Genomic DNA, 141327 nt, shown 5'->3' on the forward strand with positions numbered 1-141327 from the left:
GTTCAACCCCAAATACTGAGTGCCAAGCAGGGAGGCAATGGGGACCATTTTCAGTCTTTGGTATGACCTGGCCGGGGATTGAACCCACAACCTAGCAGTCTCAGGGTAGACACTCTACCACTAGACCAGGTAAGAAATACACTCATATTATTTTTTGTAGTTGTTGTAGCTTGAAGTGAAGCTATTAGGACTTTTCTGTTGTGTCATTCAGTATGAAAGTGGAGGATATTTTAGACAGATTATTTTACCGTGATGTAATTATGATTGTTGTTTTGTGGATGGTGGATTATGATGTGACTGTATTGTTTCATTACGGTAACAGAACATTTTTACTTTGTTAAGTAAATTTCAGAAACTGGACTTTCTACCTTTTATTTGAGTACTTTTAATTTAACAGAGTATTTTTTTACACAAGTATCTGTACTTTACTTAAGTACAGGATGTGAATACTTTTGCCACCTCTGCTGTTATGACACCATTCTAAAAACTAGACGGCTGAAAGCAGCTCAGTGCTTATGAGACAGAAAAAAAAAGAAAGTATTCAAACTGGTCCCTTGCGCCATCCAGTCCCATTTCCCTGCAATCAAACATTCACAGTGTTAGTACAGCCCAGCGGGCATGGACACAGCAGCAAAAAACAAAGCAACAGAAAACAACAAAAGCGAGGTTACTCAGGACGAGTGAGGTTTCTGGTAAGTCACATTTTTGGACAAACATTCTCAGTCAGATAAATCCTGCAGTTTTTTTGAAATCTCAAACCCCGACCATCCAAAAAAAAAAAAAAAAAGTCATGGAACCATTACAACATTCAGAACCAAGGTTACCAACGTGACTGGTTCTATGAATCCCAGATAGGGATGTAATAGAACTACTGAAGTGTTATAGTTTTTTCTTCTTGAATATCAAACGTATGTCATTTTGGCATGTGCTACATTCATTATCTCACCTCTCTAAACCTCACCCACCTCTTTTTAAAAAGGGTTAGTTTAACATTTTGGAAAATTCCAAAAACTCCTTTCACAAATCACCACTCTGTGCCAACGTAACGAGAGAGGAAAAGCATGGCATAATACAATTTACAGCTACGAAAAATTCATTTAATTTACTTATTTTTTTAAGTTTTGTGTTGCGGACTGTTTCAGTCATTCATGGGGAGGCACACTTGTAAACACACCGTGACACTTGAAGCAAAGACAGGACCACGACCAGAATATAAATATAAAATATAACACCGTTAAATATACCCTCTCTTCTGCGGATGGAGTCTTACAGGTTAGGTCTTGTTTCAGTTATGCAACATATATATCTTTCTCTATATTTTTTTTAGATCTATATTTACAGCGAGAGTTTGCTCGGCGGCACGTGAGCAGTCTGCAAACACGACGCCGAGCAGAGCAGAGCTGAGCTCGTCAGTTACAGGTAGCGTTTATGTTTGTGTGTGGCTCGAACGGTCGAGTGGCAGACAGAAATGTCATGTGGAGAAGCGCAGCGCCGAATGAACACCCAGGCCAGGCAGCAGCGTGGCTTCCACACGGCGGTCACGCCTCCACAAGTATGCGATTCATTTACAAACATTCTTTGCGGTTTAACCTTCTTTTTTTTTGGGGGGGGGGGGAATTCACTGAAAACGGAGCGACTGCTTCTCAGGCGAACATCTTCACTAAAACAGAGTCATGGAGTAACATGCAAACGAAAGAAGACATGTAAAGAGGGTTCTATTTCATCCCCACTGACCGCCAGAGGTGGTTCTTCAAGCAATGGGTATCTCCATCCCGTGCGTGCACGGGTTGAGTACAGATGCCAACAAAGTTTTATGTGTGACCCCACAAATCCATAAGTTCCGGTGCCATCGGACGATCTGTTCCTTTAGAATCTTCTTGCCAAACCACAAGGATTCTTTTTCCTCTTCTCACCTGCACGTTGGTCGCATGGCCGTCGTGGCTGCACTTGGATCTGATTCGCTGCTTGCAGCCTCGCACCATACTGGTCGGGGTTGTGGCTGTGGTTCATCCTGCAAGGGGATTTGGCAAACTGATGGGTTTGTCTTTCTCTCACATACCTCCAAGGTATGCTCTTCAGTTCCAATGCCAGCCTATGGCCTTTGGCTAGGTCAAGGTCACTGTCAAGGAGACCCGGCAAAAGCTCTGGCACTGAACCATGAGTTGTCCGCCCTCCTGGCCAAAGGTGCCATGAAGCCAGTAATCCCTCAGCTACAACCGGGAGGGTTCTACTTGACTTACTTCCTTTTCCCAAAGAAGGACGGGGGATTTCGGCCAATCCTGGATCTCAGGGGACTCAACAAGTTCTTGGAGACCCTGCCATTTCATATGATGACCACCGCGGAGGTACTGCACATGGCGAGTCAGCAGGAGTGATGGCTCGGAAGAGTCAACCCACTGTCGCCAATGGTACTCGTGGACAGAGGTATCAGGCCCTCTCGGCCAGGATGCTCTGGCACACGACTGGCCTCTGATCTTACCAACCCTGCACAGGGTCCTCCTTCAGGGCCACAGACTTGCTGGGCTTCAGAAGTTGTCGTTTAAGACTGCATTCCTCCTCGCTATCATCTCTATGAGGCGAGTGGGCGAACTGCATGCCCTGTTCCTCCCCAAGGTCTATGTAAATCAACCTCTTCTGCTGGCCCTATTCATACCATCGCCTGTAGTATGGGTCGCAGATCCTGTGCCCAGTTCGGGTACTGGAGGCTTATATTGATGCCACTGTCGGCATACGACAGTGTGATCCTCTTTTTGCTTGTTTTGCTTGGGTCTCTCTATGGAGAGACTGTCCCATTGGATTGTTGACCATTGCACACGCCCATCTGTCTGCTTCCCACACCATTCCATCTGGGGTGTGATGTCACTCTACAAGGAGCGTGACTGCGTCATGGGCTGCTTTGAGAGGAGTGCCCCTTGACACCATCTGGGCTGCTGCATCATTCACCCTGGACCTTCTCCAGGTTCTATAGGGTCAATGTTGCTGCATCCCCTCCTATGGGCGCAGTCCTGCTCCCAGGTCATTCCGCTCCCAGGTCATTCCGCTCCCAGGTCATTCTGCTCCCAGTTCTTGAGGAGCGTTTGTATTGTGTGTGACTGCTGGTATGGCTCATCCAGTGCTTGAAGCTCCTCCTCTGGCGGCCCGTAGGGATGAAATAGAACAGAGGTTACAACTGTAACTAGAGATGTCTCGTGCTGGAAGCGCCGACTGTGGCGGTCATCCAGGATTCCGAGAACCATCGTTACAGTTGTAACTTTCGCTTTCCGTCCTGTTCATTTTCTTTTAGTCCGTTTGACATCTTTTGTGTGTAATCTCCAAAGACTTGACGTGATCATCACCAGTGATCACGCTCTGATTTAGACTAAAAAAGGTGAATTTGAAGGACATTTAGTTGTTTCACTTTATTTCCAAATTTAGTTTAAGGCAGGGGTGTGAAAGATTTAAAACATGTTTACTCTTACTTTTTAGATGAGGTGTAATAAATGTGTTAATCACTGGGTATTCACATTTGGCACATGTAGGGACTTGTCTTTGTTTTAAACCAGAGTTACATTACTAGATGTTTTTTAAAGCTGACATTGAGTAGCCAAAGCCTTTCAGTGCTGTGGGGTTATGTGTCACAAACAAAACAAAAACTCTCACTTCGATTTTTTTCCCCTATGCGCTGACCATGAATTTCATTTGTCTGCTGATTTTTGCTTTCCTAATTAAATGACATAAGAGCAACCACATTATCACGCATTGCATTTTACACCCGTTTGTCACGACTGACGTTTCGAACAGTCAGTCTTGAAAATTTTTTGGGTTCCCGCGAAAGCCGCAGTGACTGTCGCAAAACTTCAATCTCTATGACAGCTTGTTCGACTGAGGGGTAAAAGGTCAATCCTGATTAGGCCACTTCTCTGCAGAAGCAGGCAAAACCTACTGGTCTCCTACTAGTCGCTCTCGTCCTTGACATTGTACCGAAAAAGACGCCGGCCGGAGGCTCCGGACTTGTGAGACTCCACCTGCTGGACGGGAACCCTTTTCTGAGGTTCTTAGGTCCCGCTGGGGTCGTGAGTGCCCACCTCACACACGTCCTCGTCGCAGACGCTTCGCACCAGGCCGAGGCCGCCAAACATCCCGGAGCCCTGAGCCGGACTCTGGGCGGCCGTCCCAGCGGAGTGCTGAGGGGACAGCACAGAGGGGTCCACCGCCCCTCTCGCTCCCCCTGCTGCTGCTGCTGCTGCTGCTGCTGCTGGTCCCTCACCCCCAGATGCGAAGAGGTGAGGGGAGGAGATCAAATCCGTCCCGTCCTCTCTTCTGCCCCCGCCTCCTTCGCCAGCTTCACCGCTGCGCCTCTCGCAGTGCGAGCGGTGCCTCATGAAGCTGTCGCGCCACATGAACTTCTTGCCGCAGCTGAGGCAGTCGTAGGGCTTGAGGCCGGTGTGCGTCTTCATGTGCTCCGTCAGGTGGTGCTTCATCTTGAACTTCTTGGCGCAGACGGGGCAGTGGAAGGGCCTCAGGTCCAGGTGCATGTTGATGTGGCGGTCCCGCATGCTCTTGTGAGTGAACGTCTTGCCACAGTGGCACATGAAGACTTTCCCTCCGCTGCCGCCGCTGTTCCCGCCGCCTCCCCCAATGCCCACCCCATCCACGCCGTCGACTCCCAGGCTGCCCTGCGCTGACGCAGGGACGGCACCGTGCTCCAGCCCGGGGCCTTTGAAGGCGCCTCCCCCGATGGCGGCCCCCGCCATTCCCAGGGAGGCGGCGGCGGCGTCCAGGGAGAGACCCGAGGCCTGGCTGTAGAGGAGCACCTGGTTTCCCTGCATGTCCAGGGGGAAGAGCTGGGCCCGGGCTGTGGCCGCGGCCGCCGACTGGACTTGGCCCAGCAGGGCCGAAACGGCTCGGTTGGCGCTCTGGCTCTGAGCCGCCGCCGCCGCGCTGTCGTGAAGGTGCTGAGCCAATGTCTGCTCCATTAAGCTGCTCTCAAACTTGAGGTAGTCTTCCGAAGACTGGCAGTAGTCCACCTGGACGAGGACACAGAGAGGAAGAGGGTTCGCTTTTGATGCAAATTCTCTATCTATGCAATTCACTTATTTTTAGAGTTGTTTATTGCTATTAAAAATGTAAACATCCAATGGCTAATTAATGACTAACTGATCATTACATTACAACCATTACCATTACAGTCAAGTTGTGGTGTAGTTGTAAAAAAAAAAAGTACCAAAGCGTTTTCATTCAATAAGTTTTTTCTGTAAGTAACTTTTTACTTAAATACATTTCAGAACCTGCACTTTGATTTAAGAGTTGAATCAGTACTTTTTTTTTTTTTTACACAAGTGTGTATTTTTACTGCAGTAGAGAACATGAATACTTTTGCCACCTCTGAAACTGTGCAGTGTGGGAATTATTTGGAAGAAGCAAACATATTTGTAAGGAATGAGTGGAGATGTTTGGTTTTTGCTTTACGCTGTCCGGCACAAATGTGTTAATGTATTGCAACAATACTCTATGTAGGCATTACTTGCACTCAGTTATTTTATGAACAAACACAGCGCTATCTGTAAACCATTGGTCTGTAAATATCGGTGACCTTTTAAATCTGTTGAATCTTAAAATCATGATTATTCATTTTGATATTTTTTTGTCTGAAACATTTTAGTTTGTTCAATAAACTTGAGGAGAAAATGTCTCACCTGAAACTCTACAGTACAAATTTCCAACACCAACAACATGCCATATTGTAAAGGTCCCCAAAACTCAAATTCCAACTTCTGCGCACCAAATAAAGAGCAACGCTACCCGACGCTCGGCACACTTCCACTTCTCCAAACGTCAGGAGATTGTCGAGTCACCTGCGAGTCCATGTCGCTCTCGGCTCGGCCACTCAGCTCCGCAGACAGGCTGCGCACGTTGGAGATGTTGAAGTCGCTCCTCGCCCTGTCACGGGCCAGCTCCGCCTCCCTCTCGTCCTCTTCTTCCTCGTCCTCGCCAGCCTCGTCCCCGGACACCACGATCAGGTCGTCATCCTCCACGCGCTCGCTCTTCACCACCACCCACTGCTTGCGAGGCATGATGCTGGGCTGCCTGTAGGTGGGTCGCTTCTGTGTGCTCAACGCTGACTCATCGCCATCCTAACATATGGTACATATGGTACAGAAGTGCATTTATAAATAAAGGTTGATTGATTGAAAGGTCAACTCTGTTTTTCACTACATTTAATCCAAAGCAGAGCAAATGAAACTCCTCCTGGCTCACCTGATAGGACGACACTCCGAAGCTGTCGCTGACGCCGACCCCCTGCTCTGGCACACAGTTCACTCTCTTCCTTCGGCTGCTGCCCCCTCCTCCTCCTCCTCTTCCTCCTCCTCCGCCTCCTACATCTCCTCCCTGCTTCCGCTTCCTCTGGTGGTACAACACCTCCTCCTCTAATTCCTCTTCCTCCTCCTCCTCCTCCTCCTCCTCCTCCTCCAGGTCCTCCTCGCCCTCCTCGTTTAGGAAGGCCTCCTCCCCACCAGACGGGGTGCAGTAGCTGGGAGTGTGGCCAGTGCCACCTCCAGCGGCAGCTGCGCCGCCTCCCCCGAAGCTGCTCCCGTCTCGCGGGCTGAAGTAGTTTGTGCTGCTGGGGGACTGGCTCTCGCTGACCGACTGGCCGCTGGAGGCCTGGGGGCCACGCTGGGGCCCCGTCACCAGAGAGCGCGCGCCCTGGTTGCCGCCACCGTCGGCAGCAGCTTCTCCGCTCCCAGCGTCAACGTTACTGCTGCTGCACCCGACGTTTGCCAAGACTCCGCCTCCACCGGCGCTGCTGCCGTCCCGCCCGACCCCTCTGCCGCCGCCGCCGCCGCTCCCTCCCCCTGCCCTGTCCTCTTTGAGGAGCTCGGTGCACTTGTCCACGATGTGCCACATCTGGAGGACGCTGCCCACCGTCAGGTAGTTCACGATGTCCTCGCGCAGCATCCGAAGCTGGCCAGTGTAGGCGCAGCTCAGCACGCTCTCGAATGCCAGCGGGTCCATGAGCGCAGGGATGGACACTGCCGACATGTTCTTCAGTAGCACCTTGAGGTGACACAGGCAACAACAAAAAAAAATCGATTAGTGACTTTTATTGAATCTTCTCACTCTCCCCTATATTCGTATTGTTTCTGATGAGTCTCTTTTTTATGACAGGTGCTCCATCAACAAAGTGTTCACAATTATAATAACTTCTTCTTTCCCCTCTTGATAAATTACAATGTAAGATACAGACTTATGCATTGTTGTTTGGTGTTGTTTTAATTGAATCAAAGAAGGTGGAGGGCTGACGAGCTGGGTTGAGACACTCCAACAAGTCCACCAGTCCCTATAACAATGTGGTCAAGTGAGTTTCTGTCTTGCAGAGCCAGAGCCAGAAAGAGACAAACACGTTTCAATAAAAGCTCGATAAAACTAAGTCAGCATCTTGCCCCTTATAAGGTAAGTATGAAAAGGCAGGATCGATCAGCCCCTTGGTTTACTTCCTCTACTCGCAAATTAAAACAAAATTTGCGAAGGCTTGAGAACTTGGCGTTCGTCAAAAACAGCTTCATCCTTCAAGACTTGGCAGGATTGCTTTAGGTCCTATAAAAAGGCCCTGCATATCAGTAGAACTTCCTACTATTCTGCTCTTATTGACTCTAACAAGAACAACCCAAAGTTTTTATTTAGTACAGTTGCTAAGCTGACGAGGAGCCATCATTGTGTTGAGCCATGCGTCCCTACTGGCCTGTCAAGCAACGATTTCCTGAACTTCTTCCAGCAAAAAGTAGAAGGTATCAGAACTGAGATTGGGAATTCCTCGTCTTCTTTGTCTTCTTTGTCTTCCACAGGTCACATGGCAGATCTTTCTCAACATGGCAACCCCAGTGTGTATTTCAGGAGTTTTCAGCAAGTTAGACTCTCTGAACTTGATTCTCTTTTCTCCTCTGCTAAGTCGACCACTAGTCTTCTGGACCCAATTCCAACCAGGCTTCTCAAGGAGGTTTCCCCATTGCTTCATTGTGTCATTCTTAGAATTATTAATCATTCTCTATCAACAGGTTTTGTCCCTCATGCTTTCAAAGTGGCTGTAATCAAGCCTCTGATCAAAAAACCCAATTTGGACTCGAGTGTGCTTTCAAATTATAGGCCAATCTCGAACCTTCTGTTTATCTCCAAGATCTTAGAAAAAGTTGTTGCTAGGCAGCTTGTGGACTTCTTGAACGACAACAATCTACTTGAGGCTTTTCAGTCTGGCTTCAGAGTTGGTCACAGCACTGAAACTGCATTGCTTAAGGTAAGTTATGATCTCTTGTGTGCATCTGACAAAGGTCTTCTCTCTGATCGTGTCCATCCCTTAGGACATTACAGTTAATCCAAAACTCTGCGGCACGATTGTTAACCAGAACTAGAAGGAGGCAGCATATTACTCCAATTTTAGCTTCCTTGCATTGGCTGCCAGTCAAATTTAGAATTGAATTTAAGATTCTAGTTTTAACTTACAAAGCTCTTCATTCTCAGGCTCCTTCTTATATTAGGGAACTTATTGAACTTTATCATCCTCCAAGAGCCCTTCGCTCTGAGGACTCTCTAGAATTTCTAGAGTTAGGTCAGGAGGTAGGTGTTTCAGTTTCCTGGCACCTTTATTTTGGAATCATCTTCCAGCCTCGGTGAGGGGGGCAGACACAGTTAGTTTATTTAGGAGTAGACTTTCCTTTTTCTTAAAGCTTATAGTTAGACTCCATCCACTGTCAGTTAAGCTGCTGTAGGCTTACGCCGTGGAGGGAGATCTTTCGCTCCCGTTACAGGGATCGTTGCTCTGTGCAGGCAGAGCCTCTATCACTCTCCCCACCCAATCAATCTTTTACTCTATCCACTCTGTCCAAGCTCTCATTATGCTTTGTACAGTATGCTCGATATGCATGATACTGCCGCAGTATCTGTGTCCCCGGCAGGTGATGACCACTGCGCCAGGAGCTGTTTTGTGCTGTCCTGGGGGTCTTGGTGTCATCGCTTCATCCCACCACCAAGCTTAGGACCTGGACTTGTCCTATCGGCAGATTGTCCATCGAGCTAGGCTCTTGCCTTCCAAAGCATGGACACTTACACTTACATTCCACATGGACAGCAGCCTTGAATTATTTTCTATTCTTTGTGTTTATATCCGTTTTGCCTGGTTGGTGTATCTGTTTTTCACTCTGTCCTGTCTGCCACCCTGGCTCACTCTGCTCCTTTCTCTCTTTCTCTGTCTCCCCTCTATCTTTCTACTTCACACCAACTACTCATAGGCAGATGATGGCCCTCTGGAGTCTGGTTCTGCCCTAGGTTTCTTCCCACAGGGGAGTTTTTCCCAGCCACTGTCGCATCTTGCTTGCTCCGGGGGCCCGGTTGGTTCTCTCTGATTGTATAAAGCGCTTTGAGACGCCTTTGGTTGTGATTTAGCGCTGTACAAATAAAAGTTTATTATCATTATTATCTTTCGGTCGATATGAAAGTGGAGTTTTTGTGTTTTTTTTGCACAGTGGTTAGCATTGCCACCTCACAGCAAGAAGGTTGTGGGTTCCATTCCGGAACTGGTACCTTTCTGTGTGGAGTTTTCATGTTAACCCTGTGTCTGCGTGGGTTCTCTTCGGATTCTCCGGCTTCATCCCACACTCCAAAAACATGCATGTGGAAATTGTCGGAAGGTGTGTGTGAGAGTGTGAATGGTTGTCTGTCTTTGTTTGTCTCTATGTGGCCCTGTGATGAACTGGCCACTTGTCCAGTGTGTCACCCTGTCTTCATCCTATGACAGCTGGGAGAGGCTCCAGCAGACCCCCACAACCCTGAGCTCAGGAAGAAGCAGGTATTGAAAATGGATGGATGGGTGGATTGTTCCTTAATACCTGTAACTTTCAACACAGTCTGGGACCTGAGTTTTAGCATTCATTTGGATTTTTCTTTTAGATGTATATATATATATATATATATATATATATATATATATATATATATATATATATATATGTATATGTATATATATATGAGGATCCCTACTTGATCATGAAAGTAGGGCGAAGAGGCGGCCAGGACGCAGCGGTGGGCTTTGAACACTTGTCCCTGGACGTGGATGGAGAGGTCACAGAGGCGGCCGTCCTCTCTCTGCCTGTTGAGGCTGCTGAGCACCGCAGCCTGAGCGCTGGGGAAGCACACCTGCACCACAGAGCTCGAGGTGTCGCCCGAGGCAGAGCTGCTGCCCACTTCCATGTTCAGAGACTGCATCTGGGTGGGGGAGAAAAACACACTTGAATTACCGACTGTGAAACAGAGATGCGGTTTGGCTGTTGTTTTGTAAATCACATCACTTGTGATTCCACTGGGGTCAAGAGAGACTATAGACAAATAAAGCAATGTAACAAATAGCAAATACAGGTGAAGCAGCCATATAGTTATTATGCCAGACTAGACAGAGATTTGAACAGTGGACCTCATTGCTGTGAGGCAGCAATGTTTGCCACTGTATCGCTGTCCAAGCAAAACATTAACACAAAGACCAGTAAGGTACCATTTCTTCAAAAACTAGTACAATTTAACAAAATGTAACTATATTGTGCAGGCAAATGTATTGACTCGTCAAATTGGCATGCACTCACAATCAACAGGTAAACTTATACCAGCATACGTAGAACTAAGGTGAGGTCAGATCACAATACATAGCGTATCAAAGGAATGGCCTGCAGAAAAATGATAAGCCAACATTCAGTGCCTCCCTCATTTTTATAAACTGCTAAGTGTGTGCATGATTGACAATACACGCTAGGATGCCCTAGGAGACAAATTAGTCATGTGTCTGAGAACACAGGGCATATCAAGTCTTGTAACATTGAACACCCACACTCTGGGGACCCTGACAAGGTTTTATTAGACCCTGACTTGAGTCCAAACAACATCAGCCCATCGATCATTCCCCGTCCCCATCGATCACTGGCAGCAGACTCCACTTTCCTCCTTGCAGCCTGAGCAATGCCAAGTAGGCTGGAGACCTCGCTGACTGAATGGTCAGGAATGGTCCTCCTACTCCTGGAATTTTGACTGTTGCCACTTGCTTATCTCTTCCATTCCATATTGTTTCCCAAGAATTGAGGAGCAGCTGTTTGAAGAGGCTGACAATGGTGCAGGGGCTACAAAATATTATTTTATAATTCCGAAACAGAAAACTAGATGAAGATTTGAGTGTGCAACAGCTATGGTGAACACCCCCAGCAAATAGTCTTTTAAAAATAATTAACTTCTGCAAAGTCATGGTGTATTCAATTGCTCTGGAGAAGAATAAAGTGCTGTTTCAGGAACAAAAGGAGGTAGAGGCACATTTAATCAATTATTGAGCTGCGGACGCTGCAGGGTTTTGAGTCTGCAGCCTTGCTGAGCTTCAAAATACTAGTTGTACTTTTTTCAGCATGTCTAAAACAGCATCACAGAAAATCTCTGTGGGCTGTAGGAAGAGTTAAAGCTGCAAGCAGCGTTCAAGGGGCTGAGCCGTCCGTGGCCCGCCGTGGCCTGTCGACCCCTGCTAACCCCTGCTCACCCCTTCTAACAGCCACCGATGCTTGCCGACCCCTTCTGACGGCTGCCAAGCCCTGCTGAGAACTGCTGCCGACACCTGCCGTCGTCACCACGAAACCCGCCAACAGGCTTTCCACGTGTTTGCTTGCAAAATGTCGTATAAAGTATGTTGGTGTGGCAAAAAACAACAACAAAAACATTCATCTAAACAGCCCAAAACTCAGTGAAATTACCATCCAATGATAGTTTAGCATGTAACGGAGTGGTACAATGCAAAATCTCATAATGTCTGAAAATTGAAAAATCTTGCGCAGAAAAAAAAAAAAAGAAAGAAAAAAAAAAGAGAAAAATCTATGTTGTTTATTTTTTTTAAGTCAATGTCAGAGAGAAGCCAAGAATATAAAACACCATCTCATCAGGACAGATATCTCAGGATGGAGGAAGCCTGACTGCGGTGCATGAGGCTGTCAGTTTCATTCTCCACCAATAGAAAGGAAGGTTAAAAAAAAAACAACACAAAAATTCACTTCTAAAATTTGCTGTAAAAAAAATCTGTTGATAAAGTTGTGGCGTTTTTTTGTTTTTGTTTTGTGTTTTTTTTTTTTTTTGGAAAACTGGGATCCCGACTAAGATTTGGATCAATGAAAACTTTCTAAAAAAAAAAAAAAAAAAAAATCATAGTATGTGTCTTTTATGTGTTTTGTGTTTGCCTATCATGAAATGAGTGAAAGAGCAGCAACATCCCAACTTGTCTGTGAAAAAATTCCACACTTAACACTTGTTTTTTTTGTTTTGTTTGATGACTGTAGGACCTTCCTAATGGCAATAGCAGCCATTTATGAGTATGTTGCATGCAGGACCTGCAGCTGCTGCACCATGTCTCCCCCCCATGGATCAATAGCACAGGCACTAGCAGCAAGAATGGCTGTGAATGTCTTTATGATGTCTGACAGATTTATTCTCAAAGGTAGAGCTTGTGACCCGAGAGCGTGAATCACACAGGTCGCTACCTGTTGAGTAGGTTTATTATATCAATATTATCCCAGCCTCAACAGGACTGAGGGAGGGACCGGGAGTGAAAGGGAAAACAGAAGTGGGACCTTTAGGTGAAGGACGGGAGACAGGGAGCAATGGCAACAAAACACATCTCTGCGGCGTTAATAAAAGCAGACATTAAAGCGGAGAATTAACAATGTAAATGATAATATAAATCTCCTGGCGCTCCCTAACAAGTTGAGTATTAATCAGTTACATCAGTTTTGTAACTCGCTTGTATTAACAAAAGTTTGATTTGCTGCTACCTTTTGTCTTGTTTTTTCAAAATATATATATTTTTTTATATATCTCAACAAATCTAACTCGAATCCTGGAAACAATCAACAAATTAATAACTCACAAAGTGGGGGGAAAAAAACACTTCGATTTTTTCACTTTAATCTAAAACTAACAAACAGCATCATTATCTGCAGTTTCTAACTCACTTCTGTTTAAATCGACAACCTTTTCTGTCTTGTAAACACGGCCTGAACGTCATGACTGTCATCAAGAAAAAAGAAAGAAAAATCTATTACCTTGATGGGCTTTTTTGGCAGTGCTTTTTCCCCCAACCACACAAACCGCTGCTAAACGGTGACGTAGTGACATACATTCTGTTTGCGCTGTCTGGACAGATTCCAGACAACCAGGGCTCGTCTGAAGTCTGACTGTCAACACTGCAACTGACGACACCACGGCGGACCAGAAACATTAACTTCAATTTCAAAATCACACTAGGAAGAAAAAAAAAGATGTCGTGTACTTTAAAGAAAAAAAAAAAAAAAGAAAATTAAACTTAAAATAATAATTTTGAAAAAAATGCTGTATCCTAAGCACAAACATAACACCCCGACATTCTGTTGCGATTCCTGAGAATGTCAACAGCTGGATAATATTCACACTTTTTGTTTTTGCTTTTATAGCATCTAAAGGGCAGGGGGAAAAAAACTTGAAGTGGCTTGAGACGGGTCTTGTCTGGAGAACTCTCTGTCGCAGGCCAGACATGACGCTCAGCTGCGAACCGTCTGGGTCTCGCCGCCGCCGCGACCAGATGTGACGTTAGCATGTTAGCTTAGCCGCTAGCTGGGGCGGCGGGCTACCCTCCCGCCCGCTGCGGACGTTCCACTCACCGCTTCAGTTGACAGCGACGCCTTCAAACAGACAGCGGGTGGCTGAGGCAGCGGCAGCGGTGATGGCGGCACAACAGCCCGCCGTCACGTCCCTCGACCCGAGAACTTTCGAGAACATGTCGCTTTTCTCCAACATGTTTTTTGGACGCCGTTCTCCCCATCTGCTCTCTCCAGCAGCGGCGAGACGGTTGGCGACGTCGCCTTTAAGAGAATCCCAGACAGCGGCGACAGACTTTTTTTTTGCCGACGAAATTGGACTAATAAATAATTAAATGCGTTTTAACGCCGCCTCACAAGGTGCCGGGTGGAAGAAAAAGAAGAAGATTCTTGTTGTGAAATTGACACTTTAAACCTTGTAAGGGGTTTTTAAGTGGAAGCAGTGACGTGCGCTGATATTCTGGGTGCGCAGGTGCTCTAGCAGAGAAATGGGCGCTCATTTAAAATAAATACATTGAAAAATATACATATATACACTACCTGTCAAATGTTTGGCCACACCCCATGAATTGAATGCATTTTCTTTCATTCTCATGTATTGTATTAACGTTGCAGTTTCTCACTGACGGCATCAAAACTACGTTTGAACACACGGAATTATGTAGGAAACAAACGTGTCAAATAACTCAAACACTCTCATATATGTGATGCCTTCAGTCAGTATCTATCTGCAGTGTAGAAAGTTGTAAAGATTAAAAAAAAAAAAAAAAAATGCATGAGAAGGTGTGTCCAAACCTTTGACTGGTAGTGCATATACTGTATTTACATGTATACACATACACAAACAAAAATGCTCTATATTTAGAGCGAGACAGCACAGTTATAGTATAGTAAACTCAAAATGAATCCCAGTTCACATGCATAAACAGATAGGGGGAAAAAACCTATAACTACCAAATAATTTGTAATGAATTTGACCAGAAGAACTACTGAATAATGTTTGAGTTTACCCCAGGTTAGCCGCAGTCTTATCGCCGAGGCTCAGTCCCGCAATAAGCCCAATTTACTAAAATGTTGAGGCTTAGTCACCATAGGCCCGACTGACACAATATCCCAGAAGAGACGCTGATCCATCTGTATCTTGAAGTTCAGTATGAAGAAACACAAGGCGCAGTGATGATGAGTGCGTGTTCGATGTGGGTTTATACAAAAAAAAGGGGACTTGTGATTTTGAAGCAAAAGGGCACTTCCTACAGCGCCACATAGTGTCCGTGTCCCTGTTTTATTTAAAGTTATGCTCATAGACTTGTGATAACTGATGATAAAAGCTGGAAATCTATCATAAAACATTAAAAAGAAACAGCCAAATAGCAGTTCAGTACTGAGGAAAGCAAAACACATGCAGGGCATTCAATGGTTTTACTGTTATTTTGAATTCTTGAAAAAAGGAAAAGCAAAGTTATCTGTATTTATCATTCTTTATTTCACACAACTACACACATATGTATAGTATAGTTCTATTGCGTTTTATGCCAACAAATATTATTTTAGGGCTGAAGACGGCAAATGACCACTTCTGAAACTACATTTTCTGGACACATATGTAGTGCTGTGAGAACCCAAGTGATATAGTTAATCATGGCCATTAAACAGTACATACTTGATTTTCCACTTTAAACTTCATGCATTTCCTTTTATACTGAATTCCTATAAAATAATTTCTAAAAAGTCTGGGGAAACGATCAGATTTGATTAATTATGTTGAATTATTACATGACCTGAAATCAATAGATTGCCAATATTACTTCTGTTTATGTAATGTAAATTTTCTAATCAATTTAGAGTAAAAGAAAGAGGGACATTGTATTAGGTGTTAATTTAAAGTTTATAATGGAGTTAAAAACAAAACATTGAGAAAAATGGCTTCAATATAGCTTCCGTTTGACACAAATCAAACTCAAAGAGTAAAGATTACACAAAAAAAGACGGTAATGCCAGCTAAAAACATGCAGATAAATTAAGATGCCACAGGTTGACTTGTAATATAAATTATTTCAAGGTGGACTTTGTTTTGTCTGAAACGACACAAGAATCAAGGCTTCGTGTAGAACAGTTGTTACAGCGTTATCCAATAAAATTTAAAACTGGCTGCACTTTATCTTTTCTTTTTTTTGCATTTGTTGTACGAGTCTTAATGTGACACTAAAGGCTATGGTAAAGCATGGCAGTGAACACATTCAGTTTCATTAAAAATATCCACTGAAATGTGTTTCTCAACTCACTCACTTGCAGCAACACTTCCAAACTGCATATGTATTTTTATTTATATAAAAAAAGCTGGAAAAAATACACTTTTCTGCATTTGTAAGTAAGAAAACATTAAAACCACTGTTGTGAATACTAGTCAAGGCCTTGAAACATAAAGATGCAATGATTTCCACATTTACCTGCTTTAATGTGTGAATAAGCAGTGATGAAGCAACATGGTCAGCGTGCACAGAGCACAGAGTTCCCTGTCGCTGCTAAAGATCAAAAAGGGAAAGGGATCCAACTGAAATGGTGATCTCGCACTGCAACCTTGTGTGACCATTGAAGTTCGTCAAGTAAAATTTTAATTTATTCTTCAGAAAGAAAAAACAAAAAAAAAGAAGAAGTATTTCTGGGTCTACCATCAGATTATACAATCAACTTTTGTTGTTTCAGTCCAAACGGCTATACTTGCACATAACAATATTTAAAATCAAACCAAGGATGTATGTATACATATAAAACTCCCCCTCAAATTTACAGTTTTACATTTTTCTAAGTTTTCTTTTAGCCCTTCACTTTGAAAAAGGACCTTACTTCCTGTTGGCACTTGCAGTCCCAATGACACAGTCGTTCACCTGTGAGGACGAGACAAAACTCGCTTTAGGGGATAAAAGTAACCTGCAAACTGGGGCAAGTTAACCAAACCAATGAACCCGAGAGAAAAAACAGCAATGTATCCACTTTGACGGTCCACAGTAAAACGTGCGCTTTTCATGACACCCAGCTTACCTTGCTGGCAAACCTCAATGAGTTGAGGGTCTCCCCAAAGCTGTCTGGCTCTGGAGCAATGTTCACAAACATCAAGCTACGATTGAAAGGTGGGAAAAAGCACACAAGCCAATAAATAACCATAATTCATGACTTCAATATTTGATGACAAAGCAAAGCTAAGATATAGCAGGTGGTAATAATAATAATAATAATGATAATAATGATAATAATGATAATAATAATAATAATAATAATAAAAAAACATTGATTGATTACGTTTTGCTGTTGCCTCCTAAGCAACCCTGCAGAAGGTAAGTCAGCTTGGAGTTCCTGTATGGGATGAAGCTCTCCTGAAACACAAACAGCATTTATTTCAAAATATACAAACACAAAACATTAAACGCATGGACTTGCTTAATATTGTGTCAGAATGTTCAACAGCCGTAGAGATTTTTTTTTTTTTTTTTTTTTTTAAATGTTTTGCCCTTCTTACTCAAGGTGACCCAGTGAGTCAAAGAAAAAAATGTCTGGTTTTAACTTCCTTCTATGTGCTCATAAGTGCAGCACGATTCTGCATAGAAAAACTGATGTGTGTGTGCTCTTGTGGGTTCTTCTTGTTATTGTAAAAATATTATTTTTTAAATTGATTTACACACCTTATTGGCCAGTGCGCTGATGACGATGCCCAGGTTGGACAGGGAGCTGTTGATGGCCGTCATCTCTTTGAAGCGCTCACCCTGGGACTGACTCTTCACCATCCGCTCACTGCCAGCCAAGTCCACCAAGCACAGGGTGGCTACACACCCAGAGAGAGACACAATCACCTCGATATGAAGTCATTAAACCACAAAAACATTTTGTAGACAAAATTTGGTCACATGACCCCATACGTCACGTCCACTGACGTGTAAATGTGAAAAAAGTTTCCATCACACTTTTACTATACACCTCCATATGGATCCGTCGGAAAATCCACCTTTTAGGCATATTTGAGAGCTTTTTCCAGGTTTAGCTGTTTTCATCACCAGTTTTCTTTCATTGCCATATTTAGGTTTTGCACAATTCTAGGGGTCATGGAAACACAGCTTGGGTGATATTCTTTTTTTCTTTTTAATTAAACCAGCATCATCATCAGCAATGCAATACTCACACTTGCACTTAACGTCCCTTCCAACATTGGCTCCCTCGATATCCAGCTGGAAGACTGAATGCGAGCGAGAGGAGCGGTCATTCTGGGCCGTCTGGGCTGTGGAACGATTGTTATTGGCCAGGGCAATCAGGCCGAGGACCTATCAGGAGGAGGGATCACAGCTCTGAGTGGACTGCTTCAAACAACGTCCTAAAGTTGTGTTGTTCAACAGCTTGGAAGCTGCCCGTCGTACCTGATCCTCGTTGGAGACCTTTTCGTAGGTGAGGTTGGTGATGGTCACCTCGCTGTTGGACAACTTCCTGATCTCGTGCTCCGGCCTCTTGCTGGCTTTTCCAGTGTAGAGGAGGTCGCGCAGTGTCTCGTTGTAAATCTCAACAAAGCTCGCCGTGAAGGTGAACTGAGGAGGCAAAACACGGTCGCAACGTGACTCTGTGCTCTCTCGCGTACGAATACTTCATCCCTGCATCTAAACCTAAAAACTAAATGTTGCTATCCAACCACATGGAAAGAGAGACAGCGCTTCAAGAAGCAGGATGATCTGCAGTAATCTTTTGGGACAGAAATACAACGCTGATTTATGCCAATATGTGGGCCGAAAATTATTAGTAACAACATAACGGTGACGCAGAAACATCATTCACAAATCAAAAATGTGGTATGAAAAAAATTGAAAAAGAAGAGAATAATTCATTTGAACAACATCATTATAAGACAACACAATGTTTGTTGTCATTTTTAAATTGTGACGAGCAGAAAAGATGCTTGGATTCGATGTTCAAAACGCCGTTTTTCCTCTCAACTGCGGTGGCGTTGACTGAACCAAGACCAATCAGCTCTTCTGCTCTCCATGTCGCGGTCCGGTCAACTCGGAGTTCGCTGAACCTTCTTGCAGGAATCCCAGAAGTCATAGTGGTACAATATCAACGGAAAGTGTTTTATTCAACGGTTACGACTGTCGTCTTACTACAGTTATTAGCAGTGGCTCACTTAGTGATCATTATTATAGCTGACCTCTCCTGAATGTATGCGTTTTAAACCACGTTGGGGCCGCAAAGGGAAAAAAAAAATCAATTTGTTGTGGCCGGTGTTGACTGGATCAGTGTGTGTGTGGGGAAAGCCTGTGCGTTACGACCTGCACTGACCTCCCAGCCTCCAGTTCGCAGCTTCTCTGCAGCTCTGAAGATCTGCTGCACGGCTCTGGGGATGACGCCTCTGGCCTCCTCGTACTCCGCTCCCTCCATGGTGTACGTCTTCCCACTTCCTGTCTGACCGTAGGCAAAGCAGCACACGTTGTAGCCGTCCAGCGCCGACTGGACCAGCAGGGAGATCTCCTCGAACACCTGGTGAGCGCAATCATCATCATCAACAAGGCGTCACGAATGATCGATGAGCATTGAAAGAAAAAGAAAAGGCGCGCGCGGCTAAATTCGCAAAAGATTTTACCTCCTGTTGTAATGTGGAAGGGCCAAACACCCGGTCAAAACTGAAGTTGTAATTCTTCTGGGTCTCTGCATTTTTTCCTGTGTGAGACTAAAGAACAGAATTGTTTCATTGTTTCACCTACGGCCACAGTCCGACCAATTCACATGGGAATTGGTTGACAAACTGTCATGTGAAACTACTTGTAATGAATTCAGCCTGGACCTTTGAGAGACTCTGCATTCCAGCAGGTTTCTTACCTCTTCCGTTTTCGCAAGCGTTATGGATTTGGTGTCACTGGTTGGCAGCTGGATGTGCTTAGTAAGGCCACCATCCACCAGGGGGCGCACTCTGCAAAACACCCTGATGTTGCCCTGTTTCAAAGAAAAGGTTTAGAGAAATGAGTTGCCACCGATTAAAACCCAGTTTGACAAAACTATGTTAAATCAAAAAAGCTGAAAGATCTTGCGAGTGGTTGACCCCTAGTGGCTGTTTATTGTACTGTGCACTTTGAGATTTGTCCACAAATGTAAAGTGCGTTATAAATAAAATCTATTAGCATTATTAAAAAAACATATGGACCATTACGGTGTCTATTCATTGCACATTGCACTGTGCTTATGCAGATTAATCTGGCAGCAACTCCAGTCCTCCAGCTCCACCAGGTCAAAGCAACTGAGTGCGAGCTGAACTCAAAGCCAGACGGCCAGCCCACCTTCAGCTCCTGGACGGTGTTGTGGAGCTGCCTGCGTTCCATCTCCCCTGCATGGAGCTCATCTTTCTGCTGGGCCACCAGCTCTCGGAGGGAGCGGACCTCCTCCTGGGCTTCTCTCAGGGTCCCCTGCACACGAGTCAGTGTTGACTCCTGGACCGACAGCGTCACCTGGACGTGGGGCAGGGGTGTGAACGGCTTCCCAAAGGAATATTTGAAACGTGCACGCTGATATTCTGTCATGTTTGAGTTGATTTCAAACCTTGAGAGACTGCAGCTCTGTTTCCTGGCTGTCTCGAAGAGTCTCCATCACCCTGTATTTACCCTCCAGGGTCGACAGCTCTCTTTGAAGGCTGCTCTTCTCTCTGATGGTCGTCTCCAGCTCACTCCGGACCCCTGACAAGGCCTGCAGTTCCTCCTGGTACACTCTGAAAAATAAAGACAAAAAAATCAAAGGAAGGTGACGGCATTTTCAGAGAGCGGCTACCACTGATATATCAAGTGGAAATTGGTTCACGCACTTGATTTTGCCTCTTTGCGTCTCCAGCTCTCTCTCAATTTCTGCTTCTCGTGTCTGGTTCTGGGTGATTGTATCTTTAAGAGTCTCGTTCTCCTGATTGACAGACTTGACCCGGGTCTGGTAGTTGCGGATCTTGGTCTCCATGTCGCTGACTTTCCCCCTGAGGTCCCACGGATCGCGCTTGGTCCCACCTGCAGCGGGAATCCATCCATCCATCATCAGCTCACAAACAGCCCAGTTCCAAGCAGGATCCAACATTTTACAAACTTTTGACAATGAAACGTTTCAGTGCAAAAGGAAGGTTCATCTGATTTAGAAAACTTGTTGTCAATCAGCAGTTAAATTTAAAATGAAAAAAAGAAATTTTTCAAAACAGAAGGAAATTCTAACCTGCTTTTCCAGCAGTGGGCGCCACTGACTGTTTGAGGTTTGCTCCTCTTCCTGCAGTCGAAGCAACGGATGGTTTCAAGACACCTGAGGAATCAAAAGCTCAATGCATTTAAAACCAGGCCAACCAAGCACTCAACAGTAGGAATTGCCTACAGAATATATTGTCTGTATTGGTGTGGTAGCGCACATCGATAAAAGCTTTCAGATGGATTTGAAACAAAACTAGAGCTCAATCAGTAGCACAGCTTCTGGTCAGGTCAGCTCACCTCTAGAAGGACCAGCAGCGACAGTGGCAGCTCCCCTGACTGGCTTTGCTGCACAGGGGACACAGACACATGGGGTTAAGTCTTGCATGGAAAATAATGTGAAGAATGAACCCAATTGCAAGTTGTGTGCAGGGTGTGAATGTGTCTCTTAACAGACACGACACAAACAAAACATTTGAAGAGCGTCTATGTTTATTTATTGATTTTCCAGCTCTGGAAAACTCTGCAGGGCCCGTTTTAGAAAAGAGATGCCTCGCTGACGGTCATGGTCTTATTTATATGCAATGCAAGACGGACTTGCAAGTCAAAGCTTGCTAAAATTCCCTGTCCAGAAACCAGTAGTGCACTGACACTTGGACCGTGTCCACAAAAAGACAAAAACCTTATTTAAAAAAAAAAAAGAAAAACAAGTTCTTGATTAACATTGTAGTAAATATGGCTGGCCTGTAGGTGGAGCTGTAAAGCTGCCACAGAAATACACCAAACAGAGAGGAAGACACGGAGCATCAGTGCACAGCTCTTGTGATGTAAACAAACCAAAAGAAGCAGAAGCAGTGGGCAGCAGAGTTGAGTGAGTGAGAGAGAGATGATGCAACACTGTCATCCACCATTGTTGCCGTTGCTTTTGTTTCAGCAAAGATGTGAAGAGGTTGTAAATCTAAAAATACAAAGTGGTGTTGAGATCTGTTCGTGCTCCCAAAATGCTGCTTCTGTCTGGATGAAACGCGCCATACAACTATCGCAGACACTACCGTCTGTGTGCATGTGGACAAGAACTTAGACCAGGGATGGGCAAACTATGGCCCGAGGGCCATACGTGGCCTGTTAAGCTTTTTAATCCAGCCCACTGAACTTAAAGAAATTATATCAACAGTAAGTAAGTCATAAAATAGCTGTATTTCATAATTTTTTTCAGTCTTTTAAGAGTTAATTAAACAAAGAGCTAAACATCATGGCGCTGCAAAGACAGATATTTTGTTGTATCTTTAATTTGGTTTATTTTCAATTGACATTAATACACATGTTTTCTACATATCCCATGATATATTCTTTCCACCGATGAGGTGACTCACCAAAACACTCCATCCATCTGCTGCTGCTCCGTCACCCCCCTCTGTCACCCATTGACACACACTAGTCAAAACAGTTTGCCCACCCTGGACTTAAACGCACAAGTTTACGACCCCTGTGAAAACTGAATGACCCTTAAACTCACGGCCAAATCTGTAACTTACCAACAGGCGCTCTGGTTGCTGCAACTGGTGGCCTCCTTCCACTGATGATCGTAGCCGCCGCGTGAGGTTTGACAGGCTCGCCATCCTTACGAATCCTCTTCTGCAAAGGAAAAGTCCACAAAGCATGAGCGCTCCGTTGGTTCCTGCTGCAGGTCATCCAGGGTTGCATCGTGTACTACAATACTGGGCATGTGGAAAAGTCCCTAACTGGATTGTGAAATGTAAAGTTATATTGGTGACATCAACCAGTGCTCAACTTCAATCAAACCTTTGGCCATGCATGTTGTCTCAAATCTGAGGCAACACTATTTATTTCTCTTTTTGCACAGCCAAACAAAGTGATCAGAAACCGGTGGAGTCGACAATGACAGCGACTTTTAGTACAAACCTGTGCGGGAGGACAATCGTGGCAGTTCTCTGAGCTGCTGCTGCTGCTCGTGAGGGCCCTTTTGTTTGACATGACAGGCAATCGGGACATTTTCTGTTTGGAGTCAAAGGGTGGAATTTTGTTTTTAAACAGACACAAAGTCAAAAATCAAGTATTGGCAATTCTCTGGTATAATTACACACTAATCCAGATCTTACTTTCCTCCAAAGAGGAAAATAAGAAGTTAGCATCTTATTCTGTGAGAAACAACTTACTGTGGTCCTAGAAAATATTCCTGAAACCAAAAATCTTCAAAAGTCCCCCCCCCCCCAAAAAGCCCAACCACTCTGCAGGGTGGCAACCAAACAGAGTTTCCTGAAGAGACTTAGAAGTAGAAAGACATCTTCCTCACAAAACAATCCACAGAACATAAACTCGGTCCAAGATAACATTTAGGAAATAACAATACATTACAACATAACAATAACGAGGGTGTGGGCTTCTTTAAGTCAAGAAAACATGCTCTTCATGGGTTGTTTACCGTGACACGCAGAGACACAGTAAAAATATAAAATGTGGAAATAAAATAAATTGTCCTCCCCGCCAATAGCAATCACACATAATCCAACCGGCTCAAACACCAGTGACTGACATTAGACAAGAACGAGAAGAACAACAGCAAAACCGAGCTAAAACTACTAAGAACGACTTTATCCATTAATGCGCAGATTTGACTCACTTAGTTGCTCGTCATTGTTTCTCGCTTATTCATCGTAAACAAGAAAGACGGGTGTGCGCTCCTTAAACCACGCTTGAGCATAAAATCAAGTTCTACGCACAGAACTGCCTGCGTACGACGAATTAGCAGCGCTTACGGTTTTGTATGCCGTTCATATACAATTTTTGAAGAGTAAAAAACATCGAAAAGCCGCCGAAAAGCTTCGGTTTATTGTAACAAACGCGATTACCTGGAGTAGGAGCGCTTCCGAGGAGCAGCGCGTCCGTGGTATGACCAGTCTACCGCCTCCAACCGTTTGAATTTTTTCAAATAGAAGTGTTTTGGTCTCCACTTGGAATAACCTCTCTTCATTCGCTGAGCTACAGTTGACCCCGCCTACATCCCTGTGACGTCACAATGCACGGTCCGTCCTTCTTCCGGGAACGTCGCGGGTGTAAAAAAAACAACTGACAAGTTACCGCACGCAACACAAAATTCGATAATGATCGTTAAATTCAAGGGTTTACTATTTATTGTCAAGGTGATACGGTGATAGGTGATACAAAAAGGTCCAAAATTACCGTAAGACCAGTAAAAAAAAAATAAATAATATTAATAATGATTTAAAAAAAAAAAAGCTCAAAGATACGTGTTAGGTTTTTTGTTGACACAGCATTAAATTCTAGTATCAGCCATTATTATTTTAGCGGCGTTTCAGAGAATTTATTAGTGTTTACAACACTTTTTGCTCTCGATTGTTGAAACTTTACTTTTTCTTAAATATAAAAATGTTGTGTTTTTTTGGGTCATTTTTCTTTAACAAAACTGTCTTGTGACTGCTGTTCGGCAGTTAAGCAAAGTCCAGCTGTAAATGACTGTCAGCTATCTTGTGTTGCTTACAATATATTTACATTTAGACAATAAATAATCAGTCTATTGTGATCTGGTATGTGGATGCTGGATACTTGCTACATGACTGTGCCTGGTGGTGATTCTTATTTTGAGTTGTTCTGAAGCAGCTGCTGCTGGATAAGTCATGGACTATCATCTGTCAGACTTACTAAAGCTTTTCTCCTCGTGCAGACTGTAGACTTTTAATGCAACTTTATTGTATAAGTCTATTTTTCGAGGCTTTGTGTTGCCCTCATCCTGTGCAAATCAAACTTGGTGAAAACCTTCTTAAAAAAAGAAAAATGAGTAATCTCACCATTTCTCACACGTGAAAACACCTCTGTTTAGAACTGTGATGAAATAAAGAACAGAGAAGATAGTTCATCGTAAACTTTTCTCAAACTTTATTCTCCTTAAGGGAAGAAACAGTCTGTTCAGATGAGCAAGAGGTGTAACTGCATACAGTATGCAAGAGTGTAGCATAAAAGGGTTGATAGTATTTATCATCAGGAGAATCAGTATTAACACTAAGAAGAGTATCAACAGTGTGTTATTACTTCAAAAAAAGGACACAATGACGAACAAGGAGGAGCAATACATGACGACTATTCGCTTGTTGTCTGATGAACGGTTTTGAGTTTGTAGAAACAACCTGGAAACACAACAGTAATGTGGCAGCAATGTTTTGGTCACCTTGAGCTCAGTTTGATGCTTCTGATCGTCCATTCAACCCTGCAGATATTTTTTGAGTTTTTTTTTTTTTTTTTTTTACTTCTTTGTCCATTGGGACAAAATATAATTCCAATTTGAAATTAATCCAAATGAAATACCATAATGCTAATGATAACTATCCCTACTGCAAAGTTTATGTTTGTATGCCAATGGGGCGGTGCACTCAAGAGACAGAAAATCAAGTCGTTATATATTACAAGAAAAAGGAAGAAATCGCAACACAGTTCAACAAATCGTTTGTACATACATACGCAAGTTGTCGTGAGTCTCACACTTTGCCAAATCATTGTTATTTTTTTTTCTCCAGAGGTCATCGGCGCACAAAAAGGTGACTTGAGATACAACAGCCAACGATTCGGTCGTTGGCCAACTGTCATTTGAGTTTCCATATATGCTCTGTACAGGACATACTTCCCTTTCAGATGAAAAAGTATTTTCTATCTATTTTATGTACAGCATACTGCAGTAATGCCTCGGATTGAGAATAATGTGGATTACATTTGCGATACAATTATAACCAACGTAGGAATATGTATGAAAAGTTCTTTAAAAAAAAAAAAACCCAAGAAGAAGAAGAAGAAGAAGATTGCTAACAGTACCTGTCAGTCATTCTGACCGCACAATCATTTCCCCCGACAAAAGGCCTTGAGGTCGGCCAGATTTTTAACTCTGTTCCCTTTAAACATTCGTGCACCACTCTCTGCGTTCTCTACCCCGCTTTGTTCACGTGTTCCTTTGTTGGTAGAAAAATACATACATATGGTACATTACAAAAAAAAGTACAATGGCGACAGACAGACATGAAGTACGAGCTTCATCAAGTGCTTTCTTCAGGGCCCCTCGCCCCGCCGCAGAGAGAAACGTCATCTCTGGCGTTCCTCCGTCTTGGCTCTGCAGAGGATTCCTCCCTTTTTAGTGCATCCCAGAACCGGGCCGGCCATCGCCATCCAAACAGCTTTGGGTTCCTCGGCTCTCGGCGTCGACGGAAACCACCGAAAACGACTCGCGTTAATGCACTTTGACATGTAGGCCCAGGGTCGATCCTCCCAACGCCCCCTCTTTTCCTTTTTGTCCTTCTTTGCTTCCCGTCGGTCCTTCCGCGCCGACCTGCTCCTTTCAGAGACTGCAGATCAGATTTTCAGTTTCTCTTAAATTGTTTCCAGTTAGTTTTTTTTTTATGGAGTCCATCTCACGATTCTCTCCCTGTTTTGGCTTGAACTCGATGGTGGAAAAAAACGTCAAACGTGATGGAAACGCTACAAAAAAAAAGATTACATTATTCTCTGGACTTTAAATGAGCGGAGAACAGTGCAAGTTTTTCTTAATTTTTTCCCCCCAGGATAATTTACATCTTTACGCTTCTTTAATGCAAACGGCAAACAAAGCAACATGGTTTAAAAACGCCTCCGTGGCCAAGTTCTTCCTAAGCGAGCGGCTGGTTTAGGATCAGCGCCTGCAGGTCTGACTGCCTCACCAGGCTTTGATTGTTTAGGGTGAAGTGGGAAAAAGAAGAAAATTCTTGCCTTGAATATTTCTTTTCTGGTCCAAGGTAATTAAAGATAATCTCCAATTAAACTATGGTTCAGATACAGAGAGGAACACGGTGTCAGCTAAGAGAAGACCTAGAACCAGCTGACCATCGACGCGACACTCGGCCCCAGTTTGGCTCAGGATTTGAGAAGCAGGCTGTAAAGAATCTGTGTTCCGTCGAGCAGTTGATCGTTGCACTCGGCATTTAAGAGTCAGCTGACAGAACCGTCCCTCCGTCCCTTTTTCCAGGTGATATCGCCCGACGAGAGGCGAATCCAGACCGTATTATCTCAGGGACAGAGAGGGAAACTTTGGCAGGGGGGAGGCGGCCAAAAACTAAGTTTGATTCACTCTTCTTCTTCCACTTAAGTGAACTTAAATGCAGAATACGATGAAACCACCGGTCCCTGTGGGTCTTTTTGTCTTTACACTGGAGATGTGACGAGTTACTTCAGACAGAGCGGGAAGACGCGAGCCTATGAGTTCATGTGCTCCACCTGGATGGCTGAGGTGGACACGGTCAAGCAGAGGTCCTTGTGGGTCACCGGCAGGTCGGCCACCGTGACCGGTTTGTACTGGATCTCGTTGGCCGACACCGTCTTGTACTGGTGCAGGTCGAAGGGGCAGGGCACCACGCCCTCGCCCGGCTGCTGCTGGTGGGACTGGTAGCTGCCGGGGGGCCCCGCGTTGGGGTTTTGGTTGCCGCTGTTTGGGTTGTTCTGGCTCTGCAGCTGGCTGGCTCGGCCCCGCCCCCGGCCGCGCCCTCGGCCCCGGCCGCTCGGCGTCAGGCCCTGGGCCTGCTGGGCGGCGACGGTCGCAGCTATGGTGAGCGGGTCGGGGTTGTGCTTCCGCATGTGTTTCATTAGATAGGTCTCCTGCAGGTGGGAGGAGAGACAGGTGTATTTAGTTGGGAGACCATAGTAACAGATCAGCGGGTGTCTTGAAATCAAATAAACATCACATCAAGTATCACAAGCTGCGTTTCCATGACGTTTTTTTTTTTTTTGCAAAACAAAAGCGATATTTCTAAAATCTCGACAAAGTACAGCTGCGATTTGCAGGTGTTTCCATGTGTGGTGTGAAGAACATGAGCCGTCATTTTGATCATTTCCTTTAATCACTTCTGAAAAATATTCCGTCTCCTTCTCTCTCCAAACATAATGCGCCATTTTCACTGGTCAGTGAACTGGTCATGTGACCCCGTACGTCACGTCTGCTGATGCCAAAAAAGTGTTTCCATGACACTTTTGCAATATACCTCTGTATGGATATGTGTGAAAAACCACCTCATGAGAGCAATAAAACCTTTCAGCCATATTTGAGAGGTTTTCCCAAGTTGAGCTGTTTCCATCACCAGTTTTTATTGCCGTATTTAGGTGTTGCGCAATTCTAGGGGTGATGGAAAGTGGAAACGCAGCTCCTGAAAGCCAGGGAGAAATTACTTTGCTGCTTGCAGTACCATTTATCTCCTCATTATATAGTACAAGAATTGTCACTATTATGAATGAATAATTTTCTATTGCACTTTGATTTCAGGATAGGCTTGCTAATTATTGTAAACCAAAAACATAAATATATACCAAACACCGTATTTTGCACTGTGACTCATCAGCAATTACAATCCCACCTTCAGCGTGCGAGTGTGAAACCTACCGAGGTATATGATCGGTTGCAGAGGCCACAAGAGAACAGCTTGGCATGTTTGACAGTGTGTGTGGACAGGTGCACCTCCAGGCTGGCGGCGTCTGTGTAGCCACGGTTGCAGTTGTGGCACTTGTACGGCTTGTCTTTGTTGTGCTGCCGGCGGTGAGACTGGACGGAGGGAGGAGGAGGAAGACACGAGTGAGGTGCAGGGTGAAACCTGCATTGCCAGGGTGTTCGATATGAAGGGGCAGCTTATGGAAACTGTGTTGGAAGAGATGCTCTGCTGTGAGGCTGTTACAGCTTGAATAGGACAGCGACAGCATCGTGTTGGCAGCCGTCTTCCAGCAGAGACAGAAGTGTGTTGAGAATGAGGAGAGGACTGGCAAATATGGTGAGAAATTATCTTTTTTTTTTTTTATAAATACATTTTTCAAACGACCTGAGAGATCATTTTTCTCCTGACGATCTAAATCAGTGGTTCTCAACTATTACGGGAGTTCCTGCAGAATTTGGGCACGGGGTTTTGAATTGTGACATTTGCGACTGATTTGAAGTCGCAATCAGGTGAGTCGCCCGCGTCACACCTGCCACTGTGATTTACCTGAAGGTTGGACAACTGAGTAAAAGACTTTTCACAGCCTGGGTGGCTACACTTGTACGGCCGATCGCCAGTGTGAATCCTGAAGGGAAAAAAACACACAAACACCAGAATGTTAATGAACAATCTTCGTTTTGCACTGAAATGTGAAATTGCCTTTCAAAAGCAGCGTGTGCCGCACTCACATCTCCATTTGCCCATTTGCTTTCATTTACAAAGTGTAAATCTATGACATTGCAATCGCATTAGTCATTTTTTTCGTTGTTCTTTAACGATTTTAAATAAAAGTTCTGTTGTCTCATTGGAATTGTAAAACACGCTGTGGATTCCGTACTCAGATGAGGTTTTAGGAAATTTCCTTGCCAATAAAATACGGTGGATCAAAGTTTGAAAAAGCCTTCGATTAAATCCTATTTTTTTGTGTTTTTTTAAAGGAGACAAACTGATCCATGGAATTATTCCAAACAAAGATACATGAACAGATATTTACGCAAAATGTTCAGAGCAAAACAAAACAAAACGCAGTGAGCATTTAGAACAGGGGTGTCAAACGTACGGCCCGGCCAGCGAACGGGTTTTCCGGCCCGCAAGATGATTTTACAAAGTATAAAAACTAGCTGCAGTTTTTCAATTAAAGAAACTGCTGTTCTAAATGTGTCCACTGGATGGCGCAATAGTGTTTTTGCTACGCAAGCAAACTGTTGGTAGGGGGGCTGAGCAAGTAGGCCCAAGCGCAGCCACCAGGCCCGCAGAGTCCAAGATAGCGGTCCATTAATTTTTGAAGTTGCTCACCCAGTGCAGACGCCAAAAGTTTGTGACTTCCGCATTAACGGGAGCATGCGCAGTAGAGTCACTTCCCACTGTGCCTCCGCAACGCACATGACCTATTTAGCCAATCAGAACGATCCTGGAGAACGTCACTTACAGACACGTCAGTAGCACGCAGCCAATCACAGCAGCACGGACGACGTGGTGACGTCACGCGACTGAAAGACCATAAGTGATAAACAACAGAAAGATTTGCTATGAAGCTGTTTCAGGTCACAGTCGTCCTTCAGCCGTTTTAAATGCGTTTATTTTTGTATTGCGGTCTATGGGGAAAATGCTTTTAGGGCCCATGGGATTGTTTTTTGCTGCAGTACCTAAATTGGCCATTGGGAAAAATCGTTGCGCTGCCATATCATCAGTCCGGTCCAGTTCTTATAATACCTCCATGGCAGCCACTGTGAAGCCAGGTCGTCTTTCTACCGAGCCTATCACGTCTCCTGTCTGCCAGCGTCGCCCTCATTGCCCCAAAATGAGCGCTCCGAGAACTCGACCAGTAACACAAAGAAAACAATCTCAAGTTCTTGTTCTAGTCTTCAGTTTTACCATCGCACCACGATTTCAGCGGTGTGGCCCGCTTGGGAAATGGATCTTTCTCTATGTGGCCCCCGTGAACTAAAACGAGTTTGACACCCCTGGTTTAGAAGGTCCAGTCTCTCCACACACCTGCTCCCACACATGCACACATAGGAGCACATCTGGCCACTCAATGCACAGAGCCCAGCCCCCAGCCCAGCCCAGCCCAGCCCAGCCCAGCCCAGCCCAGTACCGTGTGTGCTGCTGGAGGTGGCTGAGCTGCCTGAATGTTTTCTGGCAGTAGGAGCAGGTGTAGGGCTTGGCCCCGGTGTGGATGCGGATGTGCTGGGACAGGTAGCTGGAGTTGGCAAACGACTTGGAGCAGTGGGGGCACTTGTGGGGCTTGGACTCCGTGTGGTTTCTAACACGGCAAAAACCAGGGTTGGACGGACGGGGGGGGGGGGGGGATGAGGAAGAGGAGGAGGAAAAGGAGGATGAGGAGGATAAGGAGGATGAGGATGGCGAGAAGAGAGAAACACAGAGAAAGACAGCGAGAGATTTTTAAGCTACAGCATGACCAAACTTCATGATAAACCAAATCATGCGTTCACGTCAGCGGGGCTCCGCGATCGCGCTTTTGGTCGATCGGCCATCGGTCGCTTGGACAGTTGTGCTCTTTTAGTGCTGCGTCTGAGTCGTGAGAACACGGAGCCAAAAACATACAGCAAAGCACAGCCACACTTCTCTCTTTCTGTCTCTCTCTCTCTCTCTCTCTCTCTCTCTCTCTTTCTCTCTCTCTCTCACTCTCTCTGTCTCTCCTCCCTGCATCTCCCCTGCAGCCTCTTTCCCTTTCGCCGGGCCCTCGCTTCACGTGGGGTTCAGGTGCGATTGGAAATTTCAGGAAATTATGTTTTCAGAAGAGTGACAAGGCCTGTGGACGTCATCGTCGTGTTTAAAATCAACCAAGAGGTTAATATGGAACGGAAGTGCACTGCATTCACTGGGTAAAAAAAATTACTAATTACTCTATATTATACTCTATACTATAATCCATCCTCAATTACGAGAAATCTCGGATTTACGAGATGAGGATCCTTGAGGATCTCGGATTTCTAACGGGTGCCGTACGTTTCTTTGAGTCACGACCAAACCAGACTGGATGCATTTCAAACCCTGCAGAAAGAGAGCCGCATCCAGCACGCAGCGTTGACATACTGATATTAACACTTTGCTCAGTTTTAAGAAATGCAAGCATTTCCCAGTGTCTTAAACCCAGAAGGTAGTCATAGCAGATTCACTGCAATAGCGCAATCATTGGCCACTGAGTAGAAAGGATTTACAGACGATTCCTTTTTCTTTGTTTCATAATTATGAGATCTTTTCTCGTAATTCCGGGATCGTGATCTCGTAACTACGAGAAAATGTGCTGAATTTTTTTTAATCCAGTGAATGCAACACACTTCCATAGATCTGAATTGGGAGCTGTAACGTAAAAAAATAAAATAAAAATCTCTCAAATCATGTGAGATGGGCCTTAGTATGTTTATATGTCTTGTACATGTTGCAGACAGATGTTTAAGATATGATTAAAATCACTACAATAGCTGTATCAGCAAGCTCATTGTGCACGGCATCAAAGTCACTGCTGTATATGTTGGTGTGGGGTGAGGGGACGAATCAACTGGAGGTGAACGGTACAGCTCTCCCCGTCCCTCCAAAACAGTCTTGTGGACCAATTGTGAGCTGCGCATTCACTGCACAATGAAATAATAGTGTATAATGCTGTGAGAATACGACGCATGAAGCCAGTAATCCAAACTCCTTTCTGGAGAAAACTTTGTCACTGGCTCACATAAATAAAGTTCTGGATTTTGGTTTGTCAAGAAATCATCATCACTTAATACCACAAAGTCGCCGGCTTCTTCTCAGCAAACCGGTGAGGCTGCAAAAACTTTTGAAATCACTCTGCCACCTGGTGGCAAACAGAACTGGAATGTAGCTCTGGTTCTGCATTTGCTTTAAAAAGCAACGCAGCCTCGTAATGTTACACTATTGTGCAGCTGAGGTCTCAACACAACAGGCATTCATCATTACAGTGAATGTACCTGCTGACTGGTATGACTACAAAGATGACGGCAGTAGCCAAATTTGCCAATGTTGGACTTCCTTTAAGGAAACAGAACGACTGACGTGCCAATTAGACCACATGGGAGGTCAGCTGGTTTACGATATAAACCTTTAAAAGACTTCCAAGGTTCCAAAACCACTTGTGGGGCAGCAAAGTTTGACTCATTCAATTGCTGTGTCTATTTTCATTCTTTTATCTTAAAAGGCATTCCTCGATAAAACTTTTATTGATGCTCTGAATATTATATATGCTGTTTAAAACAATAAGAGATCTTGAGTGGGAGGAAACGCCGGGAGAAGAAGCTGCACTACACTGGGGTACTTTAGCTTATTTCAAATCAGAATCTCATACCCGCCCATGCCAACACACACGCAGCAGAGGGAAGCGATGGCAACAGAAGTGGTGAAACGTCATAATGCAAGAAGTTTTGTGCACTTGTATTGAGCACTCGAGAGATCGGAGCAGATTTATACTCAGATAAATTTTTGAAAAACAAAACAAAAACAAAAAAACCCCTAAGATTAAAAAACAAATTAATAAAGAAATGTAAAAATGTACTACCTGCACTTAAACTAGCCAATTACAACTTATTGTGACAAAGAAATTGAGCTTGTGATGTGGCGAGTGTTTCACCAGGGCCAAAAATAGGCGGAGATAATCAAGTAGGAAATAACTAAAGAGATACATTCCTGCTTCAATTCCACTGAGGCTGCGACACCACATTTCTAAATTAGGTCGACGGCGCTGAAAAAAGAGCTTTAAACTGTCAAATCCTTTAAAAATAGCACACTCCACTGCCGCACCGTCTTCTCATCAGTCGCCACACAGAGCCATGCAGGTGTTCAAACTACAGGAACAGCAACACCAAGCAGGTCCTCATGCACACACACACACACACAGGCGTGTAGAAAGCTCTCAGGCCAGTACCGTGTGTGCTGCTGGAGGTGGCTGAGCTGCCTGAATGTTTTCTGGCAGTAGGTGCAGGTGTAGGGCTTGGCCCCGCTGTGGATGCGGATGTGCTGGGACAGGTAGCTGGAGTTGGCAAACGACTTGGAGCAGTGGGGGCACTTGTGGGGCTTGGCCTCGGTGTGGGACTTGGCGTGGATCTGCATGTCCGACTTGCTGAAGAACGTCACCGCACACATCCGGCACCTGGGCAGAGAACAGAGGGGAGAATTAGGCAGTTGATCGATGAAACGACGGCGATAAACAACTCGGTGTGTGTGAAATTCTGCCATCTGGTGGTCAGATTTTAGGTTGCAGCGCTTATCTGCTCAGCCTACTTGGTCCTTTGCACATCAAAAAACTGTGGAGTTCTCCTTCTAATTGTGAGGCTCCCATAAATAGACCTATTTCAACCATTTGTTTGCGACCCACCAGTCGAGAACTTATTTATTTATTTTTACAATTTGTTTGTGTTACGTGTTTGAGTCCAGACAACAAGAACAAAAAAAAAAAAACTCCTCTCTTACGTGGATTTGTTTGATTACCTGTAGGATTTCGGGCCATCTTTGTTGGTGTGTTCATCCTCATCATTGGACAAGTCATAGGGGTCAGCAGCATGGTGCTAGTGCATGGAGTTCAAATGTATTTGTAATACAGCCAAGAAAACGCACCACATCTTACGTTGTGTGAGTAATCTACAATAGTGCACTGTTACATTATACAGTACCAGTCCAAAGTTCTGACACACCTGTTTCTTTATCTTGATTACTTTCTACACTGTAGATACACACTGAAGACAACAAATATATGAGCAAGATATGCGGATTAATGTGACAAAAGAAAATAAATGTTCAATACCTAAATATGTTCTGTATGTATATATCTTATATGGAGGGTGGCTATTGTAGATCATCTCAAATATAGAACTTGTTTGACTTATTTCACACTTTTTGTTGTTGACTACATTTTCCATATGAGTTCATTCATAGCTTTGATGCCTTGAGTGAAAATCTACAATGCCAACAGTCGTGAACATGAAAGAAAAACCATTAAATCAGAAGTGTGCGTCCAAACTTTTGACTGCCAGTTCAAGTCTAACAGGGTCCACGTGGAAACAAAAGAGAAGAGCTTCACCTGGCCACCAGCAGCGAGGTGCGCCAGTATTAACGCATCACTTCCTGGAGGAAGGACCCCTCCCACTCCTGCCAGTCTCCCCATTCCCTGTTTGCTCTTCCTGCCTCGCTTGGATGGCGTCGGCATGACAACTGCAGGTGGGACAACAACAGCCTCCTTTTTGTCTGATAACAGAAAGTAACATGAAAGACAAGACAGAAAGGGGTGGAGGAAGAGTCGCAGAGTGTCGCGCCAAACACAGTTGCAACATTGTCAGAGGGTCGCACAATTCGTCTATGGGTAGCCACAACAAGGGGGGGGGTTTGTTTTCCGCCTCGCTCGGACAGTGAAGTGTTATGAGGAGCATGAAAGAAACGTGTGCATGCTTGCATGGCGCATTGGGAAATAGAGGAGCAGTAGGCAGTAGGTACATCTGAGATAACATGCAACACAAAAAAGTCAATGACTATGGATAAAATAGTAATGAATCAAATGTAGGTGTGGCACACTTGAATGGATGGCTTGGCATCAGTAGCGCAAAAAATGAAATAAATTGTGATGCCACTTGTGATGTTGTTAGTTAATCAAATATTGATTAGTTGTCAATGAAGAATTTAATCAATTCAATTCAATTAGTCACAATTAATTGAACATTTTTTACACAGGTAGTTAATATCATTACAGTGTAGTGGTAGGAAAGAGCAATTCAACTGTAGATACTGTGATGGTGAGAATATACCTATAACAAATTTCTGTTAAACAACTTTTTTTTTAAAAAGACAGTTGAAATGTGACCCATTAGAAGTCAACTTAAAGTCAGACGAGAAATGTTTCGGTTTTAAACTGTTCTGTCACATTAGTCCCTCAACATTATTTAAGGATTATTTAATATGTTCCTTACACATTTTTCATTATGAAATTTAGGTTCTCAGGAAAAATGGCCGCCTATAAACTAATGGTGAATCAATCGAGAAGGTCAATCAACTAACGATTAATGAATGAATCGACCATTTGCATCCCTAGATGCCACCATTGCTGAGCACGGTGCTTCCTGCACGTATGTCTTGGGGAGAAAGAAGTGAGCCAGTGTGCCAATGAGTTACCTGAGTTTGAGGGGTGCAGTGCAGACACTATCATGGAGGTGGCTGTGTGGGGTCCAGTTACAAATGATTGCGTGGATGCAGTGGGAACCAGTGTACCTTGAGGGGTGGTGATCATTAACCCGGCTAAGAGGAAGAGAGAGACTGTGATCTGGCTGTTCTTTCAAATCAATCAACTGTCATGTGAGACCATTTTTATTGCTGCTGTTGGACGCTTGACTGGGTGTGAGGGCGGGATATTATTATTATTTTATTTTTTTTGAAATTGATGCAAATGTTTATTTTTGCCAAAATCAACAGTAGAAACAAACATCTTGATCGCCTCAATGTAATTATTTGTATAAAAAAAAGATGATGTAAATACCTACAACTAATATTTTAGAGAAAAAAGAGAGGGCGGGATATTTTAATTGATTATGTAGTATAATGGGCAGATTGTGAAAATGTGTGTATTAGAACCTAAAAAGGTGACAACAGGGAAGTCAACAAAGACAAAACAGCTTTGGGAAATGGAGCGGTGATGAAATACAAAGCGGAAGGGGAAGGGGGGGGGGGGGCACAGTCGCCCACTGACCTGCCGTCATGATGCCCGAGGAGGGGACAGGCACGACGGTGATGTTCTGAGAGGTGTGGGACTGGTGCAGGTGTCCTCCGACCACGCTGCCGCTCCCGCCCGCCTCCTGTTTGGGGACCACGCGCAGCCCGGCACCTCCGTCCACCGAGCCCGGGATGGCGAGCACGGCCGTCGGGTAGTGGGGGGAAGCGGTGGCGGAGCCGGACGGATGAGGAAAGGAGGGCGCGTTGGCCTTCTCTAGCTGCTCCTTGGTCTTGTTCAGGAACATGGCGTTCTCAATCTACACAGGGATAAGTAGAGGGGCGGGTTGGTGGTGAGAGTGGAAAGGAAAGGGGGGGGGAGACAGTAGAGGTGTAAAGAGGAAGCAATGGCCAAACAGGAAGGCGGGTGAGTCGTTGAAAAGATACCAAAGTGAGGAGGAGGCCAGGACAGGTAGAGAGGGATGGTGAGGACGTTGGGAAGATGATACCAACCGAAGGAAGGAAGGAAGGATGGGGGGAAGGAAGGATGGAAGGTAGGTAGGAAGGAAAGATGGTACATGTGTAGAGGAGATGATGAAGAAGAATAACAAAGCGTCAAGATTAAGATGGGGGTGGAATGGAGACGATGTTCGGAGTTTGAGAGCAGATGTGAAGGATGGCGGAGGTTCAGATGGATATGCGTGTGTGCAGAGGGACAAAGAAACAAAAGAAAACAGAAAGACAAGGTGAGATGCACAAAAAAAAGCCATAAAAAGAGGAGCAGAGGGAGGTCGAGGAGATGAGACAGAAATGGCCATGTCATCGAGTGCACCGGCGCCACCTTCAAATCAGGCAACTTGAGTGAGGTTGAGTCAGACTGAGTGAGGATTATCTGATGGTGATATCAACAAAGTGTTTAGGGTCAAATCATTGTTATTCGTTCTTTTCTTTTTTTTTCTTTAAGGTTTAAGAATTTCCAGTCATAGTCAAAGTGATACTCCCTCCTGGGTATCTTTTGACACAGCACATACCACTTATACCATGTGTATTTCAAGACAATTCCAACAAGTTTGTCTACCTGTCCTTGTACAGTGGGGACGGGAGACCAAAAGTATGATGAGTTGAAAGGGGAATCGTCCATTATTTCTGGAATTAAAAAGCAACACACTTAGAAAATACCTGTTTGTTCCTCCTTACTATGCCCTTCTTACTGTTTACTGTCACGTGAAACGAGACCATGCATGGCTGTGCACAATCATCTTAAGGTTGCTTCCTTTCCCCGTATTCTCTCCTCCATGAGACGGCACATTGACCGTTTTTTTCTGGATCAGTGTGAAGTCTTAACACGGTCTCGCTACAGGCTCTTTTTTTTCTAGTCCTCTAGTCAAGTGCCACTTATCGATAGCCCCGCCCCACCCCCGCCCGAAACATAGCCATAAGGTAATAGTTACTGTTGCAAAAACTTACTGGTTGGAGGGAGACGCTTCTAGATTCAAAGGGTGTTTTTTTTTACCGTTAACATTTGATTTTATTCACAGAGAAGAGGATATGAAAGGAATCAGCTGAAGATGTTTCATCTTCCAACCAATTGACATAAAAGGGACTTGTCAGAAGAGGCAATAGTAAAGCAAACACTGATAAGGAAAGGCAGCTTGTATGATTTTTTCCCCCCCTCCTTTAACAGCCCATGCACGCCCTCACTGGTCCCTTAGACAGCATGTGTTGCTATTTACAGTATACATGATTTGGAATTAGTTGCTTCATCTGCAACATTTTCCTACGTCTAGTAACGAAACATAAAATGCGCAGCTGAAATCAACTGCAGCCAAGGAAAATGACAACGGAGTATTCTCCTTTCGTACATAAATATGTATGTTAAAAATAACATCTATTCTCATTCATTGTACAGTTTGCTTAAGACAACACAAACTGTTTAAAAGACTCTTCTCCATCCTTTTAATACCAAACCTCCCATCTCGTTTACTGATCATCTCCCACTGACAGAAAGACAGCAATTTTTTTTGTGTGGCATGAGCTAACAAAATTAAATTAGTGTTTTGTTTTTTTTTTGGACATGCACTTTATTAGCCGCACATTTTGCAACTGATATTGACCAGCGTTAGCAATGAGAACTGCTCAGTCTCATGTATGCATGTTAATGTTTTAAATAACTTGCATGAAAATATTACAAACATTCCAAGAAAACCATGCATTAATCATTATATGTTAGTTATGGTGAACTGACATTGAATTAAAAAAAAAAAAAAGCCTTTGCTTTATTTTTATTTTTTAACCCTTTAAGCAAATAAAGGCATGATGGGAAATTGCATTTGAACCCCTAAAATAGCCAAGTACATGCATATAATGCACATCCCTTTGGCCTGAAAACAATGTATTCGTGAAAGTAGCCTCTCTCTCTCTTAACTGTATATGCACTCGTTTAAAAAAGGACGGGGCGAGCCTAAGGGTTTTTTGGGGGGCCAATTCAATGACAATGCCTTCATAATGATTATGACGAGAGGCACAAACTGGCTCCAAATATGTGGTGCCGCTAGCCGCGGTCTGCTGCCACTAGCCGTGGATTTTCTAAAAATATCTTGATAAACAAAATGTATTTGAATGACTTTGCTTCGTTCAAAGCACTCGGCATGAAGCAGGTAAACCAGCAGCCTAAGCAAAGAGCTTAACGAGCTACCTCGTAGCTGTAAACATAAACATGGCTAGCGTTAGCCGCCAATGAGACAAGGGCTCGCTAGCGAACGTTAACTTGCCTCCATTAATTTTCTCCCCTTTTGTTCGCTGGCTCGCTCTAGCTACAAGCAGGCCCGTATTTTCATAGTGCTTTACAAGCTCGTCTCGGCGAGTAAAACGCAAACATCGTTGCTCCCGACGCCCTCTTTGCTCGCTCGCTCGCTCATCTCACTGAGTGAAAATAAAAAAAAGAGAAAAAAAAAGTCACGAATAAAAAAAAAAAACCGAAGACCGAGTGAGAGAGGGAAAAAAAACCGTCGACGCCGTTGCCTCTGTGGGAGACGCAGCTTCATGCAGACTTCCGGCGGCTGGGGCGACAGTGCTTTTCAGACACACTGAAAATAGCAGATAATGAACAACCGACTAGTAAGTCTTGTATTAATTACCGGTTAAATCGATTCCCCGTCAACCCCCCCGGAGCTTCTTCGGGTCGGGACTGTTGGGAAACTTTATCCAAATCCGCCCCTCAAACCCCACAGTTATGCCGTTTTTTTCTTCGCTTTTTCCTTTTTTTCCCCTCCCTTCGAGCTCTTCTCAACGCGGCGCAGTCAAGCGAACAGAAAACCTAACGCCCCTTTCCGCTCATTAGTTTCAAAATAAAACTAGTTTAATGGGGTTTTCTCTTTTCCGTTGGCGTTGTAAATTCGGCATTTGCCAACATTTTTTGCCCTGTCTCGCATCTCTACTTCATTTCAGGGACAGTCAGCGTATTTTCGTTTAGGAGGCTTTACAACGTACGGGACGTTTTTTTTACCCTCAATTGAAACTGTACGAGTGCGTACTTCCTGCGTTAAGCGTGCTGTCTTTGGGCAATTTATAGACCCGCGACAGTGTATTCAACGCCTTCCGGTTTACCGAATATACCTAACCTTCAGTCAGAGTTGTAGAAAATCTGCAAATTTTAAGGTTAATTTCCCCCTTATATGTACCAGAATTGTGCTAACTTGTGTACCCGTAAGCCCAGCAGACTCAACTTTAAGGTTTTAACACTCATACCCTATTTCATAAAGCCAACGTCATATAGGTAGTTGCTGGTCTTTTGTGGAAAAAAATGTTAATAGCTAGGTTACAGTGACACTATTTATTTTTACCTTTACGTTTTTATTGTATAAAAGTAACCTAATGCATCTCATTTGCACCATTTCACTTGAAACAGGAAGAAAGATACCCATGTCTCTGAAACGCCATGAGCTACTGGGGTTCAACTTTCCTGCCTAACTGCCCATCACCCTCCACACCAGTCCTACATGTATATGAAGGGGAAATACCATCAGCCCAGTTACACATCTATAAATCGGAAAAATTTCAGCAGCAGCAACAATAGAACAGACAGACAAAATCAAGACCACCAAAGATATATTTAATTTTTTTGGAACACACTGACTCTCCATGATTGTGGAGAAATACTGTAGAATGTTGAGAAGTGATGTATCAGAAAATTAATTTAAGACAGATGGCAGTATAATAGGTAGATTTATTCTGTTGATATAGTAAATATATTGTGACACATGACAAGTGTACAGTGGACAAGTTTTTAGAATTACATTTGGCTATAAAGATAAACATCCTGGAGTAAACAGACACAACATAGAGAACAACAAAAATGGTCCTTTCAATTTTACTGAGTAGACACAGAGCATTCTAACTATGACCATTACGACCCCTTTAACGCGGAGCGAAACATTACAGATGCTATTAAGGCTTTAGAAAGAGTTGGTAGATGTGTTGGTGGAAATATAAAATATATATTTTAAGTACATCAATTTAGTGCTACAGTAATGTTTCTCTCAAAAGCATATTTCACTCTCTTTAGCTATCCAGTACAAATTGCAAATTAATTAGTAATACTATTAAGTTGCATCCAGCACCCTGAATAAACACCTATGCATTTGAATGATTGCAGTTTGAACGTGACAGGTTTTAATGCATGCAAAAACAGCACATCCTTGAAAACTAAATAATGAGCAATTGTTACACATTTGCATATACCAAAATAAGCAGTGCAAAAAACACAGCAACAGATGCACAAACACAAAAGTTTTAGTGATTTTCAGAAATGAAAAATCATAAACCATTTCAATTTTTTTTGATTGGAATCTGTGCAAAAATGACACGTGACATATCTTTTTAATACTCAGCCAGATGTTATGGTGAGGTAGCGAGCAAGAGCGATAGTGTGACAGGTGATTTGGAAGACCCCATAACCCCCCCACCCCCACCCCATTTAAGCTCAGTAGATCTTGGCAAAAGCTTTAAAAACTCTAAGGTATCATACACAAAATCAATAAAATGTATTATATTAGTAGTACAAAGTCAAAACAATGGTAGTAATGATGATAATAATGATAGTTTGATGATTCACTATTCCTGGACAGACAAGTTAAAGCTTTGAGGTTCAATTAAATTCCCGAGTGTTTTCACAAGCTGAAAATTGTGATGACTGTATAAATAGGCTCAATTAGAGAATTAGTACCACTTTTTGTTTTAAAAAGTATTTTAAACATCAGCTTTATGTCTTTATACGTTACAACCTTAAACCTCAACCTTAAATACGCTTTAGTAATCCATCTGAGCATCCTTGATATGTTCTCAACCCAAATATGTTTTTTTTTGTGCCAATTATTACTATATCAGTTTAAAATAGAACATAATTTCAAAGAGTGGCTGTTCTCACGGTTGATGTAAAACCATCTTATTTAAGAAGAAGCACAGATCAGTTCAGCGATTCAATATGCTGTATAATAGAGGATTCAAGCATTCCTAGAAATGTGACTCTAAAGACGTTGGGTGAATTAAATTATTCAGTCAGACTCACTGTTGACGGTTTTAAAACTTTTAAAAGAATTAGGGGCAATAAATTGTGCTTCATGTGTAACTACAATTGCCGCTTTGAGGACAATCACAGTTGAATTATTTTCTCCAATGGTTCATTGTGAGTAATGCATTTAGACTGAGATGCCAATTCCAAGATCTTTGGTGAGTATGAATCATCTAAATACATCAACAAAAAGTGCAAATGTTATACTGCAATACTGTGACTCGCTCTTAACACATCACTTTTCCTCATACCAGTGTGTTAAACTTTTAAAAGAATTAACAAAGATCATACATGACAGATGCATTAGAACAAGATGAAAATACATTATCAAACCTTTCTAAGTAGACTTTACAAAAATATAAATAATAATGACTGAAATAAAAATGATTGTACAGCCATTTTTCCAAATGCATTTCAATTTCTACCTGAAAATCTGCAATCCACAAGACAAACATTTTGGTCAGACTATTTCAAAATCAATTTATACAGGAAAATAAGTGTTGCAACATGATTCCAGAAGATAATCAAACACTTGACTTTTGTAGAATCTTTTTTCTGCAGAACTAAGCAATCCCTGAAAAGGGTGAAGTTTAACGTTGGGCCTAAATATGCTTTCCCCCATTTATGAGCACCTAACAAGCAATGCCATCTTCTCAAAATGAGTGGCCACAGCAAAATGACTTGTTTCAGAGAAGATGAAGTGAAAGCAATATTTGAGTCTGATATTTGGGTTTTTTTTGAAGACCATGAAGTTTTTGATTGTACATTTTCATGATCTTATAGTTATAGTAATTACCCAAGGAAGCAGAACTTCCTCAAGAAGTAAATTAATTACATGAATTAATGGAAATTATACCAAATTTTAGGCACAATTCATTCATAAGCTCTGATAGGAAACTTTATGGAAACTTGGGGGACTGCCTAAATATCCTCCTCTATTGCCTGAAAAATTTGAATAAATTCTGTAGTAGTGGCCGTTAAATCCAAAAGCGGTTAGTAGCAACAGTCGAGAAACCTGCTGAAAGAATGTTGATGGTAAACGTCAGTTAAGATGCACTTAAGGTTTCACAGCAAGGCAGTGCAAAAGCAGTCATGGCGAAGACATTGAAGGCCAGTGGAGATGGTGGAATGACACACAGAGGGAAATACAGGGATTATCAATGTTGAACCAGTCAAGAATGTGGCACAATACAGGCAGAAGGGTGCAGGGAAGGACACTGGCCTGCTGAGACAAAAACTGAACAGAGGCTACAGTTACCAACGCTACTTCTTTAAATAAATTGGAAGTCTGGAGAAATTTAAATGACATTTATTGAAATTGAAATGTATTATTTTGTCTTCAAGACAAAAGCGCAGAACCAGCAGAAATGCAGAATAAACTGTGATAAATATCTGAACAACTGTAGCCAGAGCAGCACAATAATGATGAAGTCACGCTTCTACAACACAGCGACATCACACCAAGATGTCAACATAGCCACATGGAAGGAGCGGTTACACGGATGATGAGAGACAGCAGTAGGGAATAACAGGAGGTTGTTAATGTGAGCAGACTCATGCAGGGAGTCCAGGCACCAGAGGAAATGCAGTGAGACTAAGTCTGCCTGGTCATCGCAAATATCCAGTCTCCTCACTCTGACACAGTCATCTGCAAAATAGAAAAGTGTGGTGGGGAAGGTCTTTAATTTTACCTCCCTTTGTCCCGGGTGAAGACTGACAGTTGTCAAAGCAGAAGTCAGAAAAGCAGAACGAGCACACGTGAACATGATGAATATTTCACCTGGGAGATGGAGATGCCGGTCAGCTTCTCCACCACATCGGGGATGCGGGTCATGATGTCCAGCACCTCTCCTGACAGTTTGGAGGCACCCACCTCCCCAGCTCCACAGGACACCATGGTCACCTTGCGGGCCGCACACAGAGGCTTACTGATCTCCTCTGCCATCTAGTGGACAACAGATGTACACAAAGAAATGTGGAAAGCGTCAATCACTTGCTGTAAACCAGCTACTATTCACGCCACATTATTGCTGCTTCATACGCAAATCTAGACCACATGTGATAATTGTACAAAATGCATCTCACCATTTGGGTGCGTTATCAACATTATTTTTTGTTATCAGTGGACAGAAGATTTTTTTCTGATGCAAATTGCAATTTCAAAATCAGATGCAAAAAGGTCACTGCTAACCATAGGAAAAAAAAGTTGGTATAGAAATAGAAAGTGTGAAATGCCAATTGGCAAAAAAAAAATGCTTTCAATAGATTCAACATTTTGTGAACAGAAATAGGAGAATGCATTTTGAACCCACGAGAAACATAACCATATAGTGCTATGCAAAAAACAAAACAAAACAAAAAAAACATGTGTCATTTTGGATGCAGCTCTGACCAAAGGAAGTTTCTCCAGCAGCATGTCCACCATGGCTCCATCCTTGTACTGCTGGAAGGCCTCTGCCTTCTTTATCATCTGCTCTGCCTCAGCACGACCCTTGGCCTCCACTGCAAAGGCCTCAGCTTGTCCTTTCATCTGAACAAGAGTTTACGCACTCAATCAGTGGGGGGAAAAAACAACTGCTGGATGAGGCCAGTTCTCATCTGAGACACTTAAACATAACCACTAAAATCTCTAATGTTTAACATGTTCAAAAGTGAACCCAGCTGAGCGTAGGTACTGCTGATGACTCACCCTGATGGCTTCAGCTTTAGCTTCTGCCTCCATTATCAACTTCAGACTAGAACCGAACAGAGCACAAAGGAAAATGTTAGTTTAATGAACACTTCTGTATGATAGAGCTCATCTTAACTCTATAAAGGTCAGCTTAGTAAAAAGTGTTACAGACAAGAGACTTTTTTTTATGACGCATGGGCAAAATAAAAGTGAAACCGAGATGATACTGGGTTGATAAATGTGGTTCTTGAGACCCACCGTTGAGCATCGGCCAGTTTCTCCAGGCGGTACCGCTCGGCCTCCGCAGGCTTCTTCACCTTGGCTTCCAGCTCTTTCTCCCGACGAGTGATCTCCTGCTCCTGGAGCATGATTTGCTGCGTGCGCTCAACCACCAGGATCTGCATCTTCTCCTCCTCAATTCGCTGCTTTGTCTTTGCAACCTGCCAGCGACACACATGGCCGCTCAGGCGTTGCTCCCGATTCAACATCAAATCGCATCGGTAACTGTACGCCTTCACGCTGTGGTTGGAATCCTCAGTCAGTTTAATAATAAATAAAAAAAAATCAACCACCAATCTTTAGAGAGCGTGATTAGACAATGTTAAAAATACAACTAAACACAGACACCCAGGCTTTAAACCTACTCAGACAGAAAGGATACATGAAACATAAGAAACCCAGAATTCACCCATTTTTGATTTTTATATGCTGACGAGACAGCAAGTGGCTGGACTGTAACATGAACTAGTGATTTTTTTTTTTCCCCCAGATTGTGTACCTGTAGCTGGTAGGCCATCTCTGACTCTGCCTTCTTCGTGTTCACCTCAATGTCATAGGCTGCTTTTTTCAGCTCGTAGTCCCTCTGGGCCTTTGCCATGTCGATCTCATTCTTGTACTGAGCTGACACTTTCACCTGCATCGCGTGCGCCTCCTAAGAAACGAGACAGAAAGAGGAAAAAAAAAAATACAATATAAATAGAATTAGCAGGCACAAGTAACTTGACAGTAAGATTAAATAAGAGTTATAATTCCAGGTCGTTCAAATAATTCTAAAATATTCACTGCTCTGAGTTGATGACCTGCAATAACATTGGTCTACTCATTTTGACCAAAGGCCACAATGGTGGCGTGGTTTCCCACAAAGGGTTGACTGGAGCTGTAAGCCTGCAGACTGCAGACTGATAGCACTACTATATTTGCAATGATGCAAAAATATATGTAAGCTCACAGCTCTAGTTTATAATGACACGAATCCTTTTAATTTATAAGGTTAAAACACATTACTATGTTGATCAATTTTCAATCTCTTCAAGTCAAGTCAGTAACAAAGACAAATATCAAATGCAAGTTATTACATTACTTTGTTCAAAATGTTTTTTTAAAATGTTCATTCTTATTGTGCAAAAATCTAAATAAAAAGTAAAAAAAAAAAATGTTCTAATGTTCTACCTTCTGCATGGACCCGTTTCCTTTTTGATATTTTGCATTTGTGGGCTTTATCAGATGAAACAGAGAAACACTGGAATCTAGTGGTCATCATTATGTGGGTCACAATTAAACAACAAGGTTTGTGGGAGATAGAGTTGTTGGCAGCATAAAATACATCCATATGTGTCACATTTATTTATTAATATATTTTACTGAGTAGGTTTGTTTCAAAAGAGATTTTGAAGCAAACATTTTCAAAACACTTAATCGATCTATATCATAAAGTCGTGGGTGAAATGCACATGCACAGGTTGTTTTGTACATTTGTGTGCTGAGATTTGTGCTTTTGATTTACTATCAAAGGAGGAAAATATGACAAAAAACAAAAACGGCAACACGCTTCAAATACTGCTGCTGGTATAATTGGCCCAGAATTCCAAAATGAGGCCAAGTGTAATAAAAAAACAAACAAACATGAAAAGAAAACAACAAGCTACATTCACCCCCCCCAAAAAAAGACAAGCACACCTCACCCTGATCACAGCGTCTCTCTTGTTCTTGGCCTCGCCAATGCGAGCGTCTTTCTGAACCTGGGCCGTGCGAGCCTTCCCCAGTGAATGCAGGTAGTCCTACGCACAAGAGGGCAACCACTCAGTGAACATCAGCCCCTCCCCCAGGCGTCGCCACGGTGAGGTGATGGCACTTTAATGTGCAGAGTAGAACACTTAAACACACAAGTGTCGGCACAAACATTTGTATACTTGTACACTTAATAAAGTGCAATTTTGAGGACATGAGTTGGTTGACCTGCTCGTCGTGGACGTCCTTCAGAGTGTAGCTGACCACGCCGATGCCCATGTTGACCAGGTCGGAAGAGGCCACCTTGAACACCTGCTCAGAGAACTTCTTCCTGTCCTTGTAGATTTCCTGCAAGAGAAGGACGTGCATGGCAAACACACGGTCTCATGAGAACACTGCAGTCCACAGCAGTGTGGTAAAGAAGCTGCCGGACCTGCCTGAGCCTCACCTCAACAGTCAGGTGGGCGATGATGGCCCGCTGGTGGCCTTCCAGGGTCTCCAGGGCGATCTGAGCGATCTCTGGCTCCGACTTGCCCATGAACATCTGGCACGCTGCGGCCAGCATCTGCTTGTTTTGACCCTGGATTTTCATCTGCACAAGACAGTTACTCCTTCATTACGGCATTCTTTACAATATGCTATTCTGCATTTTTTTAAACCTCAAGTCTTCATTTTAATGATTATTCTTTTACTCTCTTTGCACTTTCTTATGAACTGATTGTGCAGCTGAGAAACTGAATTTCCTTCGGGATTAATCTATCTATCTATCTATCTATCTATCTATCTATCTATCCATCCATCTATCTATCATCAAGTTCATTCATATGCTCCAGAGCATTGTGGTACTATGCATGTAATTATCCATTTCCACTTAAAAAAAAGAAAAGAAAAAAAAATCACAAAACTGTGAAAGGAAGAATATTTTAGTATATTATAAAATGTACTATGTACTATACTTAGTAAAACATGGAGATGATGATAAAAACTGACCTGCCACAATAAAGAAGTTTGATGACATGTTAAGGTTAAGGCTCATAAATAAATCATGTGAATGTATGTATTTAATACAAGTTTTTTTTTTTTTTTTTAATAAATAATCCTCCAGTGATAATGAGAAGGCCCATCTTTAATGGAATTTTCTGTCTGTCTCCATCTAATTTCAGCAGCGTTCCAGCTTCTTCCGCTCAGGTAACACCTGCAGTCACTCAGCCAATCAGCACACCTGTAGCTCATCTCCTGCAATCAGGCCCAGCACACACTGACCAGCTCCACTCTTCTTTCTTTCTTTTTTTTTTAAAAAACCTTTTCCCCATCCTTCCACAATAAGTGGAGCCCCACTTGAGACTTCTTTGGCAGGATGCTAATTTTCACTCTAATTTAAACCAACGTGAGAGGACCAATAAATCTATGAGAGAATTTCAGTCGGTGTTAAAAATGTATGGAAGTTCAGTGCTGAGCCCTCTCACACACTACTAACCTGGGCTATTCCGGTGACAGATATTGGCACCCCATGGCGAGTATACACTTTATCACTCTTCACGTTCAGAGTCAGAGTGTTCAAAGAAATCCTGCAGAGGGAAGTAGGAGGGAAACAAGTGTATTTTTGTACTTGGCTGCACCAGTTTGGATAGAGATGAAGGATAATGTGTCAGCAACAACAATCAATACATTAAAGACAACTGATTGCAGTTGCACAGAGTGCTGCTCCGCCTCAAATAATCAATTAAAATGTGCTCATTGAATCAGTAAAAACAGCACAATGATGGACAATGATGCACACACAAACCTTGCTGTGATACAGTATTTCTGTGAACATGTATATAAATAATATGTGACAAGTTTTTATTGTTATTATTATGGACTATTATATTATTAGTTTTTGTATAATGCCAGATTTACATTGTGCAAGAAAATCTCATAGAGCCACAAAACCATTATTTCTAAAGACAAACTGATTTTAGTACATTTTTATGCATATGTCTTGTAAAAATAGTATTAAAGTAAAACTTGCATATATAGCACAGTCATATACTAAAATAAGCTCTAATAAGCAAAAAGCTTTCGCATTTACCGACCTCTGTATCTTCTGAATGCACGGCACAACAAACACCCGGCCTCCAGCTATCATTAGTGGAGGAGAGCGACAGAACCCTGAGAGAGAAGAAACGAGCACAATTGTGAATTGCATGTGTGATATGACTGTGTGATGGTATGAAAGCATGTGCAAAGTACTTAGTTTGTTTAGAATACCAGCCTTTAAATCAACAGCAACAGTTACGAAAAAAAAAAAAAAAAGACTGATTATAATTTTATTGTGAAAATGTTTGGGATAAATGACGTCATTTTTACCTGACACCACCATAGCCTCGTTGGGACCACAGGTGTAGAACATGTTTGCTGGACTCTTGCTTGACACACACCAGTTTGAAGAGAGCAGTGGGGCCTGGTTTCTAAAATGACAGTAATGAAAATGTAATTCATGACAGCGCTAAGGGGGAAAAACAACAACAACAAGAAGTTTGACAATACAATGACAATACACAGGCGTATTGTTGGGTCGCACCAACAAATAGGTCGTGGGAGAGATTAAACTATCGCGTCTGCGTCTCCTCATTCAATAAGAGAGGGAGAGAGAGAGAGGGAGGGAGGGGTCGTGATGCGTCAGCCGGAGCTTGTATGTAATTTAATACAAATGTTGCGCACTTAAATACACACAGACGTTCCAGAGGGGGGGAACGAATCATGACTTCACGAAGGCCACGGATATAATACACGAAAAATGACGTGACAGACGCGTTAAAAGGTAAACAAAGTGGTGAACGCTAGCTTGATAATTACATTGCGTGGTTCGGATTGCAGTCGAAAGCTGACGTCACTGGCAGAGATAAAACTGCGACTGGCATGCACTTACCAGTTAGTGAATAAAGGACAGAACAGCAATGAAGCGGTGGAAAATATTAAGCTAGTGGGTTGAGAAGAACGTTATATTTTGTCAGGTGCCGTTTAAACAGTGAAAGGAGACCCCCAGCGGCGGCAGGAGCAGCGACGGAGCATGCCCATTAACCTCTGTGTGCACTACCGCCATCTAGCGGTGTAAAGTATCACTCTCGAATGCAATGTTTTTTTCTTTATCTTTAGTACTTTCTACATTGGATACATACTGAAGACATAAAAAAATGTGAGCAAGATATGTGTAATTATGCCGTAAAAGAGAAACACGTTAAATTATTTTAAAGATGTTTTTATGAAAGGTGGCTATTTTGAAGAATTTAGATATAAAACGTGTTTGAATTATTTTACACTTTTATTGTTTCCTACATAATTCCATGTGTGTTCATACGTAGTTTTGATGCCTTCAGTGAGAAACTGAAAAGTCAATAGTCATGAGAATGAGAGAAAATACATTAAATTCATTGGGTTTTGTTTTTTTTGCTGAAAAAAAATGTAGGTTTGTTGTCTCAAAACCGCAGTAGAATGCGGCCAAACATGATCAATAATGATAAAGCAGGGGTAAAAACACATTTCACTGGTGTCATTCCAGGTGCTATTTTTTATTAAAAAAAAAAAAAAAAAAAAAAAAAAAAATGCCATTAAAGGAAATAAAATAAAATGCAATGCAATGCAATGCTATTGAAGCAGTCCTAATCAGTCCGAGTCAGACTCAAATCAAATTAACAAACTTGATACGTACCTATCTTGAATTTAGGACTCTGCAGTGTAAAATACAGATCTAGAAGCAGGAGCATCGCTAGATTTTGAGGACTGGGGTGACAGGAGATGTCATATTTCTCACTGGCATCAAATGTATATGAGATAATATTTTATACTATGCTGCTTAATTCCTCTCTATAAGATACACTACAGGTGTAAAACCCAGTTTCTGCACTGTACACTGGGCCAACCAGAGTATCACTGGTCTCTCCCAGTCTCTGTAGTATTATACAGTATCGAGCAACACAGCCTGAAACCAAATTTGAAGACACTTGTTCTCACAAAATGAGGAGAATCCTTGTCAAAAGTACTAAACAATAAGGTTTTATAGGAATAAAGTCTGCATTCTTTGTAGAGTACATTCTTTTTTCAGACTATGATCCTTTAGTCCTGTGCCACTCTCAAATAAATACACTGGGAAATGGATATGACTCACCTTGACAGTGCAGGCCTCACGGTGCCCTGACTCCTATCAATCATACAGTTGTGGAATAATTATTATTAATATATAGTTTGTCATTGTTAACAGCATGCACCTTTATTCAGAGTTCAAACAGGTGACAGAAGTCTACATCACGTGAACAATTTAACTGTCACTGTTACTGCAAGCAGTGACGAAAACTAACCTAAAGGAAAACTTGTACATGCTTCATATTCTCCTAATCCTGCTCTGAGCCAGCTATGTGTAGTGTTTATGTTGCACTGCCAGCAGTGTGAGGTAGCAGTGAAAATATGGAAGAGTAATGCAAGTATTCTCTGGATGAATAAGCAGAATGGATTTGATAATGAGCGACTGACTGCGACAGTGGGCTTAACTTTAATGGAGTGCGAGTGATTTGATGACAAACCAAATGTTTTCAATGTGTAAGAAGTTGCCCCAGAGGTCCTCCATGATGAGGGGGGCTTTCCTCTGCTTTACTGAGCGCCTGAGGAGGTAGTTGGGCTGTTCTGGTTATTGTCCTGGCCTGTTTTATTATGCAGGAGAGTTTTGTTTTAGTGGAAGTAGTGAGGAAGTTGAACCAGGTTGAAATATTATAGATTATGGATTATAGATTCATATTACATGCAGCTGTCCAACCCTTTTAATTGGTTCTCACACGCTTTACAATGGCATAAAAAGGGTCCACACGAAGAGGTTGTGTTATTATTATAGATGATAAATATTTTATTTAACAACTTTACATCTGGTATGTACAGTACAAACACAAGAGAAACAAAACCAGGCGGGGTGCGTCGACGGTGTGGCGTAGACAAAAGTACACTGCAGCAACAATGTGGCGCTGATTTGATGTCATGTCACAGAAAAGAAAGGAACCCAAAACAGAAGAACTCATTGCACCAACAGTCACTTCCTTCTCAAACATCATCTGAAAGAACCACATTTTGTCTTCGACCCCTGGAGCTGCAATTATCTGACCTTTTCTTTTATTACATTATGTGTCTAAGTTACACTTGTGTGATGCAGCCACCACCCGTCAGAGTATTTCGTTAAGTGTGTAGTGGGGGGGGTCTTACGTGGGGGCAGTCTCATACGAAAGCAGTGGAAGGTGTTTTTGCAAGCGTGTACATCCAATAACAGTCTGTGAATGCTTGAAGTGCAGAGAGGCACAAATAGCAGACTTGTACAGTACATGATACTCAAACACACAGCACAGCCGGTACATTTCTCACTACAACACGCAGAGTAGGTCGGAAGAACGTGGACAACAGAACCGAGGAGGAAGCAAACACCACCGCTGCGACTCTTCTTCTCCCACATCATTTTTTGGCTTTTGAACATTAGTGACGGATGCCTGACGCGGCCTGCAAGGGCTTTGAGCGAAGCTTGACCAGGCACACGGATACATGGCTGCGAGTGAGTGAAGAAGAAGAAGAAGAAGAAGAAGAAGAAGACGTGATGATGGGAATGATAGAAGAGACGCTGTCAGCGAGCGGCTAGGTGCACCCCAGAGGAAAACAACTGACACACGGCCATGCAAGTCAACATAAAGATACTCTCTCAAAAATTACATATTTACACGTAAATACTTAGGTGCTAAAATAGACAACTATGGTTTAGGAGCAGTGTTCACCTGGGTCCACTGGTTGGCTTCAAGTCATTTCAATTGGACACCCTCACAAGTATGGAAGCGCATTGCATTCACTGGATAAAGAAAGAAAATTAGTCACCTTGTATCGTGATTATGAGAACAGATCTCATCATTATGAGGTCAGGATCTTGTAATTAGCAGGTCACTATCAAACCAGATTGGATGCATTTCAAATGCATGAATTTGTATCCATGAAGCATCTTGGGTTGATTCAACTGCTCCTGCAGAACCGCATCCAGGACGCCAGGGTGTTGACATACTAATATTGATACCGTCCTCAGTTTTAAGAAATGCAAGTATTTCCCGGTGTCTTAAACCCAGAAGGTAGTAATAGCAGATTCACTGCGATAGCGCCATCATTGGCCACTGAGTAGAAAGGATTTACAGACATTTCCTTTTTCTTTATTTTATCTCGTAATTACAAGATCCCGATCTTGTAATTACGATTGTAATTACGAGATAAGGTGCCTATTTTCTTCTCTCCGGTGAATGCAATGCACTTCCGTACAAAAGAACCCGTTCCCAAAGAATGTAGAGGTCCTTTAAAGTGCAGTCAATCCGATCAAGTTTTCTGGTCTTGATAGTCATCAAGTCTCGACCAAAATGAACCGTTTGCATTGTATATTTCAGTAACAACCACCGGTTATCTTATGTCTGTCAATGTTAATTTACTAATGCCACCATTATGTTACATTTTTAGTTAGAAATTGTAACATGATCCCTGGTTTCACAGCAACGCACAATGATTTCTTTGCCGATTGGCTCGCAAATCTCTGTCAAAGAGAGTCGCTTGTGTTCCCTTATCTATCCTGAGAAACGCGTGAAAGACAACTTTCACCCCCAAACTAACCATATTAGGTTTCACCGTCACCTCAAATTTCGATGTGGCACATAAGATAAAAAAAAAAAAAGCCTCCTGATTAATGTGATTTTCCCCTCTCGAGACGCTCTAATTTGTCAGAGTCGAGGAGAGTTCGAGGGCAGAGGTGTTTGGAACCCTGATGCATCACAGCTGGCAAACCCAGCTGCATCAGCTGCGCAGGAAAAATACAACCTCAGTTTTTTTTTTTTTTTGAATAAAGTTTTTTCTTTAAATTGTGATTTAGATTCTGAACTGGATGAGCAAAGCAGGGCTCTGAAGAGGAAGTTGACTACACTGAACACTACCACACGAGGGCGTCGTACCGCTCACCCTCCTCCGTCCGCGCAAACACAGTTCACCACTTGGTACCGAAAAAACTGCAATAACGAAACCATGGCGAAAACCGTTACACACGTCTCCACTAAAACATCAACTGTGTTTAAGCCACACGTTTCATAAGACAAACGACAGATGTGAGCACGTTATATAGTGAATCTGTCAGTACATTATATCAAGGCAACATCCAAATTGAATGATAGACCAATCATCTTCAGGGACATAAATAAACAAACAAACAAATACATAAATAAATAGATGTCTTATGTTGCTAAAATAAATGGTGATAAGGTTTTTTTTTTTCAACCAGAATAAATAGCACAGTTGGTACAGAATGGAATTCTGCATTAACACAATTTAGGTTACACACATACCACACCATGAACATACTTGATTGGTAATACGACAACAACAACAAATGTTTCCAGTGTGTAAACGCTGACATTGCTCCACAACTTGTCAGACAAAGCTTCACAAAGCGGCCACAAATTCTTGTCTTGTCTTTTGCGTCTTTGTTGCTTCAGCCCATTCGAAAGGACAAAACATTCTTCATAGTCATTACAAAATGTGGGCAACAAGACAGATGACAAGTGTGTTACTAAAGAATGCATTTTTTTTTTCTCGTTTGGACAAGAATGTTAATGGTAGTTTGTTATTGAAAGTGACTGAAGCATTTCTGTTAGGAGTGAGCATTCGCTTTGTCTGACAGCTGCAGTGAATATGTTGTGTTTTTTGAGGAGCAACACAGTTTAACTAACACAAGTAACACAACATAAGCAACAGCAAAGTAAATGGTTTCTTAAAATGTTAATTAAAAACCTCTTTGAACCATCATTTATCCTACGATGCTGACACACACACACTCAGATCTGATCCAAGGTCAGTTCTCCTGTCAGGTTTAGGTATGTTTTCCATTTTTCATAACTCTTCTGAGCTGTCAGTAGATCGTGTTCTCCTTTGCAGAACAAAATGAATGAGGGAAAAATTGAAAAGCAACGATTAAAAGCTGCAAATTTGCACTTTGTTTTCTAACTTCAATCTTTGTTTTCTTTATTTTTCATGAGTCACTTCTCAGCTCCTGTCTTGCTTGATGTTAAGCTATTAATTACAGAATTTATACCGTTAACTATTCACTTAACAGCCTGGACAGATGATAAATTGCTGTCGCTATTCATTTAAATCACTATCTATTTAAATGCACTATTCCATAAACAGTGAGCTCTTTAGCAGAGGTCACTTTGCTGCCTCATATGTTGACTAAAGGCATCTATAGATCATCTAGAGACAGTATAGTACATGTGTATTAGCAGTATTTAGCTGAGACTTTGAGCTGAACAGCATGTAGTGATTCTTTACCTCATCAATAAATAGTTATTTTGGAAAGCATTAAGATTCTCTACCTGTTACTGTGCATTATATTCATATATGTGCAAAGAAAATTGCATGAAATAAATACTACTTTTCTATTCTATCATGTAAAACTATATATATTGCACACTGGCCTGCTGTGATTGATGATTGTGTGTGTAAACCAATTCAGCCACTGTGAGTTTGTCACAATTTTTCATGAACTTGACACAACAGCAGTAATACATTGGTTATTATAACCTGTCCTTGTTCTGCTTCTTTCTGTTTGCCTGGAGGAGCGCAGGCTCATAGAGATTCAAACCTTTCACAGTTAATGTCCACACTCAGTTTAAAAATAGATTTTTCTTTCATTGGAAACAGTTGTGGGGAAGTCGACATTATCAGCCACCACTGAGATCATGAATAGTTGTGTACACTGCACTGAAAACACTCACTGTTAGAGAATGTCCAGTGTGTCTGAACTCGTTTGAAACTAAATGGAAAAGAACCTTCATTATTGTCTTGGTGGAGATTTGTATTCACCCAGCAGGTTATGGCTGCTGTGTGAAAAGCTGGATGATTGAATAAAAGTGGTCAGTGGTGGCTGTTACTTTCCAATATTGACACGTTTCCACGCTTTTGTTGCACATAATGGTCAGCTTTTCACTTTGGCATTGTGTAAAACCTCAACAGGTAAATGTAGAGGCTTCATTAAAAAAAAAAAAATCCTTAACCTATGATTTAAGAGTCAAGAAAATTAAAGGAGAACATTAAAAAAATAATAATGTTAATTAATAAATAATTTTATATTTGGCTGCAAAGCTGCACTACAATATTCACCCTCCAGGGAGTGTAGGTCACATGACACGGACCTTGACCAATACACAGCTCCAGAAGGCTGCGGCGCACAGTTGTGTATGTGTTGGCAAACCTTCTCTTAGTGCGCACTTTCACATTTGACCATCGTCTGATCTTCCTGGCTGTTGCTTCAGTTAGTGTTTAGTTCTACATAGAAACTATGGGACGACACAATGATTGCTTCCATTTCACATCTTCGGAGGCAACGATTAATCAGAAGGAATCTGAAGAAGAAACAAAATGAAAAGACAACGCTATTGGCCAGAAAGATTAAAAAAACAAAAACAAAAACCAACAAACATCATTTTCAAATTTGAAAATTGGAATTGTTCCCGTTGGGTCGAACACTTTCTATTGGAGGTTTCATAATCAACAACAACTGAAATAACTGTTTTCATATTTTACCTTCCGTTCGTAATCTCTTTACTCTTTGAACGCAATCCACAGGTGCTCTACACGTTCTCCTGCGCTGTTGAGTTGGACTTGTCCTCCAGCGGAGTGCTTTCGGCTGCAGGAGCAGCAGCAGGTGGCGTCGCCTCCACCAGTGGGACCTTCTCCTTCACTGGTGAGGAGGGGTGTGTTGCAGCTGCGCTGGCACTGGGCGGCGGGTCCTCAACAGAGGAGGAGGTGGCCGCCGGCCTGCTGCCGAAGCTGTTGGCTATCTCCTCAAAGGTCTTGCCCCTGGTCTCGGGCACTTTGAGGAAGGTGAAGACGATGAAGACGATGAGGAAAGCAGTGAAGATGAGGAAGACCCATGGCCCACACAGTTCCTGGGAAGAATAGAGATGGGTAATAATGTTTAATATCCCAGACGGGTAAACACACAAGACAATAAAAAGTTTGGATCAAGAACTGTCCAGCATTTTAGTGGTGATGGGCGATAACATATTTTTCAAATTCAATATGATATTCAATATTTTGTGGGGTTGATATTGTGATATTGATGTCAATATCAATAAACCTTTTGGTTTCTAATTTTTTCAATCAATGAAAAGTTAAAAATCACAATATACATATCACAAAAATCAAAAACAGTTAAAGAAAATGTTTACAGTGCAATAAAATTTAAATATGAATCATAGATAAGTAAAAAGTGTATAAAAGTGTATAAAAATATTTCCTTCAAATTATTGATACAAAATTGTACTCTGATTAGTGATCGATATATCAATGAAAATATCGATATGCACATCACTATATTTTAGCTGTTTCAAGGCTCATTTTCTGCTGTTTTTGACAGGAAAATTGTAATTGCTCACCACTAGTTTCGGGAAGCTCATTCCGACGATGAAGTTGGACGTCCAGTTGCAGCAGCCCGCCACGGCCATGGCGGCTGGGCGGGGCCCCTGGGAGAAGAGCTCGGCCACTATGAACCACGGGATTGGACCGGGGCCCAGCTCGAACATGGCCACAAACAGCATGACAGCAGAGATCGCCACATAGCTCATGGCTGGCAAGTCTTTCTGCACAGATACATGGACAGGGAGGAAATGACATGTGTTCAGAATGTGTATTAACTGACATTATGTTGTAAAGATGATCAGTCTGAGGCAGAGCTGCTCTACAGTAGTAGTGCGTAATAAATGTTCCAAAAACAAAGGCATAACAAAACAAAAAGGCTTGTTAAAGTGTTCAATCCAGACAAAATGCTTTTTGTTTCTGTTTGACAGACTTCATCTACATGCTTGGTGTGTTACTAAGGAACATTTTTCTGATATTTGTATCCCATCAACTTTAATTTTAGATCCTCTGCATCATTTTTCTGTTAAGGAATGCATGTAAATAACTGTATATATAATATAGTTTAACATCAAGAAAACAATTCATTCATTCATCTTCTATACCCGCTTATTCCTATGCAGGGTCACGGGGGTCTGCTGGAGCCTATCCCAGCTGTCTTAGGGCGAAGGCAGGGGACACCCTGGACAAGTTGCCAGTTCATCGCAGGGCCACATAGAGACAAACAACCATTCACACTCACATGCACACCTACGGACAATTTAGAGTGTTCAATTGACCTCACATGCATGTTTTTGGAGTGTGGGAGGAAGCCGGAGAACCCGGAGAGAAGCCACGCAGACACAGGGAGAACATGCAAACTCCACACAGAAAGGTCCCAGGCCCGGGCCCTGGAATCGAACCCACGACCTTCTTGCTGTGAGGCGGCGGCGCTAACCACTGCGCCACCGTATCGCCCAAGAAAACAATTATATATATTTTTTCTTTTTTTGCAAAACAGTAAGTTTGAAAATTGAAGCAGTCCTACTAAGATTATAATAATTTGTGGCAGTGGTGACATAAACCTTGCACTGGAAAGCACTGGATATCAAACCATGAGGATTTGCACTCACCAGCAGCAAAGAAATGGTCATGATCAGAGCGCTGACTGCCATTCCGCTCAGTCCCAGAAGGTGCAGAGTTCTCCGTCCAGCCTTCTCCACCAGGAACAGCTGGCAAACACAAGATCGAGCGGTAAACTGCAGAGTTCACACAGAGCAAAGCGCAGACACACGGGCAGCGGCTGACAGAGTGGCGACTCTCACAGAAACAACAGTGAAGATTGTGTTGACGACTCCGGCTCCGATGGTGGCGTAGATGGGCTGCTTCACCCCAGCTGAGTCAAAGATGCCAGTAGAGTAGTAGAACACCTGAGGACACAGACAGGACGGTCAGTACACAACATGGTGTCTGTATCTATCTGCCTGACTTGGACTCTGACACTCAGTACTTCCTCTGGAGCGGTGAGTTTTCCAATCGTGTCGTAATGGACGCACTTCATCAGAATGATTTGCATGGAGCCAAGTATTGCAATTAGAATTGGATTATATGTCCAAAGCGAATAGGAATGTTCCATGTAAACACCCACCTCTGAAGACAACAGGCCCATTTCTAATGGAAATTAATTTGGTTCCCTTTGTTTGTTCCCAAACCAATCAGAAGTAAAATTGTCTCAGGGAAACTGTGAAATGGAAAGTTGTGTGTCTTCACACTTGCAAACATGGAAGCCTCCAAACAGCACAGCAGCCTACACTGGAGTATAGAGGTGTTTTTTTTTATTAATTAAAAAGCTCAAAAGGCTATTGTCATATGTTATAAAATTATTGCGCGCTTTGATTGTTGCAAAGCTTGAAATGATGACGTATTTAACAAATGTTCAGGTGATGATTCGATTAATCTGCACATAAGGCTGTAAAAAGTCATTTTGAATAAATTCTGTGAGAATTTGAAAACACATTTGAATTTTCTGAATTGTGATTTTTTTAATTGTATTATTTTTCTTGGAAAATGTGCTTATAAGAGATTATTGTAAAGTATATGTTTAGATTGGTTTTATTTGTGACAGTGACCACATTATGACTGTGGAGAGAAATTTTGTGCAACAATGTTAACATTGCCATGTGTGTGAGTGAATGAGTGTGTGACTCACAGCGTTGATCCCTGACAGTTGCTGCGAGAGCTGCAGCATGACGGCGATCAGTAGCGGCTGTCGATACGACGGCGAGCGGAAAAGCTCCACGATGGTGACCTTCTTCTCCGTGGCCATCTTGGCGCTCTCCTCCTTCATCTCCTGAAGGTCTTTACTCACATCCTCAGTGCCACGCAGACGCACCAGCGCTGTGGGCGGGACAATGATCAGGAATAAAGCGGGATTTGTTTTCACGTCTAAACATCCAAGAAAATCTGGTGCACTTTACACAGGGCTTAAATGGTTAAATGTCACGTTCCTGTTTCATATGTTACATGCTTCATACATAATCTAAGATGTAACCCCACAAAACTTCATCTTTGGCGTCGAGTGAGGGAGAAGTGGGTCAATGCTTCTGAGTTCCTCCTGACAGGCTGCATGTTATGCAGATGCCAAAACCTGCTGCCTGTTCAAGGACTCTCCCTCTCTCTCTCTCTCTCTCTCTCTCGCCAGGAAAAACATCAGACCTGACCCGCCCCATCTCACCGCTGTGTCTCCCTGAAATTGCTGATTCTATTCCAGCTTTCTCCTTGATCTTTTCTGTTCATTTATTCCGCAGATCTTTTGACATCTGATAGTGTCTGGCAGTTTGAGTCTCCCTCCATTCTTTATGCGCACAAAATGAGTATTTATTTTCATAGTTCACTGCTTAAATCCTCTAGTTAACTTAAACTAAAATTGTTAAAATAGTAATATTATCAAGAGGTGGCTATTAGTCACTGATGTACTTGGACTGCATGTGTTCATAGACAGATAGAAACTTTATTGTCCGTTTTTCAGTAAAAAACAAACAGAAATTGGTGCAATAAGAGACCTGTCCCCAAGATCTGTGTGTGCTACCTCCTGGATAATGGACTTTAAACTGTAATAGTGTTGGTATTAGCATTTTTTAACATCACAAGGGATAATTAAAACCCAAGAGAATAACCCGTTGATTGTTAGTAATTACTAGTGCAGAGAACACGGCAGCGGCGATTGTAGAAGTATGTGGCAGTAGGAAATGGTACGTTGCAGTTGTCTGTTCATACCTTTACATGCCTGCTCCTCCTGTTTAAGGTTGATGAGCAGGAAGCGAGGGCTCTCAGGACAGAAGGGCAGCAGGATGCACTGAAGCACAGCAGGGATGACAGTGATGGCCAGGAGCAGGGGCCACAGCTTCTCTGAGCCCAGCAGAGCCTCCAGGCCAAAGACCTAAAGACAAGAACAAACCATCTCAAAGTGTTACTCATACAACATCGTTCCATTCAGCAATTTTCTCGAGGTAAGGAATTAAGAAGGGCAAGTGATACATGAAGTTTGGTGTCTTGTCACTCCCACTGCTGACCTGTGCAATCAGGATGCCCACCACCACGCCAAGCTGGTGGAGAGTGCCGAACGCTCCTCGCAGGGGAGTGGGCGACACCTCTCCCACGTACATGGGTGTCAGGCCGGTGAAAAGGCCGCAGAACAAGCCGATGACCAGGCGTCCAGCGATCACCATCTCATAGGAGGAGCAGATGGTGGAGAAGCCCATCAGGAGGCCGCCGATCACGGCCAGAATGTTCACCAGGAACATTGAGCGACGCCTGAGAAGGTGCAGAGAGGGAAGGAGAAGATAGACCTGTGAGGTGCTTTTAAACACACTGCATATTCACTTTAGAAGTGCCAGAAATAAACAAATAATTCAACTTCATGGGCTGTTTTTGTCGTGCTGTAAATGAATTTGCTTCCTGCAAGCCAATTAGTGTGTGTGGGAATGTGTGTTTCTGAGTACAAAAAACAGAAAAACATTGGCTGTGTATAAAAGTGGATGGACAATCCGGTTTTAAAAAGGATACCAACGAGGAATTGCCAAAAACCAGAACCGTTGCAAACAACAGAATGCATCATTTTCGGTCCCAGAGGTGGTTGCATTCTATCCACTATCAATGCATCAGCAGGCACCTGTACAAACTGGTTAAAGTGCTTTTGTTTGTCTAAGTCACTGGCAAATAAATAATTTAATTGGGCCTTTGGTCCATTTTGTCCGATTCTGTATAATTTACAGTCTCCAGGGGCTCCAGTTTAGTAACCGAGTGTAGTCAGCTGACCTGGTGGCCATTGAGCTACACACTGCACTCTAATCATTGCCCACCTGGTAGACACACACCCAAATATGGAACCTTAACATCTTAAAATGAACCGGAAACTCAAGGTGACCTTGAAACCAACCTTCAAAAAAAAATATTTTTTTAAATAAATTAATATGCTATGAATTTTGACTCATTAAGGAAAACATTTATTGTCCAGAATCACAAGTGAACTTTAAAATACTATTTAAGAATATCTTACATGAATGAGAATATTCTCACAAAGTCATCAAGATGAGGTGGAGAAAATCCAAATGCATTAGCAGAGTGTTGTTTCATAGCACACCAAACATTTTAATGGAAGTGGGTTTTGAACAACATTCTCTCTTCAACATGATGCACAGACTCAAGCTCCCTGCCAGTAGGTGTTAATGGCTCGGGATGATTCAACCCAGCCACACAGGAAGAGCCCAGAGCCACGAGAACAAGAAGAAGAAAGTACTCACAACATCCACACAAACACAACTCAGGTTGTGTAGCTTCTAACTACAGAGGAGACACTAAACTCATTGAAGACGCGTGTTTCCTACCTGCCAAACCTGTTGGCCATGACTCCCACACTGAAGGATCCCACCATACCGCCAACGCTAAAGATGGACACGGCAACACTCCAGACAATTGTGCAAACTCCTGGGCTGATTGGCTGTCCATAACGCTCCATCCAGGTGTCGTTGAAGAAAGATCGTAGTTTCTGAGGGCATGGAAAGAGAAACAGTTGGGAATTTTTTTTCTTTTTTTTTTTTTTTTAAATCAACCACGCTTTATATTTGGACTCTTCAGATTTTGACATTGAGCCCCTGGCTTCCATCCGTGTTGTGGTCTCTCAAATTCTGACTGACCTGCTCGGGAGCATTGATGACTCCGGTGTTGTAGCCAAACTGCAGAGAGCCGATGACGGCGGTGCCCAAAGAGAACAGCAGGTAGCCGGTGACCTGCTTCTGCTGCAGGGAGAAAGTGTTGGGAGAACAAGGGGAAGAAAAGGCAACGGGACAATGTCAGTGCGGAAATAAATTCAGGACCACGAGGAAGGAAAAAGACCCGACAGGAGCCAGGATGAATTTCGTAATTGCAGCCATTAGGAAGATTGTGGCACCGAGGCCAGACAGGGCTGTGCAGCGAACACATAAACAGTATCAGATATCAGACAGTGACTTCATGCTCAGAATATTCATAAACACACAGTTTCAGCATTGGATTATTATATATAAACAAGGTCATAAAACAAATGATGCACCCAGATACACAACTGGAAATCTTATTAGGTTTTGTACATCCTCTGCAGAACAAACAACTTCATGATTTAATTTTCTAAACCCAACAGAAGAAATTTTAGACAAATGAAAATCAATACTGCCCCTGATCAAGCCTCAACAAAATCCATAACCTATGCAAAGAGCAGTGACTATCTAAATGAATGGAATGGAATTAATACTACTACTATTACTACTACTACTACTAATGATGATGATAAGAAAAACTTAAAACAGAGATGAAAGTTATGTGTAATGGTCAGATTCTGTTCCTCTGTCTTGGTCGTCTTCCCCCCCTTAGAAAATGGCAAACCGAGATAGGCTCCACACTTTTTGCAACCAAAAACATGAAAAAAAATGACTCAACTATCTTAGCTGCCCACTGAAGTGGTCACCTTTAAATGTTAAACCTGTCAAAGCCAACAGCTTTGTCTCTTCAAGTATTCTCAGGTCAGACATTGATGCAATAAATTCAACAATAAATTCAGTGGTTAAGTTAAGTTCAGTTCTTCAAGGTGAACTTAGAGGTCAATACAGATTATAGAGTCCAAAACAATATTTTATTCATTGAGTCCATATCCAGACACTAGAATCACATCTAGCAAACCAAAATATGGCAATAAAAAAAACTGGTGATGGAAGCAGCACTTGGAAAAAACTCTCAAATATGGCTAAAAGGTGTTGACGCTCTCATGAGGTGGTTTTTCCCACACGTATCCATATAGACAGATATCGCAAAAGTGTCATGGAAACACTTTTTCGTATTTACACGTCAGCGGACGTGACCAGTTCACTGACCAGTGAATATGGTGCGTTATGATTGGATGGAGGAGGGGACGGAATGTTTTTTACAAGTCATCAAAGAGAAAAATATAACAACCATTCCTGACAGCAAACAAATGTAAATAAACAAAAGCAAACGTTATTCTCGTAAATCTCGTGAGCCGAGATTTGACCAGAATTACGGATTCTCGTCATTCAATGGAAACACCTGCAAATCGCAATTGTGCTTGGTCGAAACTTTAGAAATATCGCTTTTATTTTATTAAAGGCAGTAATGGAAACGCAGCTAATATCTGTGGCAGGTCAGGCTGGGCCGCCCCAGGGGAAAGTAGGCCACTGTGTCTTTGTTGGTGCTGATATCAGTAATAAAGCCCCAGTGCTGACGGCGCAGACTGACTGCGTCCCTGCTGTATGCGACGGTGCTGATATCCGAACGGCTCTCAGGTGATGCGCTGCCCTTGGTTCAACCGCGTCACCACGAGAAGGTCAGACTGCATCAACACAGGAGGCTCTGCTATGGATTTGTTAAAGCCTGGTGGGTGTGGCCAGCGAGGGACCAATCAGACGACGAGAGGGAGGCAGAAAGATCAAACTGGAATTAATGAGCGCAAGAAAATAACTGAGCGGAGGCGGATGAGTCGGAGCCTGGGGGCGAATCCGATTAGACTGTCCGTCTTCTTTCATGACAGCAAGTAAACATGAACATTTTCCTTTAGAGATGCTGCTTTTAGAGCCTGCTTCACTCCAGGCCTACGCTAGCACCTGACTAAGCAAAGGCGCCAAGAGGTTCCTGCGTAATTAGGATAGTGAGATGTCCTTGTAGTAAAGAAGAGGTGGAGAGAAAAAAATTAAAAGCAAATTGACATTGACTTTTGTATTTTTTGTCAAAGCTTTTGTAGGATCTTCTTGCTCTGAATGAAGACATCAACTTAAAAGGTAGCATTTGAAGTAAGCAACTATACATGTCTGTAAGAAAAAAAAACAATAGAAGAAGTTAAAAAGTAATTTAATCATAGGAATAAAGTAATGGGAATGTTGATGTAGCAGTAGAATGGAAAGTAATTGCCTAGAAAAGAGAGACTGCAACTTGCTTTAGTGGAATAGAAGGGAGTTTTTACGAGTTCTACTTTGACACAAATTCAGTTCAAATGGGACATTTTAAAAAAAAGAATAATTCACTAAAAGGGAAAAATACTGAAAAACCATAACAAGAGAATTATTTGATTACTTCTTTACTTTCCCTCAAAGGGGCTTTTAAACCAATGACTTTTCAGATAACAGGCTGTGCGTGCGCACGCACGTCCACTCTGGTGTGTTTGTCCCGAGGGTCACCTTCCTCCTTTGTCCTCACTCCAACCAGGACCAGCTTCCTTTTTCTGTCTAGTCACTGTGACTCAGTGGAAATGATCTGTCATATGATAGCAGCCAAAAGCTCCTTCAACAGGAGTGTGTGTGTAAAACAAGCATATTGCTGCTATGGCCACTAACTTTTCAATAAGCGCGCCTTCATTTAGAATCTGGAGCCTTCAAAAGTGTAAAGTAACGAGGAATCCAGTGTTAAAAGTGACAACACTTCAGTTTGCTACTTTTATGAGTCACAATCGCACCTTTTCCAAACCAAAGGCAGGTTCATTACTTGGTGACTGGACAGTGAAGCTCCTGCAGGTCCTGATAGGACAAGAAGATTTTAGTTTTTAGGATCCACAGCCCTGGAACATGATTTGCTGTGTAAATTAATCATACTACATCAGGAAGTCCAGAGATTTGTCCAGATCGTGAACCCAATTAGCGTCAGCGAGGCGAACCCATGTTTGCAATGTGAACATTGCGGAAAGGAACTTACTCTGTGAGGGGATTAGAGTGGCACAGGGCAGGGCAAACTGTTTGACTGGTGGAGCCACGGTGGGTGGTAAAATGTGACAGAGGAGCCGGAGCAGCAGCAGATAAATGGAGTGTTTCAATTAGAATTGAACAAAAGCAAAGTTACAACCAAATCAGTGTCTTTGAAGCCCCACAGTGTTTAGCTCTTTATTGCAATGACTCTGAAAACACTGAAAAGTGGGTGAACGACAAGCCAACCTTTCCCTGTTTCCAATGAAACAGTCATTTTATTTGTCAAATACTTTTGGGCTGGAAAAATAATACTCAAAAATGTTTATCACTATGAAGGGGCAGCCTGTTTTAAAAATACAGCCTTTTACCTTGGAGCTTTACCATGGTCTCTTTGTTTTAAAGGTGCCTGCTGCTCACTGAATGGCGCTGAGTTACTATAGCGACCGTGTTCATGATGACGAAGCGCCACCGCACAGAGAAGCTCCAGGGACTCACTTGAGACCCACAACACTGAAGTGGACGCATTATATTTTCTGCCATCTGCCATCACAGATAAAGACCCACAGGTGGCTTCGGAGGTGAACTAATGTTGTCAGTGAAGTGTGACTCAGATCAATACACCAACTGCTCCCCACTCAGTGTCCTCCCTGATCTACCCAGTTGTGTTTTGCCTTCAAAAATAGCTTCATCATGGTGTGTCTACGTGCTTCACTCCAACTGCAGACGTCCTTTTGCTGTTTCCCGACTTCCTCACCCCCCCTCCCATCAAGCCGCTGCCCGATCCCCCTCCCCACCAAACCCCACCCCACCCCACTGTCCACAGCCTGCAGGTGACATTTTATTGAGCCATGCAGGCAAATGCACACAACACAGGGAGCGACAACACGCACGTAGCAGGAAGTCATAAGTTAAAGCGGCTCTACAGTGCTGCAACGATGCATGTGTGTAACACACACACACTGTACAGACACACACACTGTATTTGACCTACATCAAAGAGAGAGAGAGAGAGAGAGAGAGAGAGAGAGAGAGAGAGAGAGAGAGAGAGCGCAAAGCTCGTCATCAGCTTTGTAGTTAAACCGAGAGGATTTATTTATTGAACTGTTTTCGGTCGTGCAAAGAATTTTATTTTTAACAGTCACTAAATTTTAATTTAGGAGTCCAGCTGCTCCCATGGCATGTATTGATAAACTCGTCAATAGTCATCACCAGAGGTCAGAGCAGGAGAGCCTCTGTGGCTCGCAGCAGAGCACAAACATACACAAACTGCCACGAAATCACACACACAATCAAATAGACTACAATGTAATCACAAAGCCACCATGCCGGAAAAAAAAAAAAATCCTCATGTTGTTTAACTATAGATCAATATCTGGTGTTAACGCTACACCTTTGTCACCCAGTGACAATTGATTGCTCTGGATGTAAATCAAGAGGTATTGTAACTGTCAGGTTTCCTGGTCACCCACTGGTCCACTAACCTGGGGAGACCGGAAGGTCTTCACATTTGAATTGAGGTTTATTGTCTACTCACTTACGTCGATGCACTTTTCTAATCAAAAAGAGCCACAATAAAGCTTTCTTCAAGTCAGCAGAGCATCTTCCCAACTCAGTCGACGACATCAACATCACAATATCAGCGCTTGCGCATCCCATGATGCTTTGCGATTAGAGCGCTCATCACCCAAGCTTGCAAATATCATACATACATTACTTATTACACCAATATGATACCTGCAAGTCTACTTCCGCGTTACACAAAGCAACTCAACAGCTACGATAGAAAAGAGTGACGTGCATTTAACAACAAAATAATGCAAGACGTGATTGTAGTGTTGTAGTCCAGACGGCACCAACCCAGACCAAGACCTTATCAAGACTAGAGAGCATGGATAAAGTAAAATAACAACAAAACAGAATAATTTTAAATTCCAGTTTGCTTCTAAATGCAACAGCAACATCTCTTTTCAGCAAGGTGTCTTTTAATAATTTTCTTCAACATTTTGCTGCTTTGTCAACTATTTTGAAACATTTTCAAAAAAACAACTTTGCTTCATAAAACATAAAATTAAAAAAAATATATCAAAAATCAATGAACTAGGAATAAGAGGGCAGGGTGTCACTCTGGGTGTCATCAACAGAGCGTTAAACAGCAGCTGCTGGATTCTTTTCTGTTATTATCGTGTCATTATAGTGTTGGCTGAGTCTCCACTGGTCTGGATGAAAATCCCCCAGTCCGTCCAGTCCCAGACCGAGACCACACCCAGTAAAAATGCCTTTAAAAGACCCTTGAAAAGTGCCAAGGTCCAATTTCCAGCGCTACACTACGTGACTGTACCAACACCAAGACACACGACGTGTTCCTCCACTGGTCCGCAGTGACTCAGACCGAACCTCAGTGCTCGTGTGTGATCGAAGCAGGGAATCTCTCACCTGTCCCTCCATCTTCTACGATCTCCTCTCGCGCTGCTTCACTTTGAAACTTGTGGTTGGCGGAGGGGCAGATCTTCAGGTGGTGGTTCGGGGGAGCCGCCTTCGGACGCAGACGAGAGCAGACAGCCTGCAGAACAGGAAGCGGTGTCGTGAGGCGCTGTCCATGGTAGCGCGGAGCAGCGCAGCGCGGCACAAAAGAACACACGTCTCATCTGCACACACGAGCTTTCATTCCTCGTCCTTTCACTCGTTATTATTTTCTGATTCTGATTCTGATTCTTTTCACGACCACACAGCTGGAATTTTGTCGTCAGTACAACTTGGCACAGATAGATAGTATCTATCTATCTATCTATCTATCTATCTATCTATCTATCTATCTATCTATCGCTTCCAGCATTTAGACACATCTTATTCATACACTCAGACAGAAACAAAAACAACGGTCATGCATGACGCCTCCTCAGTGTTCATCAAAACCGCTCTGCCGGGTCTGACCTTTAGCTCACTGCTGCTCTACAGCCCCAAATAGTTGCACTAATAATAATACTACTACTACTACTAATAATAATAATAATAATAACAGTCCAAAATGCCGCACGAGAGCCGACTGTTGACTGCGCCACCTCACCGGTCGTGACTCACAGAGAGAAGCGCTAGCGAGCTGCCGCAGTGTCTTCCGCTGTTTCCTCCTCCTCCTCTTCTCCTCTTCTCCTCTTCTCTTCCCCTCTTCTTCTCCTCTAGTTGGTCTTATAGTTGCAGCTGTACGCGGAGAGCCGCACGTACACGCACGGACGCGCTCGTCTATGTGTGATTCTTCCAAACGCCGCCGCATCCGCCAATCTACACCGGTGATGCTGCGATGCCGTAACCTTGCTCCGCCCTTCCCTCCGTGACGTTCGGTGACACCGCCCCACGCATCCCGTGAGCGGCCATGTCCTATTATAGCCGCCGCCTTTATTCGGTTACTTGGTCATGTCATGTGACGAAAGCGTGCGCGCGTGCGTGCGCGCATGCGTGCATGGCGCGGATGAATCGCGGCGGTCGTGAGTTTTAGGTGGGATCACCCCCCTCACCACCCCCTCCCTTTTGGCGCTACACTCGGCTACCCATGATGCCTTTCGCCGGCGACCTTGACAGCCGAACCGCTGGGAGACTGATGCTGATGCTGCGGATGATGATGCAACGCCACCGTCACGAGAGCAACACGGTCACGCGCTTTGGCTCAAATGATGCTCAACTTGTAGAAATGACAAACTTTTCTCTTTTATATATGTACATATATATATATATATATATATATATATATATATATATATATATATATATACATATATATATATATATATATATATATACATATATATATATATATATATATACATATATATATATATACACACACATATATATATATATATATATATATACATACAGTACAAATACTCAAACCTCAGTCTCAAATCAATCTATGTACAACCAACAACCAAAGCAGTCAAATTGTGCAGATGCAGGGATGAGCAAGGTCTTCTAAACCATGAGTGCATCATTTTCCATTGAATCCAGGCAGAAATGTCCAGAATGTTCTCTGTCACACAGTGGGGAAGAGTTCTAGAGTTGTAGAAGGTGATGATGGTGATGTTGGCTCTGGGCAGGAAGGATCTCCTGAAGCTCCCTACAGACAACACAGCTGTGCCAGTCTCTTGGAGAAGACGCTCCCCTTAACAAACTTTGAACACGGTTTACGATCGACAGTTTGAGAACAGCGATTAAAGAAAAACATTTCCCCACATAAAAAAAAATCCATGTTGGAAGTCGTTGTCATGAGGCTAAAACGTGACTCAGTTTCAGTTCCTCATCAACAGTATTCTTTTTTTTTTTTTTTTTTTTTTTACAGAGCAAACACGGGGTAGAAGAACTGAAGGGTTTCCTCATTCATTTGAAGAAAGCTTTCAATTCAGTGTCAAAGCCATCAGAACTTTAGTTGATCCAGGCTACTTGCATGGATGGCATAACAGCCAAAATACCAACAGAAATGACTTTTCTCTTCTTTTGGTATCTGCGCTGTTGTTTTCTAGACGTGTCCCCAGATGACCTGACCACATACAACTATATGGGTGAAAGGGATAATGGCTAGCTGCTACAGTTAACAACTTCATCTATATTCATGTAACTGACCTTTAGAACTGCCAGGGGCTCAGAAGTAAACCTGATTTGTTGTGTTCTGCTTGTTTAAATCAATGCACCCAAACATCCCCTTTGTTTTCCATAAGATGAAGAGCAAAGACAAAACGCTTCACAGTATAATGTAATTTATTCAGTTGCCTTTGTACAGAAAGAGCAGATTTTTCACATTAAATACAAGGATGAGGAAAGTTCAGTGGGTGGAGAGGAAGGAGAGAGTTCAGATCTTTCCAGGGAAAGAACCCGAATCCTGCTGCTCGTCCCATTTCTGAACCTGCAGAGGAGAAAAAGGGAGATATATTATCATCTTTAGAGGTCAACAAACAAAGGCCTCGCTTGATTGAATCAGCAGCTCTGTGTTCTGAGCCGCTATCTTCTGCAAGCGCTGATATACAATATAATTAAATACAACCAAGCACTGTAATGCTTTAACACCTTGAGCACCGTGTTCGCTGTGTTTGTGTTTTTTAAACAACGGCTCTTTGCTCGTCCCTTCGTTGCGCGTGGAGTAGATGCAACTCACCCAGCTCATAGGGCAAAGGCTCTTGTAGACCCGCTGGTACCAAACACAGGGAGCCGTATCCTGATCCTTGGCAGTCAGGGCTTTACTGCATCGGTGGAAATCTGCAGCGAACACAGAATTCCACGTAGCACAGTCAAATCATTGGCTGATTTTGCCACCTGCTCGCAGCAGCCACCTGTAGTGATGTTTTAACAGCCTCTATATTTTGGCACATCAAACATTATATATGTTAGTGTTCTGTTGAATTCTAAAAAATAATGTGATTAATAAAATATATAAATATATAATATATTACAATAAGGAAAAAAAATGAAAGAAATAAAAATATCAACAAATTATTCAACTATTAGTATTTGATTTGCATTTAGTTTAATAAAGTGGTTCAGAAAGCACTATAAGAACCTACATTAGCTGTGGTAGAGATGACCAGAAGCAGAAATGATATAGAGATAATCTGAAGCGCTTTTCCCCAACATGTTACAAATGAAGGTTTATTCTGTTCTAAGATCAGCTGACAAGCCATTCTATACTGACCAATACCTGTCATACACAGTCTGAAGTTTATCAATATCAATAAACTTAAAACAAGCAATAAGGATTTGTAACTTTGCAGTTGGCTGCACAGAAAGATTCAGTGATATTTGCCTACAATCCACGATGGACAAAAAAAATGAAGGTTAACTGAGCAAGTTTGTAAACTTGGACCCAAGTCACGAAACAACCATGAAAGTAAGAAGCAAAATCTGATTAAACTGTCCTCCTCAGAAACGCAAAAGCCTTTTAAGAAACCCCCCAAATTCTTTACATTTAATAACATTGTTAGAAATCATGGTCTGCTAGAGGACGACATTAGGGAACAATTTAACTTCAGTTGCTTTTGGTCAGTCAGGTGTCAGCTGAGCCCCATTCTACACAAACAATATACCTAGTTTTCATCTGATATATGAATGATATAAAAATTGTAGCAACACGGTGGTGCAGCAAGAAGGTTGCTGGTTCGATTCCAGGCCTGGGACTTTTCTGTGTGGAGTTTTTGCATGTTCTCTCTGTGTCTGCTGGGTTCTCTCCGGGTTCTCCGGCTTCTTCCCACAGTCCAAAAAAAATGCATGTGAGGTGATTTGGAAACTCTAAATAGGCCGTGTGTGTGTGAGAGCGAATGGTTGGAAGAGGCTCCAGCAGACCTCCACAACCCCGAGTGCAGGAAGAAGCAGGTTTTGAAAATAGATGGATATAAAAATTGGCCAGACTTGAACCTACGGACGAGTAGAACTTGGGAAAGTTGTACAAATTATTTGTACTTATTTATTTCTTCTTCTTCAGGGAATTAGACTGTTATCTATTTGGACAAAACTTCTCCTTTACCCAGGTAGTTCTGGAAACAGTTGCGGGTCTGGTTGGTGTTGGGAAAGCGGGCGTCGAACGGGGCCGTCCTGTAATTCTTGATCTTCTCCTCCATCTGCTCAGACATTTTTACTGGATCTGCAAAAGACGAAATGAGAGTTTTATTTATAACCCTCCAATCCATAAGACACAGGACGACAGCTGCTGTTAACATTTATTTTTTAAATTTAATTTACCAAAATCAATCTGTAATATTAAATGACACTGTTTAAAGTTTTGAAGTCCCTGACTTATTTCATTTCTAACTTTATTCCCTCAGCGTTGAAATGGAAGTTTCATCAACACGTCGATATTGTTTATTAGAGGCCACTACGGTTGAAAACATTTGAATAAAATTTCCTGAGGCCACTTAAGAACGATAACGACTGTTGTAACCGTAACATGAAATGGTTAAAATGGACTGTATATTTAAGGCTCCAATGTCGCTAAGCCGCAGTCAGCTGACGGGCGGACATCAGCTCATAAGCGACTCTGAATTTGTTGAGACAAACGCGAAAGCACCATCAGACAACTCATCATCTCCCCCATAAAATAATTAATGAATTTAAGAAAAAATAAATAAATCACACTGTAAATTCAAAACAGTACCTTTTGCCACAGAAATTCCGATATTACCACAGCCCTTCGGTATCTTCTCATCCAAAGCGATGCCTTTACGCAATGCATGTTGGGAAGCCAGTATATCCCTGGTTAAGAGAGGCTGTTTAGAAGAGAAACACTCCCACCTGCTGGAAGTGTTGACGAGGTACAATACTGTCATATTAAACAGGTCATGTTTGTGCTCAGAAAAAAATATGACACAACTTTCAAAAACTTGAAAAGAAATAGTTATAAATAATAATGACTAAAATTCAATCATCATGACGATTAGTTTCTTTGGTGAATATTAGTGAATGTTTTTTTTTTTTTTTTTTAATTAAATTTTCTTGTTTTTTTCTTTTGTTGTGCTTTGCCTTGTTTCCCCCTGTCCAGCTGTATTTTTTTTACTCCCATCTAATCAGGTGTATTTTTTGGGCCTCCTCCAGCCTGCTGTTCTCTCCTGTAACAGATCCTCCTAATGTGGTTACAACGTATTCCCTATTATTAGTGTGAGTCATGCTCATCCGCTCTCATCTGGCTTGTGCTGCCAGTTACAGTTGGGGCGTGTAGGGAGAAGAAAAACATTGTTTTTTCCATTATTAATACAATTTTCCTATGACTGCTTTATACTAAAATTTACACATTGAATCTGCTAAATTACTCTTGAATTCCTCACATGAAGACACACACACACACACACACACACACACACACACACACACACACACACACGATGAACTATTAATAATATTATAATATAATAAATAAATCAGGAAATCATCCAACTTGTTTATGTTTTAGTTCATCATCACACTTCACACTGTTATCATGTAGAAAATTATAGAGATGGCTTTCTCAGTCAGTTCTACTTGTTGTCGTGCAAACATATCGATATAAAAATACATGTAATAAACATACAGGATCCAGGACACTCTCAGGATTTAACACACACAAAGTCAATGGATAATAAGGTAAATTTAAAGTAATTGCCGACATTATATGGACATAAGTACGGAACTTGTTTTGTTCCTGTTCTTCAAAGCTGTTTGTATAACAAATTTGTAGTCAAACATGTAACTCAATACTGATGTGTGTGGAGGTTTCGCTCTCAGCTCTCATCCGTTCTCGTAGCGCCTCCCAGTGTTAAACAGTGGTACTGATTGTTCATTCCATCCAGCAGACTAAATAACACTTTCAGCTGCATCCTTTTTCCAATACTTGAAATGGAAGCAGTCTAAAAGGGATTATGAAGAGAAGATTTACTGTAATATTGAGAGCTAAAGTTCAATAAGTCAAATGTTGGATATCAAGCACAGAAAGCTTGTGCGTTTCCATTTCAAAACAAGGAGTTAACAGTAAGATGACAATTAAAATGTGTTAGCAATGGCAAATACACAAGCATGTAGAGGCAATAACTAAAATGATTTTTATAATTTTTGATATTGTTGTTGTCCATGAATTTCAAACGTACTGATTCCTCTAAAAAACAGCAGCAGCAGCAGCAGCAGCAGCAAAACAATAGAAAAAGTAAAGCAAATAACTATTTTTTTTTCGTTTCTATTTGTTATTTCTAATAAGGAAATTAAAATTGTAGTTAGTGGCAATCCTGAAAAGAAAAATGAAGGTTGTGCTTGTTAATTTCTGACTTCACATCGAAGCCCAAAGATCCGGTTCATAAAACCTTCTGAAATAAATACAGTCAATTTTCTCATATATAGTTTTATTCAAAATCCTGACATTTTTACAAACATATAACAGCATTCCCTCAAGTTTTACAACTCAGTTGATAGTTTTGGCTTACACAGTTTTGGTACAGTTGACCCAACACAATGTAATGTTTTTTTTTTTTTTTTTTTTTTTTCATATTTACAACCAAAGACACAAGGATATTCAAAACAAACAAACAAACCAAAAAAATCTAAAATGTACACCAAAGGCGAGTATGAGCAAGTTTTTCTGCATAAAATTGCATCAACATTTTTTTACGAGTATTTTTTTACAGTATTTTTCTTACAAACTACAGTTCAATAGTTGCAGGAGTCGGATGCATCTATGTTGAGGAAACAAGACATGAAAGACATGTAACATGTATTTGGCCCACTATAATATCAGAAAAAACCTGGATTAATGTTCCAAAGTGCTTGACTTGGCATTGTAGTCGAAAAATAAACAAGACTTTATGGATATTTACAGTTGGGGTGTGACACTATTGGTACAGAAGGGAGTTTTAATTTCATAAAGTTCAACATAGAAGTTTTCTGAGCTCAGTTATAATATATGAATATCTTCCAAACCAACACAGAGTGGGTCAATAAAGTGCTAAGTACTTTAAATATTTACAGTATGAGAATGCCATAATAAATGTTATGTTTGATTAAAAACTCACTTACTTTTTATATAAAATATTTTAATATAAAAACATAGGTTGGGCTATAAACAAGTGGTAGAATGTCTCTTTTAAAAATGTCTTCACTATTTCTGAGCATGTACGTCTGTGTGTGTGTGTGTGTGTGTGTGTGTGTGTGTGTGAAACTCTGCCATGTGGCCCAAGCCGGTCAGAAATAGGCAGGATCGGATCAGTTGTGCACACGCAAATCCCGCTGTAAGCCACCGGTTGCTGAGAAAGACGTCGGCATTACAGCCACTGACATCCCGGGCAGCGACAGTTAACTTGGTCTCAGCGCTGTCAGGTGGCTCGTAGTCATCAGGAGTCCTTGACTGGCATTGGGCAGTTCTTACATAACAGCTTCAAAGATCAAATTATCCGCTTGAGCGTCGTGTGAAACGCAACGCTTTGTGTTGACTTGTACATTTCCAAAGGTGCGATTTTTTACAGTTCGAAAGAACAAAGAACTCAGGAGTTTTACCTTTTTGAAGAGATCTTTCTACAAAAAAAAAAGCTTATTGCATGGTTTTCAATATGAAATACTAGTATAAAACAGCCAACATTCCTCTTTACATTTTCTTTTACAAAAGTTGTGCAACAGCATTACCATTTATTACATTTGATTGTTAGCAAATCAAATAACAACCCTCAAGCTTGATATTCCCATAGCATTGTTCATGCCGAATCCTTTGGGTTCACTGTTTTACTTCCTCTTCCAGACAAAATCCTATTAAGTTCCGTGGATCTTGCAGAACACCTTCAGCCACAACCACACATTCTGCTCAATCCAAGAGTTGGCGTTCTTCGGAGTCTTCAAAGTCCTTCTGCAGACCAACCAGGAAGCGAGCGAGCATGCCAAGGCCGACAATCCCAACTGAGATGACTAATAAGTGTGCTTATCACAAATCTGTTGTCCGTCTGCCACCTGTAGCTCAGCTGCTTCAGCGTTTGACACTATCTTGATGAAAATCCACATCCGAGCTGTGAGTTTGTTGTATCTCTTCACTAAAGTCCTGCAAAAACCCGGCATCATTCCTCAGTGGCAGGGCTCGAAGGGGAACTCAGTGAGGCCTCCGTGCAGCTCCACCAGTTCCTCCGACCAGGACATGACGTCACCAACCAGGTGGCTGCTGCACGTCGCTTGGCTGTAGATCTCATTGGCTGTCAGGACCCTGGACCAGAGCTGGAGGTCGGAGAGCTCCCCCGTGAAGGACTGGGTGACGTCGAAGCGGCCGCCCACCGAATCCTGCCAGAGCAAAGGAGAACCAGAACCAGTCAGACTTAAATGTTTACCAGATCTGGACCTAACTCATTTATATAAACTGTGTTGTTTATGGTCACTTAATACTCTTCTGTTCTATTTGAGGGCACATTGTGAAGTGCGCTGAGGTGCAGAACCCTGGAAATATGAGTGAATCATCTGCATACTAGTTGTCAGGAAATCTCAGGCAGCTAGATTATATCATTATAAATGGTTGTTAAATGGTATAATTTATAATTCAATCAAATATTGTTCAGTTGGGGGAAGACTAGACAAGCATTTGCTTCTTCCTATTCCATTTTGGACAAAAAAAGAAAGGAGAAGAAAAGGGGAAAATAGAAAAACATAATAAATGTTAACGTGTTCAAGCGAACACATGTATAGCCATGTGAATACTTGTCTGTGTGCTGTTTTCTGTTAACTATTTGTATTTATTTTGTTTACAGTATCTTGAAATTTTGATTTTGATGTTTTTTCAAAATAAAGTTGAGAGGTTAGGTTTAATTGTCTGGCAGCAAAACATATCTTTTTCTTTTCTTCTTTACAAGAGTAAATAAAGCTTGTAGCTTGACAGCTAACTGATATACACGACCAGTCAGAAGTTTGGACACACCTTCACATGCACTGGTTTTTCTTTATCTTTACTCCTTTCTACATTGTAGATACATATTGAAGACATCAAATATATGAACAATATATATGAAAGTATGCAGCAAAGAACACATTGACAAATAACTAAATGTTTAATATGAAGGGGGGGATATTTTGAAGAAAATAAAATATGAAATGTTTTTGAGTTATGTCACACTTTTTGTTTACTACATAATTCCATATATGTTTCATTCATTCATTGTTTGAAAACGTGAAGTGAGAATCTTTTGTACATAGTCATTAAAATGAAAGAAAAATTATAAAATGAGAAGGCGTACCCAAACTTTTCACTGGTAGTGTAAATCTTATACATCTGTACATTAACTGCAATTCATGATGTTAACACGTCAAGTAAAGGACAATGAATTCTCTTCTGAACATTTCCATAAGTCTCTCATTAAAATTGCTTTACATGCATAACCCAGGCACCAAGTCTTCTTCAGGTGTTTTGCTCATTAACCAAAATTTCAAGACGTCTAATGAGTGTCTTTTTGGCAGCCAGCTGTGTGTCCTACCTGCTCCTGGCCCAGGATGAAGGTCCCTCCAGCTTTGATGGGGTGCCAAGACGACAGGTTTTGCCCCGAGCCTTTCTTCACCCCGTCCTGATAGGCCTCCCAGATGCCATCGCGGGTTGACCACGTCACGCACATGTGGTGCCACTTTCCATCTGTCATGGTAATGGGCAGCGTCACCGCCTAGAGACGCAGACATAGATAAGGTATAAATGCGGCATCAATATTGCAGATGGCTGTTGGATATTTTGCTCCATGCTGGAAACTCCGGTCCTTCGTGAAGGGGAATGAAATGTGGCAGATTTTGTGAGAGCATATGTTTTCATCGGCTGAATTAAACTGTTCAAAGCGTCTCTGAGAGCTGAAGCAGCAGCACAGCCTCAAAGAAGACAGACTAGTTAAGCTGTCATTCAGAAAACAAAGCAGGAACAAAGTCTTAGACTGGAAGCTTTGTGTGCAAGTGCTTGCCAATGTTGGGGAGGTGCATTTGTCGAGCAAGATCGTCTTTACTCAGTTCACTACCAATACAATAAAATCAGAGTAGTTTAGAGAATATTCAACTGTGGCACTGATCAGCATTATGACAACCAAGTGGGGAACTGCCCATTAGACCAACCTCCCATTAGTCCGACAAATTGCCCATTGGTCCGATCTCCCATTTGGGTTAGGGTAAATGTGAGGGTTTGGGTAGGTCGGAACAATGTGCAATTTGTTGGACTAACGGGAGGTCGGACCAATGCCAAGCTCCCGACCAAGTGTGTGACTAAAGACAAACACACATGACATGACTTCCACTGATAATTAGGCCAATCAATTACAATAATCTGATTATTTGCCTGGTTAATTCACTTGTTGAACTCGCAGGACTGGGACAGGGAAGAGAAGAAGACGGGCATCTGTTTTCCATTTAGCAAAGTTTACGAGCCTTTCAGGGAAGGACGGATTAGCCTGGCTAATTACGTGACATTTTTCTGCCAGGAATCTGAGAACTTGGTAAATATCTTGTGAAATGGTAAGGTGTCAGTCCAAGTTGATTAAGGGCCGTTCCTTGTGAACAGGACTCTATGAAGGAGAGCTTGAAGTCAAGAAAGTTGACGTTTGATGAAATGACATGAAGAGCAACGAGAATTACAATTACACAAACATGTTGGGTGCACACAACATGAAAAAAATGCAATAGTTCCATACAAGTCAGGATTGACCCGTTGCATGGGGCACAGAAAGAAAAAAACAAAGCCTCAACATCCTCACCAGCAGATAGTGTTGGCTTAATGTCATCGGCGAGATTTACCTTGTCGTTGATCAGCAGCTCCATGGGGTTGCTGCCCCATTCGATAAGCACAAGCTCATTGGCTTGTCCTGGTACGGCATAGGAAAATGGAGTGCCAAGGCCAGGGCCCGATCCGGCCTTCACCCAGAGGCAGATTGTCAGGGCAAAGAGCTCGTTGACGATTGAGCGCTTCATCCTGCCATACATGTAGTTGGTTTTCATGGGAAAGTCAAGCAGGAAAGCGCTGGGGCTCTTGAACTTCTTGTGATTACCTGGTGACATCAATGGATTCGGGTTAGATTCTGCTGTGTATTATTGGGTTTGTACAGAGGTTTTTGTAGATACCTCTCAACTTCTCAACTCTCAAACTTGTAGCTAACATACACCATTTGTACTAAACTAAAATATTTTATGTAGTACACGCACATGCCTTTTTTTTTTTAAAAGCATAGTTATAAAAAAATTACTTTGAACTCAAGAAATATAACCTCATTTGCTCTGAGGATTATACTCTTATTGAAGAAATAAGTGTAGTCTTTAATGTTTTAGACAATGATTTCAAAAATACAGTACCATTGTAACCGTTAAAAGCCACAACACTGAAAGAGTGGTGTCAATTGAAGAGTATGGTTCTCACTTTACCTCCCCACTGTGACAGGAGCTGCGTTTCCATGAAATCAAAGAATTGCGCAAAACCTATGGCAATAAAAACTGGTGATGGTAACAGCTAAACTTGGAAAAACCTCTCAAATATGGCTAAAAGGTTTTGACGCTCGCATGAGGTTTTTTTTCAGATGTATCCATACAGAGGTATATCGCAAAAGTGTCATGGAAACACTTTTTTGGCATTTACACGTCAGCGATGTGACGTACTGGATCAACTGACCAGTTCATTGACCAGTGAAAATGGTGCATTATGATTGGACAGAGGAGGAGACAGAATATTTTTTACGAGTCATCAAAGAGAAAAATATAACAACCATTCTTGACAGCTAAGAAACGTAAGCAAACAAAAGCAATTTTAATTCTTGTAAAATCTCGTGGAATAAGCTTTTAGGAGAATTATGGCTTATACGTCACACCACTCAATGGAAACACTGGCAAAACGCAGTTGTCCTTTGTTGAAGTTTTAGACATATCGCTTTTATTTTGCGAAAAACTGTCATGGAAACACAGCTGGTGTCACTCTAAAGGTGTGGCGGGAATATGAAGATATGATGTACCACTCCAATGAGTGGACAAAATTTTTCTGAATATTCACTCATCATTTGTTGTAATGATGGCTTTTGATGAGTCCATTGGAGAAAACACGTTGCCCTTTTCTACAAGAGCCAGCAGTGACATACGTATACTTGAGCCTCAGCGTTTCACTGACCGTGTTCTGTGTTGCTGTGGTGCAGCTGGCCGAGCACCGTTTCCAGTTTGCTGTGTCCCGTGCCGTGCACACTGGAGTCTTTGCTGATGAAAGGTAGCCGCCGAGGGTGATACTCGTTGCTGTGATGGTTGTCGTGGTTGTCAGAGCCATGGTGGTCATCATGGTGCCCGTCGTGGTGGCCATCGTGACGCCCTTCGTGGTGGTCGCTGTGGTGGTTATCGTGATGGTCACCGTGGTGGTCGTCATGGTATCTTGAGCCATGATAGTAGTGGTGGTCATCATGGTGGCCACTGTGATGACTGGTATCGTGGTGGTCATCGTGGTGGTCATCATGGTGGCTATTGTGGCGGCTATCGTGGTGGCTATCTTGGTGGCTGTCACGGTGGCTATCGTGGTGGCCATCATGGTGGTCATTACGGTCGTCATGGTGGTCACTGTGGTGGCTGCCAAAATGTCCATAATGCCGGCGACCATGCGAGTCGTAATGGTAGTTGGGATGATGACTATAGTGGCCTCTGTGGTGGGTAATCCTGTGGTTGCCGTTATGGCTATTATGATGGTTGTCGTGATGGTCATCATGGTGGTCGTCGTTATGGCCTGTTCCGTGGTGGTCGTCGTGGTGGTCATCGTGGTGACCGGTGCCATGGTGGTCATCGTGGTGGTCATCGCGATGACCGGTACCATGGTTGTCATCGTGGTGGTCATCGTGGTGACCGGTGCCACGGTGGTCATCGTGGTGGTCATCGTGGTGGTCATCGTGGTGGTCGTCGTGGTGGTCGTTGTGGTGGCCATAGTCATGGTGCTCGGTGTAGTAACTGTGCAGTTGCTCCTCAAGGGCGGTGATCTTTCGCTGGAGGAGTTCTCTCAGCGAGCTGGAGTACGAACTGGAGGAGTTCCTGGCCTGCAGGTAAAACACAAATAGGGACAAGGAACTCTCACAATGAGAAATGGAGGGCTCTCCACACAATGTTGAAATAGCCAACAAATAATGATAGGTTGAGCTGACTTGGGTTGAAAAACAGTGAGAACAGTGGGGGTAGGAGTACACGACCAGCCAAAAGTTTGGACACACCTTCTCATGGAATTTAATTTTTTTAAATCTTTCCAACTTTCTCCACTGCAGATAGATACTGAAGAAATCAAACATGTGAGCAATATATGTGTAATTATGCAGCAAAGAAAAACAAGTTCAATAACTCTAAATATGCCATTTATGGAAGGTAGCCATTTTGAAGAATTTAAATATAAAAGTTATTTGACACTTTTATTGTTTCCTACTTAATTCCATGTGTATTCATTCGTAGTTTTGATGCCTTCAGTGAGAAACTGCAATGTCTGTAGTCATGAGAATGAAAGAAAAGACATTACATTCATTGGGTGAGTCCAAACTTCTGACTGGTTGTGTATATAAGTTTTTACTTCTTCCTACTTTTACCTTTTCGAGCATGTTTGATTTCTTTTATTTTTTCTTATATTTGCTCATTAGCCTTTTATTTATTTATGTATTTTGTTTGTTTGGTTTTGATTTCACTATTTACATATTTGAAATAAAGTTTTCAAAACAAATAATAATAAAAAATGACGAGATGACATTTAAAGTTGCCGGTGAATAGTCTCCCCCTCCTGTTTTCAAGTCATCCTTATCCTCGTCTTCCTCACCAGCAAATCCGGCTTTGTTCCCTGCCAGCGCACGCCACGATTAATAGCCTCGTCAGGGAGGATGAAGCTAATTGAAGATGAGGTTGGCTAGCGCCTTTTGGCTCACTGCCACAGGCTGGTGGCGTAGACATCCTGTTAGCGAGGGAGGTAACGGGGAGGTAAATCCTGGCTCTGCTTCTGTTTTGTCTCACACCTTTGAGGGAGATTGAAGGGGATTTCTGGCAACACCTTTCTGTGCGTGACCCAAGACCACCTGATAATGAGGCTTTCACAGGCCGGCAGGCGGCAGGGAGTTAGTCTCGCAATGTGACGACAGCGTCATCAAATGTTGGGGAAATAAGTAAGACAGGAGGTCCTCATGTGCCTTTTGGTCTTAGAAAATATATAATTGTTGTATGTATATATTGTTTTATTATGTAGTTAATATTATCTTTCATCTTCATTCACGCTCTAATCCTCCTGTAAGCTCCTTCTCTCTCACCATGTCATGAGAAAATGACAGGGGTCATTTCAGGTTGGAGGCATATGTGCATCACGTGTGCATCGCACATCGATGCACAAGACATACCAACAAAACATAACATTTTGTTACTATAATTGTCATTGGTGCATGTTTAAACTATGAATCATATGCAAATCAGCTCTGTGGTAATATCTTCTGTAATATTTCTTACGTTATGCTCACTGAATGTTTTGTGACTAGACTGAAAAAGACACGCTGGTCATTAAAATAGAAATACATATATAATAATAGAACAACCACGTAAAGTTTGCATCAAGAAAATAACTTTCAACAGTGATAATCTTTCCATGTGTGAGAACAGCGTTGCACAAAGGAGTTAAACTAGGGTTAAAATCAAACCACTATTGATCACAGGTTCGGATGGAGGCACCACTTTGCTTAAGTTAATGGTTTGAGAGTGATTTTCATGATACTGATGTTCAAATGTTCTTCATATGATTATAGACAGTTGCTGAAAATTAGCACGTATGCCATAACGCACACATCTGCTTAATATATTGATACAATGCGATTGTGATTTTCATATCAAAGAAATTGACAAGAATCGCCCTGACTTACTCAAGTGGGTCTGAAAGTTACGGTTTGGCATCGTATGTAATTTTGCCACTGCTAGAGCTTGATGTTAGGGATAGTCACAAAAGAGACTCATGACCGTGACTGATGCAGGACATGTGTCCAGTAAGGAAAACCCTCAGCATGTTCCAGTGTCGTACCACACTGTTCAGCCTCTCATTTCCGTCCCTTTTCTCGGCACTTTAAAAGATCTCGATGGTGAAATAGTCCTCGTGAATTTCCCTTTCCTGTTTCTTGAAACATTTTTGCTTTAATTATAGCCATATGAATAAATTAAGAGAAAAAAAAGCACAGCTCCTTTAAACACTTTCTCAGGTATGATTTGTTGTGGCACTGCGATTGTGTGACTGAATTCAAGAAAAGCCACAATCTGATATCACTAAAATTACGGCTGAGAAAAAAATCTTATCAGTCTCGTATAATTGATGAAACAGCGACCAGGAAAACAAGCCTTCGCCTCGGGCCTGTGGCTCGTTAATTCCATTCAGCCGAGCTACTTGTCTTCGCCTTGAATATGATGTATCAGCAATGCCTCTTGTTTTTGACTTTAAATGTCGACGACGATCTTTCTTTCATGTGTAATGCAGCATTTTTTTTACCCACCTGCAAGTTCTCGAGCCTCTCCTTTAGGGTTTGCAGCGTTTTGCCAGTCTGTTCAGGCGAGAAGGAGCTCCCATGCGACGAGCCCTTCCTGTGATAGGGATCCGACCTGTGGCTGCCATGAGAGTAGTGGTGGTCGTTGCTGTGATATGCCGAGGGCCCATGATGCGATGACCCGTGATGGGTATCGTGGTGGTTGTCGTGGTGAGTATCATGGTGGCTGTCGTGATGGTTGTCGTGATGAGTATCGTGGTGGTTGTCGTGATGAGTATCGTGGTGGTTGTCGTGATGGCCAACACTGTGGTGACCGCCAAAGCCCTCGCACAGCGTCAGCTTGGCAGTCAGCTCTCTGATGGTCTCTCGCTGGTCCAGTATTGTCTCTTTTTGCCTCACAAGACTTTCACGCAGGTGCAAGATGGTCGCTTTGGCCTCGTCAGACATCATGCCCCGCCGGGTGCCGGCATTTGGGCCACTGCTGTGACCATTGGTGGCTGGTCCATGGGGCACACTGGGCGGAGAATAGCAGCTAGGGTCTGCCTCTGGCGGTATCGGAGTGCAAACGAATTTGGGGCTAATGCCATAGTCGTATTCTATGCCAGGCAAACTACCTGCCGCTGCGGCACATGATAGAAATGAATAAAAAACTAAAGACCCTAAAGGGGCAAAGGGGAGGAAAAACCCCAGAGAAGCCCCTACCTTGTGTGGGTTCATTGCTACCAATGACAAGGGCCCCACAGGACTGACGTCTCTGGCCATAGTCGGCCTCGCTCAGAGTTATTCCTTGACAAACAAGAGTCCGCCCTGGCCTTAGCTCTCCTGTCGTGATGAGCACCATGAATGGAGGTCACAAGACTTGGACTGGAAGGTGTGAAGCCAACGCATGTCAAAATTTCAGACAGATTCTCCTCCCAGACAGCATTCAGTCCCTTTCAGAGCAGAAACGAGCGCAAACTCCAGGGCAGAATTTCTGATGGGTGCCAAATACTTGTCCTGCGAAGCAACCCTGTGGTATCACGCAAGGTTTCTTGGCTCCATGGCAAGTTAGCAACCTGTGAGAGACAAGCTTATTTATCCTGATAGCTCCTTTAGCTGTCTCAGAGGAAGAGGCGTTGGGCCTCCGCCAGCCAGGTGATCTCTCTTGGCTCCAAGGGCCTCCTGTGTTTCGACAGCCAAGTGTAATCCCTTTAACTCTTGCTTCTAACCTTGCATCAGGTGACTGAGTGCCTTTGCCTGCAGGACAGAGACAGAGAAAGATTCAGCAAACAAGCCCATAATACAGAGTATAAAGTCCATAATTGAGCTTGTGATGTCAATTATTATATTGGAGAAAAAAAATGTTTCTGTTTACATCATAAATAACACTGAGACTGTGAAAACGAAAACTGCAGCCTCATTTTCAGACACATGCAGAAGAAATCTAGAAAATAAAGGCGTTGATAAACTGATTGAAAAGAAACATCCCTAACCGTATTGACTGTAATTGACTGTCTTCACACTAAGTGTTGGTTGGGGTATGCTGAGACTGCAGCAGACACACATACTGGCGTTGACTGGCAATTAAACCACCCCCAAAACCACAGCCAGGCAGTTCTCATAATGAAGGCTGGTGTTATTTTCCAGACCGACAGAGTTGAGCAGCCCAGACATTCACACGGGGGTCTCATGAATCAGTCTCAGAGCTCACCGCCCTTAGGAAGCATTTTCTGTTTGCTGTATGTGGAAAAAGTACAGTGGAGACAAATTGAATGTCCCTAAAGATTTAATCGCTTACCTAAGCAAAAACATTGTGGAGCTGTGTGTCTCTTGTACTGTATGAAACCGTTCAAACAAATATCTCTTACAGGCAAAACTATACTATACCGTATTTGTCCATATTTGTATCTATGTATTGTTTATAATTTTATGCTGCAGTAATTGGCATTAGAAAATAAATCTAAATATAGCTTTACAGTCCACAGGGATTCCACGTTTGTCCAAACACAGAGGCAGCCATCCGTATGATTATTGGGTCAACCCGGGAATAAGATACTAAGAAGAACACACAGGATGTTGTTACCTCTAAGCTTCTTATTGTCACGGCCTGCCACCAGTCCGAGCATCCGTAGCACCCAATAAGTCCAAAGCTCTCAGTTCACTCACAAACATTTCCACAAAGTTGAAAATAATACATTTCCAAGCAAATGTTTGAAAGCATTTTTTTCATTAACATTGCCAAGACTAAACCTCACGACCTCAGAATGACACTGTAGCACTTCTCATGTCTGTCGAAGCTCCTGAATGACGACCTCACTGCCAAAGTCAACTGAAACACTCCCATGAAGTTGGATTCAAATTCAATGCAACTCATTATTTGAAAGGGAGAGAGTTACATCAGTCCGTGCGCTATGTGGCAGAAAGACCAAAGCCATCATTGCGTTGAGTGACGACCGATGTCAGCACACACACGCTGCTCACACTCTCACACCGTGAAGCAACTTTCTCACAGTATGAGTGAGTGCTGTCGCACTGCCACTAGAACTCTGTGTGCACTCAGAGCTGGAGCCATTTCTGTCAGCTGATTGGTTCTAAGACCTCCCAGTTCATGACCGGAAAAAAATATGTGACCAAAGTAAGAGGTGTCAGTTTGTGTCCAAGAAATTTGACTGGCCCCCCTCTTTTTTTTTTTTTTAATGTGGACACACATTGTGTCCTGTCATTTTCCAAACTCTTTAGGTTGTTTATCCAGAGTGACCAGCTGTCTGAAACTAAACTGTAAAATTTGCACCTCATGCATTTTTGATGTCCAGTATTGTGCGAAGAATCAGTCTTAAGTCTCCAACTGCAGTTTATTTTCGTGTAGTCACCAACACTGACACACATAAAGCACGTGCAGTGTTCCATCCAGCTCAAAACTGCAAGAAATTACTTTTTGTATTATTGTCAGTAAATAACATTTTAATTTTGATGTGTTTGTGTGACAACCAAACATTTGGAAAGACACACAAAATATATAAACATAATATTTTGGGATGGTGGCTAAAAGCTTTACCCCCGTGCTCCATGCACGCACGCACGCACGCACGCACACACACACACACGCACACACACGCACACGCACACACACACACACACACGCGCACACACACACACACACACACACACACACACACACAGTACATATGTACATATAGCAGTGGTAAAACTGAAACTAATATATTGATATTTTTTCATTTTTCCATATTGATGAGCCACGTGGTGCAGACATATGAAACAACTTGCAAACATGAGCAGCGGGTGTACAACAGCGAAGACGTCCGAAGACGGAGCGCACTTTAACGAGGCGTTCACAGGCCGCGCACGCAGCCAGAAGATGAGGGCCCTAATCCGACAGTGAGCCCCGCTGTCTGATACTTAAAGACAACATTAGAGGAGATTTAGGAGACATGATACTTTGCCGAGGCACGAGGCCTCCAGCGTGAGCCCGGCCAGCGATGTGCCGCTGGGTTCACTCGCTCAGGCAAACATCAGAGGCGTGAAGTTTGGCTGCCGTCGCGATAAAAGGTGCAGCAACCAACCAGCCGCTGAGCTCTTAAAAAAATAATATTACACATTTATACACAGTCAAACGTCATTATGTGGCTCTCCACTTCAATACAGTATACTGTTAGGCATTTTGTTACCAAAGAACTATCCTTTAAAAAATAATGGTCACCGTGGCCTTATTTCACAGGGAGAATTGCTTTAACTGACTTTGATACCATGTCAAAGAGCAGATGGTATCATTGAAGCTTTTAAGTCTGTTATACTTTTGTGTTTCAGAGTTGCAATGTTCAATATCATTGTTTAATTTCCATCCTCATTGGACAGAAGCGTCAGGTTTCAAACCATCTCCTTTCTTTCCTTTTTGCTTCATCAGTGTTTGAAGTCATGATCTTGAAACACCTCCGCACGTCCTCTTCAGGGTGACAGACTAATAGGATTGGCTGGATTGAATTCTGTTTAAACGAGGGATTGGCTGAAGGGTCTCTGGTTTTAGCAGAAGAACTGACCCCTCCTCCCCTGAAGAAGTCAAGCCATTGTTGTCACATGTGGAAGAGAACATGTGAAGAACATGTGAAGTATAGGGCAGCTGATTTATTTGTTTCAATGTATATTTTTATTTTTTTCTTCTGAGGTTTTTAATTGAAAGTATGAAATTACTCTATGGTCACCACAGGCTGCATTGCTAGGCCCTGGAATCACATTAAATTCAAACAAATCATGTAATTGTTGTAATTAAAATAGAATTACTTAAGTTAGAAGATTTTTTTTCCCTTGTCAAATCCTTCATGCCATTAAAAAGTTTCAGTTTTGTTCTCAACTGTTGTTGTCCACAATGTTTTAATTTGCTCCTCTCAACTCCTCTCAAATAAACCCTGACAATAAAAAAGAAAGTTGAAGACGACCACAAAGTAGAATTGTTGGCTTGACATGACCATTCAGGTGTGCACAGTATCTGTCCATGTGCAAGTTCAGATTTGTTAAAGCCAATTCCAGCCCCTAGCTCAGGTTAATTAGCCAGGTTCCCCGGGTGCTCTGGATGTCCCACCAATGCGGTTCAAGTGTGGCTGCAGCTTATAGATGCTCCTCCCATCACATGTGAGGAACCTGTGTGAACCTGGTGTCGAGGCGAGTCATGTCTGCCTGAACGTGACTCGCCAAAACTTCCAGGTCACACCTGGACGGCTGATGACACCTGACGCCTCGCTGTTCCATCACTAGTCAGCCGTGCAACTCTCCAGTTGAAAAAGTATATAAAATTGCAAAATGCAGAAGAAGGCCGGGGTTATGGAAACAACCAAGAAAAGTTTGTTGTTTTTAACTGGAGTTGTGTGATAATTTGAAGTAAATTCAGTGTTTATTGGCTGGTCTTAGAGAATATACTTTGTGTCCCTTTACTGTCTTTCTTTTGCTATATCGTGATTCATCTCACTTAACATGTAAAAATGAATTGAATTAATTTTTTCTTTTTTTTTTTTTTAATAAAAAATGGCCTTCCGATAAATTAGTTATTTTTGATACATATTTTTTCATTTTAAAATATGTTTGAGATTTTACTGTACACACAATAAACAATTTGCAAATAAAATGTCAACAAAAAACAGACATGAAAATCAAACTGACAGTACTTCTACTCACAATAATACTTTTATATGTATACCCAAAAATACTATTTTTCTTTTTTTTACATAGGCTGCTTGCAGCTTTAAATTTTCCTTTTGCGTCTACTGAGTTTCCTTCATTTTTTCACTTCCACTAAATGTGGAGTTCTCTGTACAGCTCAACGTTACTACAACATATCCATTGAAATAAGACTAAAAATGCGAATAAAGACTATTGACTCACTCTACAAATTAAGCACCATATTAATCATAATTACCTTGAAAAAGCTGGTTATTCTTTTTAAAGCCCAGGAATCACTGTGCTCTAGAGGTGCTCAAATGCCCTTGTTCAGCAGAGTCACTAAGTGCCGTGAGTGCTGAGACCTTGTACTGAACCTTTGCGCTCGTTTTTTAATTTTTGCACATTTTGATGTTAGTGCTTTGGTCTTTTGTAACTCTCAACAACCGGTAGTGCTTCAAACTGCGTCCATTAGCCAGCAGAGACTGTCTCTCAGAAACAGTGGGCAGCTTGCTGTCTGACTGTTTAATTCTTGCTTTTCAGTGCAGCAGGGCAGCGTGAGTAAAAGGCCAACGTGAATTTGATTTTTTGTGCACAAAGGGAGACAGAGTGAAATTGTATCTTACCTAATCCAGCTAAACTGGTTTGTGTGAGGCAATTGGCATTGCCAACAGCTTTTCCTTTTATTTGGAAAAAAAATACCTGTTTTAAATAACTTTTAACAAGACCATGGCACAGCAATAAGGTTGTGGGTTTGATTCCAAGGCATGGGGCCTCTCTGTGTGTCGCTGAGATGTTCTCCCCTCTGTCTTCTTGGGCTTTCTCTGGCTGGTTTGGTTTCCTTTCCAGAGTCCAAAGTGATAAACGTTGAAGTCTAATTTTCAGCCTGAAACCCTCCCAGTGTTTGAATGTGGATGGTTGTTTGTCTCTTTATGGTAGCCCTCACCCTCCACACCTCATCCACAGCTGTGAGTGCAGGACATCATGATCAAGAAAACCACCAAGTTCTGACAAACATAAGCACGTAAGTTACAAGTACGAAATAAGTAAATAAGTATATATATATATATATATATATATATATATATATATATATATATATATATATATATATATACATATATATATATATATGTATATATATGTACTCATAATTTACTTGTGGGTCATTTGTGGTGTCACCAATATTTGTTGGATGAACACTCCTTGTGTAACACTCAGTTGTAGCTGTGTGAAGTGAACTCAGGTTAGTTACTTGTCTGGATGAGTCAGAGGTCAGAGGTCAGTGTCCTCACCCTAAGACTTCACCTTGAGTTTGGGAGTCACAGTTGCTTCATTACAGACTGGCCCTTCTCCCCGTTCAACGCAGAGCAGCTGAGAAACCTGGAATGTATTTGACGCTTCTCAAGGAGCGAGTCGTCAGAAAAAAGGAAGCCACTGTTAATTTGGCAGCGAGGCAGTTTTGGCTCCGCGGCGGCTGGTTTTGTGGGTGTAAATCCAGGAAACTCAACTTGTAGGAAAATAGATGAATCAAGGCAAATAGAGATTGTCTTGTCATTCTAGTCCATAACAGAGTGACTGGATCTGTTGAATTCTTTGAGTCACTCTGTCGCAGTATTTTAATAGGCATCTCATGTCGCACCTACCGGACCGAGTGCTGTTATATTTTGATTCGGGTTTGTCTGTGAAGCTCTCTTGTGTACTGAAGAGTGTAATTGTCGGAGTGGCTGGAAATTAACAACGCAGGCTTGATGTGGAGATGGCAAAAGGGTGAAATCATTTAGCTTACACATGGAAACATTTAAAATTTGCCGACTCTTGAGCTTTGATACCTTTTTAAAAATGAAATTGCTGAATGACGAACATCCAATTCATGGGCAAGATGGATTTTTCAGTTCAGTCTCTTTTTCAGTGAAATGATCCACCCATGATGAACTGATCTGACAGAAAGGAACATGCTTGTCAACAAATTGTTTTCTGATGTGAAGGGGAACATTGTAGCCGTGAGCCTGATTGACTGGTTGGGACTAATGATGGTAGTGAGGTCGAGGTAAAGAGGCCCAGAACAACAGAACTATCCAAGCTGACACTGGTCACACAGCAACTGACATCAGTCATTGCGTAGCTTCCCAATTTGGGATCAATAAAGTCCATCAATTGGAAGTGGATTCCACAGCCTGTGCAAAAACATGGTGGGAACGGGTACGGCTACAAAGGAATTTTACTGACAAAAAAAAAAAAGCAACGCGATGAGTTGTGCTGATACAACATGAACGGCCAACACCTCGAACACGCGGCCGCATTAAAGCCTGAAGACGAGGTGTCAAACTCATCAAGATCTTAACCGCACGTGATCTAAAGCCCATCAAAACTGCACTCAATATTCCACAGAGCCAAGGGCGCGGCACATGTCGGGGTGGGACGAGCACAAGGAAGCGGCGGTGCGACGACAACAACGACGACGACGACAACAACAACAACAACAACAACAACAGCGCCGGTGTTTCCTGCTGGCAGCTGCTTTTTACCGCCGCTCAGCCAGAGGACACCTCACTTCTCCTCATGACTGCCCGTTAAACGTCAAATGTGTCAACAAAAACAAAGTCGTTCACAACTTAAAAATATCAGCTCCAAGTGTCGACAACAGTGATTAGCACTTTGGCTTAACACAAGTGTATCCGCCACAGCTCAGAAACACTTCAGTGAGCGACGGAGCGGAGCTGTGAGTCTCTGGAATAAACTTGCGTGACGCAACAGCGCACAAACACAAAAGGCAACATCGAGTGTTTCTTCATTTGAAAAACCGCAGACTTCCAAGTGTTTCCCGGCATTGACGTGACACATTAAATGTGTACAACAGCCAGTAAAAAGTTGTGTGTGTCCTTGTGTGTGTGTGTGTGTGTGTTACATAACCATAGCATAAAGAAACCTTACTTTGGATTTACAAAGTCTAAATTCCACAAATTAAAGGAAATGAAAACAGGGTTTTGTGTGATCAGAAAATGTAACAACATTGTCTCGTCGGGTTTTCTCGAAACACGACTCGATGGCCAGCAAATTGCTGCAGATGCTCATCGCCAACTTCGTAATGGAACTGTTTTTTTTTTGTTGAGCTGCTTTAAGAGTAAAATCCCAGACCTTTGCTGCTTTGAGTAAAATAAATAGTGATTAAGGAAGAAGAAGTAGAAAGAAAACCTTTCTTACCTGCCTGCAGGTTTGCTGCCTTCAAATTGGTCGGTCCATTCTGCACACTGATCAGCTTGAGGAGGATTGGCCCCAGTTGGACAAATATAACTCCCTCTCTCACTCTCACTCTCTCTCTCTCTCTCTCTCTCTCTCTCTCTCCCTCTCCCTCTCCCTCACACAACACAAACCTTGATGCTGGATGCTCAAACAGGTGGATTGCCAGTGTGGTCTTCCTTCCTTCCTTCCTTCCTTTCTTTCTTTCTTTCAATTCCCCCCTTTTTTCAGCAGATCCTTGTAAATATTGGAACTAAAATTTAAACTCCCGGGTGTGACTTTGGCAGCTATAAAAGCCACATAAGGTTCAGAGTCTTCCCTGAATAACTTTAGAATTATTGTTTCGGAATAATTCCCTGATGGCACCCTTGACCTTTTCCTGACCCCAACATTAATCCCAACACTGCCAAACGGTGGCTGTATTCATTTCAAATGCCCTGGCATCTGAAGTCTGTTTAATTGAAGATTAGGCTGAGCCTTCGCCTCCAACCCATCCCAGTACAGTTCTCCACCACATGTTTGCTGTGTGAAATGCCTGACAGGAGATGGATCCGTCCTGCTCATGGCCCAAGGCTTAGGAAGAGCCCCACATACCTATTTGGCGGGTTGACAGACCTGATGATGATGCAATCTGAGTTGTGTCACCGCCATCAAATTGTGAGTTTACAACCTATTTGGCCCAAACTGTGTTTGAAAATTACTGCCTTCTGCTTCCATAACTCTATAATAAACTCTATTACAGATAGACATGGACAATCACACCAGATATGTGGCAAATATAATCAGGAATTGTGAGCGACTAGAGCAGGCGTGGCCAAACTGCGGCCTGCAGGCCTTATGTGGTTCGTTAAGCTTTTTAATCCGGCCCGCCGAACTTGAAGAAATTGTATTTTTAGTCAGTAAGTCATTAAATAGCTGTATTTTAATCCATTCTTTAGTGTTTTCAGAGTCATTTCAATAAAGAGCTCAACACCGTGGGGCTTCCAAGACATTCATTTTGTTCTAACTTTGCTTTTGTTTATTTTCAATGGACATGGAAGCGACATGTTTTCTACATATCCCATGCTATATTTTTTTTCTCCTATGTGGCTCACCAAAACACTCCATCCATCTGTTGCTGCTCTGGCTCCTCTGTCAACCTTTTAGAACCTATTGAGGCTTCACCAGTCAAAACGATTGCCCCACCCCTGGAGTTGACTGAGGGGTAAATACAATGGTTGGTCAAGTTTCTCAGTGAGTCATATCAGCCTAAAATGTATATTCTTACCACACCAGTTGAGCTTTAAAAAGCAGAAATTCAACCAAACCAACCAAATGTCCCCCTCAACTCAGCCAGAATTTCCAAAAGGTTGGCCAACAAGTTGTGTCAGAGAATGTAGGTAATGTCAGAATGAAAATGAAGATTACCCTACCGTGACCGAACACGATGAAAAATGCTGTGTACACATGCATATGATAGGAGGAGGACTGAAATGGGCGTCAGGCTTCACAGATTCGTTTTTCAAGGCCAATGAAGTCGAACTGAGGAAAGAAACCACAGACACGACCACTGATCTGAGAATCATTTCAGATTAGTTTAATTAACACAGACAGACAGACACACACAGACACACACACAGACAATTTGCAAACATGTTCTTGACTTTCTGACTTTAATCTTTTTAAGGGAGGCGCCTCCCTAAAAATTCTGAACAAATAGAACATTTGACATTTTGAAAAACTTTAACTCAGTTGTTGACCCAACATCAATCAACATACATAACATAAATAGTATTTTATGGTCAACAACAGATTTTAAAGAAAATATTTTTCACATATTATCAACAATTTGCAAATACTACAACGAATGCCAGTCATGCATTATGAAAATAATTATAGAATTATTTACAATGGGCCGTCTCCAATACATGACAAAATACTTTTTTGTTGTCCCTCCTCAGCGCTTCATAAATGTGCTGCACTGTGGGCTTTACATGTAGGTGTGTGAGTGGCGATAGTAAGAACAAAAGTGTGAAAACAAAGTCCGCTTCAGTCTAAGTGCGAGTCTGCGCTGCGTTAAAGTCTATTTTCTGCAACTGTTGTGGGTGTAGATGAAGTGTTCTGGGTTCGTCTCCCTCAAGGATTCATTTATTTATTTATTTTGCCTGAATGTCCATTGTTTCAAAAAGTAAGTCAGCATTTCCGTGCTGCACAGAGACAGAGTTATCACTTGAAAATTGTACTTTCATTTGGAACACTGGCACAGTGAGTTTAATTTTTGCCATTAGTGATGGAATATGAGAGATGTAAAATGCTGAGGAAACGTCATCTTAATTTCATGCCATCAGCAGACAAGAATCTCAAGGGAAAATTCTCTGCCAATTAACTCACCATCATTTCATCCTTTGCACTTGACGCAAATGACATAATTACCAAGTCAACCCCTTTGCTAGCTCTTAATTATTTGCATTTTCCTCTCTTACTGTTGGCCCTTTTCCCTATTATTTTTGTAATTTATTTAATTAAAATATGCATAGTGTATTTAGGAGTTTCGCCTTATTCACTGTTTGCACCTTTGCAGTACAGGCACTTTGTTATGTGTGTGTGTTTTTTTTTTTTTAAAGACTATTAGTATCTTTACACTGACTCAGGGACACGTATAAGAATTCCAGTGTGTCTATTTTAAACTGCTTTTAACTTGTGCAAATGGCAATAAACCTCTAATCTTTTCAAATCTAAGAATCAGTACAATTTGACTGAAAATATGAATGACTTCTGCCAAAAACAGAGATAGTAGCAAAGGGTACAATGACATCTATCAGATAAATACAAAATCAAATGAAATGTGGGCATTGAAACAGACTTCAAATGATTTCTTGTCAATGAGTCACTGCTTTTATGGAAATAAAGTCAAATGAAATTTTAAAATCAAGCAGGTCATGTCATGCTTATGTGTATTATCATAGAATCATTGAATTTGTAGTCAGGCCATCTTGCATTATGCAGCTGTTTCTATTCTGCACATGAAAAGTCCTTGAACCACAAGCCAAAACAGTGACTTGTCATTCCAGAGAGAAAAGTTCTGGAGGTCCGACGGTTTATTATTTTTTTTTCAATGTTGTTATTTGAACACAACAGAGAATTGTTTCTTTTTGTATTATTTATGCAAGACTTTCAGGTGATAGAATGGTCAGCTGTCACTTTTCACAGCTTACATACGGGTCCTGGCCGATCTTCAACTTAAGCGCATTTCATAAGCTTGTCTGGGGATGACCCGCTAACCCAGGTTAATTCCAGCTCTTTTCTCTGCTGCCGTTTGCTATTCTAATGTTTATGGGGGTGTAGTGGCATCCAGACACTTTAGATAGTAATCTGTGGATTATATCATTGTTGTAAATCCCTGTATGGATTGTCCATATATAGAAGCAAGTAAAAATATACAACAGCAGCTAAAATAAGAACTGCAGGCTATCTTTAAAAGTGCGCAATGTAGTTTCTCTGAATAAGACAATATTAATTGTGGATAACCGCTGAAACTTTCTGCTAAATTGGGATATTGTATACTTGAATTGTGAGACCTGAATGATTCTCAATTAATCAGGAAAAGCTTAATAAAGTAATTGGCCAACAAGAAACATTGCACTCCGGTAGTCAATATTTTAAGAGACTAAAACCTCGCAACGAATGAGTTTACATATGGCTTGGGTTTGGGTTTACAGTGTATAAAGATCCTTTGGATATCTATACGGTCTGGTTTACATGAAGAAGAGTCCTTCTTAAAATATTAATTTATTTATACCTCTTCTAAGCCATTTTCACATTTAATTATGAAATATATATATGTTTTAGTTTGATCGCCCAATCACCTGTAATGTCCTCTTCAGTAAAGAAGCATTATGTTTTGTATTTTGTTATGTTTTGGGAAATGGTCATTATAATATTATGCTTCTTGAATACAGCACGTAAAGGAGATAAAGGAGGGAGAGTGAGTGAGAGAGAGAGAGAGAAAGTCAGAGATAGAGAGAGAGACAGAGAGAGAGAGAGAGAGAGAGAGAGAGAGAGAGAGAGAGAGAGGGAGAGAGAGAGAGAGAAAGAGAGAGAGAGAGAGTGAGTAATCTTCTAAAACTCTAAAAGACAGCGGGGTTATTAATCCTAACCCTGAACAAACCCACTTCAAACCATCATCTTAAGAGGCATTAAGGACAGAAAACCTTTTAAGTTGGGGTCTAGTAAGCTTCTTAGAAGTGATAATGCACTTACAGGAAAAGGCAAAATTGTGTAGATTTCTTTATGTAACCCTCTCAAAGGATTTCAAGAACCCCTGGTAGGCTACAGTGGTGAACACCAAAAGTTGTATTCACACAAAAGCATGACTGAATATGAGATAATTGTAATTTGATCATGGAATTACTAATTGCAGTAAAAAAAAATAAATAATAATAATTAAAAAAAAAACATATTTATTGATTATTACAGTATTTATAGTATTTTATCATTGCTGTTTAGTGAGTTTTTTTTGTATTTAATACTGCTGAGTTGTTTTCACACTCGCTCACTCCTGGCATCGACGGATCACTCTGCTGCTTTCCGCTAAACTTTATGTCTGAACGAAGACAAGCAGTGCAAGTTGGCAAATCAAGGTCAATTTTCAAAACTTCAAATGCTGTCGTCCCCCAGGGGCGTGTGACCCACTCCTCAGTATGCCTTGTGAACAGACGGCTGCATATCACACTCTGACTCTGTTATGGTGGTGACATTTGCAGATGACACTGCTGTTGTTAGGCGGATGACAAATGGTGATACACATCCTCCTCTTCGTCAACAGGGTGAGCGGGGTGTTGAGAGGTCGCTGGTTTACAGGTTCCTTGGCACCACCGTCAAAGACTCCCTGTCATGGGCTCTAAGCATCGGCCTAAAGCTCAGCAAAGCCCACCGCTGACCATACTTCCTCTGGCAGCTTAGAAAGTTTAAAGTCAGCCAAAATGCGTTTGAGCCAAATTTCTATATTTGATTGAAAGTGTACCCTCCTTTTTGACGCTTGCCTCCTTCAGTAATAAAACCACTTGAATCGGAGTCCTGCCTCAAAAGAGTGGTCAATAAGCCAAAATCACTGAGCGTTGTCTTCTCTCTCTCTCATCACTAAATACAACTAGGAAAAACATCAGGAGGGCTGACACAAAATGATCTCTGATACTTGTCATTGTGGTGGCTTATTAGGCAGAAGATGATGAAGGAATCCTCCTCGACATGACTTGATTTGAGAGGAGTAAGATGATTCAAAAAAGAAGTCTAGCATCAATCAGGCACCCAGGTTTACCCAAGGGAGGTCTTGTGGCCAATGTGGACAACTCCAAATATACACCACAGATATTGTGATATAGTATATGTGCACTGATTCAATGAACAGGCGAGGATACAACAAAGTTGTGTTGTTGTCAATACGGTACCAACCGAGGCCAAGACATTATCATGAGTAGAGAGAATTGAGACCGAGACCAGACCAAGACTTTGTATATCAAAGAAAAACACAGTAACAACAAAACAGAAAACAAAATGACCAGTATCTTTAAAAAAAAAAAAAAAAAAAAAAATCAAGTTTGCCTCTAAATTGAACAGCAACATATTCGTATTACTATTTGTACATTCATGCATTTATGTGTGAATTTTCACATAGTTCAAGATAGACGAGACCGAGACCCTTAAAAAAAGTGGTCTGGAAACTAAGACAAATCTCGAGTGCTACAAAACTAATTCACAGACCATGAATGGGAAATGTTGAACATGTCACAGATTATATGGATCTCCCTTGAAATTGGCATGTCCACTTCACAATAGTGGAGTAACTCAATTCAGTTGACCCATCTGCTTCCCCCGAGGGAGAGTAACTCCATCAGCACAGACTGATTCATTTGAATTTACTGCATGTTCTTCCTGTTTCCCTATACAAAGGCCCTTAACATATGGCCCAGTATGTTTCACTACACTACACCATCCAACTCACTACTACCTCTTGCTCTCCTTCCATCAGGCAGGAGACACAGAGGAACGTGTCTATTCAGAGACAGTCCCTACCCCCCCGAAGCCATCAGGCATTTCAATCTGCATCAGCACTTTGAACAACTTCTGCACCTGCTGGACCTCTGCACTGTGTTGCATTATCTCCTCTGGTTACAAGGCTCCATGTCTACTGTTATATTGTCAGAGTTATATTGTTAAGCCGAGAGCTAAAATACTTTTACTTGTTCCTAAAGGTGTAAAATAGCAATTAAGGAAAATAACGAACTGAACTGCTTGGATTTGCAACAAAAAAGTATTTCAAGCAAGTAGATTATTTCCAGTATTTTATCCAGTATATTAATTTGTGTTCATTTGTGTGCCATCATGTGCAGTGTTGATTTCATTTGATTCAGCACTAAACAGAAAACAGTTTTCTGTCTTAGGCAAGTCATACAAAACCATAGAGGGAAATAACAAAGGCAAAACAGTAGATTTTCTTTTTCGTCACGCAAAGAAAGTTAAAAAATTTGAAGAGGCCGATGAAGCATTTCACTGACAGCCTGGGAATGAAGTGTTAAAAATAGCTTGAAAGTCTAATTGCTTTGTCTTTTGTTACCCTTTGAAAAGCCAATTGTGAATGTTGCTATGCAAATAATAATGAAAGAAACTATAAAAACAGAAAAATACTTTTATTATACTGAATACTGAATGCCTATAGTCATCAAACATAGGTGCATGATGAAATTGTAATGAAATTATATAAATATATATAATTATAGTCAATAGACCTATAAAGTTGTTGCTGTTACAGACTGTGTGTTCCTGCTTTACAAAAACTTGGAATATTTTTGCCTAGAAATCATTTTCTTTGACTAAAATTATACCACTATTTTGCACTATTACACAGAGGACTTGAATAAAGCACTTATGTTTCTCACCACCACATCATACATTTTTTTTAAATCCTCTGCACTGATTCCAGATAGCAGCCCTGGTAAGAGCCCAATGAAAAAAGATGAGGTGTCTTTATAGGTGCTTTGAAATACAAATGATAAAGGTATCTTAAATTTAGTAAGCATTATGCCATATCAACAAATGCAAAACACAAAAATCATTCTCCTATAGTATTAACGCTTATTGTCACTTTAGCGTACTTAAGCTTCACTGTGTGTTTCAATCGAACACATCATGTTCAATCTGTCGATAGACCACACAGTATGCTTGAATTTGTTTTTGATGCATTTATTTAAGGACCTTTGCAAGAAACTGGGACACTTTAGAATAGGATTAATACACCGTGACCCCCCTTGTCAAGGCTGACGCAGATGGGTAATTGTCTATAATTGTCTTTCATACAATAGGCCTAACAAGGAGAGATGATGGTGGGGAAACAGCAGACGAATAAACTAAGTTACACAGAAAATTCATGTGGATGTGCATCGCAAATTTGCTCATCTTACACAAGCACAAGTGCACATTCATCATGCAGGCGACACTAGCTCGCACTACAGTGGATACAGTGGATATTTTGGCTGTGAACAAGCCATTACTGTTGCTCTCTTGGGACAAATTAGACTGCCAGACACTTTTTGTTTCAGTCGATGGTGACCAGGGGCCTTGTTTGTATCTGCAGTAGGTGGAATTATTTTCCTCCAAGAAACTTCGGAATAAATTTGTAATAGAAAATGTTATCAACATAGAAAATGGGTCAACACCAGGTAATTGTCATAATTTTGCAAACAGAAGAGGCCAAATGTTTCGTGAAAGCAACAACTGCACTGACAAGATATTTAACGCAAAGTCTCCGAGTTGAGCAGAATTTTAACCAGAGTTTTCAGTGCATGCAGGTGGCAGAAAGCTTGACAATATGGAACTTGCAACTTGATCTATCAAACTATAATGTCAGGCACGTGCGTTATTCCTCGCAAACAACCTAATGAATCCTGTTGCCCCTTTGTGTTGTTCTAATCGCATCCAACCTGCACACTGAAGTTCAGGGTTAAACGTCTCGACGCCCTGCATGTTGGAGGATCAGAGCAGCTTTGTCTCGCAGCCTTCACACCTCTTCCCATGCCTTCCTGTTCACTGGGGCCCTCTTCTGGTTGGGTTTCATACCTGCACTGGAGGTTGTATTGGTCCGTAGTGTATAAACATTTTACACATTTGTTTAGATAGACAGATTTTTTTCAATAGATAGAGTGCAAATCTTTCCAAAAAAAAGTCATGATCATCAGTGCAGTTGCAACAATATACGCTACTCAAAAGAAATTAGAGAAACACTTCTAAAACACATCAGATCGAAATAATGGGTATGTGATACAGTATATCAATAACAAGGCTGCCAATGTAATGGGGTGAAATCAAAGATACCCCCCAGAATTGTTGCAGCAGACTGGTCCATTTTGACAAAATGTCATTGTAACATCTCAAAATTATCCTGGTTGTTTGTGAGGCCACCGTGTACTTGTTACTTGTATGCATTCCAAATGACGAATGAGTCCAGATTCTGCCGACGACAGCTGGATCGCAGGGTCAAGGTGCCGAGAAGATACGGAGAACGCTGCGTTGATTGTATAGGGGCATATTTGGTGGAGGCAGTGTGATGGTGTGGGGCGGCATCTCCCTCGCTGGAAAAATGAGGCTTGTGATCATTCTTAACGCAGAGACATATTGAGATGAGATTCTGCAACCACTTGTGATCTCAGTGGCACAGTGTGCGACTGGATGTTATCCTCCAAGATAGCAACACAGAGCGCATTAGTCACAGACTTCCACCAGAATACGCAAAGGGAGGCAATGGATTGACCTGCCCGACACCCTGGCCTCAACCCCACTGACCGCTGGTGGGATCAGCTTGGACGTGCCATTTATAGCAGAGTGACCAACACAACCACTGTTTGAAGAATGGAAGTCCATCCCACAGAGGTGACCATGCTGGTAACCAATATGAGGAAGCATCTGGCTTCTTCACATACAACTGCAAGGCATCTGTTGCTTAAATGAGTTTTATAAATTGGGATTTGATTTTAGTCTTTCAATCTGTCTGTATTTTAGTTCTCCCTGCTTCGGGATAGGTTCTACATGGGTTCTCCCACAATTCTCCCACAGTCAGAAAACATGCATGTGAGGCAAATTGGGAACCCTAAATTGTCCGGAGGTGTGTGTGTCAGTGTGAATTGTTGTTTCGCTTTCAATGTGGGCCTGTGATGAACTGGGGACTTGTCCATGTTGTCCCCTGCCTTCGCACTATGACAGTTGGGATTGACTCCAACAGACCCCAGCAACCCTGAGTGCAGGAGGAAGCGGGTATAGAAGATGGATGGATGGTTTTGATTTCAATCTTTTAATCTGTCTGTATGGAGATGCTTACCTGTTTCTGTGTAGGTTCTGTATGGGTACTCTCACATTCCTCCCACATGTCCAAAGACATGCACTTGAGGCTGCTTGGCAACTCTCAACTGTTTGTATGAGTAAGTGTGAGTGTTTGTTGGTGTTTCTATGTGGTCCTGATGAGTACTAGCTCCGTGTCCATTATGTACTGAGACAGCTGGGTTATGTTCGAGGTTCCTTTGACCCCGAGGACAGGATAAACGTTAATAAAAATGAATGAATGCATGGACATAGATCTGACCTATATGCAGGAGCCACAACTGCTGCTATGGTCTCCTAAATAGTGCTCTGCTGCCCACTGGGGCCCACTGGCTGAGAGCAACTGTTCCACAAGACGATTAGATACATTGCTGAGGAGATCAGATATCTGTCAGGGGCTTTGAGTGAAGCTGATGCTTCTTTTAATTTAGAGGTTCAGCTGATGTGGTACGATCTCCCCACATGAATAGGCAACAGGATGAAAGTAGGATGTCAGGGACATTGGCCTAGACGACCACAATCTTGCGACGTCATGTTAAGTTAATCGAAAGTCAATATAGGCTAATTTGCCAATGTGAAGACAACTGAACTATATAACAGTGTGAAAGTCTGATCTGATAAATAAAGTTCCTGCCTTGCAGTCGCTCTTTAGGACACACCTTCCTTCACAGCAACACGCACAGCATTTCATCAACTGTCGCATGAGACTAGTTATCCATCCCAGGCATTTACGCTTCACGAGATGACCCCTCTGCCTTGGGACACATTTCAAAATGGTTCCCCCTCCTCCATTCTCATTGCCAGTCGCAGAGCTTCAGCTCGTCAAGAAATGCATGTAAACCGCAGTCCAAAATGGTCAAAATAGAAAAAGATTTGAGGAAATTAGAATCGTGGCAATCGTAGAAATGTGGCTATTTTGAAGAATTTCAATATAAAACGTGTTTGAGTTATTTTACACTTTTATTGTTTCCTACATATTTCAAAGTATGTTCATACATAGTTTTGATGCCTTCAGTGAGAAACTGCAATGTCAATAGTCATGAGAATGAAAGAAAAAGACATTCAATTCATAGGGTGAGTCCAAACTTTTGACTGCTAGTGTGGCCAGCTTGTGTAGTTCGCTGTGTGTTAGATCACTGGGAGACGTGACGGTCAACTACAGTGCGGCTTAGAATGAGGCTTTTCTTGCAAACCGTGCCTCCTATGCAATGTGTTAGCGAGGAATGTGTGTGTGTGTGTGTGCATGCACGCCCGTGCCCGTGTGTGTGTGTGTGTGTGTGTGTGTGTCTGAGAAAGGCTTTTTCTATGTTGGCTGCCCGTGGCTGTGACATCCGACCATGTGAGCCAACCCTTTTAGAAGGTGTTGAACCTCCCATTCACTTTTCAATCAGCTGGGGCGCAGCAGTGGCTCGCAGACACAAGCGTCACAGCCAGGCCGGGGCTGACACCAGCCCCCCGCCTGCGAGCCCTTTCCCCCGGGTCGGCTTTAATGTCATTAACAGGTGGGGGGCAAAAATAGAGTGGACGGAAGGCGCGGCACACATGTACGCACACAGTGGAGGGTTGTGTGTGTGTGTGTGTGTGTGTGTGTGCGTGCGCGAGCTTCGGATGACAGAGGGGAAAGGGTGCGGGGGTGAGGACGGGAGAGGGATTGGGGGGCGTGGGGGGGGCGACGCACATCAACACAAATACATGTTAAAGCCCAGGGACTCGTTCAGCGGCAACTGTTCACGTTAGCACAAAACAAACAGATTCACTCACAGCAGCGTGCACGCGCGCGCACACACACACACACACACACACACACACACACACACACACACACAAATTGCGAGTGAGGGGAGTCAGGACCAGTTATACAGAGGCACACTCATGCACACACTCACAAACGCACGCACACACACACACGCACACACACAGACATTTTCTCTCTCTCTCCAGGCCGCCATCCTCTCTCCAATGTAACACCAGCTCTTGCTCTGACCTCCACCCCTCCCCCTTTGCCTTACACATTCAACCTTCTCTCTCTGTCTCTCTCTCTCTCTCTCTCTCTCTCTCTCTCACTCTCCTTCTCTCTCTCCCCCCGTCCGTCCTCCCACGTCTCCTCACACACACCGAGAAGAGCCGCCGCACACACAAACACACAAAAACAGGTCAGCAATTTGCCATTATCGTGGTCGACGGCGCCGAGCGTTAACGATGCATGCGGACCGTACGTGATTAAAGGCTGAGAACTAACGTGCTGAACTCGTGCTGCATGACCTTGGTTTTGTTTTTTTCCATAGGATGACAGGTGCGCGGGTGTTGGGGTTAAACTCAACGTGTTGTTCCTCAAGAGTGTTTATGATCTTCGGTGAAACGCGAATGTCGACGTTGTGTTCTTTTTGAAGACAGAGTGAAAGATATTTTAGGAGAGCGAAGTTGCTTCAGGGCTCTTGTTGCCGGTTGTGAGTTTCTCCGATGCGCTGCAGCGCTGCTTCTCCAGTGAGTCTGGCTGGATGCCGTATAAGGAGAGCAGCGTTGAGTTTTTAAGAGTAAGGACAACAAAGAGGACTTGTTGCTTATTGGTTGAATTGTCAAAGATTCTGCTTCGGTCCTTCATGAACACTGAACCTGAACCTCTCCAAACGCTGCACAGAGTGAATACATATCTGGTTTTCAAGTGCACAAACGAGCTGAAATGGATCTAATGGAAAATGCTTGTTGTTGTATTGGATTGCAAACAGGAGCTACTCACATAGTAATGAGTTTACTACTTCAATATAACAGGCAAAAGAAAAAAGAAATCCACAAATATTGTTGAATGATTTTTAATATATAACTTTTTAACCTTCTCAAACATTTTGGTTCATGTTGCAAAAAAAAAAGAAAGTTTTTTTTATTAAATATTAAATTACAAAAAAATACAATTCTATTCTATAAAAATACTTATTTATTTACATATTTAAACTCAAATGTAGACGTCTCTTAATATTATAATAGCCTCAGATCGTGGCCTGGCTTTCTCTGATATGGAGCACACTGTGTATAGTACAAATACTACAAACCACCAAAATTGCTACTACAAATAAGTAGTGATCTACTGAACTGGTTAAAAGGGCTGTATTTAGCAAACTTAGTAATCTAAAATAGAATCAAGGACAACAAAAACACTTTTGAAGGAGAAGATTCTATTTGTTGTGCTTCCTGCTGAGCTCAATGTTCACATTTTTGTGTGAACACACACACAAGCACACACACACTTGCTTACTGTCTGTTGACATTTTTAGTTTTCTTACATCACAAGCTTGTTACTCTGATTGGTTGCAGGTTTGTGCCATTGCAAATCTGTTGAGCGAAAGTATTTATTTTAACAATAAATATTTAATCTTATATCTTTTTCGGCCTATTATCCACCCTAGCACTTTCTTGCCTGCAGCAATTACCTCCTCACCTTCTTTCTAACATTATTTGTGCTGTTTTTGTGACGGCAAAATGGCAAAATAGGCAGAATGTTCTCATTATGTGGAGTTAATTTTGCTTTTTTGTTTCCTTTGCTCGATATTGCTTTACTTTGAGCAGCAAAACAGCTCTGAACTTACACAGTTAACACAAGTGAGGGGGGGGGGGGGGGTGTTGCCCGGCTCATCTGTTGCCACCCCCCATTATGCTGGGACTGGGTGGGACAGCTGCTTCATTCACCAGACAGACAGAAAGATCGTAAAGAGCGGCTTGATTGGTGGTCTGTCCACGTGACGGGCTCGTCACAGATCGTCTTGGAACTGATAGCTGGTCATGGCTTAAATATGATGAGCGTGTTTGTGTCACAGAAGCACCTCTAAGCCTCTCTGAATAAATAATGGATTATGATTTCAATACGTCGAGTGGTTTGCGTTGCATTAACGGCTTAAAATAGATAATTGGAAGGAATTTTGCAATGCTAAGCGCTTTGTAACAAGCTTGTTCATCCTATATCGTCTTATGTAAGGCTGACTGGCAGATGAGCTGTTTCGTCAAGGCCATCTTCCAAAGTGTGACAGTGTCACAAAGTGTCAAAAATTAAACAACAAAAATATGTGCAATGAAAAAATATTTTTTAAATTTTAGTTTAGTGAGAAAAGTTCAGAAAAAATAATTTTCATTTTTATTTCTGTGGACAGCATTCTGATGCGAACACAATTGTTCAAGTATTTTAATAAGTTTTAAAAAAAAAAAAAAAAAAAAACTTGTTCATTATAGTTCATGACAGTCAAAAGTTTGGAACACAACACGTTTTATATTTCATATTTTTCAAAATAGACATTCCTCTTATAGAACATATTCATAGTTATTTAACAATATTTCCTTTAATTCCATCCCAGGGCCTAAAATTTGTGTCTGGCAATTCTCAATTTGTCAGTAGGTGTCAGTGTGAGTGTGGATGGTCATCTCTATGTGGCCCTGTGTGGTGACTTGTCCAAGTTGTAACCCCACCTTTGCCACAAGACAGCTGGGACAGAGTCCAGCCCCTCCACGACCTCTGCTACGCTAGCAGAAGGATGGATGGATGGATGGTATATCATAACAAAGTTATTTCAGGCCACTTACACAATGTGCAGGTCTAGAAGGTCTAGAAGGTCTAGACCGAGCGGATCCTGGCTCTATGATTTCTCTCACTGATTTCAAGCTCCACTTGTTGAGACTTTAGGAATTGAATGAGGACAAATTAGTAGTGCTTCTAGTAAAACCATTGGTCACTTTTCTCTTTTTACCCCTCCACTCTCTCATCTCCAGGAGGCACCAGTTCATCGGCCCTGGACCCCTTTTTTTTGCTCCATTTCTTCATCTTTTTTTTTTTCGAAGAATGATTTGTTCATCCATTTTCCATTTGTTGTCAATGCCACCATTTTTCCTTGGACTTGTTCCTGGGAGAAGGCTGACCCCTGCTTTTTCACACTGAAGTTTGGCCAAGCTTTAAAAATCTGAGGACACCTTTGGCTTCCATTTTCTTTCTCCTTTTCAAAGCATTTCTCTTGTAGGATCGTCTTCAGGATCTCAAGCTGAACCCGTCTGGGTGGTTTTAGTATTTTTCTTCTGTTCTTCTCACAACATGTGGTCAACCTTTTTTGTGACCGATGAAGAGGGCCACATGGTCAATCCTGCGGCTGCGGGAACGATGGCAGCGGGACCTCCGGGCGGACCATCCCAGGGTCCGGCGGGACTTGCCAACCTGATGAGTGGACGGGCCACGTTTGGGGGGAACAAGCGGCGCAGGCAGACGTCGACAGGGAACACCATGAGTGAGGCCCAGGAAGGGAAGGTAATATCATGTGAATGTTTGCTTAGACCGTGTGGTGATATAAGTTTTCAATCCCACAGTGGCACACAGTCAACAGCGATTCGACAATTACGTACAAAACACTCCACACAAGAGAAGTTAAAGCTTCAGTTTTTCTAAACCAAATGCTGCTATTTCTCCGTAGAGATATTGTACCATTACTGGTTTCACACTCAGAAGGAATGCTTTTACTGTACACGATCCACTTGCTTTAGTCAAACTACATTCTTAGAAAAGTTTCTGTAAGAGCTCCCTTGAACAGATGTTACTACCATCAGAAAGCCTGCTCACCTACACATCTGCTTTTTGGAGAGTTGCTGTTTTCTCTGGTGTGATGTTTAAAAAAATATAACAACTGACAATGCTTGTTCTGTCCCATTGGTGTATTTTATGCACTCGCTGCTTATTGTTGATGGATATCAGCTCTCAGCTTTACACATCTTTATATAGCTCAGTGCAATAAAACTAAGTTTCAAGGACCAACAACTATTTACTGAACTCCAACAGACATAAAATGAAGCGACTCAATGAGTGGAACGCAAAAAGACTTTACTGGAAATTCAAATTTCCTCTACATAATTACCTGTGGGAGTCTTTTATGTTCTCTGTCAAAGATTTGCATCAAAACCTAATCATGGTATTTTCTTTTAAAACAGAGACAGGGCAAAAAAAAGTTTTTGGAAAGGTGACTGCGGGAGGTTAAGTGATGACAGAACTAGAAGATAAGATAACAACAAGACAAGTGCAAAAAGAAAAAACAACCACTTTATATGACCTTCATCGATCTGACGAAAGCCTTTGACCCCATGAATCGCCAGAACCGCTGGGAAATCCTGTCCAAGTGCGGATGTCTGGAAAAAATGCATCAAGATTCTAAGATTCCTGCACAACAACATGTCAGCCACAGCCCTCAGCAATGGCAGTGAAACAAACCTTTTAAGGAGGAAACTTGTGTAAAACAAGGAAATTGAAAATAGCCTGGGGGCAATTATTTTTGCAATCATTGTTTATTTATTTTTCTTTTATAAATCGTTTCAAGGCCAAGTCCAAGATTTCTCAAATATCCATCGTGGAGCTGCAATATGCAGATGACATTGCCTTCTTCGCCAACACAGAAGTAGCTCTTATTTGCATACTTGATGTCTTCATCAGGGCATACAAGGTTTGAGGTTTACGATCGGATCCGCTGTGCCATTGGGGCTTTTGCAAAGCTCTGTAGAAGAGTATTTGAAAACTCCCACCTGTAGACTCAGACCAAACTGCTTGTTGACAAAACAGTTGTCCTACCCACTCTCTTGTATGGTGCAGCGACATGGACCACCGACAGCAGACACACAAGAGACCTGGACCCGCATCAGTAGGGATGACTGTGCAAAATCTTTCGCATCACCTGGGAGGACAAGCGCACTAAATTAAGCGTGCTAGAAGAAGCCAACATCAAAAGCATTGCCACCATCATCATGAAACAACAGCTGAGCTGGATAGGTCATGTTGTCCGAATGCCTGACTTACCTCTACCAATGCAGGTCTCCTACTCCCAGTTAAGCGCAGATTAGCCGCCGACGATTTGGCATCAACAGCTCTACCTGGGAAGATTGTGCTCAGAATGAGGCCGCATGGAGAAACAATCTGTATGAAGTGCCATTGTCCATGAAGACAACCTCTGTCGGGCTGCCAGAGTCAAACGGCAGGAGAGAAAAGAGAGAACAACCACCAAACAGGCTCGTCTACAGCCCACCTCTGGCTCTTCATTTCAATGTTCACACTGCAAGTGTATGATTCCAGAATTGGCCTCTACAGCAACCTGAGGACCCCTAACAAGGACCATCCACTCGACTTTGAGGGATCGCCAATGATGATAATGACAATGATGATGATGATGATGATGATGAAGTGCAGAACTGAAGCATTAATTTGCTTGAATGTCATACAGTAATGTCATTAATGATATTATCATCACTCCATACTACTCTCACTTTCTGTAACCATGGCGATCAATCAATATCTGCTGGATAACGTGGAATGTTTGTTTTTGATGCTGCAGATGTTTTAGAGCAGTTTCGCATCTATCTGCAGTTTTCAAAGTTTAAGTAAAGTACTTGTTGGTTACTAGTTCAGATACTTGCATTCTTGTTGAAACCCGATTGGCTAGAAAGATGATGATGCAGATTCATAAATAAATATTATCGGTCCCCTCTAAACAGTAATCATTATAGTTCACTGCTTTATGACTGTGCATTGCTATACACTGGAAAGTAATGGTGATTAGCAGGGAGATGGGTCTATTTTTATACTGCTATATGTTGTCTGTATGCAACCAGAATATAAACACTAGTCTGTCATCCTGCAATATAAGCAGCTGAGTGCACTATTTCCAGCACTACAGTCACATGGTTCCATTTTAACACATTACATCCACTTACACAAGTGGCCACCCAGTAATTTACAACACTTTAGTGTTTTTGTAAAGAATACATTTACCTAAACTGGCCGCAGGGCCATGCCGTGCAATGCTATGTAAAAATACGTCATTTTAGCTTATACGACTGACCTGATTTTTTTTTTTTTTTTTCGCATGAGTCATTTCAGAAACATCCTTTCACTATGGATAGGTACGGGAATGCTTGCAAAAAAATTGTTCAATATGGCTTTTTATTTGCTCTTATATAGCCTGTACTGAGGACTTGTGTGAGAGCGTGCGTATGTGGGAGGGATTGGAAACATGAACTTTTGGGTTTTGAGCGCATGTGTGTGTGTGTGAGAGAGAGGTAAGAGCACTGGGACAATGTGAGTGTGTTTTGTAACTCAGAACACAATATTAATGTAACTTGAATTGAATTGAATTTTCATTTATTACCATCATACATGTTGCATAACGAAGTTGCAGCTGCATCATCTATAAAGTGCATATACATTGAAGACATAACAAAAAATGATAAAGGATTAAAAAGAGGATTTTAAGAACTTGTATTGGAATGGGTAAAACTGTGTAGTGTAGCAACAGTTTATTATTTATTTATTTATAACCTTTTGTTAAAAAAATATTTTCACTTACAAACAGCAGATAAATAATTGGCACACAAAACTGTTGCAAGAGGACAGCGCCATTCAAAGCGTATGGCACTTTGTTTGACCACTCATGGGAGTGAGATCGGGCTTCATTGTCAAAAATACAAAGAAATGTCACCTGGACTCTGTTGCTGAACTGAGGTTTTTTTCCCCACCTCCACAGATCAAGTTGGCCTTCTTTGTGGCCATTGTGGGTGTTGTCCTGACGGTCCTTGGAGTGGGCACAGAGTTCTGGGTGGAACTGGCCCCTCCCAAAGGCTTTTACAACAACCAGGTATTAGACTATTGTTAGCTTCACGGTCACTGACGAACATTTAGAAAGTCTTGGATATTGAAGTGGAAGGGTGAAGTTGGGGCAACTGGACTTGTTCTTTGCGTTCTTGAAGATGTATCGCCTCTCACCCGAAAGGCTTCTTTAGTTGAAGAAGCCTTTTGATCTTGAAGACGTCTTCAAGACGTGTGATTTTTGGCCACGCCTTCAAGATCGCAAGGACAAGTCCAGGTGCCCCAATTTAACCCTTCTATTTTAAGATGACCTGGATGACCGAGAACCTTCGCAGACATACCTCTCAGGTATTCCAAACCAATCAGGGGATGCTTCTCGTAGTGCAACTGAAATAAACAAAGAGTAAGCACGGCTGTGTGCTACATGTAGATCGCTTTGTTTTGCAGACCTGTCTGACAACTCACTACGGCCTGTGGAAGGGATGCAGCAAGACCTTGTGGGTGGCTGATATCGACCCAGAGAGAGAGGTCTGCGGACCTGCTGAACTACCTGGAGGTGATTCAAAGAATGACTTGACTGCTTCTGTGGGTGACTGTCTGACCCTTGTGATAGCTGACTGAGGTGTATGTGTGAGTGTGTGTGTGTGTGATGGAGAGGAGTGCCAGGATGTTTGTTGGACTCAGGGCAGTAAGCTTGCATGAATGACTGATCCACCTGGCTACCCCACTAAACTTATGATGCATGCTCAGAGCACAGTTAGATGGCCAGCAAGGCAAACTGACTAACCGCCTGACTCAATGCTGCACAGGTTCCAGTGAGGCAAATGTGTCTGCTATAAAAAAGAAACGTTTCTGGACACCCTTACAATGTTCTTTTTTATTTTGTGTTTCAAAAGGTTTGGCTACATCAGAAACACACAAACTAATGGAAATTATTTATTATTAGAAATAAGAAAATAAGAAATCGAAAAATCCTTCTGGTTCTTGTAATTTTTGTCAATCTTGCACTCTTGTGTTCTGTATGTGTTGCCAAGGTTGTCATCTCTGAGCTGGACGGAACAGTGCACATGCAGCATGTGGGCAAATGTTGCACGCACTAAAATGAGCTGCACAAAACAAACCCCACATGATTCAAACCTCATTTTATGACCTCCCGACAGACAACCATAAAATGTATCCTACTTGGGGAAAAGTCCACATGATGTAATAGTAATCTTTTATCAAGAAATCATATTCTGACTTTTAACCTAATACACAACATTATCTGTCAATTTTCAAAAATAAATAGTTCACTCTCCTCCTCCACACCAGCATGTGGTGACACTTCATTAACTGTTCTCACGGAGGAAAAGAAGTTGGAAGTTCTTTGTGTCAGTGGACATCGGTGTTTGAAAGAAAAACGCTGAAGATTGAGACAGCATGTCAGATGTCAGATATGACTCCATGCTGCTTTTGTGACGATGTCTGAGCGTCCAGCTGCACTGCAAAAGTGAAGGCCGCACGAGATGTTTTCGCCTAAGCCACAATATTAACGTGGTCATCTCGAGACAGACCACTGACACGTCTTCCCTCAGTCTTCTGTCGAGACCCCAGCTTTGATCTCACTAATTAAGAGATTTGTGTGCGTTTGTGTGTGTCTACCGCTTGCCTGTGTGCACAAATGTATGCCGGGACAAGCTGAAGGTGCCGCATCCTATTTGATGGGCAGAATCTAATTACTGGAGTGCATCAGCCGAATACCCACAGGGCATGTAATTGGGCTATGCCTCCGGCGTTCAAGGCTACGAACGATTCCTTGAAAAAGACTCTGACACGGGGGAAAACACTCCAGCGATCCTTTACAGCAACTGTACATCTGCTTCCATCCTTTGCCTCCCCCAGAATCAAACTGCACCTACTTCAAGTTCTTCACCACGGGGGAAAACGCAGTGATGTTTCAGAAGACTACACAAAAGAGTGAGTCACGCACCTCTTCTGGCCTCTCTCAACTGCTGTCCCACCTCATTCGCCCACTCCCTCCTTTCTTTATCCCTTTTCCTTCTCCATCTCTTGCCTCTCTGCTTGCATTCTCTCTGTAACTCCGCCGCTATCTATCCTTCTGTCTGTGCTTCTCACTCCTTCCTCTGCCATCCCCCTGACGTTCTGCCTTTTATGTCATCCATCCCTTCCTCGCTGTCTCTCTTCACCTCCTCGCTGCACCCTTTCAGCCTGGCCATTGTCTGCCGTGCAAGTGTTTGAAATCTATTCCGCCTACACTGCATTCAAGTGTCTCTGAGCTGCCGCCTAACCTCTCATTCCACTGGCAGCTCCATAATGTGTTAAGATCGCGCCATGCCTCGCACCGAATGGAGAGATGCAGACGCACATTAAAATCTCATTGTTCACTGGTGGCACATTGCTGAGCGATGTTCTTCTGCGTGGTGATAAAATAAATACAGTCATCACTTGGTAATATTGTCCCAGGATTCCTTAAACTGACATGATACATCTTAGCATAAGTCTAATTTTTTTTTTTTATCATACCTGTGGATCTGGGATGAAACATGAGGCCACACAAACGCTCACTCTGATATGAACCAAACACTATTTTGAAATTTGCCTTCAAATACTTTCCTGAAGTTTCGAGAGGAACAAAAATGGTGACATTTTCTAAAAACAATAATTGTATCTTAAAGTCATCACTGGCAGGTATATGTTTCCTTTTTAACAAGTGGAGGTGATGGGGCAAACACCTTGTTCGTACAAAGGCTAGTTCTGTTCTGTCAGTACGCAGTGGTGTATCTCAAATTCATTAAATAGGCCCTAAAGTCCACTTAGTCCAATTTGGACTAATTTCTAGTCAGAATTGCCATAATGTTTTGGGTGTGGCTAGATAGTAGCTTAGTGTAGTCGGCTTACGAAGCGGGTGGATTTTTGGTACTTCCACTCCAATCATGTCTGACCTGCAGTACCTCCCACACATCCAAATATAGAATCATCTGGTTTCAAAACAAGCTTGAAACTCAAGATGTTGCCAACCGTGAAACCAATCCATAGGTTTCAACACTGGATTTGGGACTTGATTTGGAACGATAGTGCCAGTAACTTCCAACTCCACCCCAAACTATTTTTTGGAGTAGTTTTGGACTATGGCAGTCGTGCTGCTTTTTCACCGTATGAAGATTCTTTGCTCCAACCACTAGTTGTACCTGTTCAAATGTGTGTGGAAACAGTTTTGTCCATGTCTGTTTGCATTCCACCTAAAATGAAGCGATTTTGATTTGGATGTATCAGTTGAAGGAAATGTGTGATAGCGTTATAGCTGTGGTCTCCAAAACGAAGTAGTTGCACGCATAAACCTAATATATTTCTCAAAGACGTTTGACTGATCCAATGGAAGTTTATCTTCCACAGAGTTCAATCAAATTTGTCCGTCCTGTAAATATCTGCAACCCCACTGTGCTGTGGTTGGGTCTGGAAACAGATTTGCAGAGTTCATGTTAACAGCGCCGTCCTCTTCCTCTGTGCAGATCTGAATGTGGCAGCAGCTATGTTGGCGCTCTTCAGCCTGTTCTTGATGGTGATGGGGGCGATATGCATCACAATGTCTCTCAGCAAAGAGATTCTCTTCTTCCTAAAGCCGGCAGCGGTCTGCTTCATTCTCTCGGGTGAGTCCATCCAAAACATAGCAAGCTCTCAGCAGTGTGGAGATTTTCTTGATGTCAACACTTTACTTTTAGTTCAATAATATTCAATACAAAAAATGAATAAAGACACACACACTATTTACTGACTTTGTTTTTTTTTTACCAGGGGTCTTGGTGCTCCTCTGTCTGTTGGTCTTCCATCAGTCTGTCCTGGCCTTGCTGGCCAGTGACCACACAGTTCCCCTGCACCATGAGCTCTCCTGGTCGGTGTCATGCATCGGCTGTGCGGGGGCTGTCCTCATTGTTGGAGGGATCCTCTTTTTGCTGCTAGCGCTGCCCTACAGCCCCTGGCAGAAGTGTCTCCCGCGGAAGGACAGCAGCAGCTAGTGGCTCGGAGGTAGCGTTGCACTATAGAGGGAGAGTACTGGGAGGTGGGGACGTTTCCCCAAGACATCTTGACGATGAGATTGGCGTCTGAAGAAACGCAGCAGTACTTGTACAAGAGTAAGGGGCGATTATTTTGGTCTGCTTACACGTTGTTGTCATTTTAAATATGACATTTAAAATGTGTACTTGACGTCTTGTAACAATACGCTGTTGTCGTTGTTTCTAACTTATAAAGACATCGAGATGTTAATCGTGCGTCGTCAGTGAAGGCAAGTTTCAGAGCCAGATGTTTGTGGGAAACACACTGCTATTGTCTTACTAATAATCCTGCAGGGTTTCGAGAAAATGCTGATTTAATTTAAAATAACTAATCTCATTAATAATACATTTTATAGCTTTAGTACTTTTGAGTTGCCACCAAACTACGTTTAAAACTGGATCAAATAAATGATGAAACAATCCTTGATGAATTTCAGTGTCTTAATGCTGGGCTTCTCTCGGAAATGGTTCTGGATGTTCTTTTGCTATTTCAGAAAAACACTAATTAATTAAGTTCATCAACTCACGTCCAAACCGAAAAGGTTAATGGAGTTCAATAACTATAAATAACTGTTGGTTTTAGCTTTGCATATTGTTGCCTTTTTACTTCTTTGGAATATTTTGACATTGATTTTATTTCACATGTACATATTGCACCATATAGAACATCTGATTCTTTTTTTGTATAATAGGTTCTCATCACTGCTGTTGTTTACCACAGCGTCAGCTAAAGAATTATGTTGCATGTTGCTTTAATGAGCTCACAGCGATCTTTTTGCTCAGGCAAAGACTAGGTATAAAATCAATGGTCAACAAATCAAATCCAAGTGAATGCACAGCGAAACAGAATACATTTTGACAACCTTATTGCACACAGCATTGTTTCAGCTGTGAGAATCACCATTTGCCTTGTTTATGTCTCTATGTGTTAGTTGTGTCATTGTTTAAGTGGCATCTCTGTATGTGTATTTCAATAGTGCCATGTGGATAAGCAGTAAGACACAGGGGAGATAAGAGTGAAAAAAAAAAGACTGAATTAATAGTTTATATTACATTATGTTACATAGATAGATGTGTTTTAATACAAAGATTTTTTTCACATTTTAAATGTATAAAATCTTTTGTTCATATGATCATGCAGAATTTGTTTTCATCTTATTTGTGATTTATACACAGTTTGACTGGCCGATAGATATAATCAACATAGACTGATTGCTGATTGTGTTACATCAACCACCTAAAGTGCTTTTCAACGCTGAAATGGAAGATAAACTGTACCTTTTATTATTTTTAACTGAAGCAATTGAGTATGAATGAGACTATTTTATTATTAAACATGACATGAATATTTAAAATACGCCTCTCTCAGGTCTCATTTGTCTCACCGCAGTCCTACCGCTAAGCTTGACAGGAATGAAATTACCCGCAATGAGGTTGATCAAAAGAACATTCACGGACCTGTGGTCTGTAAGTTGCTGGGACTCGTGATGGTTGGAGATAGGAGAGAACATGAAGTAAACACAGGAGAAAATAAATATGACAAAGTGTCCATCAAGAGGAAGTGGACGGAGGGGTGAACCAAGATTAGAAGACCTTCTTCGGCCACAGTAAACCAAGCACTTTGATAGCATCAGGAATCAGTGCAAACCAATGCAGCGAGTGGGCAACTGACATTCATGGACAAGTGACATGGCGGGGGAAATATTTATTTCTTGTTAGTTTGGTTTTAATGAGCGATGCAATGCTTCTAAGATTGAGTGAAACACGATGCCCTCACGACAGCTGAGCTCACAAACCAGCTGTGGCCATAAGCCAATGCACAGGAAGTGACGTCACGGCTTTGGTGATGAGTTGCCTCGAACCATGTAGGGCTAAGCAGAAGGCCGTAATTTCTCACAGATCCAGTTCCACGGATTTGTGAAGCATTCTATCTCATGTGTCAGGTTAAGTCGCCGCTGCAGAGGCCCCTTGTTTTAAATTACGTCTGCGGTGAAAGATGGTGACACCGATCCGGTGGATATTTTGGATTCACGTCCATGAAGTAGGGAAAAAAATCAGAGAGAGAGCTTTTCAATACATTGGGATAGAAAAATAAGAACGGTCAGACTTGCACTGACACCCAAATCTTGTGTCGAAAACCAGCAGTGTTGTGCGACATTTGTACTAATCTCATTAGCCATTCGTATCCTCCAACAATCTGACACAGGGGAACGACACTCCTGTATACTGATGTGATCACAGTAGCTGCGTTTCCATGACCCTTAGAATTGCACAAAACCTAAACATGGCAATAATAAACTGGTGATGGAAACAACTAAACTTGGGAAAACCTGTCAAATATGGCTAAAAGGTTTTGACGCTCTCATGAGGTGTTTTTTCATATGTATTCATATAGTGGTATATCGCAAAAGCTTCATGGAAACACTTTTTTCACATTTACACGTCAGCGGACGTGACGTACGGGGTCACGTGACCAGTTTACTGACCAGTGAAAATTACATTTTATGATTGGACGGAGGAGGAGACGGAATATTTTTTTACAAGTCATCAAGGAGCAAAATATACCAACCATTCTTGACAGCAAATAACATGGAAATGCAGATTTATGGCAAAATGTTTTGTACCTCCATCCTCCTCACAGTAGGGTCTCGCAGGACGAGATTTGCCCAGAATCATGGCTTACACGCTGCACCATTTAATGGAAACATCTGCAAATCACAATTGTACTTTGTCAAAATTATAAAAAATATTGCTTTTATTTTGCGAAAAACTGTCATGGAAACGCCGCTAGTGACAACACACAGCAAAGGTCCTGGCTATATTTGAACCAATTACATTCTGTTATATGATCCGTGACACCTTCACTGGAACCTATACCGCCTTTTTGGTGGGGCAAAATCCAAACTTTCCCAAAAGCATGTCAGGGCAGCACACAATGCAGTTCCAAGAACTCCAGCACCATCGACATGCTATGGGCTGAGTCTGAGCATTTTGCACTTGTGTGAGCACTTGTGAGGGCGTTCGTCGAGGTACACGAGTCTCCAAGTTGACCTCTTTCCATGCTCACGTCTCTCTGAAGCATCTCCCATGCTGTTTGGCTAAATTTAGAGCGTGGCCAACAGGACTGACGTGGCAGGGGAAACACAAACCTGGAGACGAGCTGAGCGCACAAACACGATACAAGATTTACGTGCTCACATTCAAGCTCCGGCACGGCATGTCTGCAGCGCTGGTGCCGGAAGCCGCAGAATCGGATGATGCTCATGAAACCTCATGATGTCACATGCTACCGGCTGTTATCTTCTTTTATAATCCACTTAACTGCGCAGTGGAGAATCAAATTTTGCATCTTAAAATAATTTGAGAAGTCATGAAGTGAATTGGTCTTTATCCCAGGTTATTAAAGCTGCACCAAAGTGGGTCAGGTAACAAGTAAGAAGTGTCAAGTGTTATTTATCTTAAGTGTTATTTACTTTGCAGTTTATTGGCAAAACGTTCTCTCTCTCAACTTTACTGGTTCACAAGAATCTTGCCAAGTTCAGTTGACTTTTTTTTTTTTTTTCACAGAAACAAACAATTTATTAATCAGCAACCGCTATTATGAATTGTCTTTTTCAGAGAAAAAAAAAAATCACAAAAATGTTTTTTAGGGAAAATATGTTACACTGAACATTATTATTTTAATTGCAAAAAAACAAAACAAAAACGAATGAATGTTAAGTTAATTTACCTCAATCACTTCTTATGCATAGTTATAGAATATTAATGACATTGCAGATATAACTGTAATTTAAGAATGGCAGATGCTGTAACCTGTCTCATGTTAAGTTTACACTTCTCCAATTAGGGGCCAAGTTTCAGACCTCAGCTATGCTTCCCAGCCAACAGTCAGCGTCAGCCAGCCCCCCCCCCCCCCGAGAAAGTAAATACACACTCTTGATATACATTCAGTCAGCTTGTGGGGAACTGATACGACTCCTGTAAAGCTGCTGCTATGTTGACATAGTCCAAGAGCAGAACATGTGGAAAAATGAAAGTGGAAATGAGTCGAACTGTTGGCAAGGTAATGAGACAGACTGGACGATTGGCTGAATGCAATGATTGGTCCGAATTTTCTTAGAACCACTTGACAATGGTTCTTTTCTAAGTTTGTATTAGTTTTAATAATATCATTTCAAAGAATCATTCAAGTTTTTCTTTAAAACGAGACCCACAGGCCCATTTTAAAATAATCTGTCTACCTAGATTATTTACTCTCTACTATTATCTCTTTTATTACTCTACTACTCTACTCTACTATCACTTTCTAGTATGTCTACCAGTGCACACTGCTGCTTTGTCTCTGCATTACATTGAATGCAGCGATATAAACCAACATGTTGTAGGTATGAACAAAGAGTGATTGATTAAAGGAAGGTGTTTCACACGGGTGTGATCTGAAAAATGTAAAATCTAAAAGTATATGGTTTTAATTTCGTACCATCAAACTGCTGTCTGGCTATACACAAATAGGTAAAGACTGGGTTGTTTATTGCTGACATTGCTGTCATGACGTCAGGGTAAAATTGTCAATCATTATTTGTCTGTATTTTCTTTATTAGCGTTGCGTTAGTCATTACAGGGTTCCTCTGTTCGGGAACTTCTTCTCTGCCAGTGGGGATTCAAGCATGAGAGAGGATGAGAATATAATCTTGAGTGACAGACCTTCCCAGCAGCACACGGCCGTCTGTCAGTGAGCTGAGGCCGTTATCAGCGACTGCAGGCGAGAGCTCCTCGCCACTAAAGGGCCCTGGGAGGAGGGACTGCAGCTGGACAGCCAAGAGAGGAAATTGAAACGCAGAACATCTTTGAACGCTGCAGACCTCTGATGACTTATGAGAGCTGCCACAAGGCGGCTGTCATTGTAATGTATGTTTCTGCCTGGACGACCACTGTGGTGCTGTTGGAGAGAAAAAGACCAACAATAAAGTGAGATGTAACCTGGCAAAGGGCTGTCAGTAGCGGCGTTTCCATGACAGTTTTTCACAAAATAAAAAACGAGATTTCTAAAATTTCGACAAAGTACAATTGCGATTACCAGGTGTTTCCATTGAATGGTGTCAAGCACAAAAGCCATAATAAATTTTCACGGGACGAGATTTTGCGAGATCTACATTTGCTTTTGTTTGTTCAGGTTTGTTTGCTCTCAGTTGATATATTTTCCTCTTTGAATACTTGTAAAAATATTCCGTCTCCTCCTCCGTTTAATCATAACGCGCCATTTTCACTTGAAGTGAACTGGCCACATGATTCCGTACGTCACATCCTGAAGTGTAAATGCCAAAAAAGTCTTTCCATGACACTTTTGCGATTATACTGAAACCTTTTAGCCACATTTGAGAGGTATTTCCAAGTTTAGCTGTTTCCATGGTCAGTTTTTTATTGCCATATTTAGGTTTTGTGCAATTCTAGGGGTCATGGAAACGCAGCTAGTGTGACTATATTCTATACTAACCCAAATCCAAGATGGCGCCATGGTTGGGTCATGATTGGGCAAAAGAGCTACAAAGGGATACAACATGCCAACCCCAGAGTCTCTGCAGTAAGACGTCATTGTGTGTTTTGACATACTTTTGTGGTTGACAGTGAGAATGCGAGAACTCCGCTCCGACTCCGACAGAACATTCCTGCTGCACAAAGACACAAGCTGAGCTCTGTCTTTTCAGGAGGTGTTGAGACAGAGTAGCAAACTAATTAAACCTCTGACACCAAATCACATTCCTCCCCTTCTTCAGCCGGTCGCTGCCAGTAGGTCTATTGTCAGCGGGATTAAAAACATTCTCTCAGAGACAGTCTGTCCTGGGTTTTCCCAAAGAAGACACCCAGAAAAATAAGTCTTGGTAATTACTTCCTGCCAAAGTCTGTGCTATCTATCTATCTATCTATCTATCTGGATATATATTTGTATCTACACACATACACAAGCTCACAAACACAATGTATTTCATGGTCCTTTCTTGAATGCTAGTTCATGCTGCTTTTAGCATTAACAATTATCAACATGACACAAGCAAAATGTCAAATAGAACTTTATTGAATAGATCTATGTTTATTTATATATACGCATATATACTTTATATTTGACTTTTCCAGTTAGGATCAGTATATTGTATTGCTTCCCCTTGTTGTTATTGTTCTTTACATGTGTTGGTAAGGTACCAGTTCTTCGTTTGAAGAGTTTCAGCTTTGACTGATGCCAGTAGCCCAAGTGTTGGGAAAGTCAGCAGGTCACCGACACGCCCTTCAAGATGGCTTTCTCATTAGGTTATAAATATATAGCATGAAGGAACATGGTTTCACGGCATACCAGACAATAATAGAGTTGAGGTTGTACGTTGGTGTTCTTTCGTTTTCTCTTATCTTGTCCTTTTGAAAAGACCACAGTAACACCACAACAGACTGCCAACAGCTCACAGACCCTCCCAAAACTTAGGCTACTGCCAGTATATGTCAAAGGCAGGCAGGCATGAGACCGTTACAGACCAAATGTACAGGTTGAAACAACTGAACACTTAGAATATCTATACATATACCACACAGAAAATAAATAGATTAATATAAACTCTACCCTCTACATTAAAACACGGGTCAGAACATTAAAAAACACTGATTAGTAGGCTACGTTGGTAACGTTCAGTAAACAAAAATATATATATATTTATATATGGTCAGCAGGAAAATTAAGACCATAATGGATAATGGAAGAGCATACAGTAGAGGACTATTACAGAGGCAGACTAATACATACATCTTATGCCTAAAAAAACCCTAAAATTTGAATGACATTAAAAATGTGAAAATAATTATGTGCAATAAATGTGTAATTAAGTTGGACTGTTGGAACAAAAGACAGAAAATTGGAATATTAAAAGGTAAATACAGCAGGATAAGTAAAAACAAGTATAATTTATCACTATGTAAAAGTAAGAACAATGTTTAACAAAAAATGAATGGAGAATTGAGAGGCGTTAAGACATTGTTATTTCTTGGTCCCCCGAAGACCTCCTGTTGCTGCAGGGAATCCAAAGACACACCCGCAGTGTGAGCACTGCCGGTGTGAAAGTGTGAGCGAAGATGAAGCAGGGTGTTACAAAAAACAAAAACAAAAAACAAAATGCACTTTTCTAACTCTCCATATACAAATAGATTTCTGAATATACCTTTCCAAAGATAACTTTACACTTCCATCAGCCTCTCGCACTGTGCACATGCTTCCCACGTGACACCGATTACTCTATAGTGCACACAAGCAAGAGAAGCGAAAAGAAAAAAAGAAATCATATATAAAGTAATAAAAAAAGAGTTACGAGAACAGAATGTACAAATACCCTGCAAGTAACCGTTACGATCATAGAAACACCAGCAATATGTCATTAATACTCTAAGGAGTTACAATCTCATGTAATAAGATGATGAATCACTCGCAATGAAAATAGTACTCAGAGATTATCATGTACAGACATTGTGTGCTTTTCTTAGATGGACCAGTCACATGTAAAGTTGTACATTTTTTTTTTTAAATTTTTGTTTCATTCTCGATCTTTATTGTAAACAGAAGTTACAGTGAAACAGTCGGAGGGAGAAACCATCTCCCCCGTCCTCTGACTGCTCATCCACGCAGTTGGCCTGGGATTGTTGTCAAAGCCGACATCTAATGTCGGGCTCAGGGAATGTGATAATGGGTCAGACTTTTACTTTTGGTGGGCTTTTTTTCCCCCCACCATCAATTGATTTCAGTTTTTAAAATACACTAAAGCCTACAATGCACATGAATTAGTGAATTTGAAACGTTAGCGTGACTACAGTTACTACCTTTACTAAAATGTGAGGTTCTTTTATTTGAACTACTGTGCTTCTTTTTGCATAAAAAAGAAACCCATTAACCAAAGGAGAGAGTGGATTGCATTGTAAAAATCAACAAATTTTGATTTTTACAACTCAAATTCCCAACTGAAGCTCTGACCACTGGATTGACCCCCTCAGCCGTCCCTGGTGGCCTTCGCGGACGGGCGTCTTGTGACCGCTGGTGTCTGGTTATCAACTGAAACAGTCACACGAAACCCTGGAAACAAATGCCTGCTTCATTTGTGTTTTAACGTTTGTCTCCTCGTCTTAGCCTCTCCACGTTGGCCTGAGGAAGTGGAAGTGGAAGGAAGGACCTTGAGGAATTCCATTCCGTGCCTTTAATGGCCAACAGCGTCTCGTTGGACCATTTTTCCCAATTCTTTGTCATCCTCGGCGTTTCAGTATGAAAACAAAGGATTTCTGCTTCTGCTATAGCTGGCACTGCGTCAAGAAGGTCATCAATATGGTCCACACTGAGCTGCAGGTGCAAAATTATGAGGCGATTGGTCACGAGAGTTAGAAGCTATTTTTGAAGCTTTGGAATGGAAACCAAAAACTGTATACGCTCATGTATTGCAATGTTTCCTCAAAAAGAAACTTGTCAGATAAACTAACTTTTCCAGAACATTTGTTGCAGGGTTTTCATTTCCCCCCCCCCCCCCCCAAACTGTAATAGATGGCAGCGGTGCAAAGGAGGCGTGTAAAAAAAATAACCAGAGCGTTCCGGTGCTGAATGCCCATCTGTCACTGTAATTACCTTTGACACACGATGAAAAATGAAAAGTCCCACAGTGGTTCAGACTCCTCTGGTGTGTGCGTGTGGTCCAGTGCGTGAGATAAAGCGGAGGTCAACTCCAGTAGCAGTGGTTAAGTAACTACTGCCGACCTGAAATTGGCTGCCAAGCCATGACAGGACGAACCCTTCAGTGGCGCTCCGCTCTGTTGAAAACTTCAAAGAGGAATGTGACGATCTGGGTATTTATTATTTCATAATTTATTACTGTATGTCTAAAGGTTCGAGATGGGTATAAAATGTAAGAGAGGCAGCTTTTGAGTGAAACTTGGCCTTCACTGCAGATCAATCCTTCCTGTTTTAACCACATTAAAACAGCAAAATCAGAACTTTAACTGCAGTTGTAATTACAACTGAAAACAACTGCTGCCCTGAATTATAGAGGAGTTATGGGGAAACTATTTTCCTTGATGAAGTCCTGACGAGTTAAATGCTGTAAAAAGTCGCCTGTTTTTAACTCTCAAGCGAGCTGATGATATACACTAAGTTTTGTAACGGAAGTTGTGCTTTTCTTTGCAGTCTGGCTTTTTTAGTGGCTTCCACTTAAAGGCAAATCACATGAACAAAAAAAATGTAAAAAGAAACTGGAGGAGCGGGTCCACATGCTGCCGTTAAACACTTAGCTAAAGGCTTAGCAATTGTGCATTAATATCCCTGGTACTCTCTCCATGAACTTCTCAGCTAAAGTGTGTGATGTGAAGTTTTTACCCCCTAAAGGCCCAATTTCACATCGAGCCTGTCAAATACTTTGACTTACAGCCAGCGTAATACAGTCAAGTGTGGTGAATTTGATTTTTTGATTTGTGACTTAATATTATGTCCATTTTAAGGCAGCTGTCACTACATCAACGCATACACTACCAGCCAAAAGTTTGGAATGTATTTTTTATTTTGTTTATTTTATTTTTGACTTTTTCTTTACTACTTTCTGCATTGTGGAGATAGTGAAGACATCAAATATATTAGCAAGATGTGTGGAACTCAGTCGCAAAGGAGGGTGATATAGAAGGGTGGATATTTTAAAATGTCTACAATATGAAACGCAGTTAGTTAAGTTATTCACAGTCTTGATGCCTTCAGTGTGAATCTACAATGTGAATAGTCATCAGAATGAAAGGAAACCATGAAATGAGAGAGTGTGTCCAAGCTTTTGACTGGTAGTGTACTTAGAGTGTTTTTTTTCTGACTACTTATGAACATGGAAAGTAATTACGGCAGCTGGATACTGAGACCAAATGACAGAATCTTTCTGCACAGATGCGACCCCGACGGTTCCCTCTGTACCCTTTCTCCGTGATGTTCTCCAGGTTTGTGGCCTCTTCCCCTCGTCCTCCACTTGGTCCTTAGACGGGCGTAGTTTTCCTGTTGAGCGTATCCGAGTTGCTGTCCCTGTCCCTCTTGGCTGTCAGCCGGTCCAGGGTTCCCACGGTGCCTCTGTCTCTCTCTCGCTCCATGGTGGCGGTGGATATCGGAGCCGGCTGGGCCGGCGTGGAGGCCGTGGTCGACGTGTTCAACGGCGCCGAATTCTGGGCGGCGGCGGCGGCGGCCAGGTTGGACTTGGAGTGAGACGGGAGCGTGCCCGTGCCAATCACCGCGGCCCCGCCGCTGCCGCCTCCTCCGCTGCCGCCGCTGCCGCTGGAATCTTTGGGGAAGTAGTTGTGGAGCTGGTAGAGCGTAGCGCGGTCCACCGTGCCGTACAGAGGCGGGGCGCCGCCGCCCAGGCTGCCCAGCTTGGAGTCCCTCCCCAGGGTGTACATGGAGATGTCGCCGCCTCCCCCGCTGCCGCCGCTGCCGCTGTGGTGCGGGTTGGGCAGGGTGGCCACGGAGAAGGGCGGGGCTGACGGCGGCAGGCTGAAGGTCTTGGAGGCGCCGACGGGCGAGGTCTCCGGCGAGTGCGGCGGGTCGGTGGAGCGCGAGCTGGAGCGCGAGCGTCGGCGGAATCGGTAGCTGGGCAGCCGCAGCACGGCGTGCGTGGTGCTCTTGAAGAGGTCGGTGCGCGAGCGGCAGCGCAGCTCCTTGTTCTTCTCGATGTAGATGTTGACGGCGAGGACGCCCACCATCTCGGCCAGGATGAAGGACAGGCCGCCAAAGTAGAAGGACCAGCCGTAGGAGTAGTGCCACTTCTTGTCTTCGTCCTTCTTAGGGGAGATGTCGCTCAGCGCCGCCGAGATGTACACGATCACGCCGATGATGTTGCTCAGCCCTGAGGAAGAAGAAGAAGGAGGAGGAGGAGGAGGAGGAGGAGGACGAAGAAGATGAAGAAGAAGGAGAAGAAGAAGCGTGCAAGACGTTTATTGCAAACGCTCCTCTGGGACACATTAACCCGCCACTCTGTTTAATTGTTTTCCCGCAAATGCTGCCTGTATCCTTTCAATTATAGAGAGAAGAGGTGGGTATAATTGCAAAGTCAATCTGCATATCCCACATAAGAACTTCTTATTAGAGTTGCATTAAGAGTGATGAGGTAAAGCAACAGCAGAAAGCGCATTGAGAGTTGCGAGTAATGCCTCTCTTTACTCGAAGAAAAGAAGCAAAGCCTCATTCTTCTAAACGGCAGCTCTCCCTCAAAGCCACATCAACGTTCTAATCCCACCTGCAGCCACAAACAGGATCCCTCCTCCCAGGATGATGTTCCTCTTGCTTTTGTAGAAGCCGCTGGAGGCGACGCAGACTCCGCCGAGCAGCAGCAGGATGGCGCTGAGGATGGGGAAGATGCTGGAGGCTCGCACCACACCTGCGGGGGGGGGGCAGAGCGCACGTGAGCCGCTGAGACGGCCGGGGCAAACTTTGCTCTGTTGTGTCGGACGAGTTGGACTCGTTTCAAACTTGAATGAATGCGGTCGGCACAGTTGGCAGGACGGCGCTCGGCGCCATCTGAAGGTGCAACGCCTTGTGACGCGCCGGGGGGAAACAACAGTGTTATTGAGACGTGTGAGAGTTTACACTACAATTTGGCCCAGGAACATGAGCTATATGCTTATGTACTATAAGTTTATTAACTATTAACGGCACACGAGGTGTTGCTCGATTACAGAACAGAAACAGCTATTTAAATACTATTAACATAAACATATCTTAATCCACGTCGGTTTGTAACAGGCTCTCAGATGGCAGTGTTCTACTTCTACCTGAAGCAAAACATCAGCCCTTCATTTGTAGATTAAGATATGACTCTAATAATAACATGTCCCTATATTGTCTATGGTTGTTACGTGCTGTTGTAATGCATTTAATTTTCAAAGCAGATGCTGTTAGATCTGTAGTGTTTGTCAGCTGTCAGTCTGCAAACCCCAATAATGTGCTCATTGACTTCTTGTCTCTTGGAGTTAGTAGCAGGTGTGGAGATATGATAATGATCTGCTAATTGCTCCTCTAAGCTACAATGTCGGCCAGGTCACAGTGCGAGATACTAGTTTTTTGAGCAGTGTTTCAGTATTGTCAAAATCCAAAGCTAGAAAAAGGTTGCAAAGAGAAAGTCTGAACATGGTCCACTGAGACCGGGAGACAACAACTGGATAAGAAAAGAAAACACAAGGCGGTAGCAATGCGAGCGGTACGAATGCAGTGAAGGTGATGTGTCATAAAAGTTCTTCTGCTGTGCATTTGGAATCGAGGCAGAAGCGAGCCACAGCTGAGAATTTTAGCATGAAAACAATCGATGGTGTGAAAACAAAAGGAAATGTTCTTTACCCCTTGGAGCATTGACGTTTCCCCACAGCCTTTAAAAAGGAGGAGTTTAATTAGCTGTGGGAAATAAAATGTTTGTTTCCAAAATGCGACAGACAATCAATGGAAATACTTTGCTGTGTTCAGGTAGCAGCAGGACGACGAGTCCAGTCTGCTCCAGAGAGCCGCGGTTTGCCGCAATGATCGATGGCGACTCGGGAGTTCGGGATAAAAGAACAAGAAACATAATCACAATTTCCTTACTAAAGAACACCCGGTGCGGCCCACCAGAGTGCATGCAATATCGCATTACGCTGCCTGAAAACCTCCCCTCATGATGGTTCAGTTCTCTCGACGTGTCGAACCCACGAGCAAGTTTGACGAGCGCAGGGAGACGTTGCAGGAGATTAGAATGCGGAGACGCTGCAGCTGTTTGGGAGCCTTCAAGTGATTTCAAGGTGACTTCTGTTGAGGCCACGTTATCTTGCCTTTGCCTCGGAAGGGAGAAGATAATGCTGCGATAAGCACTTGTGCAAAGACGCCACCGTCACACACGTCAAACTGGGAGTGCAAACGAACGTCGAACTGTTCCCGCCAGGTGGAATTTAAGACGTGGTTTATAATGGTAGTTTAATGGATAATGTAATCTAAGCAATTTAAATGTAAAATAATGGACTAATGACAATTTTTATTTAATTTTCTCTTCTATTTTAAATAATAATTGCAAATACATAGATTATGACTGATTGTTTATTAATGTTTCTTCAATACAACTAGTCGCGGAAAATCAATAACATCAACATTTGCAATGCTGCTATATGAAGGTGAAAATAGTCTATCTATCTATCTATCTATCTATCTATCTATCTATCCACCCATCCACCCATCCATCCATCCATCTATCCAGTGCTTATAATGTGATAATATGTTTAAATAATCCTGTGCATGACAACAGATTTAAAAGTGCCATTTCTTTTCTTTCACGCCCTCAAAAAATCTGCTCAAGCTGTTTAAAATGTGGCCGCACCTTCTAACCACATCGGCTGGAGATATAATCTGCAACATCAAGGTTGCAAAGCACTGTTGACACAAACCTCTGAGGCAGTGAGTGCAGCCACACAGCCTTGCTGGCAGGAAAGGAGCGTTTTATGTAATACACGCTTGGAACACATCCTGCCAAAACGTAAAGGTTCAGGGCTGAACAGACAGAGTTTTGCTCTTCACAACAAGGCAGGATGTGAAACCTGAAGCCTGAGGCTGAAAATAATCCATTAGTGAAGGCTGTTCTTTCAATCCATCTGTGCGAAAAAAAAAAAAAAAAAAGGAAGCTTTTTGTACACCCCCAGTCCCCCCCTCAACCCCCCTGCACCTGGACAGCAAAACACATATACTCGCTGCTCACACACACACACACACACACACACACACACACACACACACATCTCCAGGAAGCCTTTGCTTCAACCTGACATCCATGCATTGACGTCCGCCCACCACTGCCTTCTGTCCTCTCTGTGTCTACATGACGTGTTGTCGAGCTCCACTTGCGGGAGCGCCTGCCTGCCTGCCTGCCTGCCTGCCTGCCTGCCTGCCTGCCTGCCTGCCTGCCTGCCTGCGTGCTTGTGTGTGCCACTCACGCAGCAGATACTCGGCGGCATCTTGGTCGTAGTCGGCGTCGTCCGGGAAATGGTTGATCTGAGAACACACACCTCGCTTCAAACCTGTGAAAAGACAGAGCGGAGAGAGGAGAGCTGGTTACAAAGGAGAAAAATGATATCGGAGGAGGAGCGGATGTGAGAATCAAACTCTCAGGCGAACAGAAGAGAGATGAGGTGATGATAACCTGATGTGATGGAGAGAGCAATAACGAAATACCACCTCACATGAAGGCCTTTGCTGGCGACTAGCGCAGTGCAACCAGTTAAAGTCAATTAACATTTGACTTCATTTAATTTCAGCAGCTGCACAAAACCTAAATATGGCAATAAAAACTGGTGATGGAAACAGCTCAACTTGGAAAAACCTCTCAAATATGGCTAAAAGGTTTTGACGCTCTCATGAGGTGTTTTTTCAGACGGACCAATATACAGATATACTGTATCCATATAGTGGAATATCGCAAATATTGTCATGGAAACATTTTTTCCCCATTGACACGTCAGCGGACGTAACGTACGGGGTCATGTGACCAGTTCACTGACCAGTGAAAATGCCGCATAATTGGACGGAGAAGGAGATGTAATCAAAGGGAAAAACCCAACGTAATTCTCATCAACTCTCGTGGGACGAGATTTGACCAGAATTACAGCTTATGTGCTTCACATCATTCAATGGAAACACCTGCAAAACGCAATTGTACTTGAACTGAATTTTCAAAATATCGCTTTTATTTTGCGAAATATGTCATGCCCTGGAGGCACTGAGTAAACAGGCAAACCGTTTCGGCTGCACGTCCTGGTCCAAATTAATTCCCCATAGACGCAAAAAAAAAAAAAAAAAAAAAAAAAAGGAAGAAAAAAAAGCAGCATTAATTTCTATGGTCGCTCGTCAAAACCGTCAAGTGATCAAGCATTAACGTGAATCATATGGCGTGCAATGAAAGCAGTTCTCTGGGAACGCAGCACGCTAAAATTAGAGCGCTTCATACTATCAAAGATTTTCTACGATCTGTGTTTATATAACCTTTTTTCTATTTTTTTTTTTCAACGGGATGCAGGCGATGCTGAAGTTAAAAGGAAAACAGAAACTGCTAAAGATGATTTATCGTCTAATGAACATGAATGAAACCCACTTTGCTTGTTTGAAAAGCTGAACAATGTTGCTCTAGGTGTGATCCAGTGTGTTCCAATGTAAATGAACCCTTCTTCCCGAGGTCCATGGGATGAGACGCTGGTGTGTGTCTGTACCTGAGCAGCACTATATACCTGTGGGATTTGTCGTTCTGCTGGGCCTTATGGTGCCTTACAATGTAACGCATCATATACGCTACACTTTGTATGCTATGTCACAAATGTTCCTCTGTGAGAATGCCTTTCCACATATGTGGACGATAAAGCTTTATATGTTTGATGATTGTGTTTGGCACTTCCAAGAACTCGTCCACAGCTAAACTGCTTATTTATGTCTTGTTCTTATTTCTTTATCCCAAATTCTCTCAAAAAGACTGGAGTGCAAGTCCCCTTGAGATGGAATATGTTACACCTTGACTGAAACCAAAGAGTTTTTTTTTTTTTTCCATCAACAGCCATCCTCGTTTTGTACATTTTGTCTGCGCGTCCTCTCCTTTCAGACCTGTCGGCAGCAGCGACTCAGGGAAACTACTTAATCACTCAGTGAGTGAGTCACCACTCATATCTCAGCTCTGGGCATTGTGATGAGCTCTGTGGGGAATGCATAGTATGAGTGTACATGTCGGTGTGTGTCTCTCTGCAATCAGTTTTGAATTATGCTTGTGTGAATAGACATTCCACTTTTCCGTCCATATCGTGAAAATTCCACATTCAATATGAATGTTTGTTACCTTTTAACCTGCAACATGAGGCAAACTACTGCATTATCAGCGCTTGTATTTGTTCAAATGTATGTTCACTTTTAAGTTTGCTTGTCAGTTTGGAGAAAATACGACCAAATATGACCTGAGCAGGAAAAATATGGAATATAATCAATACTTGGGGACAACGCATGTTTTTTAATTGAATGCTGTTTGAAAAATAATTATCTCTTAAGAGAAGCAAAGATCCTGTCTATACAGCTGTATAGGTAAATCATATCTATCTATCTATCTATCTATCTATCTATCTATCTATCTATCTATCTATCTATCTATCAAAATAGATAGATGTTACTGTGAGTTAAAGTTATTACTGTAACTCACAGAGCAATAATGTGCCAAACACATAAAAAAAAGAAACAAACTCATCTGTAGATTGTTGAAATTAAAATCAATAAAATGGATTTCAATAACACGACACCATCAGGACACCAGGTGTCTGATGAGGCCTATTTGCAGAGAGGAGGGAGTGTTTGTGCGAAATGATCAATTAATATACACACATACATACATACACACATACATGTGGATGTTATATATATTTCGTCTTATTTGCACGGGTTTTCTACCGCTAAAGCCGGGCAACTGCTTTTGTGGATGTGGCCCATTGTTTTCATTTGCACGCTGTGCTATTTTGGTGTCCAAATTAGGTTCAATTGCCACTATGTCCCAGAGCTTGGAGAGATGTGGGCAGTGAAGTGGCAACATTTATAATCTCAAATATACAAATCCCAGTCTTTTAGAGTTAATTCAATCGGACTATAGCAAAATGTTATTTTCAATGATCTGAATGGGTTTTTGTTTAGGGTTGTGCATGATAGATGCAACAGCGTCTGCCAATACACTGACACCTAGTAGCCAGCCACATTAAATAATAGCTTAAAGATGCCTTGTCAATGCTTCTATTGTAGGAGAAACTTGAAACATTCTTTTTTCATGTCAAGTAACATCTAATAAGAATCATGTATGTATCATCATGAAGTAGTAATAGCAAAAAAACACAATTAAACGAAAATGAAATTGAAAAATAAAATGAAAATAACATCTGTTTATGCTAAATATTAATAAAAACTTAATAAATATACATACGTAAAATAACTTGACTGAAGTTAAAACTATCCCAATATGGAAATACAGTCTGGTCAAATGCCGAGTGTATCTGCAAAGACATGTCGAACGGCAACATAACCAGGAACTAGAAGCAACAGCTGGCAAACTCCCAGCAGGTTTTTGCCAAATGGCGTCATCAGTTCAGCTGCATATTCAGGCAGCAGGACTGTTTCATACCACCTGTGGTTGGACATGTACATGCTCACAACACCTATTTATGTCTGTTCCGATTACAATGATGGGCACAGTGACCTCCACTCGACCTCTGCAGTGCATCTCTCTCTCTCTCTCTCTCACTCTCTCACTCTCACACTCACACACACGCACACACACGCACACACACACACACACACACACACACACACACACACACACACACACACACACACACACACACACACACACACACACGTTTAACTTGTTTTAAAGCACGTCCAAGTGGGAAGCTGGAAAATGTCCCCTCTTGTCTTTTCGGTCCCCTGTTGGTGAATGTGTGACAACACGAATGTCCCCCATTGGATAGGTAGGCAGGTACACACACAGACACCAGCAGCAGCAGCAGCAGCAGCAGCAGCAGCAGCAGCAGTACCTTCCAGGCAGCAGATCCTCCACAGGCCAGAGTGGGTAAGGGCTCCGGGGTCTTTCTTGTCCTTGTTGTTGGAGTCGTCCTGGGTGGAGTTGGCTGTGCTGTTGCAGATGAAGGCACGAGCGTACAGCCAGTAGTCTGTGCCAATGGCCACCGTCATCAGGGCAAAGGCTGCAAACGCTCCCATGGTGGTCAGCAGCACCTGGATGCCGCGCTCACACCACACCAGCGCTGGGCGGGGAAGGAAACTGATATCTGAGAGGAACATTGACACAGAAAGCCCTTGATTAGAGCAGGTGACTTTTGCTCAGGTGAGCTGTATTGAGTCTTCAATATAGTTTATTTCATAATGTGTTGTATTGATGCATTAATGTGAGGGTGAATAATGGTAATAATAGAAATGACTTCTTTCTCATACACATCTGGTTGAGAGCCCATTGAAAATGCACGGGAAGGGAAACAGGACTGGAAGGTGAACTGATGAACCTTCCGTTCATCCAAATGAAATGCGACCATTTTGAATTGTGAGTGACGCTGAAGCCAAACAGCAACAGCTTGAGGCCTCCTAACGGTGGTTGAGGTCATGTCAGATCCTCGCCAGCGTACATCATGATTGTCATCATCTCTTTTCAGCAGCATTAGCTAGGCTCACTGCCACTTCCTATTTCCACCCAGTAGCAGTTGCTTGGCCGCAAAGCATTAAGTATATGAAACTCAACACCGTTATCAATAACATGCAATTACACCGACAAAAAAATGATTCAGAAACCAAAGCAAAGCACACATTTTCAATGGTTGGATGATTTGAACTTTCACCTCGTGTGACACATAAGAACTTAAATTAAAAAAATAAATATGTTTTACAATATAGCTCAGGATGTAAAGAAAAAACAAAAGATCACAAAGGAAAATCATTTAATAATACATCCTGGAAGAAAGCAAATTAAGGTGAGACTCACTGGCAGCTCACTAAACAGCACAGAGAGACTAAAGACAAACGTTCAGACCCTTCATTTGTTCTTAGTTTCCACCATGCACTCCAACTGCCAGCAGGTTACAGCTTGCCTCATGTAAGAAAGGCAGCACTTAGCCAGAAATGATAACAGTAACATTTGCTGAGAGATGACAAGTTTAACAGTTACAGCTTATCTGCACTGAAAAATCTGGCAGAAAAAAAAGTTTCTTTTCACAGTCTGGTGAAATACTTTTAATATTTCATATTACTGTTGGCTCAGGGTGGCGATTCGTCGCTTTCTTGCCGACCCATGTCATTACAACTGTCGATGGGTTACAGCAGGGGTGTCAAACTCAAACACACAATGAGCCAAAATTTCAAACTTGGACAAAGTCTCAGGCCAACATTGATATTTATTGAAAAAAAATGTCCTCCTGATAGAACAGAGAACCTTTTTATATGGAGCTAAACAGGTTGTGCTTCAACCTGAATATGGAAGAAGCAAAGCTTAATACTACACAGTAAATAACTTCATATTGCATAAATGCAAAATCAAATTTAAAATAAAAAAATCCACCAAAATAAATAATATGTCAATAAAGATCACCTCTTTTTCATCTGCAGCCTTCTCATTTAAATTTAAACAGACACATTTTTCCAAGGGCTGATAATAAATTAATAAATTAAATCAAACCAACGAAGTCATAATAATATCCTTCAAAGAATGTCCTGTCCGGATTTACACAGAATGTACCAGCAGAGGATTTGTAGCATTAGCAGTATATGTGCTGTATAATAGCAGCAGGCCAGCAGCTCTAGTAGTGAGTTTGTATTCGCCTCGCGGGCCAAATATAATGACACTGCTGGCCAAATTGGGCCCGTGGACCAGAGACTGACACCTGTGGGTTACGGCTTTCAGAAGAGTTATTGCCCAATGATCGAATCAACTCAGACGTGTTCACATAAAAACGCTCCAGCATTGAACACTGAAGAAACGAAAAAGCATTGGCATTTTTGCAGCTCTATAGCAGCCACTCTTTGCAACGCATGCATGGAATTGCCGGCTATTTATGCATTGATACTGCAGAACACCATGTCCCCTACTGGGCTGCTGTGGGTGACTGGTGGGAGCAGCTGATGGACTGGAGCCTCTCTGACGCGCTCTGGTTTGAAAGGGATTTTAATAGGAAAACAACAACAAATACATAAATAAATAAATAAATATATAAACACAGCGCACACACACAGACACACACACACACACACACACACACACAGCCTGAAGCAGTAAAGAAACGTTGGCAGCGGGCGGCAGGCTGGAGAACAAAATGCCGACCACGCTGCGTCAACAAAGATGTTTCAGGGGTTGAAAAAAAAATCCAACATGGCTCCAAAGCCGAACAGTGACTGGCTGGAGACGGAGAGAGAGGGGAACACTCTCTTCTGGGTGTGCTGGGGAATAATTTCACCTGGATTTCCCCCCCCTAACAGAACATACTAATGGGTCCAGTTTGTCCCGACCTCTTGGTTGAAAGTAACCTGATAATAGATTGGGTTTTTCAATTTCTGGTGAAAAACCAGCGGGACATTTTTAGCAAAGAAGAACAAAACACAAACAGCAACACAGCAGGATGGAAAAGACAAGAGAAAAAAAGGTACAGAGCATAAAAATAGAAGACAAGAAGGAAGGACGAAGGAGAGGGAGGGCGAGACGGACCTCAAGATTCATTCATTCATCATTTGAGTTTCAACGTGTACGTGGGTCACTCAGGAACAATGGCGTTTGGGGGTTTATGCAAATTTTGCTGTTTGAATTCCGACAAAAATCTCCTCTGCCATTGTATAGAGACCCAGCGAGTCGAGGTGATTTCCATTCATGGCAACCTGCAGGTTAATGCAAACAATCTATTGCGTGCGGGATATCCGTCCGTCCCGCTGGGGGCTTTTCAACTCTTAGACCAATCCATTTGTTCTGAGGTGCGTTCCTATGGCAACGCAATCCCCCAAAATACCAGAGAGTGCCGCAACTCTGACCCTGAGTCCTGCCCCGCTGGCCGGAATATTCATTAGGGAAGCGTCGGGGAAAACGGCCGTGAACGAGACGCCAGCGGTCGGAACGCTCAGATCTCCCACTGATTTTTCACATGCACAGCAGGTCCAAGGATGGAAGCATCAGCACTGCAATGCTTTTTCTTTTTGACATTGCAAAAGCTTCCTTACTAGCAGCATCCCCCCCCCCCCCCCAGTTTTGGTTTAAAATGGCGCTACAGTAATTTTACATGTGTGAGATTGGCCCAGGACAGAGGCTGAGATCAGCTCATAATGGTGTTGGTAGTTCTAACCCAGGCATGGGCAAACTTGATAAAATTATATTAACAGTCAGTAAGTAATAAAGTAGCTGTGTTACATTGTAGAACCGATTGTGGCCCCACCAGTCAAACAGTTGGCCCACCCCTGGTCTAACCCTGCAGGTGGAGTCTGAGGGAAGAACCCCGAACCTTCACACATTGGAGGGAGACTGAAAAAGTTGTTCACCTTGCAGTGGTGTCTCCATCTTTTACTACAATCTCACAACCAAAACATATATCAAACAGCACAGGAGGCTCTACTGAACCATCACACCTCTCCATTACATATTCTTATTCACAATCGTAAATATAATAATAATAATAATGATTTGGCTCGAATGAAATTGAGAGAGCAGGCAAGGAAAGAAAAATAGAAACAAAAACACCAACATACATAAATTTAGCATTAGAATATTTTTCATTTGTGTGCATTGAAAAGTCTTGAAGTTGAAAAGAAGTTTTTGGAGAAATTTTATCAGTGAGTTTCCTTTACAGCGCCGCCTGGAAACAAAGACAGACGCAGAGATGATGGGAGCTTTTAAAGGCTCTTTATTGCTGTTTAATATCTTGCATGAACATTTATGCTCATGTCAGGTACTGTATTAGCAACACTACTAACATGACGTAGATAATATTGAGGTATTTGGCACGATGAGAAAGTCTTAATATGATTATTTCTTCCTTCAATCATTTCAAATTTCCTGTTTGCAGGAATCAATAGTCCAAAAGTCAGCTCAAAGGTCTTTACAGAAGTCTGGATTAATGATATTTTCATTACATACATCTTACGAGGAAACGCTGTCGCGATTGCTTCAGAAGCAGCACCTTCCCTCCTTTGCAAAGAAAAGCAGCCAATCGGTTTCCTTGGCTCGTTAGTGAGGCCCCACCTCACAACAATCCTGGGAAGTCGTCCTGTCAGATACAATGACACCGAGCCAAACCAAACCAAGCCAAGCCAAGCCAAGCTAACCAAACCAAGCCAAACCAAGCCAAACCAAACCCAACCAAGCCAAGCCAAGCCAAGCCATACCAAATCAAACCAAACCAAACCATACCATACCATACCATACCATACCATACCATACCAAGCCAAAAGCTGCCTTTTAACACCGAAAAAACAAATGAAATGAAACAAATGCAGTGGAGAGCGGAGTGGGCAGAGTGCATTTTGGAGACCACGCGATGAAAACTAAATGACATATCAAGTTTCAGTTGCGGATGATTGAGTCATTGACTGCTTTTTAACAACACGCTCCCCTTCACTCGTCCCTCTTTGGAGAAAAAAAGAAACCCAACTGAAACGTTCAGCTTAGTTACACAGGTGCCACAGCGGATGAATCAAAAGCACTTCTGGTACCAGACCGATGCCCACATGTCGTTCTGTATTGTGTATAGTGTGTGTGCGTGTGTGTGTGTGTGTGTGTGTGTGTGTGTGTGTGTGTGTGTGTGTTACCTGGGGGCATGTTTCTGCCTTTCGCCTCCATCTCCTCTTCCCCCCGCTGCTGCCGCTGTTGCTGCTGTTCTTCTGTGGGTGAAGAGCCTCCGTCTGAGCCGCCTCCATCCACCGCTGATCCTTCACTGTCTCCCCCTCCTCCTCCTCCTCCTCTTCCTCCTCTTCCTCTCCTCTCAGTCAGTCCCCCCCCCCCCACCGCCTCTTTACTTCTCTTTTGCGGCCCCCTCTCCCTCTCTTCCTCCCTCCTCCTCCTCCTCCTCCTCCACCTGGAGAACTGCCTCCGTGCAAGAAGCGGCGGCGCTGGGGAAGCTTCACTCGGCGTCCTCTCCCCTCATTGAATTGTCACGGCAGTCGTCTTTAGCTGTACGGCGAGGGAGGGAGGAGAGGAGGTGGTGGTGGAGGTGTGGTGATGGTGGTGGTGGTGGAGGTTGTAAAGCGCACATGAAAGAGAGAGAGAGAGAGAGAGAGAGAGACGCGAGAGGAAGTTGATTGACAGGGAGGAGAGGCGCGAGGACACGGCGGAGTTTTGCAAAGAGACGTGATTTCGGTGCATGACGCCGCTGTGGAGGCTCCCGCCGAGAGGCGACTCCCGAGCGAGCGCATTTACAGTGTGAGAGTGAGGATCAGAAAAAGACAAAGAGAGAGAAAAAAACAACAACAACCGAGCATCCAAAAAAGAAAAGGAAAAAAAAAAGAAACCTGACGTGCACAAGTGAAGGCGAAGCCCCTCGCCGACGGCAGAGCGCTTTTGCGGAGGAGAGGGATGGAAAGCGAGAGGAAGGAGCAGGCGATGCCAGAGAGCGTGCTCCATCCCATCGCCATGGCAACAGTGAATTCCAAAGAGTGCGCCGCGGAGCCGGCGAGTGTGCGAACGCGTGTTCGTGTTCGTGCGCGCGCGCGCGCGCCGTGAGCGAGCGGCGAGGGGAAGGGACGGGTGAAACAGCTGAGGGGATTTCACCGGGATTAAATAAAGTGTGTAAATTCCGTCGGTTGCGCTCGGGATGTCTTACACGGCCGACACAAACACACGTGTAGCTTTATTTATTTATTTATTTATTTATTTATTTATTTATTACGTTTTCGGACCAGCGTGACTCACATGAGGAGGAGAACGTTCGCAGCAGACATGGCAGACTTGTGAGTCACTGGCACTGCAGGTATCCGGCCAGCCTTCCCAACCTTCGCTTGGCGCCTGCTTCAGGCTTCCAAGACTGAGGGTGCGATGCCTTGCTGAAGGGCAACTCCCCCTTCCCCACGGGGCTGCCCTTTGCTGCCTGAACCAGCCAGCCACGTTTCACTGAGTAGAAGGCAAACCCCCCTCAGCACTGACATGAGATTGAATTTTTTCTTTTGGTGCTTTTTTCTTATTCTCTCTGTAAAACCACAGGGTCCCAAAATCCACATGAAAGGCTTCGTCAGCAGCGCAGTAGGGTTCCCTGACTTTTTTTTTCCCCGTCTCCTTTTTTTTTTTTGGCCATTCTAGATGTGCTTTTGACTCCCACCTCCACCCCACCACTTTGGTATAAAAAGTTGAATTCACACAACTTACACCTATTTCTATATTTGTCAGATACTGAGAATTTTTTTTAAAATCCATCCATCCATTTTCAATTCCCACTTCATCCTGCACTCAGGGTCATGGGGGTCTGCAGGAGCCTCTGCCAGCTGTCATAGGTCAAAGACAGGGTGACACCCTGGATAAGTGGCAAGTTCATCACAGAGCCACATAGAAAGACAAACAACTATACACCCATTCACACTCTCTCTCTCTCTCTCTCTCACACACACACACACACACACACACACACACACACCTACGGACAATTTAGAGTTCCCAGTTTGCCTCACATGCATGTTTTTAGACTGTGGGAGGAAGCCAGAGTGCCTGGAGAGAACCCACGCAGACACAGGGAGAACATGCAAATGACACACAGAAAGGTATCGAACCTGCCACCTTCTTAAAAGCGAAAATCAGAATGCAAAATATAAGTTGAAGCACTGACTGTCATAAAATCAGTAAATTGTTTGACAAATTATCTGGAGAAAAATAAAGTCAAAGTACACAGCAGAGTGTTTCAGGCGAGGTCCTGGCAAAAGAAGCGTGTGCCCCCTGCTTTTTTATATAAAAGGGCAAGAAAGCTTGAAAACACATTTATTATATGTTATTTTACATCATGTAGCAGATACAGGCACAAATCAAAAGCTATGGCAGCAAGTGAGCATGAAAAGAAGAGAAAGCCGTGCACAACAAGGGCAGCTGAAAGTCTTCAACACCTCCACACCCACTGCAGAATAATGAGAGCTCACTAAATGCCTGCATGAATTCTGGCGGATGAAATCCTTCAATCCTTCTTGATGTCCCAGCAAAAAGAGCCAAGTGCAGGTGTGAAGTTTGTTCATGTCGCATCTAAATATTCCCTTTTCTTCTTCATGCGGCTGATCCACTGATGTCTGATTTGCATTCTTGAAAGGAACTCGTAAACCAGCATGTGATATGTTATTTTTCTTATAGATATAAATTCATTTGAATAACCCTCAGATCCAATTTTGACATGAATGTCATGCAGCTGCACTAAATCATAAGTGTTTTCACCCCCTAGTTGTGGTTGACATGACTTTAAGTCATCCGATTAAATGCCAACCTGATAAAAAATGGCGTCATGTAAACACTCCCATTAAACTGGCTAAATCCAATTCAAATTTCAATTGGAGTAGCTGGTGCAACTCTGTTTTTGATCCAATTAGAGTCGACTTCAATGCCACATTATAACATCTCAATTGCTTTGTGTGCATGTCCACCATGTGAGGCAAGTGTTTGTTTGGTGTTGACCGGCCAAGGTCACACCCACAAGTCAATCCGATCACTTTATTCAGTCTTCATGTAAACGGGACAATGCGATCTCTCAATTTGAACAAAGTTCAATCAGATGGACAAAAAAAGTGACCATGTAAAAACACCTCATGTAAGCCGGGTGATTGCTCCAATCATCACTGCACTGGTGACTATGACGTAAATGTCTTCAAGTAAAGCCACCAGAAAGTGTGTTTCGCGTTTGCCTTCTCTTGCTCGAGGAGGACACGAGGACAAATGAGATCAACGACCCTCTCAAGCGATGAACTCCGTTGCGCCATAACGTCTGCGTAGATGTTTTAGCAATTTGTGACTAACCGTCCCAAATCTTCATTGCTTTGCCTCAGTTCAGACACTTGTCCTTGCTTTGCTCTCTAGCAAATTGATCCATTGACCCCCTGCAAGCGAAACACTAAACCTGTACCGTGTTTCAAAGGTGTGCACGAACCTATTGGGGTGGATTTGATGCTTTCTGACTGCCTCTTGCTATGCCTCTCCACATGTCGCCTCTCTCTAGAACCCCTCCGGAACATTTCCTGTGAAAGAGGACGGACCTGACACTGCGAATCACACGTTGCGAATGGCCAAGATCTGAAATGTCAGACTGTTATTTTTGAATTTGTCAGGGGGTTGTGTTCAGTATTGCTGTGTTCATAAACCTGTCTGGTCGTAGGGATCGGACCAAGTGGACACGCGGCTTAGTGAAACCTGGGGAAAGATGCTGTGTAGGAAAACAAAACCTTGCACTTGGGTCTGAAATGCTAAAGTAATTTATTGCATTAGTGATTAACGTTTGGTAGAGTCTTGTGTGTATAGATGAGACAAAGGACAGGAAAATGTAAGAATGCAACAGACTCGGATCTGACAATTCAGAACGCAGCGGTTTCAGAAACTAGAAAGAAAAGCCGTGAGATTCATTTGAGAACAGAAATCTTCCCCGGAAATCCCTGTGCCCGAGTTTACTCAGTGGTCCATCTGGTGGCCACTCAAGGAACGGCAACCAAAAAAATATTCCATGATTGAGCTGCAAATAAATCTCCTATTTTTGAAGCTCCCCTGGGACCAAACCACCGATTTGTATCACTAAACACAAACAGCAGCCAGACGTGGCTCGTTTGCGGTTCAAACTCCTACATTTAACCTCGAGTTTTGAGGCCGCCAGTGGGTTTGGAGAGAGATGCTCTTGCAGCCAAACATGGGGCAAACACATGCTTGGAGCGATGGCCGGCAGCGGAGCAGATGCACAGTGCAGAGAATGAAAGTTCAAGGACGAATTGTCCACGGCCTGAATCATGGATGCAGCCACGGTATGAATCCTGAATACAGAGCAGCAGAATATGAAAGTAGTGGAGCTGGAGACTTATTGCACTGGATGGTGGAATCCATTAAAGGGCCAAATACATTCTGGGATAAATTGTCCCTTTTAGAGTATTTTAAATACACATATGCACTTTTTGCATGAGACGGTGGTAAAATATATTGTAGGACATTTTTTTTTTTTAATTTTTAGAATGTGTTAATTCTGTTGTGTCATACAGCAACACAAAACAGGATGAAACTTATATGATAATAATAATAATAATAAAAATTCCTTCAGCACCATTTACCCATATTACACAAGTTTCCAAGAGTATAGAGAAAATACTGTAATTTCAAGCCCTCTTTTGAATCAAGCCGAGTCGATTTTTCTGTGTGTGAGTGTGCGCGCGCGCAGAAAAAGACACAGAAGCTGACCGGCAGGGAGGAGATCAGGTGTCTTGCTTGGGTATACACTTGTCAATACTGTGACAGAGAAATCTAAATCCAGACTCCTGCTGGCTGGAGCCCACACTCTGCACTGCACACCCCGCCTGCACATGTCACTGTACAACAAAGACTGTTCCCGGCACCGACAAGCGAACAAATCAAACACACCCGACCCGACGAGACGCAGCAAACAAAAACTGAAACATTGAAAACTGTCCTGAAAATGTGTGTCCGTCTCGTGCACCGTCTCATCTACACACACTTTGGACGGCGTGATTTAAAAATTTTTTTTTTTTTTTTTGCACAGTGACAGTTTCCCTCCTCACATCCTGCTGTCAATCTCGTCTGAACGTGCACCTCGGTTTCCCTCGCGATCGATTGAGGCGACGAAGGTACAGCGTGTCCACGCGCGTCTCTTCTGGAGGTTCACGCATCCCGACGGCATCGAACCAACCACGCTTCCCGCGCGGAAACATGTCAATATTATTACGGTAATGTATGTACATTCAGCGGGTCTTACCTCTGTACCTCTTGCGACGTGAACTTTTAATCCGCTGCTGCATGCAGAGAGAGAGAGAGAGAAAAGAGGAGAGGGAGAGAGAGAGAGAGAGAGAGAGAGAGAGAGAGAGAGAGATGAGTGGATGGAGGGAGGGAGGAGGAGGACGGTGGCCCTTACTTCTCTCTGAGTATGTTGTCGCGCATGTGTGTTTGCGCGTGCGTGTCTTTGTGTGGAGGGAAAGTCTGTGAGTTTTTTTTTTTTTTCGTTTCCCCCGAAATGACTCGAGTCGCTGATGATGATGAGGATGAGGGTGAGGATGATGATAACGGCGTTTTGTGGGTGAGAGTACAGAGTGTCCATGACATCATCATCTAGTTGTCAGTTGCACCCCTGCACACACAGCAGAGCGATGCAGAGCGATGCAGAGCTACACCGCTGCATTTAAGGTGACACCAAATCATTTTCATGACAAAGAAATCAAGCATACGACAATAATACTTTTGTACAGCCGGAAAGTTCCAAAGCCTCCTTGGAGAAACATCTGATGCTCGTCACAAAGAGAGTGTGTCTACATTGTTTAGTCATCATTTATAATTAATGGTCAAATGGGCTGGGAGGGGCCTTCATCTCTGGGGAAACTGGGTAGGTCTAGTTTTTCCACACAGCAGACTGCTGCTCAGAGGCAAACAGTCATAAAGAGTGAATCACCAGTTCACCAGAAGTCACGCT

The 141327-nt window shown here is 42.6% G+C and overlaps 9 protein-coding genes and 2 long non-coding RNA genes across 21 annotated transcripts; 2 read left to right on the forward strand and 9 right to left on the reverse strand.

The window, feature by feature from the left end:
• Positions 1 to 3272: 3272 nt before the first annotated feature.
• zbtb22b (zinc finger and BTB domain containing 22b) lies at positions 3273 to 13910 on the reverse strand. 2 transcript variants are annotated; one of them, XM_076011572.1, is made up of 5 exons: positions 13680 to 13910; positions 10009 to 10233; positions 6238 to 7035; positions 5835 to 6113; positions 3273 to 5006 (listed from the first exon to the last, which is right to left on the reverse strand). In XM_076011572.1, exons 2-5 carry the CDS (start codon positions 10231 to 10233, stop codon positions 4035 to 4037), a joined length of 2274 nt encoding a protein of 757 aa, XP_075867687.1. In that variant the 5' UTR covers positions 13680 to 13910; the 3' UTR covers positions 3273 to 4034. The 2 variants fall into 2 exon arrangements, with proteins under 2 accessions (XP_075867687.1, XP_075867688.1); XM_076011573.1 differs by lacking the exon at positions 13680 to 13910 and adding an exon at positions 13086 to 13669.
• A 1567-nt stretch (positions 13911 to 15477) lies between these two features.
• kifc1 (kinesin family member C1) lies at positions 15478 to 23760 on the reverse strand. The gene is made up of 17 exons (XM_076011574.1): positions 23665 to 23760; positions 22718 to 22810; positions 22330 to 22429; positions 21095 to 21142; positions 20829 to 20912; positions 20440 to 20629; positions 20181 to 20346; positions 19922 to 20089; positions 19467 to 19580; positions 19231 to 19317; positions 18930 to 19127; positions 18020 to 18184; positions 17788 to 17926; positions 17294 to 17433; positions 16914 to 16987; positions 16656 to 16731; positions 15478 to 16501 (listed from the first exon to the last, which is right to left on the reverse strand). The coding sequence occupies exons 2-17, from the start codon at positions 22805 to 22807 to the stop codon at positions 16457 to 16459; spliced, it is 1884 nt and encodes a 627-aa protein (XP_075867689.1). The 5' UTR covers positions 22808 to 22810; positions 23665 to 23760; the 3' UTR covers positions 15478 to 16456.
• LOC142877176 (uncharacterized) lies at positions 22718 to 23017 on the forward strand. The gene is made up of 2 exons (XR_012923797.1): positions 22718 to 22827; positions 22983 to 23017. It is a non-coding gene; the product is annotated as an uncharacterized LOC142877176 (long non-coding RNA).
• A 932-nt stretch (positions 23761 to 24692) lies between the features above and the next one.
• On the reverse strand, positions 24693 to 39274 carry znf384a (zinc finger protein 384 a). Of its 7 annotated transcripts, none has more exons than XM_076011577.1 (11): positions 39108 to 39273; positions 37049 to 37116; positions 36011 to 36290; positions 35440 to 35562; positions 34358 to 34488; positions 33769 to 33845; positions 33206 to 33430; positions 30404 to 30571; positions 28813 to 28891; positions 28221 to 28379; positions 24693 to 27442 (listed from the first exon to the last, which is right to left on the reverse strand). In XM_076011577.1, the coding sequence occupies exons 2-11, from the start codon at positions 37109 to 37111 to the stop codon at positions 27044 to 27046; spliced, it is 1704 nt and encodes a 567-aa protein (XP_075867692.1). In that variant the 5' UTR covers positions 37112 to 37116; positions 39108 to 39273; the 3' UTR covers positions 24693 to 27043. The 7 variants fall into 7 exon arrangements, with proteins under 7 accessions (XP_075867692.1, XP_075867690.1, XP_075867691.1 ...); XM_076011575.1 differs by having other exon boundaries at positions 34358 to 34521; XM_076011576.1 differs by lacking the exon at positions 39108 to 39273 and adding an exon at positions 38742 to 39059 and having other exon boundaries at positions 34358 to 34521.
• A 3778-nt stretch (positions 39275 to 43052) lies between these two features.
• On the reverse strand, positions 43053 to 50026 carry LOC142877177 (flotillin-1). Of its 2 annotated transcripts, none has more exons than XM_076011583.1 (13): positions 49909 to 50026; positions 48567 to 48667; positions 48293 to 48368; positions 47695 to 47785; positions 46666 to 46809; positions 46446 to 46565; positions 46172 to 46267; positions 44989 to 45141; positions 44469 to 44650; positions 44229 to 44274; positions 43932 to 44069; positions 43320 to 43484; positions 43053 to 43187 (listed from the first exon to the last, which is right to left on the reverse strand). In XM_076011583.1, the coding sequence occupies exons 2-13, from the start codon at positions 48607 to 48609 to the stop codon at positions 43170 to 43172; spliced, it is 1272 nt and encodes a 423-aa protein (XP_075867698.1). In that variant the 5' UTR covers positions 48610 to 48667; positions 49909 to 50026; the 3' UTR covers positions 43053 to 43169. The 2 variants fall into 2 exon arrangements, with proteins under 2 accessions (XP_075867698.1, XP_075867699.1); XM_076011584.1 differs by lacking the exon at positions 49909 to 50026 and adding an exon at positions 49129 to 49271.
• Positions 50027 to 53095: 3069 nt separating this feature from the next.
• On the reverse strand, positions 53096 to 53825 carry LOC142876992 (uncharacterized). The gene is made up of 2 exons (XR_012923765.1): positions 53761 to 53825; positions 53096 to 53717 (listed from the first exon to the last, which is right to left on the reverse strand). It is a non-coding gene; the product is annotated as an uncharacterized LOC142876992 (long non-coding RNA).
• Positions 53826 to 54109: 284 nt separating this feature from the next.
• Positions 54110 to 68211, reverse strand: LOC142876993 (solute carrier family 2, facilitated glucose transporter member 1-like). 3 transcript variants are annotated; one of them, XM_076011294.1, is made up of 12 exons: positions 67940 to 68211; positions 67295 to 67421; positions 61835 to 61936; positions 61526 to 61686; positions 60212 to 60452; positions 59916 to 60078; positions 58849 to 59036; positions 57965 to 58069; positions 57773 to 57871; positions 56681 to 56884; positions 55827 to 56191; positions 54110 to 55645 (listed from the first exon to the last, which is right to left on the reverse strand). In XM_076011294.1, the coding sequence occupies exons 2-11, from the start codon at positions 67304 to 67306 to the stop codon at positions 55874 to 55876; spliced, it is 1593 nt and encodes a 530-aa protein (XP_075867409.1). In that variant the 5' UTR covers positions 67307 to 67421; positions 67940 to 68211; the 3' UTR covers positions 54110 to 55645; positions 55827 to 55873. The 3 variants fall into 3 exon arrangements, with proteins under 3 accessions (XP_075867409.1, XP_075867407.1, XP_075867408.1); XM_076011292.1 differs by having other exon boundaries at positions 54110 to 56191; XM_076011293.1 differs by having other exon boundaries at positions 54110 to 56191; positions 67926 to 68211.
• A 1378-nt stretch (positions 68212 to 69589) lies between these two features.
• Positions 69590 to 72055, reverse strand: LOC142876995 (cytochrome c oxidase subunit 6B1-like). Its single transcript, XM_076011295.1, has 4 exons — positions 71991 to 72055; positions 71364 to 71480; positions 70002 to 70102; positions 69590 to 69752 (listed from the first exon to the last, which is right to left on the reverse strand). Exons 2-4 carry the CDS (start codon positions 71467 to 71469, stop codon positions 69699 to 69701), a joined length of 261 nt encoding a protein of 86 aa, XP_075867410.1. The 5' UTR covers positions 71470 to 71480; positions 71991 to 72055; the 3' UTR covers positions 69590 to 69698.
• Positions 72056 to 73740: 1685 nt separating this feature from the next.
• LOC142905080 (uncharacterized) lies at positions 73741 to 83232 on the reverse strand. The gene is made up of 5 exons (XM_076051574.1): positions 82795 to 83232; positions 79437 to 80337; positions 78083 to 78333; positions 76795 to 76974; positions 73741 to 75613 (listed from the first exon to the last, which is right to left on the reverse strand). The coding sequence occupies exons 1-5, from the start codon at positions 83230 to 83232 to the stop codon at positions 75404 to 75406; spliced, it is 1980 nt and encodes a 659-aa protein (XP_075907689.1). The 3' UTR covers positions 73741 to 75403.
• Positions 83233 to 105318: 22086 nt separating this feature from the next.
• Positions 105319 to 113578, forward strand: LOC142876926 (voltage-dependent calcium channel gamma-6 subunit-like). Its single transcript, XM_076011199.1, has 6 exons — positions 105319 to 105793; positions 109044 to 109154; positions 109553 to 109661; positions 110987 to 111061; positions 112615 to 112752; positions 112898 to 113578. Exons 1-6 carry the CDS (start codon positions 105584 to 105586, stop codon positions 113116 to 113118), a joined length of 864 nt encoding a protein of 287 aa, XP_075867314.1. The 5' UTR covers positions 105319 to 105583; the 3' UTR covers positions 113119 to 113578.
• A 9319-nt stretch (positions 113579 to 122897) lies between these two features.
• Positions 122898 to 135631, reverse strand: LOC142877250 (voltage-dependent calcium channel gamma-4 subunit-like). The gene is made up of 5 exons (XM_076011715.1): positions 135503 to 135631; positions 130750 to 131001; positions 127138 to 127221; positions 124428 to 124568; positions 122898 to 124037 (listed from the first exon to the last, which is right to left on the reverse strand). The coding sequence occupies exons 1-5, from the start codon at positions 135531 to 135533 to the stop codon at positions 123178 to 123180; spliced, it is 1368 nt and encodes a 455-aa protein (XP_075867830.1). The 5' UTR covers positions 135534 to 135631; the 3' UTR covers positions 122898 to 123177.
• Positions 135632 to 141327: the final 5696 nt, after the last annotated feature.

This window comes from Nelusetta ayraudi, unplaced genomic scaffold (assembly GCF_046127955.1).
Source record: "Nelusetta ayraudi isolate G7.1 ecotype Tasmania unplaced genomic scaffold, CSIRO-AGI_Nayr_v1 ptg000135l, whole genome shotgun sequence".
Lineage (NCBI taxonomy): Eukaryota > Metazoa > Chordata > Actinopteri > Tetraodontiformes > Monacanthidae > Nelusetta > Nelusetta ayraudi.

Excerpts from the sequence above, each read along its gene's own strand:
- zbtb22b (XM_076011572.1), bottom strand. The coding sequence starts at position 10,233 with ATGCAGTCTCTGAACATGGAAGTGGGCAGCAGCTCTGCCTCGGGCGAC. Across the intron at positions 6,114-6,237 it reads TCGGAGTGTCGTCCTATCAG|GATGGCGATGAGTCAGCGTT; the intron begins GTGAGCCAGGAG and ends ACCATATGTTAG. Across the intron at positions 5,007-5,834 it reads AGAGCGACATGGACTCGCAG|GTGGACTACTGCCAGTCTTC; the intron begins GTGACTCGACAA and ends GTCCTCGTCCAG.
- kifc1 (XM_076011574.1), bottom strand. The coding sequence starts at position 22,807 with ATGTCCCGATTGCCTGTCATGTCAAACAAAAGGGCCCTCACGAGCAGC. Across the intron at positions 22,430-22,717 it reads ACGATTGTCCTCCCGCACAG|AAGAGGATTCGTAAGGATGG; the intron begins GTTTGTACTAAA and ends TTTCCTTTGCAG. Across the intron at positions 16,502-16,655 it reads CATTGAGGTTTGCCAGCAAG|GTGAACGACTGTGTCATTGG; the intron begins GTAAGCTGGGTG and ends TCGTCCTCACAG.
- znf384a (XM_076011575.1), bottom strand. The coding sequence starts at position 37,111 with ATGGACGATTCCCCTTTCAACTCATCATACTTTTGGTCTCCCGTCCCC. Across the intron at positions 36,291-37,048 it reads TCCCCACTGTACAAGGACAG|ATTGAGAACGCCATGTTCCT; the intron begins GTAGACAAACTT and ends ATCCCTGTGTAG. Across the intron at positions 28,892-30,403 it reads CACCTCCAGCAGCACACACG|GATTCACACTGGCGATCGGC; the intron begins GTACTGGGCTGG and ends TTTTCCCTTCAG.
- LOC142877177 (XM_076011583.1), bottom strand. The coding sequence starts at position 48,609 with ATGTTCTACACCTGTGGTCCCAACGAGGCTATGGTGGTGTCAG. Across the intron at positions 46,566-46,665 it reads TCGCCCACCTGACTGTTGAG|GAAATCTACAAGGACAGGAA; the intron begins GTGAGGCTCAGG and ends CTTCTCTTGCAG. Across the intron at positions 44,275-44,468 it reads AAACTGGCCGATGCTCAACG|TCTGAAGTTGATAATGGAGG; the intron begins GTGGGTCTCAAG and ends GTTCGGTTCTAG.
- LOC142876993 (XM_076011294.1), bottom strand. Across the intron at positions 60,453-61,525 it reads ATGGCCAACAGGTTTGGCAG|GCGTCGCTCAATGTTCCTGG; the intron begins GTAGGAAACACG and ends GCACCTTCTCAG. Across the intron at positions 58,070-58,848 it reads AACTGTCAGGGATCAACGCT|GTGTTCTACTACTCTACTGG; the intron begins GTGAGTCACACA and ends CTGTGTCCTCAG.
- LOC142876995 (XM_076011295.1), bottom strand. The coding sequence starts at position 71,469 with ATGTCTGAGCAGATGGAGGAGAAGATCAAGAATTACAGGACGGCCCCG. Across the intron at positions 70,103-71,363 it reads CTGTTTCCAGAACTACCTGG|ATTTCCACCGATGCAGTAAA; the intron begins GTAAAGGAGAAG and ends TGTTCGCTGCAG. Across the intron at positions 69,753-70,001 it reads GCCTTTGCCCTATGAGCTGG|GTTCAGAAATGGGACGAGCA; the intron begins GTGAGTTGCATC and ends TCTCCTCTGCAG.
- LOC142905080 (XM_076051574.1), bottom strand. The coding sequence starts at position 83,232 with ATGTCTGACGAGGCCAAAGCGACCATCTTGCACCTGCGTGAAAGTCTT. Across the intron at positions 78,334-79,436 it reads CCACAGCAACACAGAACACG|GTAATCACAAGAAGTTCAAG; the intron begins GTCAGTGAAACG and ends TGATGTCACCAG. Across the intron at positions 75,614-76,794 it reads TCATCCTGGGCCAGGAGCAG|GATTCGGTGGGCGGCCGCTT; the intron begins GTAGGACACACA and ends TTGCTCTGGCAG.
- LOC142876926 (XM_076011199.1), top strand. The coding sequence starts at position 105,584 with ATGTGGTCAACCTTTTTTGTGACCGATGAAGAGGGCCACATGGTCAAT. Across the intron at positions 109,662-110,986 it reads ACCTGCTGAACTACCTGGAG|AATCAAACTGCACCTACTTC; the intron begins GTGATTCAAAGA and ends TGCCTCCCCCAG. Across the intron at positions 111,062-112,614 it reads TCAGAAGACTACACAAAAGA|ATCTGAATGTGGCAGCAGCT; the intron begins GTGAGTCACGCA and ends TCCTCTGTGCAG.
- LOC142877250 (XM_076011715.1), bottom strand. The coding sequence starts at position 135,533 with ATGGAGGCGAAAGGCAGAAACATGCCCCCAG. Across the intron at positions 131,002-135,502 it reads AGGCAGAAACATGCCCCCAG|ATATCAGTTTCCTTCCCCGC; the intron begins GTAACACACACA and ends TGTTCCTCTCAG. Across the intron at positions 127,222-130,749 it reads GAGGATCTGCTGCCTGGAAG|GTTTGAAGCGAGGTGTGTGT; the intron begins GTACTGCTGCTG and ends GTCTTTTCACAG.